The sequence below is a fragment of the Microcaecilia unicolor genome, chromosome 4 (assembly GCF_901765095.1).
Source record: "Microcaecilia unicolor chromosome 4, aMicUni1.1, whole genome shotgun sequence".
Taxonomy (NCBI): domain Eukaryota; kingdom Metazoa; phylum Chordata; class Amphibia; order Gymnophiona; family Siphonopidae; genus Microcaecilia; species Microcaecilia unicolor.
The window spans coordinates 156,316,910-156,461,088 of NC_044034.1; the positions used below are offsets into that span (position 1 = coordinate 156,316,910).

The following is a 144,179-nucleotide window of genomic DNA, read 5'->3' on the forward strand; positions in this document are numbered from 1 at the left end:
AGTTTATAAATGTTGAAGTGAATTATAAAGTACGTTGGGTAGACAGATCAATTCAGGCATGAGAGGTAAGGGGGTGATGCGTTAATGTTCATTGGTGAAAATTGATTGAAGTAGTCAGGTGTATAGAATTCAATTTTATCTGGTTGTGGAAGAGTTTTGATGCTAGATCCTTAATGATGCTCATTATGGTATATCTTTTTAAACAAGTTGGTCTTTAGTAATCTCTGGAAGGCTGTTAGGTCGTGCATAGTTTTTAAGGCTTTTGGTAGTGCATTCCACAGTTGTGTACTGATGAAGGAAAAGCTAGATGCATATATTGATTTATATTATGGCAGTAACATGTATTATTTGCTAATGATCATGTGTTAATTGGCAATAATGTGAGTCGTTTTAACACACCTCAACACCAGAAATTTTGACACAGTGCGTGTTAAATAGTAATGAGCTGTGAAGCATGCAAACGCAGGCAAACAACCTTATTATTATGCAAAATGAGTTACACAGCATATGTTAAGCTTCACAAGCTTCCACATCATTGAAACTGAACATCTGAAGGGGTGTTGCTAGCTTTCCCCTGGAATCACTACTCAGGTTATGTAAGAACTGATGCTCCTAGGTGAGCAAATGAAAGGATCTAATGATGCACAAAACGTAGGGCTTGATATTCAGCCTGGATTGGTAAGCGGTTTGCATGCTGCTTGCACCTAAGGGCTGAACTAACCCTGGATAGTCAATGCCAGGGCATGCACAGCTCTCAGCACTGAATATCAAAGCATATGTGCTGACCCGGAAGTTAACCAGGCACTTGCCAATATTCAGACCGATGCCCAGTTAACTCAGCTCATAAAAGTTTCTGTCCTAACTTTATGTGCTTACTTAGGTGGTTAGCAGACTCAATATTTCCGCTAACTAAGTAAAGGCCCCACCCATGTTCTACCTCTGGTCCCAGTCCTCAGGGCACACCCAGCCGGTCAGGTTTTTAGGATATCCACAATGAATATGCATGAGATAAATTTGCATGCACTACCTCTTTTCAATGTTCACTCTATGCTGTGCGGGAGTCCTCCAACTGCATTCCTGTCAGTGGAGGGCGGTGTTTCAATGTCTTTTTTTCAATTGCAAGGGAAGGCAGGTTCCCTGGAGTCCTGCAGAGGATGCCAGTCCCTCACTACTGAAACAGCACATCCCACTGGCAGCAATGTAGGTGGAGAACTCCCACAAAGCTCAGAACAGTGATTCTCGATTCAGGCCTCTGGACACATCTAGCCAGTCACGTTTTCAGGATATCTACAATGAATATGCATGAAATAGATTTGCATACAAAGGAGGTAATGTGTGAAAATTTATTTCATGCATATTTATTGTGGATATCCTGAAAACCTGACTGGCTAGGTGTATCCTGAGGACTGGGTTGAGAACCCCTGGCTTAGAGGGAAAATGCCTCCATTGTATGCAAATCTTTCTCATGGCCTCCCTCAAGTGAAGAACAAGGTTATAGAAAAATACAGTTCCATGAAGTGGATGTCCATGCTTGTCTATTCAAAGAGTCTTCTCAGAAAGGATTTCTTGACTGGAGTTGTCTTCTTCTTTAAGGTTTTGGTGCGCATTGATTTCATTGGTGTTTTCTTCACAGACAGCACCTTTTTTGGAGTTTGCAGTTCTCTAGCAAAATCTATGTGCTGGTTGCAGAAATACTTGGCGTTTCCCTGTGACAGGTGGATCAATGTGTTCTCTGACAGATCCATGCACTGGGCATGGACCCAATGTCCCTCTCCATTAGAGCAATAGATCATAGCAGGCTTGTTGAGTTCAGTGGAATAGAAGGGAACCCACGTATTGACATCAACAATGCAGTCATCACAACAGATAATCCAGTAGCTAGTCTTGGATTCATCTTCTTCATCACCTTCATTATAGGTGTCATCATCAAAGACACCATCACCATTAAAATAAAACTCTTCTGAATCTTCTAGGGGAACTGAATCTTCTAGGTCTTCAGTAGATGTTTGACTGCAACTTTGCATGGCTTCCTCTTCCGTTCCAAAGTTCAAAATATAAAAAAAGTTTGTATCAGATATAAGCTGCTTAATGTCACCTGGAATGCCAAACAGCACTGCTCCATTCCCCATATTGCTACCGAACCATATCTTGCTGTGTTTAATGTCACCTGTCCAGTCTGGCGTTTCCCTTTCCTGGATCTTGATCCTGTCATCTTCCAATGTCACAGTGTTGCAAACCATCCTTTTTTGATTGTTTGATTCATAACCTCCAACAATGATGAACTCATTGTTGCTGGTCTTGGTTACAATAGCACTAGATAATGAAATTCCACCAGACAACACAATACACTTCAGATCTGGACTACCCAGTGGGAGGTCAATTTTTAATTTATATAGATTTGGAGGTCGAACATTATTTTCAAGTGAATGACCCCCTAGAATATAGATAATATCATTTCTGGCTAATGACACATGGAAGCTAAGTCCATCTTGGAGCTCTTGGAGGGTGTAAGAGGTAGAGCAACCAAATTCCAGATCAACCAAAAACACCTCAGGCATACAGTCCACCACACTGTTCCAAGTTTCTGTGGTTCTCTGTCCAGGAGGCAAATACGATCTTCCCCCAAATATTACACATGCACTTTTACCCTTGCTGTAAACAACATTAATGGAATGGCCGTATCTTGCCCCAGGAACATCTCCTGCTATTTCTTTTTCACTGCAACAAAGAATCGCTTTCTTGTTAGCTTTGACCATAGCAGACATGATGTACATCTTGGTGGACAGCTCATTATTTGGAGTTTTGCCACCATGAATAAGATACTGGCAAGTTTCAGATTCTAAACTTGCTTTCATGCTGGTTATTGCCGGGTATCGAAGAGGAGGAAGATAGCATGAATCATTTGAAAATGTGGCAGGCCTCAGTTTCAGCTCATTTTTCTTTAAGTCAAGAAGGAAAACACCTGTTGGGCAAGATCTTTTTGGCCAGCCCTTTTGTCCAAAAAAGAAAACCCTCCCATCAAAATTCAGCAGTGAGAAGCCTGGATGAATGAGGGAGGAATTGTTCATCACTGACACCATTTGCAAAGACATTTCCTCTGAATATTTCCAATATAGTATCTGGAATGAGAGAAAACAGCAGAAGATAATGTATAAACTTTATAAGTGATCTAAAAGACTTATACTGCAGATTCATACATCTACACAGAAGATAATATTGTAAAACTTAATAGGGGTTGATATTCAGACTGCGGGAGGTAGCCTGGCTACCTCCCATGGTCGGAAGCGAACCAGGAAATTCAATGCTGGGCTATAAGTCATGTTATTTGGCCTTCAACACAACTTAAATGGCCCTAACGCCACCTGACTAAAATTACCACAGTAATTTTAAGTTGCTACTGGCTACGTAGTAACGAGATGCTCAGCTGCATAGTAATGAGTAATCTCATCTCAAGACTATGCAATTACTCGAACACAGCTTGTGGTGATACAGTGCAAGACACATTAGGGCCCTAAAATCACAGTAAAGCAAAATAACCCCAGCTTTATGCTGGGGTCAATTCACTTCCCAGGGGCATCCCCCCAAGCTCAACATCCCCTCTCTGAGCAGCAGACCCCCTACACCTTAAGATTCCAGGTACCCCCACTTGTTTGAAGCCCCCCCCTTCAGAGGTTATCTTTGAAAGTACTGGTGGTCCGGGGGTGGAGGGGCTTGTGGCAGGAGTGAGGCCCAGTCGCTCCCTCCCAGTCCAGCGCCTTCAGTACTGATAGGGATCATGTTTCCTTATAAGAGAGATCCCTCAAGGTGTGGTAAAAGGGGATCTTTTACCACACCTTGATTAATTCCCCCCTAAATAACTTAGGAGCAAGGCTGGAAATTGGTTTGCTTGGCCTCTCCAGCCAAAAAGATGTTTTGCTGCCCCTTGCTAAAATAATATCATTAGCTGCTTGGATATTATAATCAGAGCTTCTTTATCGTTTATTAAATATTTGCTATCCCGCTCACATTGAACACAAATTAGTGTGGTTTACAAAGATAATAATAAAATTAGAAAATGAAAGGAACTCCAAAATCATGGGGACAGAAATACACACACACACACACACACACACACATCATTCGGGGACTCCAGAATATGGAGAAGGAGGAAATAGGAAAGGGATGGGGTAGAAAGAGATACTTAAAAATTAAACAAAGGTTGGACGGGAAGGAGTCAGGGGAAGTGGGGAAGAACTGTTGTGTCATTTAGTCAATCCTTCATGGCATTCTAGTGACAGGTTGAAGGAATGCTAAGGTGAAAAGGTAGGTCTTAAAGGCTGTATGAAACAGAGAATAAGATGATTCCACTCTAAGAGAGCGAGGCAGAGAATTCTAAAGCGGAGTGAGGAAAAAGAATGCAGAATTTCTAGATTTTCCCCATCTAGCTTTGGAGGGGAGCAGGAGAACAAGTCGGTGATCATTTAAGGAGTGTAAATAGTGGATCAGAGTGTAGGGGATGGAGTGGGAAGCAAGATATTCTGGTTTACCATCATGGAGAGCTTTGAATGTGAGAGTATCTCAGATATACCAAGTCACACGCATTTTCCATGTGACACACACATCTGAACCCCGACTCTAGCTCACATGCATAAAGTGCAGGAATCTCATACATTGCTGGCCTCTCCTTTTCCTGCCCCTACTCCCGCAGCTTGGCCCAGCATCTATCATTTTCCTGGCAGAGGCTCCCCCAGTCTGCTGAACTTGCTTAAGGCCGCTTCCAGTAGCGCTGAACAGACGTGCTTCCGGTCAAAGCGGGGCCTTTTTTGACACTCCTCCCTCCAGAAACTGGAAGTAGCATCAGAGGAGGGGGGGAGCTGCAGAAGAAAGGCCCCTGCGCTGGCTGGAAGCAGCATCTGTTCCGCACTACCAGCGGCGGCCTTAAGAAAGTTCAGCAGATGGGGGAGCCTCAGTCAGGAAAGTCAGATGCTGGGTCAGGCTGTGGGAGTAGGGGCAGGAAAGGAAGAGAGTGTCAGGGGAAGTGGTGAGAGGAAAAGGTGTCAGAATGATGATGGGGAGGGAGGGGAAAGAGAAGAAGAGATGCCAGGATGGTGGTGGTGAGAGGGAAAAAGAGATGCCATATGTGTGTGTGTGGGGGGGGGGGGGGGGGGGGAGAGAGAGAGAGATGCTAGGATGTGGAATGGAGAAAAGAGAGATGCTAGGATGGTGGGGCAAGAATGAAGAGAGATGCTGGACCTCCAAAGGGGAGATAGAACAGGAGCGAGGGAAGAGAGGAACACTTGCTGGACCCTGGGTGGGAGGGGGTTTGGGGTGCAGAAGGAGCAAAGAAAGAGAGATGCTGGCCTGATAGGGGACAGCAGGGAGAGGGAAAGATGCTGGTATGTTGGGGGGGCAGGCATAGGAACACAGAAGAGTTATGTTTGACAGGGCAAGAATAGGGACACAGAGGGGGGAGATGCTCAACAAGGCATCAAGACAGGGGCAAGGTGATGCTGGGTTGCATGGATAGGGATACAGAGAGAAGATGGATGGAGGACATGGAGAGAAAAGAAGTGCCAAAAGGACAAGGAGACCCTGGCAAGACAGTTAAGAGAAGACAGAGGAAAGCGGAAAGCAGAGACTGGGACCAACACGATTAGAAAAGTAAAATTACCAGACAACAAAGGTAGAAAAATCATTTTTATTTTCTATTTAGATTAGAATATGACAGTTTTTGGAATGTACATATGCTAGAGTTGGTTTAAGACATGGCAGGGGCCCACAAGAGAAATCTCACTCAATGGCTTTAAATCTTCAGCATTGCGGTGGTAAATCTCTAGCTTTGGGATGGGCCACCCTTGGTGTCTCTGGTATCTTAAACTGGGTCTGGATTGGAATTGGAAGCCAGTGCAAAGATTTATGCAGAGGGGTGGCATGATGCCTACGTGAGACTCAGCAAAGTATTCTGACAATACCGGCTTTTTTATTCTGCATTCACTTACACAGAAGTGAAAGCAGAAGTCGGACCTGCCAGGTCTCCTACTTTCAGTGGAAGACTCCTGCTTTTGCAGGTCTTCTCCTGCACTCCTGCTGATGAGCTGGGATCTTCCCCTGAGCAGCTTTCCCTTCCAGCGACAGCAGGAGACGCCTTAATAAAATTTCATCTCCCGCTGCCTTGGGTCCAGTCTTGTGATATGAACTGTGGGACAGGGGTGTATCTGCGTGGGGCCACAGGGGCCTGGGCCCCCGCAGATTTCACCCTGGCCCCCTCCCACCGCCAGCCCTCCCCCGCTGTCGTTTCTTACTTTTGCGCCGAGGTCCGCTTCCTCCTGCGCCTTTAAAAATATTTCTTCAGATGGCGGGGGACCCCAACCCCCGCCAGTCAACCTGAGGTGACGTCTTTCAAGTTCTTCATCCGCCGTGGCCGATGTGCTGGAGTTGAGCGGCTGAATCCAGTTCGGAGTCTGACGTCGTGCGACGTTCGAATGTCGTGCGACGTCAGACTCCGAACTGGATTCAGCCGCTCAACTCCAGCACGTCAGCCACGGCAGATGAAGAACTTGAAACTTTCAAGTTGAAAGACGTCACCTCGGGTTGGCTGGTGGGGGTTGGGGTCCCCCGCCAGCTGAAGAAATATTTTTAAAGGCCCAGGAGGAAGCGAACCTCGGCGCAAAAGTAAGAAACGGCAGCGGGGGAGGGCTGGCGGCGGGAGGGGGGTGGAGTCGTTGGTGGCGGTGGGGGGGTCCGGTAATGGCTAAAATGTGCCCCCTCCCTCTGGATCTGGCCCCCCCTACCGCCGGAGGCCAGATACGCCTCTGCTGTGGGACTGGTCCCACGGTAGCTGGAGATGTTTTATTAAGGTGTCTCATGCTGCCCCTGGAAAGGGAAACGACTGCTGGTGCCATGGATGCCATTGGGTTGTGCCAGGGGCGGAGCTGTGGGTGGGCCCTAAATCTACAGCCACGCGGCTGCTCCCAGCATCCCAGCAACTAAGATGAATGCCCCCGGGGTGGGCTTAGAGGTGATGCACCGGGGGGGGGGGGGGGGGGGGGGATGGACGACGCTGCACCCGGGAGGAGTGAGCAGTGGCGGTCTGCCTGGGATGGCAGCCGACTAAGGAACACCACTGGCTTGATTCCCACTGTAGCTAGTTCCTTATGACTGGGCAAGTCACTTAACCCTCCATTGCCCCAGGTACAAAATAGGTACCTGTATATAATTAAACCACTTTGACTGTAACCCCTGGCAGAATTGCTGCACATCGTGAATACCAGCACCTATTTCTCAGAAAAAAGCACAGATTATAACTAAATGTTGGACACCAAAATCCATAAACATTTAACAATATATTAACTAATCCTTCATTTTTGGCACCGAAAGGAAACATCATCGTTCTGCCCACCATACAAATATACAAACGCATGTTATTTCAGGCTTTTCTCTTCCTTTGTATGAGTGTTGGCTAATTTAGGGGGGTCTTCTACTAAAGTTTAACTCGAGTTATCTAGCAGGTCCCATTTTATTCCTATGGGCCTTCCTGCAGGCACTCCAGCAGTAACAGAGCGCACTAAAATGAATTGTGACTTGAGAGAACCTTTGTGCAGCGGATGCAGGGAGACGGGGAGCCCTGCCAGGAGAGGCTTTCTTTCCGTTGCATTCTGGGCTATTGTAGTCTTGTCTCCACACATCTCAAGTCTCTTCTATAGACTGGAGGAAAGGGAAAGAACTACAACTCCCAAGCCCCTTCGGGGCACCTCTTTCTCCCCTCCCACTGACTCGAGTGCTCTCTCTCTTTCTGGTCCCGACGCCGGAAAGGTTGCTAAGGAAATCCCATCTGCTGTGAAACTAGACAAAAACACCCCAAAGCAAAGAAAGTTAAAACATTTACAGTGTCCCGAAAGTTATTATTAAGCTGTCACAGGATAGTTTTAAGAAATAAGATGGGATAAAGCAGCCCGTGGAAATTCAAACAAGAGGACGATTAAATATGTAATTTGCAAGTGTAAGTTGCCATACATATGCTTCTGTTTATTGCTCTTTAATCAGTCTTTGTTTTTCTTATCATCTTAAGTGAATACATAGTCAATCGCTCATTTATTTGCAGGATCTGCACAGACCGCATTCAGTGCAGTAATGAATTAACAGGGAATCGGCTCCTTTGAAGTACCTTGTGGCAGTGAGACGGTTAACGAACTGCACAGGAAAAACAAAGCCTTGTTTATCTCCGGCTAAGTTTAAAGGCCATGTAAATTTGTTGTGTGTTAGATGTAAGTAAGGTATTCTTATCAAGGTTTTGTAATGTCACAACAGTGCAAGGTATCAAAGATCTGCAGACATTACTAGTACTATCAGTAGTCTTCAACTGAATGATTTCATCTGTAATAGAATCATGAAATTATATATTTTATTTCATGAAAGGACACAGTGGTTTCCAAAAAAATGTTTTGGGTAAAATAGTTACAAACAGCTGGAACAACAAAAACAAAACAAAACGTGGCAAATATTTGGCATAGTTTAGATTTAAACTAAGACATTTTTTGAAAGGATTTTGTAGTTTATAAACAGCCAGTGTAAGAGTATGTGGTGCCTTGCGGAATCTTCAGCCTTATGCCCCAACCTCTGCCATTAATTTCCAGTCCCCTAGCTTATCATTCTCCTTCCAAGATTATGATAATGAAACTCTACAGTTGTGATCACTCATCACGAATCACTTGTTTACTCTTTCCAAAAATACTAAGACTTGGGGGCATGCAATGAAGCTTCAAAGTAGCAAATTTAAAACAAATCCGAGAAAATATTTTGTCATTCAACTTGTAATTAAACTCTGGAATTCATTGTCAGAGAACGTAGTAAAAGCAGTTAGCGGGGTTTAAATAAGGGTTGGATACCTTCCTAAAAGAAAAGTCCATAAGCCATTATAACGATGGACTTGGGGAAATCCACTGCTTATTTCTAGGATAAGCAGCATAAAATGTATTGTACTGTTTTGGGATCTTGCCAGGTACTTGTAAACTGGATTGTCCACTGTTGGAAACAGGTGCTGGGCTTGATGGACCTTCAGTCTGTCCCATTGTGGCAACACTTATATTCTTATGTTCTTAAACTCTGTTTTGCTGGCGAAGGTAGGCACTGACTGTTCTTTGAGTTTATGTGGCTGTTAGACCTTACTGTTCGGTTTTGACTGCAGCTGCTTTTTGTGGCCCTCTAGGCAACTGTCTAGTCTTGTCCAGCCTTTTTTTTTTTTTAAATCAAGGGCCACATTTAATGTTTTGTAACATTTGGAGAGCCAACACACGTATGCAGTCGTGCACATTCATATTTATTCTTTCTCTCCCATGCCCTCCAAGCCTTTACTTAGTCTCTTTCTCTCTCCCATGCCTCCCCAGCCGTCACCTAATCTTCTCTCTCTCTCCCATGCCCCATCCCTGAGCTTTGACAAGTCTCTTTCCCATAACCCCCTTGCCTTAACCCAGCCTCTTTTCCCTCACCTCTTTTCAACTGCAGATTCTTACTGCAGGAGCCCTGCTTCCCTGCCACAACTCATCTATCCACAAGCTTGAGCCGTGGACAAGTTCAGATGCCATGCAGCTCAAGCTCGCTCATAGACAAGTTGCATCGCGGAAGCAGGGATCCTGCGGTAAGGATCAGTGTTTCTCCCCCCAAATTCCAGAGCTTCTGTGGGTCAATAAAAAGGCACTTGGCAGACCAAGTTCTGTTCCGTGGGCCGTAGGTGGAACAAGCCTTCCTTCCTTAATGGTTGGGCTGACCCTGTTTATAAACATAATATCTAACCTTCCACCTTCTTGTATGAGTCAGTGACAGAGAAGTGGACCTTTTGCCCATGGCATGCTACCGTTCTGCAGAGCTGCCAAATTACCAGTTCCAAGGAGAAGATTTTAATCATGCCTAGATTTTTGACAGCCTCATCCTGATGTATTGTGGGACACGAAGCACTGATTTCATTGGGTAGAATTAGGGACTGCAAATACCACAATGTTTTGGGATAAAGGTTAAAAAGCTGGACTGGCCAAAATGTCTTCCTCCTGGAACCAGTTAACTTGGCAGCGCTACCCATTGAAAAAAGACCTCAATCTGTAGGGAGAAAGTTGAAAAGCTCTAGACATTTTACTTCTTTTCTTGTTTTGCTGTTAGATGGATTTTAATGTACAGAAATGTTAATTAGCAAGGGTCCTTTCAATTATCTTGCACTATTTTTCACCATTAAACTCCTCCTCTCCTGTAATGGTTCCTTCTGTACACATCAGCTTTCACATCCAGTCAATGACTGGGCTTGCAGTGAAGCTGTCATAGGTAGGTATGATTTCTGAGATGTTGAACTGCAGTTCAGTTTCTGGTTTCCATGGGAAACCAGCATCTTCCTGAGACGCATATGGAGAGTTAAAGTAGGAGTGAAGCAGGCACAGGTCAGAGGGATTTTCTAAAGTATCAATCTTTAATAGGGAGCTCTGTGATGTCACAATGTGCTGAGTGTTCCACATTCTCAGCCTGCTCTTTAGTACAAGGTAACTCGTAATCTATTTATAAAGGCATTAGTAACTGATTTGATATTCATTGTGCCTAATGAATTTCTTTAATGCTTCTGAGGAGTAATTGCTTAAAGTTAGGTGCCGGGATGGTGCATGATAAGCGCAGATTTTATCGCAGAGAGCAAGGAGAAAACCAATACTCCCACACCATAGCATAAGCAAACCTCAGAAGTGGAAGGGATAAAGCACCAAGGTGATCCAATCGATTGCTGTATGTTCAGTCTTGACCAAAATCGAGTACAGTAACACAGTCCCAGACAGACTCATTCAACACAGGCCGTGTTTTGGGTTTCCAGCCTTCTTCAGGAGTCGACTTACAAACAAACAAACAAACAAACAAACAAACAAATAAATAATAATAACAAACAATGACAATCACAATAATAATGAGAGAACTTCAAAGGTGGGTGTGAACATGTGTGTATGTGACAAATAAAACCAAAACCCTCTAAAAGGCAAAGTGTGATTGTGCCATGACATGAATGAAAGTGAGTCATGCTAATGACAGAACAAAAGGGGTAATGATAAATTAGTGAAAAGATGTAATATGTATGAAAAATTGCCATTATATAGAACTAAAGTGAAAGTGATAAAACATGAGTGATTATGGTATAAATGCTTAACGCATGAGCAAATGGGGCAGCAAAAAGATAATTAATACCTGTAGCTGTAGATTGTGATTAAAAATTCAGGGGAACTTGAGTGACAAAAGACAAACCTAGAAGGATTGTTAATGATATTGCACCAATGCCCTGATACTGCCATATTAAATGCATAAGATTAAAATAAAAACACTATAGCACATCTCATTGGGTCAGGTTCATGTCTTCTTTTTTAAAATAATAAACTGTATAACTGAACTATGCCGTTGTGAAGTATGCGGGTGTTTAATTATGTTTAAAATCAGCCGCATTGGTAAAAAGAAACAGTTAAAAGCATGGGAAACAAGCTACTGTGACTGACTTTCAGAAATCATTTGTCATAAAAATTGCAAGAGAACAGTTTTACTTATGATTACAAGCAGCCGTAAAGTTTTGAAACTCCAAGCTCCGAACTCGATGTCTATATTGCCAAGATTTAGCAAAAACGCAACAGCTTCACTGCTGAATGTTTTACTACAAGGCCGGAACTCCATTGGCGCTTAATTTAAATATGATGATGAGCAGTCAGTGCGTGATGTTGACATAAATTATGCTGCGTGGCATTGGATATGAGAAAATTTGTGCTGTCAGCTACTGTGAGGTATGTCATTCTTTACCAAAGTAATATGAACAATTAAAGTTACGGTTCTGAAGCAATTGTCTTTGCTGAATCTTGGCGATATAGACATTGAGTTTGGAGCTTGGAGTTTCAAAACTTTGCGGCTGCTTCTAATCATAATTAAAACTTATCATTTTGCAATTTTTGCACATTCACACTTTATCTTTTAGAGGGTTTTGCTTCTATTTTTCACATATATACGTGTTCACCCACATCCACCTTTGAAGTTTTCTCTTTATTATTGTGATCCTCATTATTATTTATTTATTTGTTTATAAGTCAAATTCTGATGAAGGCTGGAAAGCCGAAATATGGCCTGTGTTGAGTGAGTCCGTCTGGGACTGTGTTACTGTACTCGATTTTGGTCAAGACTGAATATACAGCAATCAATAAAGAACTTGTTTTAACCACCTGGGATCATCTTAGTGCTTTACCCCTTCCACTTCTGAGATTTGCAAGCGCAGATTGTATAATAGCAGTAGTGCATGCAATTGCCATTGTGGCAGGCTTGTCCATCCTATGGCCTGCGGGCCAGAATCTGGCCCACCAAGTGCTTTTTTCTGGCCCTTGGAAGTTTGGCAGTTGTTGTAGTGCTTACAGCGGCATTCTTGCCTCCCCACCATTTCTCGGCACTCTGTAAGTTTGAGCCATGTGGTACCGGATGTTTGGATCGGTCTTGCAGTTTCAAGTTTCAGCCATGAGACCAGCTCAAACTTCAGGCACCAAGCGGCTCAAGTTTGTGGTGGAGAAGCAGGAATCCCACTGCTTCTTCTGCAGCTGAAGCCAGGTGAGGTGAAAGAGAGTGGTTGAAGACTGGGGGGAGGGGGAGGGTAGTACATGATAAAGAGAGAGAGACTGGGTGAAGACTGAGAGGGGGGGGGGGGTTACATGAGAGAAAGAGAGACTGGGTGAAGGCTAGGGAGGGGACAACACACTGTCATATTTTACCACTGTTTTACAAAACATACAGCAAAATACAATGGTGTGTGTTTGGCTTTCCAAATGTTACACAAAATATAAAATGTGGCCCTCAATAGAAAAGTTTGGACAAGCCTGCATTATAGAATGCTAGTATGTCCGCATTTTTGTGTCAAACTTTAGGTGCCAATGTTTACACTAGCTCAATGGCTGGCGATCGTGCCTACCTGTAGGCAGTTAGGTAAATGTATTCCGCAGTATTCTATAACCCACACAAGTAGCTGCTTGACATGCCCCGCCCTGGAATTTGAGCGCTCAACTTATAGAATACCGACTAAGGGCGGTTACATGTATAACTGCTAATTGGTGCTGATTAAGGCCAACTATAGCCTATTATAGATTTTAACACCAATTATCAGTTTATTATTAAATTAAGTTATAACTTGCAGGCGCAAATTTACGCACTAGTTAGGTAAATTAGGGTGTACTACTTTCTAGAATTAAGGGATATTGAGGACAGTTCTATAACTGGGCACCTTATAAAGTACTCAGAGGGGTCCATAGGCCAGTCAGGTTTTCAGGATATCCCTAATGAATATGCATGACAGATTTGCATTCGATTCCCACTGCAGCTCCTTGTGACTCTGGGCAAGTCACTTAACCCTCCATTGCCGCATTGAGCCTGCCATGAGTGGGAAAGCGCGGGGTACAAATGTGAACAAAATTAAAAATTAAATTAAAATTGCCCCTGGTACAAAAATAAGTACCTGAATATATGTAAACCGCTTTGAATGTAGTTGCAAAAACCTCAGAAAGGCAGTATATCAAGTCCCATTTCCCTTTCCCTATTTGAGATTCTACATGGAATGTTGCTACTATTGGAGATTCTAGATGGAATGTTACTATTATTGAGATTCTGTTGCTACTATTTGAGATTCTACATGGAATGTTGTTATTCCACTAGCAACATTCCATGTAAAAGCCTGCCCTTGCAGATCAGCAACGCAGCCGCGCAGGCTTCTGTTTCTGTGAGTCTGACGCAGGACGTCAGACTCACAGAAACAAGCCTGCGCGGCCGCGTTGCTGATCTGCAAGGACAGGCTTCTACTTGGAATGTTGCTAATGGAGGAGTAGCCTAGTGGTTAGTGCAGTGGACTTTGATCCTGAGGAACTGAGTTCAATTCCCACTGCAGCTCCTTGTGACTCTGGGCAAGTCACTTAACCCCACCATTGCCCCTGGTACAAAATAAGTACCTGAATATATGTAAACCGCTTTGAATGTAGTTTGCAAAAACCTCAGAAAGGCGGTCTATCAAGTCCCATTTCCCATATAATGGAGGTGACAGGCATGCAAATCTTTCTTGTATATTCATTACGGATATTATGAAAACCCGACTGGCCTGTTGACACCCAGGACAGGTTTGAGTCTAGAGGGTGCCTGGTAGGAACCTGTTCTCTAAAGGAACATAGGGATCTACTTCCTTTATTGAATAGTAACATACTGGCAAAAATACGCACTGATAATTTAGGCACCAGCACTTTGCCAGCCAGTGCACCTAAGTGTGGGGGATGTGCATAACTCTTAGTATTCTAGAAAAGTTCATGGGGCCAGATTCTATAAAAGGAACTGAAAATCCAGGACCGATAAAATTAGCTCAGGATGAGCACGCTATAGAATAGCGTTGAAGGCCACATTCGGCGCGGAACTTTGGGTGAAGATTATGCCAGCCGAAACTGGTGTAAATCGTGGCACGCAAAATGGGCACCGATCCCCGTTATTCTATAACACTGCATGCTTTTGTGAACGCCCCCTAACCCACCCATGCCCCTCCCATGGCCACACCCCCTGTTGAGTTGCACACGATTCAATTTAGGCTCCCATTGTTACAGAATAATGCGTAGCCAGATTGTCGCCCAAATCATACTTAGTGCCAATTACTTGTTAACTCCAACAATGACATCATTGGAGCTGATCTGGGATTCACACCCAATGATGACCTTTATAGAATCCGGGGGTTAATGTGAGCTCCTCCTGTGCTCAGCCCAGACTCCGCCCATGTGATTGCCTACCTGTAAAAATGTAATGTAGCGCTTAGGCGGAATTTTGGCATATGCGTGTGTCAGTGCGGGCTTACGTGCGCTTATGCCATTATTCTAATGACGTGCATATATAATCCGTGTAGTCATGTTCTTTGTGTACTTTACAGAATTGGCCTGATTATCTTTTTCCTCAGTCTGTGCCTGTGAGAAATTGAGAAATCACATCTTAAATGCAAAAAGATTATCTTTCCTTTTAGCGTGACAGCCCATGGATTGTGTAAAATGTGTGCCTGCTTAACATTATAAAATATTTAAAGATTGCAAGCAAATGCATCACGCTTCGCATTCCACAGAGAAAATTAAAATGTAGCTTCTCAGCCCTGTGTCATGCTCCCATTTCGAAACATAGATATGATCAAACCAGAAAAGTCTGTTCTGTGAATTATGCCCTGGATGTCTGGCTGAAACGCTATCTTAAGCTTTTCATTAAAAGGAGCTGAAGCGTGAATTTAAAATTCCCATACTCTTCCTCCTAATTGCTAGGAAGTCACTTTGTGACTCAGTGGCAAAAAAAACTTTTAGTGAAATCTTTTGCTTCGTGAAAACAAAACAAAAAGTTTGAATACCTGCCTTCTCCAAAAATGCAAGTATTTTAGATGAAGAATCCGGCAGGTTGGGGCTGCATTGGTCTGGGTCTTTGACTGCCCCTGATTTTTTTTTTTTAAGTCCTGTCTGTTTGTGCATGTGGTCAGAGTTAGGTGGCTGCATTTACAAGTTTTATTTGCTTAGCATATGATCCAGGAATAATCTAGCACAGAGCAGCTTAGCAAGGGGCCATATAAGCGCTGGTAAGCGAGGAAGGCTATGGACCTACCTGGTTGAGAGAAGATGTTTTATTTCTGGATTTGCTTTGCCTGAAATCTTTGCAACTGGATCTGGCTTAGGACATCAGAGGCAGGAGAACTTTGCTTCTACAGTGAGGTTGTGCTGCCTAGTCAGGGAATAACACAGGCAAGAAAGTAAGCCCCTGCCTACAGATGTTCTAATGAACCTCTGCAACGGTCTGTGACCGCTTGTGCAGCCTCAACTCAGGCTGAGAGACTTGTGCGCTAGCTTCACTTTAACTCTTTCCTGTCTGGTAGTCAATGCAGAGGCTTCTTACAACTAGGGCAGTAGTTTTTGCAGCTTTTCTGCAGTTTACATAGCAATAGAAACATCATAAGAAAATCATGATGGATGATGATTACAAAATTGTCTGCTTCTATGGCAGGTCTTTAGCTGTAACCCCAGTATAGATTGAAATCAGAGATAACACAAATAGAGGTGGAGGACTACTGGCCAGTCTGCAGCGCTCATATGTCAAAATGTGCCTGGTGGATAAGTTTATTTAGCACTCCTTAAATTACCACTGCATTTTGATCACTTCTAATCCACTTTGAAGGGATGATCCTGTAGTAAAGGCAGTGAACAATCAGAAATAAAATCAGGAAAACAAAATTTACAGCATAATCGGTTATACAACAAAAATGCAATAATATACAATGCAATAATATTTAAATATAAACAGAACTTCATCCCTGGGTCTGTAGCCTCTTGTTAAACACTTGGCATAGATTAGAGTGGGGTAGCTCTAATCTGTGCTACGAGTATCACCTTCACTTCTGCTCACGAGTATCACGTTCACTTTCTGCCTATCACATGGGGGGTTTTGCTCCCCTTCTTTTTGAGGGCACGGGGAAGGGGGGTGCAAGACCACCGGCTCTCCGTGCGGTCCTAGTTGGGCCTTTTGCTAACGCCCGGAAGGGAACCCTGATGACTGATTTCTTAACTGTACTACCCATATAGGGAGAATGGATTTGACTTGGATACTGCTTCTTTGTGGTTTATTGATAGTACAAATTGTTTAAATATAAATAGAAAAACTTACAAAACATTCTTTGCCCATGTTAAATAACTTAGAGCCAGGTGTTCAATTATTTTCTAAATATTAAATAACTGGGTTGTAACAATCTCCAAAGCAAGACCATTCCACAGGTAAGGAGCTGCAAAAGAGAATGCTCTCCTGCAAGCTGATGACAGGCATGTCTCATGTCTCATTAAACCGTCAGATAAAGTAAATGATGTTCCTGACTTGATCTCAGTGAACAGGAAGGAAAATATTGCAGAACCTAATGGACCCAGTATGGGTGGTGGGGTGGGGGATCAATCACTTCACATTTTTGAAGTCTAAAACAAAGATTTTGAAATTAATTCTCAGGCATGCTCAGGATGCCAAATGGCACCGGGAGATGGAGATAAAACAGTTTAAGATGAGATCGTAAACCTCATTTCTCTTGTGATCTGATCACTATAAACTTATATTTTCTTTGACTTAACTTTCATTTTATGCTAGCACTAGTGTAATGGTCCATGAAAAATGACAGGCAAAAAAGGCTTTTATGAAGTGATTCATCCTTTGCCCACGTACAAGTTGTTGGTGAGGCCGCACTTGAAGTATTGTGTTCAGTTTTGGAGGTCGTTCTTGCTAAGGATGTAAAAAGACTTGAAGCGGTTCAAACAAAAGCAATGAAAATGGTATGGGGTTTGCATAGCAAGACATATGAGGCGAGACTTGCTGACCTGAACATGTATATCCTGGAGGAAAGGAGAAACAAGGGTGATATGATACAGATGTTCAAATATTTGAAAGGTATTAATCCGCAAACAAACCTTTTCCAGAGATGGGAAGGCGGTAGAACTAGAGGACGTGAATTAAGGTTGAAGGGGGCGGACTCAGGAATAATATCAGGAAGTATTTTTTCACCGAAAGGGGGGTAGATACCTGGAGTGCCCTCCTGCGGGAGGTGGTGGAGATGAAAACAGTAATGGAATTCAAAAATGCATGGGATAAACATAAAGGAATGCTGTTTAGAAGGAATGGATCCTAAGAAGCTTAGCGGAGATTAGATAGGAAAGCCAGCGCTGGGCAGACTTCTACGGTCTGTACCCTGATCGAGGCTGCGTAGACTTGGATGGGCTGGAGTGGAGCTTTTCAGGGACTTCGACAACAATTTCAGAAATTTTAGAACAAGGACTGTGCCGGGCAGACTTCTACGGTCTATGCCCTGAAAATGACAAGGATAAATCAAGATCAGGTATACATATGAAGTATCGCATACCATATCTAATGATTTTGTCTTGTTGGGCAGACTGGATGGACCATAGAGATTTTTAATCTGCCGTCATCTACTATGGTACTATGTTATAGGAAGGAGAAGGGAGGGGGATTTGGATTTAAATCATGCCTTTTCAGTAGTCGCACAAGGCGAATTGCATTCAGGTACGGTAGGCATTTGCCTGTCTCCATAAGGCTCACACATTTGTTTCCACCTTTTATGTTTACACTATTCACAGCAGAGGGTAATTCTCTATAGATCGCGTGAAGTAAAGCATCGGGATAATGCGAGCATTTCGACAGTTGCTATTATAGAATACTAGTGTAAGTCCATGTTTGCGCACCTAACTTAGGGGCCTTTTTACTAAACCACGTAGGCACCTGTGCGTGCCCAACACATGTCAGTTTTGAATTAACCCCCCCCCCCAGCTACCATGTGTCTCTTGCAGTAATTTCATTTTTGACGTGCGTCTGCTATGCGCGCTGGAAAATATTTTTATTTTCTGGCGCGTGGGTGGTAATTGAGTGGTAATCGTCATTCTACGTGCGTAGACCATTATTGCCTGTTTACCACGTGAGACCTAACCACTAGGTCAATGGCTGGCGGTAAGGTCTCAGACCCAAAATGGACGCGTGGCAAGTTTATTTTGCTGCATGTCCATTTTCAGCAAAAATGAAAAAAAAAGGCAGGCCATTTTTTAGCACACCTTTGTAAAAGGGTCTTTCAAGGCGTAAACACCTATGCCAGCTCAATGGCTGGTGTAGAACCCGTGCAATTAAGTACTAGACCTGCTCCTGAGCCGCCCATTCTCCCAGGTCTGTGCCCCCTCGCAGTTGTGCACAATAGATTTTGTGCTGGCAATTTATAGAATCCTGACTAAGGACAGTTGGGCACATAATTATTGCTAATTAGTACTAATTTAAGCCAGTAAAATAATGCTAATTAAGTTACACGCACAACTGAAACTAGTGTATAACTTGCATATATAACTTTTCTAGAATTGGGGGGGGGGAGTCATATACTAGAGACAGCAATAATGACTAGCACTGGGGGTGCTGTGAGATTTGGCTGTTGAGAACCCTACACCTGTGGGCCTTTTTCATCTCTGTTGCAGTGCTGTCCGCATACCCTGGAGTAGGGGTGAGGTTAATTCCTGTCGTAGTAATGCATAAAACAAACCCAGTTGGAGAAACTGGCCCAGATGAGGGAAGGTTTGGCGTTAAAGCAGGACTGAAATATATAGTAATGAAACCATCTGAAACAGGAACCAGTGCGGTCTTATAAGTTTCTTGGAAGATTTTTTCATTGGTCCAAATCACTCTTTAATTTTTAATGCAGGTTTGCATCTCCTGAACTGAACTAATCAGTGTCCCCTTTTCCAGGTCAGTTTACAGAAGTTAAAGGGAACAATTGAAGATTTACATCCTAACAATAACACTGGAAGTGTAGTAAAGAAAATAACTTTAACCATTGCTTCCTCTTCAAAACCACAATAATTTGCATTTAAACCACCGAGATGGTCTGCTGAGTCCAGATCTGCTTTCTCATTCTGCAAAGGGAGCTGAATGTTAGGCAGTTGTTTTGGAAAGAAATGTTTTGAAGTTGTGTATTTTAGGCCATGTGCGCTTGTTAAAGAAAAAGTCAAAACACTGACCAGCTGTACCGTCTTCCGTGGGTGATGCCACGCTTTTAATCACGGTGATCAGGTGCCAGAAAAACAAGTTGCTTCAACTCTTTGCTGCCCGCTGCTGTTCCAATAAGTGGCTGTGGGGCCGATGCAGAAACTTACCGCGGGGAGTAAGTGCACGTTAGTGGCTGTACAATGTACAGAGGGGTTAACTTGCGCAGTACATATGGGCTGCTCAGTGTATTAAAATGCATGATATTAAGCACATTAACAGGCAGATGATCAAAAGCAAACGTCGGCGCTAAAGGCTGTTAGCGCCATACTAGCGCCGGCGTTTTCTACTGCCCCCTGATCAGAGCCCTCGAGTGCGTGAAACAACACGCTTGAGGGCTTTTAGCGCAAGTAGCATGCAAATGCATGCTAAACAGAGCTCTTAGTGCAAGTAGCTTGCAAATGCATGCTAATCAGTGCTTAACGCATTCATCCCCAATGATCAGCGACCAGCGCGCCAAAGATTGGGTCGCTGGCCGCAACAAACCCTACGCCAGCTCCGAGCTGGCGTTAGGGTTTGCAGATCATTGGGGAGGAATGGTGAGCCCTGTCCAGCATGTATTTGCATGCTAGCAGGCCCCAATTCCCCCCTACAGCAAACCTGCCAGCGAGGGCAGTTGAGGACGTCCAAAATTTGGATGTTTCTGTGACAGGGCAGTTGAGGACGTCCAAATTTCGGACGTTTCTGCAATGGGCAGTTAAGGACCTCCAAAATTGGATGTTTCTATGAGAAAGACGTCTTTCTCATAGAAACATCCAATTTTGGATGTCCTTAAATGCTCATTGTAGAAACGTCCGAAATTTGGACGTCCTCAACTGCCCCGTCACAGAAACGTCCAAAGTTTTGGACGTCCTCAACTGCCCCGTCGCTATACCTCCGACACCCCCTTGAAATTTGGCCGTCCCTGCAACAGGACAGTTGAGACGTCTATCTTCCGATTTAAAGATGGGCGTCCTTCTCTTTTCATTGGTCTCCAGCCCAGACCTGTCAAACAAATGCGGGAGGATCGTGCTGAGCGCATGCTCAGGCGCAATTCTCCTGCACTTCTACCCCATGATCAGAGATAATTGTGCTGCTTAAATTTGCATGCATTATCTCTGATCATAGGTCTAATAGCGCCTCGCGCTGTTTGGAACAGTGCGGGGCTTTTGATCATCTGCCTGTCAGGGAGAGATTCTATATATGACATCTAAAAAATTGGCGTGGAAATCAATGCCGATTAAGCATATTCTATAAGTGGCACTTAGATTTAGGCACGGTGTATAGAATACACTTAGTTGATATCTCGGCGCCTGAAACTACGCTTCTCCATTTACATCACTGAAAATGTGGTGTAAATCCCGGCATGTATATTTAGGCGCACTGGGCCATATTCTATAACCATGTGCATAAATTTCAGAATGTCCATTTCCCTGCCCAGAACCATAACCCTTTCTTGCCTGCACGCGTTAGAAGTTAGGTGCACTCCATTACAGAATGCGCTTAGCGAGTTGTGCTTGTAAATTCTCATTATTGCCAAATTAGTGATTGTTAAGAGCTGTTATCAACGCTGATTAGCTTGTTAAGCCAATTAAGTTACGCACGTTGTTATGGGATATGCTTGGATTTCAGCGTGGATCTCTAGGCGTGCTATATAGAATCTGGGGGTAAGTGTTACCCATAGCGCGCCTAGAGATCCGCTCTAGGCGTGCTATATAGTACGCTATATAGTGTTCTGCAGCAATGCATAGAAGGAAAGGGTGGCTTTTATTGCATGCATAGTGTGACAATTCTTTTGCCAGGTCTAGGGCAGCATAGAAGGCTTGCACGAGAGGACTTCATGCCTTTTTTGCAATTTAAATGCCTCATTTCTGTTTTTTTCCGAGCCAGAATAGCAATCACAACCTTAAAATACACATGAGAGACATCATCAAGAATGAGTTCATATCCAAACAAAAAGTGTCTGCTGTTGTGCGCATACATATCTGCCTCGCAAAAACTTTATGCGCAAAGAAATATTTGCAAGGCTTATATTTATGTACACAGATGCGTGCTGGCAATTTTCAGACATGCACACATGAAGTTTCGTTTACTGCTCAGCTTTTGTGTGCCTGGTAGGCTTCACCCAATTAGTGAGTGGGTTTTGTGCACATTACATTTACATAAAATTACCTTGCCTCATGGCCCCGTTTTGAATTCGCACTCAGCCGTCCATGCACAGCTATACCGTGTAGCTTTCTGCACCAGCCTTTCTTTGTGCGTCCGTATGTGATTTATGTTTGTATGCATGTTTATATGTTAGGACTATATTTTGATAACATTTTTTAATTGAGATTAATCGCACAATTAAATGTATTTTATTTATTTGTTTTCCATTGCAGCTCCTTGTGACTCTGGGCAAGTCACTTAATCCTCCATTGCCACAGGTACAAAATAAGTACCTACTGTATATTTAATATGTAAACTGCTTTGATTGTAATCACCAAAAAGTGGTATATCAAATCCCATCCCCCTTCCCTAGAGGTCTGATAATCTCCCTCCCACCCTCTAGAACCAACATCTGTCCCTTTCTCTCTTCTCCCCCCAGGTCCATTATCTTTTTTTCTTTCCTGGGGTCCATTAATTGTGTGTGTCTCTCTTTCTTGTCTTCCTCCAACCCTCCATCCCATTGTCCAGAACCTTTCTCTCTCTCTCCCCTCCACCCCTGTGAGCAGTGACACAAACTTGTTGGTGAGCAGCACCAAGCTTTTCTCATGGCTCCTGGAGTTCACCACCTTGGCCATAGCTTCCACTGGTGGCCCCTCCAGTTCTGCTCATGGGTCTGCAGATCACTCCCCTCACCCATCCGTGGTTCGTCATCTGCCCTTCCTCTCAATCTCCTCCTTCCATATCATCATGCTGATCAATCCATAGACTGGTGGGTTGTGTCCATCTACCAGCAGGTGGAGATAGAGAGCAAAGCTTTTGCCTCCCTATATGTGGTCATGTGCTGCCGGAAACTCCTCAGTATGTTCTCTATCTCAGCAGGTGGTGGTCACACACAGCAGCAGCTCTGGCTAGGTCTCCAAGCCTAATTTTTAGGTTTTGTTGAGTACCTGGGGTTGAGGGCTCTTCTTGAGCAAGTGCAAACCTGGTGGCGCCAGGTCCCTCCTTTTCTCCCCCCTCCCGCTGGCTCCGTTAAAAAAAAAAAAATTTTTGGACGTCCTTAAAGGCGTTTATTTCGACGTTTATTTAAACGTTTATTGCAGCTACTCACTGGGACACCAGGTCGTTACAGCTCGGAGCGAGAAGCAGGTAATTTTTACCTTTTTATAGCGGGCAGGGGGTTCCCCGATCGATCTCCACGTGGCCTATGGCGTCGGAGGGCGAGGGCGCGAAGAATTGCTCCCCGGACCGCGTGTGCGCTTCTAGCGGGGATGCGGGGGTCTTAAAGTCTGATTCGCCCTTGTTGGGTGTCAGTTCGGAGGCCGGTCAGTGTCCCGGGTCTTCCTCCGGTGCGGCGGTTTTTTCCGCCATAAACGCCCATCCCCCGCTGCTCGCCTCCGCCATCTTGGCCGGCCACTCTGCTCGGACAGCTTCTTCTTGGGCCGCCCTTGAGCTCGGAGAAGTTAATGCCATGGCCGCCCTTGATTTGGGCGACGGCAAAAAAGCGGCTAAAGTTAAGCGCCGTTCTTCCCGCGCGGCTCCTGCGCAGAGTGTCGCGCCGGACGCCATCTTGGATGCACAGCATGTTTCTCCCCCGCTCTTGCGAGCGCCGGTTGAGGGTGCGTCTAGGGCTGTGGCCCAGGCTGCTGAAGTGCACAGTCTGGGGGGTTTCTCCCCCGAGTTTATTTTGCTGCTGCATCAGGCCTTCCTTATGCAAAACGCTGCCCCTTCTCCCTTGTCCGATAAAGGGGTTGAGGCCCCCGGAAGTAAACGCCCTCGGGTGGATTCCCAGGCCTTAGAGGACTCTGTTTCCTCTGATGTAGATGAGGGCAGCGTATCTGAGTTCTCCCAACGGTCCTTTGGGGATTCCTTGGAGGAGACGGATTCCCGCTCGGATGGAGCGGATGACCTCTCTGCAGCGCGGATCTTTCGCTCAGAGGATTTGCCCAACCTGTTAGTGCAGGCCATGAGCATTTTGAAGATTTCCTCTCCGGAGGACGTCTCTCCCTCAGCCCCTGTTGGCTCCGCCATTATGCTGGGGACGAAGCGCCCGCCTAGAACCTTCCACGTGCATGATGCCATGCACACCTTAATTTCGGCTCAATGGGATGTCCCGGAAGCGAGCCTCAAAGTGGCTAGGGCTATGTCCCGCCTCTATCCTTTGCCTGAAAATGAACGGGAGGCCTTTCTTTGGCCTACCGTGGATTCTTTAATCACTGCGGTGACTAAGAAAACGGCGTTGCCGGTGGAAGGTGGCACGGCCCTAAAGGACGCCCAAGACAGAAGATTGGAGGCGGCCTTAAGGTCATCCTTCGAGGCGGCTGCCTTAAGTTTGCAGTCCTCAGTTTGCGGCTCCTATGTGGCTAGGGCGTGCCTGACGATTGTGCAGCGGGCTTCCCCCTCGGATCCTTCCTTGAGGGCTGATTGGCCGGCCCTGGAATCGGGCTTGGCTTATTTGGCAGACTTACTGTATGATGTCTTGAGAGCCTCGGCTAAAGGTATGGCTCAGACAGTCTCTGCGCGGCGGTGGCTTTGGCTGAAACATTGGTCTGCGGACCAATCCTCTAAGTCCCGCCTGGCTAAGTTGCCTTTTAAAGGCAAGCTGCTCTTTGGGGTCGAGCTGGACAAAATTGTGACCGATCTCGGCACGTTTAAGGGCAAGAGGCTACCAGAGGTCAGGGCTCGGGCCAGTGCTCGCCCCGGTATCTCCAGAGGACGGTTTCAGGAAGCCCGTCGGTACCGCCCGGGCAAGTCGGGCTCCTCTGCCCCCTCTTCCTTCAAGAGGAACTTCTCCCCCAAGCAGCATTCCTTTCGCAGAGACCGCCGTCCCGGAGGTGCGCCCTCCGGTCCTCCCCCAGGGTCTCGTACCCAATGACGGGGTCCTGGTCCATGGCCCAGTGCAGATTGGAGGACGCCTGTCCTCGTTTCTGGGCGAGTGGACTAGGGTAACTTCAGTCGCTTGGGTGCTGGAAGTCATCAGAGACGGCTACAAGCTAGAGTTCTGCCGACCCTTAAGAGACGGGTTTGTACTCTCTCCCTGCAAGTCTCCGGTCAAAGCTGTGGCAGTGCAGCAGACCTTGGACAATCTGATCCGCCTGGGTGCGGTTGTTCCGGTGCCAGAAAATCAGCTTGGCAAGGGACGTTACTCCATTTACTTTGTGGTACCAAAGAAAGGAGGTTCTGTACGGCCTATCCTCGACCTCAAAGGGGTCAATCGGGCCTTGAAAGTTCGGCACTTTCGCATGGAGACTCTCCGCTCTGTTATAGCGGCAGTGAAGGCAGGGGAGTTCCTGGCATCCTTGGACATCAAAGAAGCGTACTTGCATATTCCCATCTGGCCTCCTCATCAACGCTTTCTGCGTTTTGCAGTCCTGGGCCGACACTTCCAGTTCAGAGCCCTCCCGTTCGGGTTGGCTACTGCTCCGCGGACCTTCTCCAAAGTAATGGTGGTCATCGCGGCCTTCCTGCGAAAGGAAGGAGTACAAGTCCATCCTTATCTGGACGACTGGTTGATCCGAGCCCCCTCTTATGCAGAGTGCGGCAAAGCTGTGGACCGGGTGATTGCTCTTTTGAGCTCCCTGGGGTGGATCATCAACTGGGAGAAAAGCCAGCTGCACCCGACTCAGTCCCTGGAGTATCTGAGAGTTCGATTCGACACCCAAGTGGGCAGAGTGTTCCTGCCGGACAATCGGATTGTCAAACTTCAGGCTCAGGTGGACCAGTTCCTAGTAGCCTCTCCTCTTCGGGCTTGGGACTATGTGCAGCTGTTGGGCTCTATGACGGCCACGATGGAAGTAGTGCCCTGGGCCAGGGCTCATATGAGACCACTACAACACTCTCTGCTGCAGCGCTGGACTCCGGTGTCGGAGGATTATGCTGTGCGCCTTCCCTTGGACCCAGCAGTGCGCAAGGCGCTGAGCTGGTGGCTGAAGACAGACAAGTTGTCTGCAGGGATGCCTCTTGTGACCCCGGAGTGGATTGTCGTCACGACGGACGCCTCTTTGATGGGCTGGGGAGCCCACTGCTTGGGAAGGACAGCGCAGGGGCTCTGGTCTCCTGCAGAGGCAAAGTGGTCTATCAACCTCCTGGAACTCAGAGCCAATCGGTTGGCGCTTTTGGAGTTCCTCCCGGTACTGGCGTTGAAGCCAGTACGGGTCCTGTTGGACAATGCCACGGCTGTGACCTATGTCAACCGCCAGGGAGGTACCAAGAGCGCCCCTCTAGCCAAGGAAGCCATGAATCTATGCCAGTGGGCGGAAGCGAACCTGGAACAGCTGTCAGCGGCCCACATTGCCGGAGTCATGAATGTCAAGGCGGACTTTCTCAGTTGCCATACCTTGGATCCCGGAGAGTGGCAGCTATTGGCTCAGGCATTCTTGGACATCACGAAGCACTGGGGCCAGCCGAGCCTAGATCTGATGGCGTCATCGGCCAATTGCCAAGTGCCGCGCTTTTTCAGCAGAGGACGGGACCCTCGATCTCTGGGAGTAGATGCTCTTCTCCAACAGTGGCCGACACAGGAGCTTCTCTATGTGTTCCTGCCCTGGCCCATGTTGGGCAGGGTACTAGACCGGGTGGCAAAGCATCCGGGCCGAATAATCCTGGTGGGTCTGGACTGGCCCAGACGTCCCTGGTATGCGGACTTGATAAGGCTATCAGTGGACGACCCTCTGCGGCTGCCAGTGGAGCAGGGCCTGTTGCATCAGGGTCCCGTGGTGATGGAGGATCCCTCCCCCTTTGGTCTTACGGCCTGGCTATTGAGCGGCAGCGTCTGAGGAAGAAGGGTTTCTCAGACAAGGTCATCGCCACTATGCTGAGAGCGAGGAAGCGCTCTACTTCTACTGCTTACGCCAGGGTTTGGCGTACCTTTGCATCGTGGTGTGAGGCAGGCTCACTTTCTCCCTTCACTGCTCCAATTTCATCAGTGTTGGCGTTCCTGCAAGAAGGTCTGGAGAAGGGCCTGTCGCTCAGTTCCCTTAAGGTCCAGGTGGCGGCTTTGGCTTGCTTCAGGGGCCGCCTGAAGGGTGCTTCCCTGGCTTCGCAGCCAGATGTGGTACGTTTTCTCAAGGGAGTTAATCACCTGCGCCCTCCTCTGCACTCAGTGGTGCCTGCGTGGAATCTCAACCTGGTGCTAAGAGCCTTGCAGAAGCCGCCTTTTGAACCCTTGTCGAGGGCATCTCTGAAAGACCTGACGTTGAAAGCAGTCTTTTTGGTGGCTATCACTTCAGCCAGAAGAGTTTCCGAGCTCCAGGCACTCTCATGTCGAGAGCTCTTTCTGCAGTTCACTGAGGCAGGAGTGACTATTCGCACAGTGCCTTCCTTCCTGCCCAAGATTGTTTCTCGCTTCCATGTGAATCAGCAGCTCTGTCTCCCTTCCTTTCGTAGGGAGGACTACCCAGAGGAATACTCTGCTCTCAAATATCTGGATGTGAGACGAGTCATCATCAGATACTTGGAAGTGACCAATGATTTCCGGAAATCGGATCATCTGTTTGTCCTGTTTGCAGGTCCTCGTAAGGGTCTGCAGGCTGCTAAGCCTACAGTGGCAAGATGGGTCAAGGAAGCCATTGCAGCGGCTTATGTGACCGCGGGGAAGGTGCCGCCTATTCAGCTGAAGGCTCACTCCACTAGAGCTGAGGCGGCCTCGATGGCAGAGGCCGGGTCCGTCTCCTTGGAAGAGATATGCAAGGCGGCAACTTGGGCATCGGCCCATACCTTCTCCAAGCATTACCGCTTGACTGTGGCTGCTCGGGCGGAGGCCCGGTTTGGAGCTTCAGTGTTGCGGTCAGGGATTTCAGTGTCCCGCCCTGGGTGAGTACTGCTTCGGTACATCCCACCAGTCTATGGATTGATCAGCATGATGATATGGAAGGTAAAATTATGTATCATACCTGATAATTTTCTTTCCATTAATCATAGCTGATCAATCCATAGCCCCTCCCAGATATCTGTACTGTTTATATTCTGGTTGCATTTCAGGTTTAAGTTTAGTCTTCAGTTCCTGTTCGGAAGGACTTCGTGTTCAAGTTTTTTCAATTGGATTCTTCAAGAGTTGAGACGAGTTTGTGTTACAGTGAGCTGCTGCATTCCTCTCCCCTCCGTTTTACGGGGCTGGATTGAGACATAAATTCTGCCGGCGCTCCCTCCCGCTTCGTGTGGCTGTAGGGCAGCTTTGTACTTCTCCCGCTTCGGCGGTGTTAGGGTCAGTCAGCTCCTCCCGTGGTTGCGGTTGCAGGATAAGCCAGATCCCCCCGCATCGGCGGGGTGGTGTCCCTCCCCCGCTCCGTGGGGATGAGCTGGACGGATTCCCCTCCCCCACTTGTGTGGGGATGAGCTGGGTTAATTCCCCTCCCCCGTTTCGGCGGTGGTGAGCTGGGCAGAGTGTCCCTTTGTGGGTGTAATTCTCTAAGTGCTGAGTCCTGCGGATGGAGCTTTGATATCGACATACTGAGGAGTTTCCGGCAGCACATGACCACATATAGGGAGGCAAAAGCTTTGCTCTCTATCTCCACCTGCTGGTAGATGGACACAACCCACCAGTCTATGGATTGATCAGCTATGATTAATGGAAAGAAAATTATCAGGTATGATACATAATTTTACCTTCCCTGTCGGTCTACCTTAAGGGTGGTCTTTTGTTAGTCTCTGGCAACAGCAGAGTTCCACGTAGCTACCTGTGGCCTGCACCAAAGCTTTCCCTTTGACCTGTCCCGCCTCCTCTGACATCACTTCCTGTTTCTGCATGTAGAATCAGCTGCAGATGCATAAGGATCTTTTACCTTCCGTCGTGTTACCATGCTAAGCAGTGGAAGGATAGCTGAACTCAGCGAGCCTCAAGTCTTACTTATCTAGACTAAAGGTTTGTATTTCACTCAGTCAAATTGCTGGGAATCTTCAATGGAACTGTAGATAGAAACTATATTGTGACTTTCTCTAATCCATTTATTTCACTTGTTCTTATGTGATGAATGCATTTTATATTGCCATCTTGAATATTGCAATTTAGTACTGGCAGACGGGGTCTTCTAGTCATGTCGCTTATTCATTACTGTGCACACTGAGTGTGCTTAAGACTTGCCATAAACTTTCTCTTTGCTTTAGATTGCTACAGAGAGCTGCAAAAGATATGCCTGTTCCCTTGTCTGGGGTATTCATCATGGACGAGGAAGAAATCCTGCAGGACACGCTCAATAGATTCATTAACAGCCACGAGCAAACGTATGAAGAATTCTTCAGCTCATTCACTAACCTTTGTAGAGGTAAACAACAGATCTGCTTTCCACCATGTGACATACATCCCAGTAGCAGTGTTTTGCTCTCTTATGCAGAAGGTCTTCTTTTTCCCGAGTCGGCTGGGGCTGGAGGTAACAGATTCATAGCAGTACAAAAAGAATGAAGTGCTGAACACATTTATTAAGATAGACACCCAACATGGCCACGTTTCGCCCTACAGCTGCGTCAGGGGTTGAGAACTATTGAGGATGTAGCAACAAGGATGTAGCAACCAATGCTCCCCAAATAGTTAAAATTAGTCCAACACTACAGAGCAGCACTTCTGTTCACAAAAGCAGATTCAGCACTACTGACAGCATTGAATCTACAGTAAGGTGCTGAATCTGCTTTTGTGAACAGAAGTGCTGCTCTGTACTTTTGGACAAATTTTTAACTATTAGGCGAATGTTGGTTGCTACAGCCTCAATAGTTCTGAACCCCTGACGCAGCCGTAGGGTGAAACGTGGCCACGTCGGGTATCTGTCTTAATAAATTTGTTGAGCACTTCATTCTTTCTGGTTTGTTTCTTTCTTTACCGCTACGCTGATTTGCGGATCACTGCCTCTTCTGCTGGTTGTTCGGTAACAGATTCATAGCCATCGTGCAATAATGACACGATCATGGCTGGATTTAGGGTTCATGCTTGCAGGATGCAGTGCTGGTCTGCGGCCTTGAATTAGACCTAACCTTGCAGTGACTAACCTTTAGAGGGAATATTAGGTAGGAAAAGAGACCTGCGGTAGTTATGAATAAGACTCATGGTGCCAGATCCCAGCCATGCTGCCAACTGAACTCTGCCAAGGTGGCGCATCACTAAGTAAGAGGGTTTAGAGGCACGTGTCATCACCAGAGGGCTGATGACTTCTGCGATTGGCAAATTGTTTCCAACTAGGTTCAGTGAAGAGAACTTTGGCCATGTTAGGGAGGAGATTTTCTTGGTCCCTGAGGAGGACAGAACAGTTTTCTGCTGGACCGCTTGCTGATTTGAAAACAAAGCTGTAGTGCTGAGCTTTTGCAGAGATTACTATTCCCTTCTAGCTGTTTAAGTAGCAGAAGGAATTATCCAGTGCACAAGGGGTGGGGATAAGAATAGAAATTACAGGAGAATTTAAAAGAAAAAAAATCTAAATATTACTTTTATCTGTGAGACCAGTTCTGCACCTGTCTTCTCCCTCTACTGTTCATTATTTTGACACCGGGAAACGATGCATCAAGTAAGACAAGAGCATTCAGCAGAACCTTAGAGCCATAAAGCGTCCCCTGCCTTGCTTAGTTTGTTTTGGAAACTCTTGAAAACTGATTTTCTCCTTACTAATGTATATTAAGTACAGAAGTATCTAGAACCCCTTAGACAAAGTTCAGTTATACTTTTTTGCCTGTGTAGAGGGCATTATAGTAGGCTTGAAAACTGAAGTCCTTGGAGAAGTTAAAAAACAGTCTATATTAGGGGGATTCAGTTCCCAGGTAGTGTACGTGAGCATGTAAATAACTTCTTTGGGTGACCGGAGAATTGAATTAGGGACGTGCTAAAGACGTAATCTACTTACATTTCAGCAAAGCTTTTGACACGGTTCCCCACATGAGGCTCTTGAATAAACTTGACAGGCTGAAGATAGGACCCGAAGTGGTGAACTGGATTAGGAACTGGTTGACGGACAGACGCCAGAGGGTGGTGGTTAATGGAATTCGCTCGGATGAGGGAAAGGTGAGTATTGGAGTGCCTCAGGGATCGCTGCTGGGGCCGATTCTGTTCAATATATTTGTGAGTGACATTGCCGAAGGGTTAGAAGGTAAAGTTTGCCTTTTTGCGGATGATACTAAGATTTGTAACAGAGTGGACACCCAGGAGGGAATGGAAAACATGAAAAAGGATCTGCGGAAGCTAGAAGAGTGGTCTAAGGTTTGGCAATTAAAATTCAATGCGAAGAAATGCAAAGTGATGCACTTAGTGAGTAGAAATCCACGGGAGACGTATGTGTTAGGCAGTGAGAGTCTGATATGTACAGACGGAGAGAGGGATCTTGGGGTGATAGTATCTGAGGATCTGAAGGCGACGAACCAGTGTGACAAGGCGGTGGCCTTAGCTAGAAGGTTGTTAGGCTGTATAGAGAGAGGTGTGACCAGCAGAAGAAAAGAGGTTTTAATGCCCCTGTCATTGGTGAGGCCCCACCTGGAATACTGTGTTCAGTTTTGGAGGCCATATCTTGCTAAGGATGTAAAAAGAATTGAAGCGGTGCAAAGAAAAGCTACGAGAATGGTATAGGATTTGCGTTACAAGACGTATGAGGAGAGACTTACTGACCTGAACATGTATACCCTGGAGGAAAGGAGAAACGGGTGATATGATGCAGACATTCAAATATTTGAAAGGTATTAATCCGCAAATGAATCTTTTCCGTAGATGGTAAGGCGGTAGAACTAGAGGACATGAAATGAGATTGAAGGGGGGCAGACTGAAGAAAAATGCCAGGAAGTATTTTTTCATGGAGAGAGTGGTGGATACTTAGAATGCCCTCCCACAGGAGGGTGGTGGAGATGAAAACGGTAACGGAATTCAAAAATGCGTGGGATAAACATAAAGGAATCCTGTTCAGAAGGAATGGATCTTCAGAAGCTTAGCTGAGATTGGGTGGCAGAGCCAGTGGTGGGAGGTGGGGCTGGTGGTTGAGAGGTGGGGTTAGTGCTGGGCAGACTTCTACGGTCTGTGCCTGAAAATGGCAGATACAAATCAAAGTAAGGTATACACAAAAAGTAGCACATATGAGTTTATCTTGTTGGGCAGACTGGATGGACTGTGCAGATCTTTTTCTGCCGTCATCTACTATGTAACCTGAAGAATTGTGCCACTTAGGAGACATTTTTGAATTGGCACCTAGAGTACTGACAGACTGACTCACAAACCTGTTTGACAGACTTGCTGGAGTATGTTATTACCAAAGTTCACCATATTTCCCCCCCCCCCCCCCCCCCCCACACACACACAGACACTTTTGCACCCCTTGAGAGTGAGCAGTCTATCCATTGTAGGGGGGAGGGAGGGAGAAAGAGAGGAGGAGAGCTGAAGGCTGCCCCATGAAAAATTGTAGTAATCTGCTGTACCCTCAAAATACACTTATTTGGATCTACCGTTCTTCCTGGCAGCTCTCCAGTTTCTTTCCTCTACTTCTGTTTTTTTGCACAACCAGTTACCTTTCCTCCAGCAGTAACAGATTATGAGCCCACTAGAGATAGAGAAATAACCTGCATATAATAAAGATGAACAGAAAGGCAGTAAATCAAATCCATGACCTTGACCTTTATCTATGACCTTGACCTTTATCCACTACCTACAGAGAGCAGCACCCTTTCACTCAGTGCCTGTTATTCTCATCCCTCCAGCCCCATTCACTCCTCTTACCCCTGGCCCCCTCATTCTTTGAAGTGTTCAGCCCTCATGCCTCTTACTTATTCTCTCACTCCCTAGCCCCCCTTGCTCGCTCTTTTATTTCCAGCCCCTTTATTCTCCTCTCTCCAGCCTGTCATTGCTTATTTCACACCCCTATTTGTCTACTTGTTCATTCTTTCACTACCTGCTCCCAACTGCTCTTTCTCTCACCCTCCCACAACATCCTGCTCTCTGTCAGATCCCCACCTGTTTTCTCACCTCCAGCCCCCATTGCTGTCACCCCCTTCTTCCCTTTTCCTTGTCCTCTTCCTGATATCTACCTCCCTGTGGAAGGAGGAGGCGACGGTGGCAGCGCGCTATACCTATGGTTGCCTTACTTCTGTTCCAGCTTCCAACTATGGGTCCTTATGCAGGCCAAACTTCATAGTGAAGGAAGACGAGGAGGAGGCAGGCAGCCTCTGTTAAGAAGCACTTGTGCTGCTTTCCTTCTACTGGCGGAAGGGCCAGTCACAGTAGAGGTGGGATAGGGAGGATTATTAAGGGTAAAGATTTGTGCTGGGATGGAGTGTCTCTGATAGGGCGGCTGATTGTGGTGTATTACCCTACTTCCTAGGCCTCCACATACTTTGGTTTTGTACTGAAAGATTCAGAGCCAACTTTAATTCCAGAGGCTAAGCAGTCTGAGAAATTCAGAAAGCAACCCCCAAAATTGGGGACACCAGTAACCTCATCATTACCACAACATGTCTCTCTGAGAACCAAAACTTCCTTTGCTTGACTGTAACTCATAACTTAGCATACATTAAGCTGTAACATAGCCAGGTGTATTTATTTATTTGGATTCTGCTCACACATTTTCAGTAATAGCTCAAGGTGAGTTACACGTTCAGGTACACTGGGTATTTCCCTATTTCTGGAAGACTCGCAATCTAAATTTGTACCTGAGTCAGTGGAGGGTTAAGTGACTTGCCCAAGATCACAAGGAGCAGCAGTGAGATTTGAACGTGACAGGAAGTGTATTACGTGGAGGGGCATAATCGAAAGGGACGTCCTTGTTTCAATTTGGATGTCCTTGCAGAACGTCCTGATCCGGGGGCGGGGAAACCCGTATTTTTGAAACAAGATGGACGTCCATCTTTTGTTTCAATAATACGGTCAGGGACGTCCAAATCCTTAAATTTGGTCATCCCTAGACTTGACCGTTTCTGATTTTCGGCGATAATGGAAACCAAGGCCGTCCATCTCAGAAACGACCAAATGCAAGCCATTTGGTCGTGGGAGGAGCCAGCATTTGTACTGCACTGGTCCCCCTGACATGCCAGGACACCAACCGGGCACTGCGGTGGACTTCCTAAATTGCTTCCAGGTACATAGCTCCCTTACCATTTGTGCTGAGCCCCCCAAAACCCACTACCCACAACTGTACACCACTACCATAGCCCTTACGGGTGAAGGGGGGCACCTAGATATGGGTATAGTGGGTTTGTGGTGGGTTTTGGAGGGCTCGCTGTTTCCTCCACAAACGTAACAGGTGGGGGGGGGGGGATAGGCCTGGGTCCGCCTGCCTGAAGTGCACTTCACCCACTAAATCTGCTCCAGGGACCTGCATACTGCTGTGATGGACCTGAGTATGACATCTGAGGCTGGCATACAAACTGGCAATCAATATTTTGAAAGATGTTTTCTGAGGGTGGAAGGGGGTTAATGACCACTGGGAGAGTAAGGGGAGGTCATCTGGTCAGTTCGGGCACCTTTTGTGCCTTGGTCGTAAGAAGAACACGACCAGGTAAAGTCATCCAACTGTTCGTCAGGGACATCCTTGTTTCTTTTGATTATGGGTCGAGGATGTCCTAGAGTTAGGCACGCCCAAGTCCCGCCTTTGGTACGCCTCCAACACGCCCCCTTGAACTTTGGCCATCCCTGTGACAGAAAGCAGTTAGGAACGTCCAAAATCGGCTTCCGATTATACCGATTTGGATGACCCTGTGAGAAGGACGTCCATCTTCCGATTTATGTCGAAGATGGGCATCCTTCTCTTTCGAAAATGAGCCCAATAGTAACATAATAAATGACGACAGATAAAGACCTGAATGGTCCATCCAGTCTGCCCAACAGTCACACTCATTATCAAGTCATGAATAACCCAACAATGAATGTGGTATACAATACATGATCATTGTCTCTCTTTGGCATTTCTGGGACATAGTCCAAAGAAGTCCACCCGGCCCTGTCCTTAGGTTCCAACTACTGAAGTTGCTGTTGAAGTCCACTCCAGCCTATCCAAATCCGTCTTGTCATTTGCAGGACACAGACCATAAAAGTCTGCCCAGCACTGTCCTCATGTTCCAAATTACAGGAGTTTCCGTCAAAGCCCTCTCCAGCCCATCCTAAACTGGATTGCCATATACCGGGACCCAGACTGTACAAGCTTGCCCAACACCAGACTTAGGTCTCCACAGCTGAAGTCGCCATCTAAGTGCCACTCGACTTGCAAACACACATGCAACCATTTAAGTTTTGTTTTTTTATACCATTCATTTTCTAATCAGAGATCCTCTGTGTTCATGCACACCTAACAGTATAGTTATGTGCATAAGTGCACGTCCTTCTCACGCTCCACCTACACTTTGCCCATCTGTGCTACTGAAGGTATGTGCAAGTTTACAGAATAACGCACAGCCAGATTCTTATTGTTTTTTTACACGCGTATAAGTGTTCACAATTGCATGCAACTGTCTACAATATTGGCATTTTCATGTATACTTGCTACAGCTCTGTTGCAGGAAGACTGGATGTTCAAATTTAATATGGACAAATGCAAAGTGATGCACATTGGAAAAAATAATCCAAACCATTGTTATGTTAGGTTCCACCTTAGGAGACAGCACCCAAAAAAAAAGATCTAGGTGTCTTTAAAGACAATACGCTTTCATCTGCCCAGTGTGTAGTGGCAGCCAAAAAAAAAAAGCAAACAGAATGCTACAAAGTATTAGGAAAAAATAGAAAATAAGAAAAAGAATACTATAATACCTCTGTATTGCTCCAATTCTGGTCACTGTATCTCAGAAAAGATATAGCGGAATTAGAAAAGGTTCAAAGAAGGCCGACCAAAGTGCTAAAGGGGATGGCACTGCTCTCATATAAGGAAAGGGTAAAGAGGTTAGAGCTCTTCAGCTTGGAAAAGAAATGGCTGAGGGGGGATAAGATTGAGGTCTACAAAATCCTGAGTGATGTACAATGGGTAAACGTGAATACTACTACTACTATTTAGCATTTCTATAGCGCTACAAGGCATACGCAACGCTGCACAAACATAGAAGAAAGACAGTCCCTGCTCAAAGAGCTTACAATCTAATAGACAAAAAAATAAAGTAATCAAATCAATTAATGTATTAATCAATTGTTTATTATTTTGTAAAGTAATAAGATTAAGGGACATGACATGGTTAATACTTTTAAAACTAATAGGAGGCAATACTTTTTCACTCAGCAAATAGATAAGCTCTGGAACTTGTTACCAGAGGATGTTGTATCAGAAATTAGTGTATTTGGGTTTAAAAAAAGTCTGGACAAGTTCCTTGAGGAAAAGTTCAAAGGGCCCAATGCACAAAGGCAGCCGTAAAATATGGCTGCCTCAGTAAAGTTTAGCGACTCGTTAGCAGTGAGTGATGCACAGAGGAGATTGCACGCAAATGAGCTGCAAGGATCCCCCTTCATGCATCGCTCACTGTTTGTGAGTCCAAGCTGTCAAATGGATTTTACACTGCTGTCAAATCCATTTGACAGCTCTGATGCACCAGACCTCCCCAACCCCACAGTTTTTTTTTAAGTTTTCCCAGGTGGTCCAGTGGACGCTGACCCCCTCCCCCCTGAATCTTTTTTAAAGATTTTCTCTGGACCCCTTCCCCCGCGCATGCACACACTCCTCTCCCCGACCCCACCCGCACCCGTCCATGTACCTTTACAAGGTGGAAACAGGAGCAACAGCTCACCCCTCCTGCCTCGGGCCTGATTGGAACACAATGATGGCGCCCAGACCCTTACCAATGCATTCTGGGATGCACTGGGCAGGGCTACACACCATATAAGGAGTACACAAAGGGGTGCAAGTGGGGTCGAAGTCAAGGTCGGGACTGGGAGGGAAGTGTGTGCATGCACGGGGGAAGGGGTCCAGTTCACTGGACCACCAGGGAAAATAAAAAAAAAAACATTCGGGGGGGGGGGGGGGGGGGGGGGGAGGCTGTGGGGAGGGCTGCAGGGTCCACAATACCACCAGGGAATTAAAAAAAAAAAAGAGTTATTTTCATTTTAGTGTTTGGAATATGTCCAATTTGAGAATTTACATCTGCTGTCTTATTTTGCACTGGGTATACTGGAGCAGTAACAGCTTACAGAAATGATTTATAATGAAAAAAAATCATGTTATTTTTTTCTCCTATACTAGTATAATATTTTCAATGATGTCTGTTTATATGCGCCATGGCTGGTGTAAGGGATGTGGCTATCATATGGGTGGAGTCATATGTGGTGACCCCGCCCATAATGAGTACCGGCATTTTGCGATAAATAATTAGATTTTGGGTTGCTGTTTGGGCACTTGGTTTCTGAAAGGTTCGCCATCACTGGGCTAGAACCAGTCTAAGCAAATGTTAATAGCACTTTAAGCTTTGTGCATCTGGCCCATAGTCTGCTAATGAGACAGAAATGAGGCAGGCCACTGCTTGTCCTTGGATCAGTAGCATGAATCTGCTACTATTTGGGATTCTGCCAATTACATGTGACCTGGATTGGCAATTGCTGGAAGCAGGACACTGGGCTAGATGAACCGTCTGACCCTGTATGTCTATTCTTACATTCTTAATTATCTCTAATGTGTGCATACACCCCTCCAGGCCCTCCCAGCCCATTTGTATCTTTTTGTAAGATTCATTGGCCCGCAGTGGGTCCGAGTTAAATGTTTATCATTGTGATGGGCTAACATCAGCCTAGCCGCAGCACCGCTCTTCTCTACCAGTATTTTTTTTTTAATACTTTCAGAGCACCCAGAGGTTAAAAGAAGTTGGGAGGGAGTTATAAAAAATCAATAAAAATGCTGAGACCATGATTTTGTATCTGATGCCTGACTAGCAAAGTGTTTGTGTGAAGCAGATGGTCTTGAAAGCTCACTTATCTTTCCATAATAATTCTTATGCTGGCTCAATCCATAGTAATGGAGTATACAATGAACAACGGATCCAATGAGTAACAGGATGTAAGGCCAGTGGTGTGCTGGAGCCGGCTCTGTCCGGCTCGCAAGAGCCGCTTGTTAAATTTTGACAGCTCTTGCGAGCCGGTTGTTGTTGGGGGCGAGCCGGCTCCATTAGGGGAGGTAAGCATGGCAGGAGGGCGCCATCACAGGCCATGCTTACCTCCCCTGCCGCTCCGAAACATGTCAAACGATGTCCTTCGCCCCCACCCTCCCGCTCCCGCTTCCATCTGACTTTTTAAATTACCTCCGTCGAAACCGCTATTTAAAGCCCTGCTGCGTGCAGGCCGTCTCTCCAGGCTTCCCCTGCTTGCTTCGGTGACATTCGCGCCCTTAGTCCCGCCTTCTGACGTCATTTCCTTTTTCCGCGAAGGCGGGACTAAGGGCACGAACATCACCGAAGCAAGCAGGGGAAGCCTGGAGAGACAGCCTGCATGCAGCAGGGCTTTAAATAGTGCGGGCTTCGACGGAGGTAATTAAAAAAGACAGATGGGAGCGGGAGGGGAGGGTGGGGGCGAAGGACATCGTTCGCTGGACATGTTTGGGAGCGGGAGGGAAGGGCAGGGGAGGGAGGAGAATCACTGGGTATGGATGGGGAGAGGGGGGCAGGGGAGAGATTTGCTGGGCATGGATGGGTAGAGGGGGGCAGGGGAGAGACTTGCTGGGCATGGATGGGGAGGGGGGGCAGGGGAGAGATTTGCTGGGCATGGATGGGGAGAGGGGGCAGGGGAGAGATTTGCTGGGCATGGATGGGGAGAGGGGGCAGGGGAGAGACTTGCTGGGCATGGATGGGGAGAGGGGGCAGGGGAGAGACCTGCTGGGCATGGATGGGTAGAGGGGGGCAGGGGAGAGACTTGCTGGGCATGGATGGGGAGAGGGGGGCAGGGGAGAGACTTACTGGGCATGGATGGGGAGAGGGGGGCAGGGGAGAGACTTGCTGGGCATGGATGGGTAGAGGGGCAGGGAGAGGAGAGTTTCAGGACATGGATGGAGGGGAGAGCAAGAGAAATTCTGGACATGGATGGAGGGGAGGGAAGGGAGAGAGAAGAAATGCTGGACATGGAGGGAAGATAGAGGAAGGAGATTAGATGAGGGAAAAGGAATTGAGGAGAGAAACTGCACATGGATGGAGAAAATAGGAAGAAGCTAGATCCACTGGACAGTCAAGTCTGTGGAGGACCAGAAATGAAGAAGAAAGGAGGAAAGAAAAGAAATAAATGGAAAGGAAGCCCTGGAAACGGAGTCAAGGGAACAGATAGAGAGCAGCAGAATCAGATACTGGACCAGCATGATCAGAGAAACAAAGTCACCAGACAACAAAGGTAGAAAAAATAATTTTATTTTCATTATAGTGTTTGGAATATGTCCACTTTGAGAATCAGGTGCTGAATGTTAAAAGTTTATATTTATTTACTTATTTATGGCATTTTATCCCATATTAAACATGAATTAGATTGGACCCTGGGATCATTTAATTTTTTTTCCTGGAGAGAGTAATGCATTGCCCCCTCCCCCCTGGCTATGGCCAGCTCTGCAATTTTGGGGGGGCGTAGAGGTGGGGGGGGGGGGGCGCCGAGGTGGACCGGGGAGAGAGCCTGCTGTTAAAAATTTACCAGCACACCACTGCGTAAGGCCATCTGATGAAAGAGAACTTTTCAGATCTCTCAAAGCTGGGCAGATGATGATCATCACTAGGAACTAGAGAGTCCAAAAGCTACAGAAATTGTGCATCAGAGGTCACAGCCAGGGCTGTGGAGTCGGTACGCCAAATCTTTGACTCCGACTCCAACTCCTCTACTTTTCAGCCATCTGACTTCGACTCCAACTCCTACTGATATCAGGCTTTAAATTTTTTTGTACCAGCACTTTAGCGCCAGGGCAAAAAAATATGTATAAATCTAAGTATAAAATTATAAATTTACCATATATTGAGGGGCTTTTTCAATATGATGTCTAAGTCCGATTTTGGACATTATGCAAAAAACATCCAAAATCTGAATAGCAAAGAAGGTAATTTTCATTAAAGAAAAACGTTTATCTTTTGTCTTTGAAAATAGAAGGTTTTGTGATTTGGATGTTTTATTTTTTGGTCCATTTTTGAAAAAAAAAACAAACAAACAAACAAATGCCCAAGAGCAAAACGCACAAAATCAAGTCATTGGGATTTAGTTGGAGCCAGCATTTTTAGTACACTGGTCCCCCTGACATCCCAGGAAAGCAATAGGGCACCCTAGGGGGCACTTCAGTGGACTTCATAAAATGCTCCCAGGTACACATCTGACCATTGCTTCCTTACCTTGTTTGCTGAGCCCCCCCAAACCCACCCAAAACGCACTACCCCCAACTGTACACCACTACCATAGCCCTATGGGTGAAGGAGGCACCTATATATGGGTACAATGGGTTTCTGGTGAATTTTGGAGAGCTCACAGTTTCTTCCACAAGTGTAACAGGTAGGGAGAGGTAGAAGTCTGGGTCCAATTGTCTGCAGTGCACTGCACCCTCCACTATACCACTCCAGGAACCTGCATACTGTTCTAATGGACCTGAGTATAACCTCTGAGGCTGGTACAGAGGCTGGCAAATAATGTTTTTCATCACATTTTTGGGGGGTGGGAGGATGTTAGTGACCGCTGGGGAAATAAGGGGAGGTCACCCCTGATTCCCCCCAGTGGTCATCTGGTTATTTAGGACACCTTTTTGTACCTTATTCGTTATAAAAACAGATCTAGCTCAAAATGTCTTAGTTTTAGTCCTGGACGGTTTTGTTTTCTTCCATTATGGTAGAAAAACTAAGTCTCAGAAACGCCCAAGTCCCGCCCTGAACATGCCCGATACGACCCTTGAGATTTGGACGTGCTTCTGACGGACTTCAAAAATGTCTAAAAATAGGTTTTGAAAATACGGATTTGGACGTTTTTGAATGCTGCTTTATTCCAATTTTTGGACGTTTTTCTGTTTTCAAAGTGAGCCCAATTGTAACTTAAGTTTTTTATTCTGAAGCTGGAGTTGAAGTTGGTACATTTTTACCGACTCTGACTCCACCCAAAATTGCTTCCAACTCCGATGCCACAGCAGTTAAAACCAACATTATAAAGGGGCAGAGAATGAGACTAAATAATTATAGTAATCATAAGTGATTGAACATTGGATAAGGAAAGGAAAAAGACGCAGCAGATGCTGCCAAACAGACTGTGAAGGAAAAGCAACACTCGAGAGTCACCAGGGACTTGAGCAGATCTGCTGATGCTAACTCCACACAAAACACATCACAGCATGCAGCCACCACCTGGGAGCAGCAACAGCTTCCTGCAACACACACACAGCTCGTGTCAAAACAACCCCACTGGGGTCCCACCAGGCTTCCAGTAATGTGTAACAACCTAATAAGTGGGATGGCAAAGAAAAAATAGTCATTCACTTTATTAACGGGTGCATGGAGCATGATTTTTGGAGGAGAAAAAAAAACCCTTTGATGCAGCCAATGTGGCTTAAGCAGTTCTTACATTCCTGTCTCGAGATGTCTCTTTCATGCAGAAAATACATTTTCAGCAAAGAACTCCCTTGTTCTAAGGACTGCTACACTGATGTGAGCAGTATAATTAAGACTTCTATTCTTAGGTGTTTATAAATTGTAGATTTAACTGTCTACTTTCCAGCTATTTAGATGTTTTTTGAGGGTACAAAAAAAATCAGAGTTTATTGGTGTCGTTACACTACAAACACTGATATATATATTGTGCTACTTAGAAGGCATCTGCACAGAAAAGGAACAAAAACTGAGTGGACAATACACAACAAGCCAGGGGAAGGTGTGACGGAGTAATAGAGGAAGTGGTGTTTTTTCCAAAGTTTAAACAGCTGTTTTAATTTTTTTGGAACCACCAATCATTGCTGAAAGTGGACCTGGGGGTCCTATGGGGGTGGGGATGGGGGCAGGGCTTGATCACCTGGACACTGATGTGTCTTCAGCGGGTTTTGGGGTATCTTTGCTGGAGCGAGAGGGGACCCCTGGACTGCACATCTGTTTGTCAGTGCCAGCCCCTTTCAGAGGGAACAAAATAATGCAGCTTACAAGGTGGATCACAAGGTGCGTTCTGTGGTGGAGGAAATGCACTGCCATATAACTTCCCCCTAAATCAGGGGTACTCAGCCCAGTCCTCGGGACACACCTAACCAGTCTGTTTTTTTAGGATATCCACAATGAATATTCATGGAGATAAATTTGCATACAAATGAGGTATTGGGTCAGCCTGTTACATGTAGGAGTTGATTTGCAACAAAGAAGTAAGAAGAAATAGTGTAATAGTGCTGGACTTTTCTTTTTGATAACGTTTGTCAAGCCCCCACATTGAGATCATGTCTACTATTTTGAAATTGATTGTACAATTGAGGTAGGGTATGCAAATTTCTCTCTTCGCATATTCATTGTGGGTATCCTGGAAACCTGACTGAATTCAATGGGATATTCTGAAAACCTCAGACTAGTTGGGTGTGCCCCTTGAACTGGGTTGAAGACGCCTGATGTATATTCCGGGACTAGGGGACACTCGAGGAAGTTACATGGAAATACTTTTAAAACAAACAGGAGGACATATTTTTTCACTCAACGAATAGTTAAGCTCTGTAATTCTTTGCCAGAGGATGTGGAAACAGTGGTTAGCGTATCTGGGATTAAAAAAGGTTTGGACAAGTTCCTGGAGGAAAAGTCCATGGTTTGCTATTGAGACAGGCATGGGGAAGCAACTGCTTGCCCTGGGATTTGTAGCATGGAATGTTGCCATGATTTGGGATTCTGTCAGGTACTTGTGACCTGGATTGGCCACTGTTGGAAACAGGATACTGGGCTAGATGGACCATTGATCTGACCCTGTATGGCTACTCTTACGTTCTTATGTTGCACCCCCTGCAGCCCTTTGATGTGATATGCTGAATAATAAGAATCTGGCTGTGCACTATTCTATAAGCTTGCACATACCTTCAGTAACACAGATGGTCAAAGTGTACGCGGAGCGTGAGAAGGGAGTGCACCTATGCACATAACTTATAGAATACTGTTAGGTGTGCATGAGCACAGAAGATCACTGATTAGAAAATGAATGGTATAAATAAACAAAACTTAAATGGTTGCATGTGTGTTTGCAAGTCGAGTGGCGCTTAGATGGTGACTTCAGCTTTGGAGACCTAAGTCCGGTTTTGGGCAAGCTTGTACAGTCTGGGTCCCGTAAATGGCAATCTGGTTTAGGATGGGCTGGAGAGCGATTTGACGGAAACTCCAGTAATTTGAAACATGAGGACAGTGCTGCGCAAACTTTTATGGTCTGTCCTGCAAATGACAAGACGAATTTGGATAGGCTGGAGTGGGCTTCAACAGCAACTTCAGTAGTTGGAACCTAAGGACAGGGCCGGGTGGACTTCTTTGGACTATGTCCCAGAAATGCCAAAGAGAGACAATGATCATGTATTGTATACCACATTCATTGTTGACTTGATAATGAGTGTGACTGTTGGGCAGACTGGATGGACCATTCAGATCTTTATCTGCTGTTATTTACTTTGTTACTATGCATCTCTTGAATCTAGGTGTGAGCATTTCTACCAGCTCTATGGCTGGCATAAGTGCCTACTCCTTAAACAGATACCCATGTACATACCTGGTTATGTTATATTCTCTAGGCACCTGCTTTCATTTATAGATAGGGTCTATATAGGCTCCCCTGTATAGATTTGCCCTCATTGGGGAAGATTCTATAACTGGCGCCATAAAACCACATGGTTAGCGTGATTCTATAAACTATGCATAAAGTTAGGCATAGTTTATAGAATACGCTCACGTGCTGTTCTTGCGACTAAAATTTAGTCGCACCCATTTAGGCCAACTAAAACCAGTTCTAAATACCCGATCGGGTGTAGTCTATAATAGTGCACATAGTTTTTTTAAATGACCATAACCCTTCCATTCCGTGCTCATGATCATGCCCCATTTTTGACTGCACACATTAGAATTTACGTGCACCACGTTATAGAATACACCTAGAAAGTTGTGCACATAAATTCTAATTAAAGCCAATTTGTGCTGCTAATTGGTTAAGTACCAATTATCAGCTCTGATTGGCTTGTGCGCAGTTTAGCCATGTAGCCAAATAAGTGCTCACAACTTAAGGCGCCATACGTAGAATTTGGGAGATTGTGCTCACCATTACATCCCTCTCGCTCATCTGTTTTATAGCAAAGATTTGACTTTTGGTTCTCTCAGCCTAGGACAGCATCAGAAGCTACTCTATAAGCCCTCTGTCCATGTCTGTTGGACTGAAAAATGTGGCATGAGGACATTTAACATGCTGAACTGATGTCTACGGCTTGAAGATAACTTTGTGGGAATTGTGATCTGGATTAAATGTTAACTGTTTCGTTCAGCTGACAAGTTCCTTTGATGTTACAATATCATTAATCCTGGAGCAGAGGGATAAGACGTTACAGGGTGCTTTTACTAAACTGTACTAACCCATGCTTACAATAGGTTAAAATGAACTATCGCGGTGCAATCTCAGGTTGCATTACCACACATTAACCAATTAACACGTGACTCCCCTTACCACTTACAAAATAGGTGTTGATAAGTGCTTATGGGAAAATTAGCGCGTGGCTATTATTGCCAAAATAGAAAAATCAGCCATTTCTTGGCAGCACTAAAAATGACCTTAGCAGACAGGGATAGTACAGACCACTTTTAGCACGGGTAGACGTGAATCGTTTGTTTACTCTTTCCAAAAATACTAGGACTAGGGGGCATGCGATGAAGCTACAAAGTGGTAAATTTAAAACAAATCGGAGAAAATATTTCTTCACTCAACATGTAATTAAACTCTGGAATTCGCTGCCAGAGAATGTGGTAAAAGCGGTTAGCTTAGTGGGGTTTAAAAAAGGTCTGGATGGCTTCCTAAAGGAAAAGTCCATAGACCATTATTAAATTGAGTTGGGGAAAATCCACTGCTTATTTCTGGGATAAGCAGCTTAAAATGTATTGAACTTTTTCGGGATCTTATTAGGTATTTGTGACCTGGATTGGCCACTGTTGGAAACAGGATGCTGGGCTTGATGGATCTTTGGTCTGTCCCAGTGTGGCAATACTTATGTACTGGTTAGTAAAAGGGCCCCTATGATTTTTAGTGATGTGGGTTTTTTTTGTCCATTTTGTGGACTTTTTCACCACATAGTTTTGTCTAATATATCTTCTTTTAAAGAAGGTTGTGAGCGCTGAAGACCTCCAGATCCCAAAGAGTTTGTTATTGAGCGTATTTATTTATCAATGTCCTCAAATGTAGTTGTAGCAGTTTTATTTCTTTGCTTTTTATTTTTTATTTTTTGCTTTACTGAAAGATGAATCCTAAGTAGTTCTGAACTACTCTTTTGTACGTCACCTCATGGCTTCTATTTTTTTCTTCATTTTGAGGCATGGTCGCTGCAGCACATGATTATCACTTTCACTGGAAGGTATGTGTTGTGGTAGGTGAAATGAGCGTATGTCTCATGATGCAGCTGGATGGGCACAACATTCAGATGCAGAGAGTTTGAGCAGGAAAGCCTCTCAGCCGTGAAGGGAATAATATTTTTCTTATAAATGGTCAGCTGGGCAGAAAATGGAACAAACAGGAAACTTTGAGTTCCAGGAGACCAAGCCAAATCCAGTTTTTGCATACCATTGAGAAACAAAAAATAAGTCTAACAATTAAAATTTTGTGATGCATTTCAAAAATGTAACTTTCAATTGGGGTTTGCTGTTGTTGATTGTTATTTTAAACTTCTGTGAGTGGGGGAAATGGAAACTGGTTTGGTGCTAGATCAAGGGATATCCAAAGTCCTGATCCTCCGATTTGACCATTGGAAAGTTTTGGGTTCACGGAAAATCTGCTAGTGTGGGACCCCATGGGCTTTTAAAATGCCTTGTGCTGCACCAGCTATCTTGTGGTTTCAAAATGTGTGGGGGGGCTGTAGATTCCCCAAAACTATACAGCCCCATGTGGTTCAAACCATAAAAACTCTGGAGTGGCAGCAGAATGTTTGAAGATAGTGGGAGGTCTACCTGCAGGTTAGTGGGAATATCACATACTGTGACATCAAAGCACGGGACTCAGGGCAGTCACCCTAATTAGTCATAGCCTAGGGACGATCCTGCTGATCAAGGTTCTGCCTCTGACTTTTTACTTCCTTGGGAGTCACTTTTTCTTAGTTCAAAAGTGATTATGAAACCAGGATAGCATGGTAGATGTTGACAGTTAAGGACCAAGTGACCCATACAGTCTGCCTGGTAATTATTACTAATGCTCTCTTTCCTTGGAAAATGCTGTAATATGTGGGAGCTCAGAAACCAGAGGAATGGCTTTGACAGTGCACTATCGCCATACTGTAAAAGCATGTTGAATGGAGGAGTAGCCTAGTGGTTAGAGCACTGGACTTGATATCTAGAGGTTCCCGGTTCAAATCTGATTGCTGCTGATTGTGATCTTGGGCAAGTCACTTAACCCTCTGTTTCCTCATCTACAAAATTAGATTGTGAGCCCTCCAGGGACAGGAAAATACCTTCTAACTTCACCTTGAACTACTAGTGAAAAAGAGGTGAGCAAACTCCAAATAGATAAATAATTCAAGATCATGAAAGAAATGCTAATTAAACCAAAATGTTATCTGGCCTTGGAGGCTGGTGCAGGAGCAGTTCAGGTTACTATGCAGTGGTGCTGTGATGGCCAGTTAATATATGACTTCCATGTATGCAAGTTAGAAACTGAATTTGCTGGCAGACGAGCACCATAAGACCCCCCACTTTTGTATAAGGTATCTGGTTTATTTGCAGAAGGCATAAAATAGAAGTTGAAATCTTCATGGAAGCTTGACTCAGCAGCTCTTATTTCATCTAAATAGCTTTTTGTTTCAACTCTGAAAAATAATCCCAATTACCTTTCATTCTCTGTAACTCAGTCTGGTATTGAGTTGCATATGGGAAATGGTATATCCATTGGCAAAAAGTGATAAGGTCGTAACTAGGCAGAGTATTTGAGTCATGTTGGTCTTTTATCAGGGCTGGCAGTGGGGGGGGGGGGGGGGGGGGGAGGGGGGTGCAGACTATGCAATTGCCCTGGTTCCCCAGGCTACAGGGGATGCTAAGCTTCCTCAAAACTGAGAAAGACACAGCCTGCCAGTGACTTTTGGGGCTCCTTCCACCACTTCTGCTCTGGGCCTCAGCATATACAACATCCGCCCTGATCTTTATCCGTTTCATTTGCTGTATTACCAGATGTTGCTGTATTAGGAGTAATTTTACAAAGCTGCGGTAGAAAATGGCCTTACCGCGCCTTTACACAGGTTTTTCCCATGTGCTAAGGCCATTTTTACTGCAGCCAGAAAATGGCTGATTTTCTATATTTTTTCCTATTAATTGCCATGCGCTAATGTTGCCATTATTGCATAGCCACTAAAAAAAATTATCTCGTGAGCACTTACTGACATCTATTATGTAGGCGGTAAGGGCTCACGCGGTGATCTTGCGCAGTAATGTACCTGTGCTAATGCCCACTCTCTTTCCCCTGACATGCCCCCTCCAACGAAAAAATATAGAAAATTATTAGCACCCTGATTAGCGTGCAGATTTGGAACTTACTACAGGACACCTAAGCGTGCCCCACAGCCATTTTGAGTTGTGACAAATACACGCTAGCACTTACTAAGGGTCCCTTAGTGACCTCAGAGACTCGTTTTTTCATATCTGAAAGTGGATGATTGTGGTGAAGGTCCAGAAGATAAATGAGTAACTTCTCCTGTAATCCAAAGACAATTGGGACTAGATTCAGTAAATGGCACCTGAATTTGGGCATTGAAAAACATCACAATAATGAGGCTTGGATTGTAAGTGTCGTTCTAGGAATTTGATCTGCACTAGCTGAATTTGGTGGTCATCTACAACACCCCGGCTTTACTGGCTGTAGGCCCGGATTTTGCTGCTGCTGTTTGTTATATTTGGCCCCGTTGTTGGACTCCTGACTACTACTACTACTACTATTTAGCATTTCTATAGCGCTACAAGGCATACGCAGCGCTGCACAAACATAGAAGAAAGACAGTCCCTGCTCAAAGAGCACACGAAGCCATAAGCCGAAACACGGACGGTGTAGAGTCCATTTTTCAGTGAAGCCTGTTTTACTTCATGTTGTGGTGCTTTCAAGTGAACATTTTACAATAAAGACTTGTTTAACTTGTCTTGGCTCATTGCCTTGGTCATTCCCACTCCTTGTTTCGCTTGTGTTGACTTTTGTGGATTTGCCTGTCTTTTCTTTTGTTGGACTTCACTAGTCTGTAAACAGTACTCCGAGTTGGGTTCTGCTTATAGAAACAGCGCTTAGCACTGGGATCTGTGCTCAATTTTGGGTGTGAGGATTTATACCAGCTGAACCCTGGTGTAACTCCTCGTGCCTAAATAAGGCACGGATCTATCATATTCTCTCATATTCTCTAATATTGTGCACATCTGTAGTGAACACCCTGATCTGCCCATACCCCCTTTTCAGTTGCGTGCTGAAAAATTTAAGCGCGCATCTTTAAGCATTCAGTATTTGATAGTTAACTCCCAGTTATTGGCACTAACAGGCACGTTACTTGGTTAAATTGCATGCACCCAAATTTGCAAGCACAATTTAAAGCGTCATTTTGAGGACTACTCCTACAAGAAAAAAAAATCGCTCTCAGAGCCCTCAGAAGGTCCTTTTTTAAAACTCGTGAAAGTCTTTCTTTAGAAATCTTCGGAGAAAGATCTACTATGAGTTCAGACCTAAGACATATTTTTGTAAGCAGGGTTAATAAAAATGTGCTTTCCAGGGCACTTTAGTTCGGCGCTGGAATGAAAGATCAAAGAGGAAGGTGGAGTGTCCACCGTGAGAACAGAAGTGGGATAAAAAAAAAAAAGAAAGAAGGATGATATGGAGATTGTACGAGTAGATGCCTCAAATGCTTTACCAATAAACTCATGGACACAAGGAAGTAATGAATGTGTCTTAGACTCGGTGAAGAAAGACCTGTTGCCTTTTTATGCTTCATGCAAAAGGGGCATTTCAAGCTATGATATAAAACATTACAAAAAACATAAACCTAATTCGATACTTGATACACCGCCTTAAAATAATAAGTAGATCTAGGTGGTGTACAATAAATTAGAAAGGAGAAAAGAACTATAATATTTGACAGGAAAGTAACCACATTTATTCCACGAAGCACAGTAGGAAGGATGGGGGGGGGGGGGGGGGGGTGCAGGGAAGGGGAAAGATCTTTGTCATAGGTGGGAATGGGAATAGTAGAGCAAGAGAGAGGAAAACTGATCTTTTAGCACCCTTAGTAGTGTTAAACGCCTGGTGAAACAGCCATGTCTTTCTTCCTGGTTCACATTTTTTAAATGATGATTTGGCTTTGATTTCGTGAGGGAAGGAGTTCGAATTGAAAGGAGCAGCAAAATAAAATGCACGATGCCTAGTGAATTCAAGAATGACTTGTTTAGGGTTGGGGAGGTCCAAGCGATAATCATTTTGGGATTAAAGCAAGCGCATAGGTGAATAAGGAATGGTAAGATTAGATAGGTATTGCGGAAGACCATCCGGAAAGCTTTAAAGGTGAGGGCTAAAAGTTTATGAATAATTCTTTGGCCAGTGGGAAGCCAGTGATATTTCTGGAATAAGGGAGAGACATGGTCAGATTTGTTAGCATGACAAAGTAACCGAATAGCAGCGTTTTGTAACATCTGAAGTCATTTGAGCACATAACATGGGGAACGTAGATAAATAATATTGCAATAATCCACTCTAGTAATTAGTAATGACAAAATGAGTGAATGAAGCACATTAGGCAACTGCCTAAGGATAAAGAAGCCGGTTTTACATACATTAGAAATCTGTGGTGAAAATGTCAAATGAGAATCTAAAATAACACCTATTTTAACAAGCAATTATTGGCATTAATTAGATTTGTTAGTTACAAGCAGGATCCATGCCTAAATTTTATGTGTAGCTCAAAAAAGGGGATGTGGAAATGGGAGGGCCATGGGCATTTTGGAGTGGAATTTTGAGTTGCGTGCATAACTGGGGCACAGTGTGTAAAGTTAGGTGCAGGCATCTGCACCATTTTTGTTTAGATTTATTTATTTAGATTTGCTCACACCTTTTTAGTAGTAGCTCAAGGTGAGTTACATTCAGGTACACTGGATATTTCTCTGTCCCAGGAGGGCTCACAATCTAAGTTTGTACCTGAGTCAATGGAGGGTTAAGTGACTTGCCCAAGATCACAAGGAGCAGCAGTGGGATTTGAACCGGCCACCTCTGGATTGTAAGACTGGTGCTCTAACCACTAGGCCACTCCTCCACTCCATGTTTTTGTTGGTGCAAATGGTGGTGCCTGTATTTATGCGCGAACCCAGCGCCTAAGCGGTATTCTGTAAACCGTGCCTAACTTCAAGAGCGGCTTATAGAATAGAGCTTTTTTCAGCACTGATTTATTTTTACGCCATATATAGAGTTCACGCTAAAGATGGCAATTCTATAAGGGGTGCTAAAGGTTAGGCACCAAAAATCAGTGCACTAAGATAGCATTTTATAGTGGCTTAGGACAATCAGAACACCATTCTTTTTGGCTCAATTTAGAGTATTGGTACAGGCTATTATTTTGTACAACTGGATTACCGTAGCGCTTTATGGAGCCCTTTTACTAAAGGGTTGCCGTGTGGCAACCCGGAACTACCGCCAGCCCAACATGGCCTCTGGTGGTAGTTCCGCCTCGAGTGTGTGCGCCATTTCTAGTACAAAGAAAAATATTTCTGTAATTTTTACTGTGGTGCTAACCCGGGGGTAATCGGGCAGCGCCGTGTTACCACCCTGTTGCGTAGCCATGCGGTAAGAGTACTTACCGCATGGTCATTTTTAGGGTTTTTTTACCCGCTGCAGTAAAAAGGGCCCTGGCGCACAGGAAAAACGGCCCTCGCTGAGTGGGAGGGAGGGTGGGATAGCGTTTGGCTGGAGGCGGCCACCAGGATTTATGGGGGTTCGGGGGGGGGCTGAAGACCCACTGGATCTCCAGCCCTCCCTGAGCATGGAAGGGGTCGGATCGTCGGGGGGACCGGACCTGTTTGCGTTTGCTTTGGGGGGGAATGGGGGCCTGCCAGCATGCAACTGCATGCTGGACAGGGCTCACCATTCCTCCCCAATGATCCGCAAAGTCTAACGCCAGCTCAGAGCTGGCGTTGATTTTGCCGCGGCCAGCGACCAAATCTTTGGCGCGCTGGCCGCTGATCATTGGGGATGAATGCGTTAAGCGCTGATTAGCATGCATTTGCAAGCTAATTGCGCTCGAAGCCCTGTTTAGCATGCATTTGCATGCTACTTGCGCTAAGAGCCCTCGAGTGCGTTGTTTCAGGTGCTCGAGGGCTCTGATCATGGGTCGGCAGCAAACTCCGGCGCTTGTATGGCGTTAACAGCCTCTAGCGCCGGAGTTTGCTTTTGATCATGAGGGCCTAAAGCACATAGGTGTTACTTTATGCAATAGTACCTAAGTAAAGTTCTGTGCAGAACTGCTGTTTACCCCCATTTTGGTGTTTAATTTTGTTTGAGTGCCAAACGTTAAGTGGCACACACTGTAGGAAGAGGGGCAAAGAGCTTTGAAAGTCTGGAAGGGACCTGTCGCATGTAACTGATGCTATACAACATTTACATCCCTGAAAAGTTTCTGAAGTTGCTTTGGAGATGTGAAAGGACTTTGCATTTTCTGCTGTAGGATTCAAATGTTTAGAACAGAATCTAAATAGTGTCGCTTTTTAATAACTGAGCCAGCGTGTGCCCTGGAAGTGGGCAGGATTTTGATGTCGGAGTAGGAGTGAGAAATATTTATTTATTTATTTATATTTTTTAATGCTTTATTTATAACTTTTTACATTTACATATCAACATAAATGTAGTGGAAATTTTCAAGAAATATAATAATACAACTAATACAATAAGAGGAAATATATTTCTCCATACATTTTGTCCACAGATCAAATGAATGATCCAAGTACTAGGTAAAAAGTAAAGGAAAAATTAATACCAATGAAATTTAAAGAGCGATCCTATTTATTTATTTTTATTTATTAGAATTTATTTACCGCCTTTTTGAAAGAATTCACTCAAGGTGGTGTACAGTAAGAATAAATCAAACATGAACAATAGACAATTACAGTAGTAAAAATATTAAAATAACAATAAAAAGTATGGCATAGTATACTCTTACAATGTCAACACAATACGTAATAGAATATTTTAATAGACAGCTTAGGGTATAAGCAAAGATGGAACATATAGGTGGGTAAGCGAGTAAGAGGAGTTAGAAAATAAGGTGACTAATTTAAAGAATGTTGCACATGATGTCAGGGAGATGATAAAATGTTAGCTAGGGTAGAAGTGGATAAACATGTCCTGCTGCAGTATGTGCAGCCCATGTCACTCCTTGTGCATGTGAGCGAGACTAACAAGTTAGTTACTTCTTCCATTAGAGGCCTGGTTGAACAGCCAAGCTTTCACCTGCTTCCTGATGTAGAGATAGGCTTATGTTAAGTGGAGTCTTTTGAGGGAGTGTGGAGGCTACTCTGGAGAAGGCTTGCTTGCGGGGTATCACATTGTGTAATGCCTTTTGGAGAGGGTGTGGTTAGTGATATCCCATGGGAGGAGGACCTTAGTGTCCTTGGAGGTTTGTAGAGGGTCATCCTGTTCTTCAAGTACTCAGGGCCATTTCCTTTAAGGGCCTTGAAGATCAGACATAGAGTTTTAAATTTAGCCCTGTATTGTACTAGTAGCTAGTGAAGTTTTTGTGAAAATGGTGTGATGTGGTTCCATTGCTTGCAACCTTCTATTAGTCTTCCTGCAGCATTCTGAATCAGTTGGAGCTGGTACAAACTCTTTGTAGTCAGACCAGTGTAGAGTGCATTATAGTAATCCAGTCTTGATGCTATCATGGCATGCACAACTGGGATAAGATTTACCTTTTCGATGTAAGGAGAGAGGCAGTGTAGTTGTCGCAAATAGTAGAAGCAGCTCTTGAAGGTTGCTTGGATTGGGGGAATCAGAGTAAGTGTTGAATCTAACTGTATTCCAAGGTTCTTGACTTGTGATTTGAGGGGGAGTTTGTACTTCTCAAAAGAGATTTTGATGTCAGGTACATGTCCACTTGTGTTTGGGACCCAGAGAGGCTCGGTTTTACTTGGGTTCAGGCAAATTTTGTTGTGTTTAGCTGCAGGTAAGTCAGGTTCAATGGGTATATGAGTAGCTGCATATCATCCGCATAGATGGAGAACTGAGTGTCCATTGACCGAATCAGCTCGGCTAGTGGCTTGAGGTAGATATTGAACAGAATAGGTGACAGTATCGATCCTTGTGGTACCCCACAGGTCAGTGCCTATAGTAGCAATGAGGTGCTGCCAAACATTATGAATTGTTGCCTGTCTGATAGATAGAATCTGAACCAAGCATGTACTGTTCCATTCTGTTTCTGCCAGTCGTGCTACATGATGTCATGATGCACAGTGTCAAAAGCTACTGAGAAGTCTAGCAGTACTAACACAGAGGCAAATCCCCTGTATCGGTTTCTGTGAAGGTCATCTAGTAGGGATACGAGGACTGTTTCTGTTCCATAACCGGGTCTGAATCCAGATTGACATGGTCAAGTCAGCTTCTCTCTTCAAGCCAACCACTGAGTTGAACACGGACTGTTTGTTCTATAAGTTTCCCTAGAAATGGGATGTTGGATACTGACCGGTAACTTTCAAGTTTGTCCTAATCAAGGTTATTTTTCTTTAGCAAAGGGTGAACCACTGCCCTTTTTAATGCTGTTGGTAGTTGTGCGTATGCAAATTCTTCAGATTCAAACCGTAGTAAAAGTTTTACCTGCTCAATCTTTCTGTAATTAGAAGTTTTGCCAGCCTGTCAGTTCTGAGATCTAGCTAAAATCATCTGATGGATACACACTAAATTTTGCTTTCAACAAGCAGGTTAACTGAAAAAGTCACATTTTCAGTGGTTTTATTTCTCAAGTCCATATTCTAAAAATGAAAGTTTCCTTATCAGCAGGCTGCAGGACCACTTAACTTGCCTTGCCCTAACATTAAATGCATCTATCTTTGCCCTCAATAACAGACTACTGACACAGGCGGTTTATCTGACAGTAAATCCCAATGTCAGGGAGAACTAGTGTATAAACATCTCTCTTTTTCTTTTGCCTACATCTTCTTTTCTTTCCTCTCTCTCTCTCCTTTTGTTTTGTTTTGTTTTGTTCCATCTAGCAAGCATCAGATGGGCCCTGTAATTTCTTTAATGTTTAGATTGCAGTTACTGGAGGAAAAGTCCATAGACTGCTACTGAGATAGACATGGGGAAGCCACTGCTTGCCCTAGGCTTGGTAGCATGGAATGTTGCTACTGTTTGGGTTTCTGCCAGGTACTTGTGACCTGGATTGGCAACAGTGGGCTAGATGGACCATTGGTCTGATCAAGTATGGCTTATGTTCTTATATCATATTTGCAAAAGAATAACCCATAATTTCTGGAAAGGTACAGCATGAAAATGTTTCCTTCTGTTCCGAGTCCTGTCACATAAGCTCTTCAATGGCTATCCAGTGGAGGAGTGGCCTAGTGGTTAGAACACCAGTCTTGACGTCCAGAGGTGGCCGGTTCAAATCCCACTGCTGCTCCTTGTGATCTTGGGCAAGTCACTTAACCCTCCATTGCCTCATGTACAAGCTTAGATTGTGAGCCCACCTGGGACAGAGAAATATCCAGTGTACCTGAATGTAACTCACCTTGAGCTACTACTGAAAAAGGTGTGAGCAAAATCCAAATAAATACATTTATTTATTTATTTGTTACATTTGTGTCCCACATTTTCCCACCTTTTTGCAGGCTCAATGTGGCTTACATAGTACCGTAAACAGTGTTAGCCGATTCAGGTATGAACAAGGTGATATTGAGGTACATGTATGGTAAAGACCATTGGGGGGGGGGAACTTAGAGAGGACGAGGAAGGATTACGATATGTCCAGTTACGGTCTTTGGTTATGTTATGTCGCTGGTATCCCTTGCCAGTCAGGATTTCAGGATATCTGCAGGTTTTTTCTGAACCACTTGGCTACAGAAGCAGACCTGCACTCACAGGGTTGGTCCCGAGTGCTGTTTAGTCTGATATCCCTGAAAAGTGTAGCAGTATGCGTTTATAAATGAATGCGCTCACGTGAACGTGGTACGGGCGGTTAGCTTGACGGAGTTTAAAAAGGGGTTAGATAGATTCCTAAAGGACAAGTCCATAGACCGCTATTAAATGGACTTGGAAAAATTCCGCATTTTTAGGTATAACTTGTCTGGAATGTTTTTACGTTTGGGGAGCGTGCCAGGTGCCCTTGACCTGGATTGGCCACTGTCGGTGACAGGATGCTGGGCTAGATGGACCTTTGGTCTTTCCCAGTATGGCACTACTTATGTACTTATGACTACTTATGCAACATATCTTTCATGATCATATAATCTGCCTTCTTTTTCTGTCCTTGTATTATAGATGAGATTGGGCCTTGGACCAGGACATCTAAGAAAGAGTCTGTAAAAGGACATCAGACTCCTTCTCAGCTGGTGAAAGCTGACGGAGAGACATCTGCTCCTACCAATGCCATGTGCTCTTCACTCTCTGATGTGTCCCAGGCTCTGGATGAGGACCAGGTGGTTATTTGAGTACCTCGTTGCCAGTTGTGCAGACTTCTAATGGAAATATGTACTTAAAGATTCAAATGCAACATTCATAGCTAATCAACAGACAGAAAACTTCTTCATACAAACTGGAGAGTCGCAAAGAAAGCCCCCCCCCCCCCAATTTTTCAATGGAGAAAAAGGACCTAATTGAAAGAAAAAGTGGGCCCTTAAAGTAATTTGGAATCCCACTCACTCGCTATCACCATTATTAGTCCTAAATAAACCTCTCCATATCTTAATGATAGTGCAATATAGTCCAAACTCACAATGTGGACAAAAAATCAAAAGTGTCAAATAATAATCGAATATTCAAGCATTTAAACTTGTTTGATAATCACACAAAAAATGTGCACTTATCTGCAAAGGTGGTTTGTATTCCAGTCAGTGTGAAAATCCAGTGCTGCATAATGCTCCAAGATTAGTTGCAGTTGTATCTCACAGGGCCAGTTTTCAATCGATGCTAAAAAGCTGCTTGAATAACATCGTAATTATTGTGTGGTCATTTTTGACATTCAAAGTTAAGCCATGAGCTCATTTAGGTGTAATTTTGCAGAATAGCACTTAGACAGAAAATGGTCTTTTACACACTTATCTGTTCACATACGCATATAAATGTGTAGACAATCCCGGAATTTACATGTGTTCTTGCACCTAAATCTTGACAGCTTCTTACAGAGTTTCCCTCAGTGACCCGTATCCACGTTGCACCTGCAGCAGTCAAAACCCCTTTCTATTGCTTTACTCTTGGGTGCCAGTTGCAAACTCCAGCATGTGTCTCAGAAGATAGTTTTTTTTATGTCTTCTACTACATGGTGGGACCTAGAGATGTTATTGCCTCTTGTTTTTTAGTTTTGGTCTCTTTCGCCTCCTGCTACCTTATATTTTTCTCATTCTCTCTCTTTTTCTCTTCTGTATGCTTGCTTTTTTCATTTTTTTGTCATTTACATCTCATGAATCTCTTCCTTGCAGCTTGTACTTGTTGAAGGCTTGAAATCTGGTGGCTGTAACAAGGCTGATGTGCGACTGCAAGGAAGAGTGAGGGTGAGCATCGATTTCATTCTCCCCAGAGCAGGGCTAAGCATGATGTCCTAATACAGTTGACCCTCAATTGATTGCCCCCTCCCCCACCCTGCAGGAGAATTTTCCTCTGTTGCCTTGGGATTTCAGCTCAGCACCACCATGAATCATCGTTCACAGTTGCACAGGAAATTTTTCTCTCGTATATATTCTCCTTTCACCAGTTCACTTTGCCAAGTCGTTATAGTAACACTGCATGGATGCAAGCCAAATAGCAGAACCCCCTCTAGAAATCTGCACTCATGGGCCCCAGATCTGGCCATTAGGGGTTGTCATTGTGCATTGACTAGGATTTCTCCCCGTCCCCCCCCCCCCCCCCCCGGGCTGAGGCACCGCTTCCCTCCTCATCACAGGTCCGTATTTTAACTCCTACACCTGCCACATTGACTTTTAATCATGGTAATGCAGTTTTGATTAGTTTGTGCTGTTATATATCAAAAGCTACAGGCATTTGAATATGCCAAATAATATTTTTTTTTATTGCATTGAATTACTTAACACCACCTAAATGCCATTAATTAAGTAATTCAGCGTAGACCAACGGGGCTTAAATTGGCATAAAGGAAGGGCAGATTGGACTAGATTTTCTTACAATAGACCTTTGTCTTAAATGTTGCTGATAGTCACCTTGTATTGTAAACCACTCTGCACAATTTTCATTTGGAAAAGTGGTATAGAAGTAATAAATTACAGGCCCGATATTCAGCCACCAGCACCGCTGATGGCATTATACCGGGAAACTGAGTGCCGGGCCATGTCTGGGCTCTGGCATTGAGGGCCAGATGCACTAAAATTAACGAGCCATTAACGATCAAGTAGTAAACCATGGCATGCACAAAAGGCTTCTCCGAGCCATTTTCTGATCACGGTAGCAGCTAACGAAAACGGAATGCAGATCAGCAAAAAAGTATTATAATGTGTAGAAATCGCATTGTAATGAGATGCACTACTGTTTTCCGATTGCCTAACTGTGGAAAATCTAACGGGAGGTCTGTACCTCTTGTTGGGGCTGCGTGGGATTTTAGAACTTCTATAAATGTAACCAAAAAAAAAATCAGGAAAAAAAACGTCCAAGTGCTCGTCAGGGACATCCCTTATGGACATCCTTCACTGCCTAGCCACGTCCAAGTGCTTGTCAGGGCCGTCTTTCTAAAGTGCCTAACATGGATGTCCTTCACTAAAACAAACAAAAAAAAGGACGTCCCTGACGAGCACTTGGACGTTTTTTTCCCCCCAGATTTTTTTGTTATGGATGTCCTTCAGTGCCCGAAATGCCCACCGACGGAGAAATGACCCCTCCCCGGCGACTCTGCCTGCTGTCTGCTCCCCTCCTGTTCGGGATTGCACCCAGGCACTGTTCCTGCTGGCTCTTCCTTCAGAAAGAAAACGGACTAAAATTATTTATATTTATATCTTTTTTGGAGGTGCCCCAAATAACCGCCGGCATCGGGACGTGCAAGGACGTCCAAATCAAAAACTATTTGGACGTCCCTTTCGATTATGCTCCTCCTCCAGGTCTCTCTCAGCTAAATGCGCTGTACTTGGCTGAGAGAGACCTGGAGGAGGGGCATAATCGAAAGGGACGTCCAAATAGTTTTTGATTTGGATGTCCTCGCACGTCCCGATGCGCAATCCTTCCCCTCCTTCCGAGAGTGGGGCGGCAGGGATCACCTGCTGTACCGGCGGCTGCAGCTTGTGCTCCTTCCCGCGGCTCTGGCAGTGCTCGTCAGGGACGACCTTTTTGGACGTCCTTGGCATGCGCAGAGCAGCCAGCATAACGCTTGGCTGCTCTGCGCATGCTCGACCGGCCTCCGAGGGAATAGAGAATGCAAGTGAGCTACAACGAGCACCTCATTTGCATTCCCTTTTCTTGATGCGTGGCCGTTCCCTACCGATTCGCTATGGAATCGGTAAGGGAAGGGTTCTTCCAAAGACCTTAGTGCATCCATCACTGAATTAGGCCAGACTGTAGCTTGGTTAAGTGCAGTATGTGGCTCTTAACTGGCTATAAAGAACTGCATAAAGGTAGTGTTGCCTTTTATGTGGTTAACTTTAACTGGTTAAATGCCGATTCTGCCCCAGGAACGCCCCTAAAGTAGCCGATTTCGGCTTGGGTGCTAACTGGATATTTTCAGTGGCACTATCCAGTTAAATGCTGTTAAAAATGCCCAGTTAGCCCTGGACAGATGATTTAAACAGCCAGAAGGCCTACAGTGCACTTCTATATTCTATAATTATTGCTAATGGGACCGTTCACTGTTTTAGGCTGCTTTGTTTCCCATTGTGTGAAGTCAAGTGGAATAGGGAAGAAGAACTTTTTCAGTTTCCTAAAACAGTGCAATTTGTTTCTCCTGTGTTTGCCAGGTATGTAATAGATTTGTAGCTTCCTTTCTGTTATAATTGCAGTTTGTTTTGGTCTAAGGATGACAGATTTACCCGTCTCCATTTCATGCTCCTCTGACAGTTCTTTACCTGATAAGTTGAGCTCATAAGATGGCACTAGAAGATAATAGGGGCTGTGAAGGATATGTTTTATAATTAATGTCTCAGCCCTTCGGAGTTTTTGACGCATCAATTAATCGATGTTCTTGATTTCACTTTTTCTCAAGGTGGATAACTACTTCACTTTGGAAGATTTTAAATCAGATGAAAGAAGCGATTGGAAGAGAACTACATCAGGTGGTGTGTTTCTGTCCTTGTGTTTTTCAGCCTCCTCTTGCCAAACTCTTTATTAACTCAGAGCCTGACAATTCCTCTTTAGCATAATCTCCCAGTTAGAAGTGTATTGCAGCCTAATATGGATAATTGCACAGAATTCTTCTATGCTCCATCTTATGGTTCATCCGTAAAGCGATGGGACATTTTAAATGTATTAAACCTGTCTGGCAGCCCTGACTGAGCTACGCTTTGTGGCCTGAGTTGAGGCTACATGAATTGTTCCTCTTGGTCATTAAGAGCCAGATTTGGTAAATGGCGCTGTTAAGATCTGCACTGAGCGTCAGTTCTGTAAGGGTCACTCAACGCTAAGGAACCTTTAAAGAATAGTCCTTATTGCGGATTCCCACATCCAGCTTTGGGCGCGAGGACTTGTGACTGCTGAAACCTGATGTAAATGGTGGCCGGCAACCAATGGCAGTTGGGCGCATAAATGACCCTATTCTATAACACTGTGCCTAAATGGAATGCCCCTGACTTGTGCAATTCCAATTAATGTCAATAATTGTTTGTTAATGGCTCTAATTATTTTGTGCAGACATCTGAGATTTGTGCTCAGATTTGGGTGGCTTTTATAGAAATTCGGGGGTAAATGCATCTGGGTGGTTGGAGTGGGGAGGATGTTCGCACTGGGTGCTTTTTATCACGTTTAGAGCTAGCCCAAAGGTAGTTGAGATCTTAGGTGAACTTTCAGCCAAGTGCCCCCACCCTCGAATGTAGTTCAAGTCTGTACCCCCACCCATAGTCCAGCATTTCCTCTTCCATTCCATATTCTATCCACAGTGTGCAGCATCTCCCTTTCCCTTCCGTCACAAAGCCTCCCATGTCCAGTATCTCTCCTTCCCTTTCCTACCATAACTCTCCATGTTTACCGTATTTCCTTCCCTACCTTATCTCACTGTATTCAGCATCTTCCTTTTCCTTGCTGACCCCCTGTGTCCAGCATCTCCCTGTTCCTTCCCGTCCCCCTGTGTCTAGCATCTCCCTGTTCCCTCCCTACCCTAGCTTACCCCCATCCCCATGTTCAGTATCTTCTCTCCTCCTTATCCCCCCTTACCTTCCCAGATGGCCCGTATCTATCCTTCCTTTCTGTATCTTCCCCTCAGGGGGCCAGTTTCTCCCCCTTCCCCACCTTGCCCCACATGGTGTTCAGGATCTTGTCTTTCCTTCCATCTCTTCCCTCAGGTGTCCAGCATATCCCCTTCCCCTCCCTACTTTCCTCCCCCCACCCAGCTGGCCAACATTACATTTGATTCCCCCTCTTCCTACCGGTGGCCAGCACTTCATTTCTTCTTATCCTTTTCATTCAGCAACTCATCTTTCCTTATCCTCCCCCATGTCTAGCATCTCAACTCTCCTTCCCTCCCTTGTGTCCAGGATCTCTCCTCCCTCCTACCTCTTTCCCTTCTTTCTGCTGGGCCAACTACTGCTGCTGCTCCTCCCTGTTTTCACCTAGGCTCGAAGAAACATGAGTGCAGTGCTGGACCTTACAACACATGTCCATGCTTAAGTGGTGGTGTGTCCTGTCCCCTCCGATCCATACTTAAAAGTGCTGTTCTCCTGCTGCATAGGAGCTATACCCCCTCTCCCCCACAAATAACTGCCTGGGAGAAAGCTGCTGGGGTGGATGTGGGAACCTGAGAGGCCTCTGGGGAATTTGCATGGATGTAAACTAATGGATATGTGTTATTTCAAGTCTTTAAAGCTTTGCATTTTAAAAATTGGCAGAAGAGGAAGAGGGTGGATAATGACAAATTCAAACAAGGGCACTGCAAAACAGTTTTTATCCATCTCTCAAATTACACACCTTACTTGAGAATTAGGCTTAGGATGTCTTCTCATTTGATTGGTTGCTTAGAGTAATATATGAAAGAACAAAAGCAGTTAGAGAAATTGATAGTCTTGGAGGAGCAGGCTTGTGGTTAGAGAAGCAGCTTGTGAACCATGGAAGCCAGGGTTCACATCCCATTTCTCTCATTGATGCTGTTTTTGATCTTGGGAAAGTTGCTCCATTGCCTCAGGTACAACTAGACTGTAAACCCACTGGGGACAGGGAAATACCTACGTGTCTTGGCTTGGTAGTTTGTGCCAGGTTTTAGAGCAAACGGGGTATGTGAACTGTATTTACCAATGTAGGAACTGAATGCTACTGATCCCAACCACCAGATAGCAGTATTGCCTTGTCTGGCTTGCTAGACAGCACTGTGCGGCTCCTTAGAGGAATTCCAGGACTTCAGAACTTCATTGTCTTGCAGTGTGATCTGGGCAGCAGCATATGATGTATCCAGGCTTAAGGCTTTGCTGTCATTATATGTATAATCATTGTCAACATTCAGCCCATTCCTACTGCAAATTAATCACCTCCACTGAGAACTTATTTAGAGACTTAATTAGGGTCATTATCTCCTAGTTGTATGGCATTACTTAGAGCCAGCTGGGAAGCATGATCTGGTTTCTGTAAACCTTACAGCTCTCTTGGATTGTCCCATGAAGAAAGGAACTTGGCAGAATGTCATTCTTTTTCTCTCTGGAATACGTTCTTGAGCAAACCTAACCAGGGAAAGCAGTGCAGACCAACATGGCTCTTTTATTTACTGTCCAAAAAACAGTGGAAAAATTACAGAATCAGTTAGTCTAGAGAAATATTTTTCCATACATCAGAAGGCCACAGTTAAAGGTCACCCTATATTCTAAAGTGGAGAAAAGGGACCTCAGTGATTGAAAGCAAAGTATATATACATGGGCTCCTCCCAAAATGGGGATAACCCTTATATCACATTACTGATTCTTAAAAAAAAAACTCTACAAACTATTTCAATAATCTGAGTCCAATAATCTAAATCCTAATTCAATAGTACAGTATTTGCCACAGTACTTGATAAAGAAGGCTCAGTATCAAAAACCAGCTCAGATACTTTCCAAGAAAGAGTTAATGTCCACATATCTAGAAGAGGTAATCCAATCCATCATCTTCTCGATGCTGCCAGAGTTCACTGCTGAGGACTAGTGTAATCTGTGAGTTGTTTTACATGCACAGCGACATTTTCAAGAAAAGACAAAGAGTGGGAACAGAGTCAGGATCTTCAAAACAGACCTGGATGTAAAGGATGACTCAACACGGTACCATCTTTCAGCACACAGGGTGCCTTCTTCAGGAGTCTTGGTATAATGTCAAAAATTCTTGATCCTCAATATGTGAACTTTAAGGAGTGGTGGTCTTTAAAAAGAACTTTGGGGGTTATGATAAATGCTGCCGTGTCTGAACGCCGCTATAAAGCTCGTTAGCAAAGTCCCGACAAGATTTCCTTGTTTCACCGATAGCAGCTTCTTCAGGGGACTGTGTGAACCCACAGCTGAACAACAGTTTTCAAAATGGTGGCTTTTTTTTACTGTCCACAGACTAAGCTTACTGGTAGCCTGTTTTCTCTCCAACACATTAAGAATGCAGTTTTCTAACAACTTATCTAGGTTGGAAACCCAAGTAGGTGTCTGTTTTGAGGCTTTGTATAGGTGCTTATGTGTCTTTATAAATAGCTTCACAAAAGGTGTGAGAATGTACATACTTTTGTGATTCCACCTGCGCTCCATGCAAACACACCTACCCTTATGTTGAGTACAAGTTCTTCTTTTTACTGCATATACTGCATATACTTTTAAATTTAAAATATACCTTTTACATGCATACAACAGTGTCTGTATACAAAGAATCCATTATAAAGGCTCCCTTAGTGTTGCTGAGCCCTGGAGCAGTGTGTGATTGGGGGGGGGGGGGGGGGGGCACCCATACAAAGACATTCCAGATTGTTTCAGGTGTCATTTTGGAGACTACTGATTTTCAGGGATTACAAAAATGTGCACAGAATTTCACAAACTTAGCCCTTAGGGAGCAAAAGAGGGGACATTCGGCATTGTCCGAGGTTGCAAAGAGGTGGTGGACAACCTGGTTGTCGAGGGACCATTGGTGTGTCATTGGAATGAAACTAGCATATGTCAGCATTTATAGTGGAGATGTGAAGAGTAGGGATGTGCACAGGTTAAAAAAAATAGATGTGGTTCATTTTTGTTTTTTCCTGATTTCTGAATGGTTTTATTTTTGGTTCATTTTGCACATTTGCTTTAATAGCAATTTCTAAACGAGTGCTATTTGGTTTTAATGACTTAACACATGTTATTTCATTGGCTAATGTGCATGAAATCAACTTAGTACGAACTAAAATTTGTAATGCCCGCCAACGAATGCACATCCAATAGGGGAGGATCTGTTTGAATAATTCTACCACAGGGCACCGATTATATGGTCTGGTTTTTGGGCCTACTTCATGGCTATTCTGTAAAGAAAAGTGGTATGCATTTTCTTTACAGAGCTCTAGTGCAAATGGTAGAGCGCAAACATAATTATAGGCTCAACCTCTTACCTCAATCTTGTAGCTGTTGTAAATGCTCCAGCCTAGATAAATGCATATAAATTATAGGATTTTATAATTGACATATACCCATGTGCTGTGCCTGTATTTCTCCATTATAGGTTTTCTATAACTGGTCATTTACACATGTAAGTGGCCACTTAGTAATACTTTCTTAGCAGCACAGATTATTGGTGTAGGAAATCTAAGGAAAACTGTTGTCCTGATACTCTCATCAGGGCAGGAAGTGTGCATTTGCACCCTGAAAGGAAGGCTCCTTCTTACTCTTTCAGTTTTCAGTCACTCCCTCTTTCACAGCTTGCAGCTTGTTACAAGTGCTGGAGATGATGCATCTTTTGGATGTTTGGCTTTCTTCCTGTATTTCTTGTATTGTTATAATACATCATGTTTTTTCTGAAATTCCCTTTGTTTGCATTTTTTTTTTTATAAATGACAATCTTGGGTAAGTGCAGGGTTGTTTGTTGGTTGAGATTTGGAAGGGAAGTCTCTTCCGAGACTGAAACCTTTGGTGCCACTGTGTGCCAGGAAGGATCACCCCTGCGCCAGCACTGACTTCTTCACCTGTAAAGCTGCAATGTCTGCTCCATGACCTGTTCGTACCCTGCTAGTCCTAAAGCAGGGATGCGCAACCTTAGTCCTTGAGGGCCGCAACCCAGTCGAGTTTTCAGGATTTTCCCAATAAATGTAAACTGTTTGCATACAATGGAGGCGATGCATGCAAAACATCTCATGCATATTTATTGAGGAAATCCTAAAAAAAACCCGATTGGGTTGTGGCCCTCACGGACTAACATAGGCCACCTCTGCCATAGAAGATAAGTCTGAAATTTAGTCCTGCTGTGCCACAGTGCTGTGGTCTTACTGTGGAGCCAAGTCACCCTCTCTTCACGGGGAATAATGTAAAATGATAATATTAAAACATGTTACAAGTAATTTCTAGCTGTATCTGTGATGATAATCTTTCAGATTATTCAGTAGTTTCTGTTTTTACATGGACACAATAACATACGCATTGAAAGTATATCCCAAAAATGAACTATTTTAGCCTTGCTGTGCAGGGGGTCCACATGACTGGCTGGTTCTAAATTGAATGACAGGTGCTTGGAATATTGTTGAGAATGGCCGTACTGGCAGAATGTGTCGGTAACACTGCCCACAGTCCTTGTGGTATGGGAATGTAAGTCAGAGAAACTTTGTCTTGCACAGGAACGGAGTCACTTCCTGGAGAGGTAGAGGAAGAAGAGACATACTACCATCCATCCTTTACCCAGTGCACCCAGCTGCAGATCAGAACTGGGCACCTTTGTAACTCACAGAGCAGCACCGCAATAGAGGTAGGAGTTCAGGTTGACTTTACACATACACTGCATTATTTTCAAATATCCATAGGAGATTTGATAGACTTGCTTTCAACTTAAATTATTTCTTTCATGAAGGAGGAGACTGAATTGATGACATCGCACTGATGCCTGTGCCTAGCAGTATTGTCCTGCTTGGGTCTGGTTGCTGTTTTTCAGTAGAAGAGGAAGTGTGTTTTCGCACAATGCAGGGTTAACTTGGGAAAATTCTTTACCCCAGGAATTTGTGAAGGCACATAACAGAATTGTTCTTTGCAAAAGGATTAAGACAATGTTATGGCAGATAGGTCAGGTGCAGGTTACTTAGGGTAACACTTAATAATGATGCCCCAGGTTCAATACATTCCTTAACTAGATCTTCTGGGGACTGAAAGTCTCTGTGAAGGTCCGCCAAGGCGGAGGAACGTTAAGATCCCACGACGAAACAACAGAAATGCACAAGGAGTAAGAAATAGTTCAGGTGATCCAGAAACAAATGAGGAGACTTCAATCACTAGTAGAAAGTTTATTGGTGAAGACTCGACACAGTACCATGTCCATGACAGCTCACTTTACACAGAAGTGACAAATTTTCCATCAAAGGTCTTTTTTCAAGACCATATTTTACCATCTTCTTGTATCAACATTAATTGACCATCTGATGATTTTACATTTATGAAAGACTCCTGAGACAGACCAGTGGCCGAATCATGGTACTGTGTCGAGTCTTCACCAATAAACTTTCTACTAGTGATTGAAGTCTCCTCTTTTGTTTCTGGATCACCTGATCTATTTCCCACTCCTTGTGCATTTCAACTGAAACTCTCTGACAGTAGAGGGAGAGCTCTGTACTTTCCTGGTGCAATATTCAAGGTCACATATACAGTCAGCATCGGTGTGGCTTCATAATTAAAAAAGAATTGCTAGGTTGTAGAGCAAAACGTTTGCATTGAGGTAAGAATATATTGTAACCAGGTCACCCTTCCAGGTGAGAGCCGGGGTCGACCCTGCTTAGCTTGGTTAGCTTTTCCCCAGTACGAGCTGCAACCACCGCCTTGCTGCACTGCTTCTAGCCTAGTTTAACTGCTGCCCAGCTGACCTGCGCCCAGGATCAGCTCACAACTGGGACACACAAACTTCAGCAGTCTTATAGTTCTTGAAAACCACAGGTCTTTATTCTCTCAGCATCTTTTAATACAGCTTTAATCTTCAAGCAGTTTCTTCCTCAAGAATGCAAGAGTCAGTTCAGTCTTTCCACATTCAGCTTATTAACACAGTCCAATCTTAACTCAGAATATCACCCCCCAGCAAACCTTTGTCTTGCTCCCAATTGTAGCCTTCCCTCATCAGCACTATCTTCTACCCTTAGATAGTTATAGTACATAAGTACATAAGTACATAAGTAGTGCCATACTGGGAAAGACCAAAGGTCCATCTAGCCCAGCATCCTGTCACCGACAGTGGCCAATCCAGGTCAAGGGCACCTGGCACGCTCCCCAAACGTAAAAACATTCCAGACAAGTTATACCTAAAAATGCGGAATTTTTCCAAGTCCATTTAATAGCGGTCTATGGACTTGTCCTTTAGGAATCTATCTAACCCCTTTTTAAACTCCGTCAAGCTTCTTCCACCAGTGGCTTCCCCACTGGATTATTTTATCCTCTCCAAGTATGCACAGCTTGGGCCACACTCCCGCCACCAAAGCCTTTACCTTTCCTGAGGAAGTTTGAGCAAACCTTCCAACCTCCATGCACTCCTCCTTACCTTCTCCTTCTACCTCTGCTTTATTCCACTCCATCTCCTCCTCCTCCCCAAGCTCCACCAGCTGTTCCCCATCTCCAGGATCAGACCTCATCTCCCAATCAGTCATTCCACCCTCCCCCTCCTGAGAGTTCAGCTGACCCTGCACTGGCTTCTGGGGAGTGTAGTTCTTTTCCTGCATTACAGCTTTCCCTGGCAGTTTGATCCCTAGAGGGCGCCCTGCTCTCCTAGCTGGGCTGAATGACCGGGGATGATGCCGGCTGAAAGAACCACTATCCCCTCTCCCTTGTACCCGCCCTCCAGAGTGCTCACAATATCAACACAAGTTTTGCCATACTGGGACAGACTGAAGGACCATCAAGCCCAGCATCCTGTTTCCAACAGTAGCCAATCCAGGTTGCAAGTACCTGGCAAGATCCCAAAACAGTACATTTTATGCTGCTTATCCTAGAAATAAGCAGTGGGTTTTCCCCAAGTCCATTTTAATAATGGCTTATGGACTTTTCTTTTAGGAAGATATCCAAACTTTTTTTTGAAGCCCCACTAAGCTAACTGCTTTTACCACATTCTGTGGCAACAAAGTCCAGAGTTTAATTACACGTTGAGTGAAGAAATATTTTCTCCAATTTGTTTTAAATTTACTACTTTGCAGCTTCATTGCGTGCCTCCCTAGTCCTAGTATTTTTTGAAAGAGTAAACAATCGATTCACATCTACCCATTCCACTCCATTCATTATTTTATAGACCTCTATCATATCTCCCCTCAGCCATCTTTTCTCCAGGCTGAAGAGCCCTAACCGCTTTAGCCTTTCCTCATAGGGAAATTGTTCCATCCCCTTTATTATTTTCGTTGCCCTTCTCTGTACCTTTCCTAATTCCACTGTATCTTTCTTGAGATGCGATGATCAGAATTATGCACAGTATTCTTGGTGCACCATGGAGCAATATTGTAAAAATTGCAGGATACCTTTATATAAATAAAATGCCCATTTAAAGTTGTGCTGGCATATTCAGCATTCACTCTGAAACACATAGGGCTAAATGTTCAGCCGGCGGCTGTCACACACTTTATCCTCGGATGTTCAGTGCCAGGCTCCTGCCCGGATAAACTGCTTTGAATGTCGGAAGGTTAAATTCAGACCTCAGTGTGTACTATTGTTTCTTTTTAATCTCCAGCTGGGCTATGTAATGTGCTTTTACTGGGGTTGTGGCTTTAGTATTTAAAGAAGAGAGAAACATGTTCTCACCCAGGTCCTTTGCTGAAAAGACAGTTTTGCCAGCTGCCACACGTTTTTATATTCACCACTGGAACTTTCTTGTGGATAAGTCTTGGAGTGGAGATGCAGCTTAATGCTTAGAGCAGTAGGCTAAAAGCCATGGAGGCCAGGGTTCAAATCCTCCTTATTCTCCCATAATCTTTGGCAAGTCACTTAACCCTTCATTGCCTTAGGTACAAACGTTGGCTGCAATTTTATATATTGGAGCCTCAGTTTAAATGCCACAAAAGCCATATGCTAAGGGGAGGGGGATTCTGTAAATGATGCTGGCAAACATCAGTGCTAAGCCTGTTCTATTAAGGATGCACACCCTTTGAGAATAGTGATTAGCGCTAGAGAGCTGCACAGGAATGTAGATTGCAGGAATCCTGGGAACCCGTGGGATTCCAGCAGGTATGGAAGAAGTTACAGTTGGCTTCCCACGGGGATGAAGGAAGTTGCCTTGGGATTTCCATGGAAGTGTAGTCAAAATCTCTGGTGACTCCATAATGAGGCTTAGAATGCACTGAAAGAGGCATTTGGGAGCACCAGAATGAGGCTTGGAATGCCCAGAGGCAGCTAGAACACCAGACTGAGGCTTGCAACACTCATTGGTTGAATAGTAAATGCCATCCAAACAACCATGGGTTGGGAGGAAACAGAGGACTGCAAGCAAGTAAATAATAGCATTGACTTCTGTGAGTATGGGTGGGGATGGAATGGATCATAGCAGGTATGGGTGGAGATGGGTTAGATTCCATTGGGTATGGACGGGGATGGTTGAAATTTCTGTCCCCGTGCAACTTCCTAGTTTAAGTGCTGGTTCCTGCACCCGACTTTGGGTGCCAGATTTACGCCAGCTGAAACCTGGTATAAATCGCAGTGCCCAAGTTGGACGCAGAGACCCATTATTCTATAACACTGCGCACAACTTTTTGGAATGCTCATGACTAGCCCATCTCCCTCCCCTAGCCACACCCCATTTTATGTTGCACTCTCTGGGATTTAGGTGTTCGGCGTTACAGAATAACATGCAGCCAGATGGGCGCGCAAATCTTAATTGGTGCCAATTAACATCAATAATAGTTTGTTAGCATCCAATTTTTGATGGTTAATTTAATGTTGACATTTATAGTCCGCTTAACCTTTAAGTTCAAGGCGGAGTGCAGACCGGTTGAAAACTATATTATACAGTGGAACATTTTAATATATTCGTACATAGAAAAAATACGTGTATAATTAACATAAAGGCGATTAAGAAACAAATGTGTGAGCTTTCAAACAGAGTAAAAGCAACTGAGAAGGCAAGAGTGATCAAAAGGGTTAAGAGTTTGTGTTCATGATTGTATAGGACTTTAGTAGAGCAATGAATCAAAGAGTAGGGCAAGGATGGCACCTCCAAACACCAGGAGGAAGACACAGAAGATAGTAGTCAATAATGCTTATTAGAAATACACCAAAAGGACTCAACACAGCAGCCATGTTTCGGCATCTAATTGCCTGCCTCATGAGTCTGACAAATCAGATGTTTCAAGTTCAAGTAGACTTCAGTTTGGCTGAACAAAACGCAAAGCAAATATCTTCTTTAACAACAATCTTTAATTGACTGTTCTATTACAGTTGTAGGGCATGTTGTTCCTTCACCTCTTGTGGATGCTTTCCTTTACTCATATAGGACTTTAAACATTTAAGTGACTCCTACGATTGTAGGATGAGGGTATTAGTGCCAGTAGTTTGACAGTTGTATTACTTAACAGCTCGTGAGCCAACTAAGTTCCATATATGGAATCCGAAGGTTAGCACCAATTCTGCAATGCCATCTTGATGCCAAGATTCCATTATGGAATACTAACATAAGTCGACATTGGAGCGCCCGTGTTCAGGTGTACCCTTTTTCACCATGTTAATAGAAGGCGTAAGTTGGCATGCCTGAGTGCGCCAAGTGATGAGCATAGTTTATAGTATTCTATAAACCACGTATGTAACTGGGAGACACGCCCATGGCTCGCCCATGCTCCGCCTACACGTACACCCCTTGCAGTTAGGTGCTGTGGCACAAAGGAGCTCCTTTATAAAATGGCACCTGCCAATTAATAGTGCTTTTGATGCGCATAGCTAGGTCTACCTCTAGGTACCAGCTTGTAGAATTGCCGTCTTAGATTGTAAGTCCTCCAGGACAGGGAAGTACCTCCTGTACCTGAATATAACTTTGTGTCGCGTTCCGTGCCCCTACCTGCTCTCCCGCTGCGGGGAGCGGGAGCCAGCGGCCTCCGCGGCACGAGAAGACGGCCAGGGGGGTCCCGCGTAGGGGCCGGCGCTGCCGCGGGACTGGCGGGTCAGGCCGGGACCGGCGGCTGGCGACGGCAAATGCCGGCCTCTTGGGGGAAGGAGGTCGGGACGAGGTTCGCGCCGCCCAAGATGGCGGCGCTGGTACGCGAGAGCCGACGTCTTCTTTGCTCCAGAGCCGGGGGGGCTCTGGAGCTCCGCCTACCTAGCACCGGATTGGAGGACCAGGGCGATGACTCCGCCTGGAGATCGGGCAGAGCCAATCCTAGGGGCTCTGCCGACTCCCAGGGCCGGATTGGTGGGTTTCTTCCCCAAGGCGGGGTGGCGCGATATTTAAACACAGAACCTAGCTGACATCCTTGCTTCAGGTTCTGTTCCCGAAGCCTGCGCAGCGGTTCCGTGTTGCATCTTCCTGGACCTGCCCAGAGACTGCTTGAACCGTCTATTATCCAGAGACTGTGTTTATACTTGACCACGGATTGCTAGCCGTTATCCAGAGACTGTGTTACTTGACCACAGATTGCTAGCCGCCTGCCTAGAGAGCTGTCCTGCGCCGACGGCTGTTTACTGCTTGCCCGCTACTCCCGACTCTAGTCAGGTCAGGCGTCTACCCCGCGGTTCCAGCAGTCCTGCTGACCGCCTGCAGCTGAGGGCTCAACCTCTGGTGAACGGCGGTCACCGCGGGTGAAGATTGGGGTTGCACGGCTGTCCTCTGAGGTCTTTTGGGCCTTGCGGGACCTAAGGGCTCACTGACATTGAAGACAAGACACTTTGCTTGAGCTACTACTGAAAAGGTATGAAGTAATCCAAGCCCTCTTTCCCCTTAATGATCATTCTCCGATGTGCCATTGAATCTTGGGTATTTACCCCAGAATTGTCCAGCTTATACTGAGTTTTCTTTATTGTTCTACTTATGTCCTTGTCAGAAGAACCAAGATGAGGGATTTGTTTTCACTGGGCAGTAATCGAGATGGTTATGCCTTAACCTTACCAAGAAAAATGGAGCCCACGTGGGTTAAGAAGCTGGTAGAAACCCTTGTTCTCGTAGCGATTTTAAGCAGTTCCAAGGTGTTTAAATCTTTTTTAAAAGGCTAGTTAAGCTCCTTGTCTGTACTGTGGGCCATGGAGGAAACTGAATTCCATCAAGTTAAAAACCAGAAAGATATGTCCAGGATCCAGATGGCATAGATATACCATCTGAAGGCTAAAACATGTTAATAAATCAAACAACACTTGACGCTGTAGCTTATCTGTGATGTGAAGCCTTCCCCATTCCATCTCCTCCAGGGAAAAGAATGGAGCCGTGTTTTTTTGCATTTAGTGTTGTGAATCAGGGAAGAGCCGCTTAGACTTGCATGAGTTGTAGTAGATGAATTGTTACAGAGGACACCGAAGAAAGGTTTCTAAATTGTGCACGCACATTTATGGCATCTCAGCCTGCCTGGTAAATATCCCAGCACATCCTGAAAGTGAAGCCCGCGCTGGTTATTAATAGACTTTTTCCTGCGTCTTAAATTAGGGCATTTTATATACAACATTGATTTGCAAACAGCCTGCGGTTAAATGCTCCTCTTATTAATACCAGCGTTTAGTACGTTGGTTGCTTTTTAAATTTTTCCTGAGGTCGACCGTGTGGAGCTATGAATGCAAATGATCTCCTCCAGCGTTGCTTTTGCCAAATAAATCACAGGGGTAATTTTACGAAAAGGAGAATACCGTAATAAAGTACTCTTCCCAGAAAGCCTTCTGCAATTACCAAGTTGTTAAATTAGATGCAGGATCTAAGATCAGCATCTTTTTTTTAAAGCTCCTAAGTTATCAAAACATAATTACCAATGAAAAAATGAAGCTGCTCACCTGCACAGAAAAGGCCCAGATGCTCAATACTCCAGCACTGTCCCAAATAGCACAGTAAAAATACCACCGGAACAGCCCAGAAGAACAGTGCCCTAATGCTTAAAGCTAATGACATGCAAATATAGCGTGCTCATAGTGTTGAGCATTAGGGAATTCGGCAGGATTGTGCTTGGTGTGTGCGCAGAAGAGTTCCGTGGTAAGCTCAGCTCCTGTGCGCATGCGCATGCGCCTGCTAAAACCCAAACATGAAGCACACAGGCTTTAAGCGTTTTAATTTTTTTTTTAGCTTGAACGCTTATATTTAGATGCAGGAAACAGATGCCAATGTGTGCTTTCACTTGGGCAGTGGCGTACCTACTCTCGTTGCCACCTGGGTGGAGCATTCCCTCCTCTGAGCAAGGGGGTGCGCTGAGCACTCGCCCAACTGCCGGCTCTACCGGTCCCCCGCCCCCTCTGACATCAACTTCCTGATGCCAGCAGCCATTCGAGTGCTCAGGGCACCCCCTTGCTGTCTGTACCGCACCTTGAATATTGTGTTCAATTCTGGTTGCTGCATCTCAAAAAAGATATTGTGGAATTAGAAAAGATGCAGAGAAAGGCGACGAAAATGATAAAGGGGATGGGACGACTTCCCTATGAGGAAAGGCTAAAGCGGCTAGGGCTCTTAAGCTTGGAGAAAAGGCGGCTGAGGGGAGATATGATAGAGGTTTATAAAATAACAAGTGGAGTTGAACGGGTAGATGTGAAGCGTCTGTTTACGCTTTCCAAAAATACTAGGACTAGGGGGTATGCGATGAAGCTACAATGTAGTAAATTTAAAACGAATCGGAGAAGATTTTTCTTCACTCAACATTTAATTAAACTCTGGAATTCATTTCCGGAGAATGTGGTAAAGGCGGTTAACTTGGTGGAGTTTAAAAAAGGATTAGATGGCTTCCTAAAGGAAAAGTCCATAGACCATTATTAAATGGACTTGGGGAAAATCCACTATTTCTGGTATAAAGCAGTATAGAATGTTTGTACTTTTTTGGATCTTGCCAGGTATTTGTGACCTGGATTGGCCACTGTTGGAAACAGGATGCTGGGCTTGATGGACCTTTGGTCTTTCCCGGTATGGCAATACTTATGTACTTATGTACCCAGGGTGGACTGTCCCCTCCGCCTTCCCTTAGTACTCTAGAGCGCTCGGATCGACTTTCTCATGACCTGCGCTTAAGGGCTTGCACAGGCTCTTCCTTCTGCTTCCAAAAGCAATCAAAATTGGCAGATTTTGCAGAAAGATTCATGAGAGAAGCATGAGAATTATGAAAAATTCTCTCTTCCTACAGCCTAACGACCTGGCATTATTTTTTGCAGCGGTAAGGCAACTTTGTTTCGGGTGCTCTTTTCTGAGCATTGGAGAAGAATACAAAATGCCCTCATTAACATGAGCTTGACTACATTAGCATTCTGCTTGCATTGTTTGTCTGTGCGCTCATTTGTTCCCGCGCTCTGGACCTCTGAACATTCTGCGCAAGTAAATGCAAGCAGTAATGGCTTCTAGCACCCATGTTTACTTTTGATCATCGTGGCTTCAGTCTAGTAGGTTTGTAGGCTTAATTTTTCATATAAATTTAGTGAGGGCGAAAGGGGCAAGGCTGACAGCTCAAGCAATCGAGGTTCTCCATTCATCAATAAAGAGAGGTGTCAGGCTAGCGGTGAGGCTGTTTCACATGTGAACAATAGATGGAATCAAAGGTCACCCAGTGGGATTAACAGGTAGCAACTAGCCTGTATTGCTGACTGAGACAGTTCTAGTCAACTACAGTAAATCATATTTTTCAAATTAAGCTGGATGGTCCCTAAGGCCTAAGGGTTGATGGTGTGACTAGCTATTTGAATGCATAGGAATTCTAACTGAGAGGTGCTGATTCAGGCATTGATTCCACTTACATTCTTGGGGTCAGAGCACGGATCTTTCTTTTAACCTGTGCATAATTGACTTCAGTTTCACAGTTCAGCCCCCCCCCCCCCCCCCCCCTCCAAATGTGAAGAGCTCAGGATTTAAATCTGCAGCTTATTAAACTTGAGCTATGGAGCTGCTTTTTCAGCTGAGAGAGTAGAACACCCCTTTCTGCTTGAGTCTGGTTGTCAGTTTTCTCTCTCTTTGACCTCACTCCATTTTAAATACATTTCACTAAAATGTGAGTGAGTCTGTTTTCGAGGGCCCATCTGGAAATGTCAGGAAAATAACCCAAAACATGCTTGTTTAGACCTTTGTGTTGGAATTATTTTTATTTATAGTGCAATAAAGTGTTCAGAATTTTCTGTTTCTCGACTTCTGTTAACATGATTTAACATGATTTGTTCCTCCCTTAGCTGCCTGGTGATGATGTTCTGCCTTTTTCACTGGATGAAGAATTTGATTATGACAATGTGGAACTAACCCCCAAGTTTTCTGAAACTGAAGTGAAGGTTATGATAGAAGCATCGAGGCAGCAGCTTCTGAGGACAGTGGATTTCAAGCCAGAAGAGTCATGAAAGTAGCTCATGTGATTTTTTTTTTGTGCTCTACTAAAATTTTAATAAAGAAAAGGATATACAGCTAGTTGTTGTTTAATTTCAGACAGAACCACATTTAGAGAGAATATTCACAAGCTAATGAAATTCTACATACACATTTACTGCTGATGAAGCATTATGTATCACAAAGTAATTCTTCACTTAAAAATGTACAAATATTAGGATTTATAGTCTATTATGCCTACAAAGATGTCACAAATTAATCCTGTTAGCATGAGCTTCTCTTTCTGATTAGATGATAAATAGTTTTCTCTGATTGATTTGCCCTTACTGTTTTGCATTTGTATCTGGAATATTCTATTACTCAATCGAATATTTCCTATTTGTTAATAAAATCAGTTGCACAAGGGTTGGAGTCAAGATGGCAAGCTGATTTCTGAGTTACTTCTACCCCCCTGTCTAAAGCTTTTACCTAATATTGGGGCCCTTTTACCAAGCTGTGGTAAAAAGGGCCCTGCAGTAGTGGCGACGGCTGTTTTTGCTATTCACCAGGGCCCTTTTTACCTCAGTGAGTAAAAAGCCCAAAAAAACACCTGGTCATGCAGTAAGCATGCACTTAAACGTATGGCCATGTTGGGAGGGGGAGCACTTACCGCCACCCATTGAGGTAGATGTAAGAGCTCCCATGCTACCCTGGCGGTAGCATTTAGCGTTTGCAGTAGGGGCATAGCCATGGGGGGCCACGGGGGCCTGGGCCCCTGCAAATTTCATCCGGGCCCCTGGTTTGACTGGCGGGGGTCCCCAACCTCCGCCAGCTAAAGCCTTTTTGGCGCCGGTCTCCGGCGCAGCCACGTTCGCTGCCCTCCTCTTCTTTTTTCTTGCTCCTCCTGGGCACGCTGACGCTTCTTTACGTGAAACTGAGAAGGAGCGTCAGCGTGCACAGGAGGAGCAGGAAGAAAGTAGAGCAGGGCAGTGAATGCGGCTGCGCCGGAGGCCGGCTCTGAAGAAGGCTTCGGCTGGCGGGGGGTTGGGGACCCCCGCCAGCAAAGGTATTTGTTTTTGTGGGGGGAGCGACAAGGAGGTGAGGCGGTGGGGGGGGGGGGGGGGGCGTCAGGACAGGACTCAAAATGTGCACCCAACCTTGGGCTCTGGCCCCCTCCCACTGTGAGGTTGACCTACACCCCTGGTTGCTGATTCCATTAGCATGAGCTAAGCTTTAATAAGAAGGCCTCATTGTTTCCTATGGCTCTAAAGTGATGTGGTAAGGTGTGTACTTACCCCTCGGCTGCTTCTTCAACAGTTGGATCTTAGGGTACAATCGATAATTATGCTCAGAAGCTTCTCGGGAAAAGCATGGGTAGTACTCTTGCTACACCTCTTGGAAGTGGAGAGCTGGAGTTGTCTGAGGGCAGGGTTTCCCTCAGCCCATGTGAAAGCTCTACCCCCCACCCTCGGCTGGAACTTCCAGATGGGAACCCGACTTAGGTTACTTTAGCAGCAGGGACGGTGAGGACTGGGCTTGACAACATCGTGGGAATGCTACCCTCAATATTATCAAGGAATGTGCTGGTTCCTTCTTAACCCCCGGAGAAGATTGGAATTTTGGAGTAAAATATCAAACAGAATAAAACAGCTATTAGAGCCCTTGATTTAGACAAGAAACATGTACAGAGGAAATTGGGGCAGATGGAAAATCATGCTCGGCGTTTGAACTTGGGAGTTTTACATTTCCCAAAGGTTTTAGGGCAATCTCCATTAGATACATGGTAAAAAATATTTAGAAGAAGTGTTGGGAATAACATCTGCTGTGTGCCACTGTTTAAAGTCTATTTTATACCCCAAAGGTCGCCACCTAATGAGAGGGCTAATGGAGCTCTAGATCTGCTGTATTGGAATCCTTCTGGTCAGCTGTGTTTTTGAACAAGACTTGAACAATATAATGCGCCTCTACTTTAGGAGAGCATCTACCTTTCCCCTGGGTCAGAAAAAAAGGATTTATCCTTATGCTGTTCGTTCAACTCAAGAGAGATGAAAATTGTTTCTATCCATGCAACAGAAGGCCCTGGAATTAGGAGCCAACTTTTTCTTCATTATCTTTGTAAGTGTTTGGTTAATTATTCAGGTTTAAGATATATTTTTGGACCCGGAACAGTTATGTTCCTTCATAGATCTGAGAAAATTATTTCATCAGCTACCATAATGACTGAAGTAGTGGATAATTGACTCTGAGAAGAATTTCAGTTAAGCCTTTTTAATCTAATTTTTCTTTTAGCAGTCTCTCTCCCCTCCCCCCCAGCATTTGATGGTGGAAATGTTACTGAGGTTAAAAAGGGTTTCTGTTTCATTTTGAATTTTTTTCTCTTAAATTAGTTTCTTGTCTTACGGTCAAGTGTCAGTATGTATACTTTGGAAGAAAGGCGGGAGATATGATAGAGATATTTAAATATGTGGCATAAATGCACTGGAGGTGAGTCTCTTTCAGTTGAAAGGAAGCTCTGGAATGAGGGGGCATAGGATGAAGGTGAAAGGGGATAGACTCAAAAGTAACTTGAGGAAATACTTCTTCATGGAAAAGGTGAATTTGTGGAACAGCCTCCGGTGGAAGTGGTGGAGATGAAAACAGTACCTTAATTCAAGGGAGCTTGGGACAAGTATTTAGGATCTCTGAGGGAGTGATAGGGAGTATAGATAGCATGGATGGGCAGACTGGATAGGCCATATGGTCTTTATCCTGCCTAGATTCTTCTATGAGGGCATGAAGCTGTGGTTTGGTTAGCTAGTAACTTTGCCACTTTCCAGGTTAAATTACAAGTCAAATGGAAATTTAAAAACAAAGAAAAAAAACCCACAAAGGCAGGAGCTCTGCACTTACACTATGTACTGTGTATACAGTGAACAACTTTAATAGGAAAGGTAGGTGTCACATAAGCTGCGGATAGAATGAAACATCAAAGCCTGGTAAAGCTTGTTAGCTGGGATAATCCCATTTTCTTGAAGCCAGAGCTTCAGCATCAGCAAATAGAGAAACAAGAAAATCAATGATGTGTGCATTATAGTTTTTCCCCCCCATATTACAAATGTAATGCCTCTATTATTTTTCCCCTTTTCTTCTCTAGAGATTTGTGCTGTGAATCAGCGTTAGGGGGAAAAGAGACTGCAGATGTTTTGAAATACCAGGGTGGAAGGTCAGAACTGTTAAGCCCCATTTGTTGAGTAATAAGCTAAAAGTGATATATGGTGTTAGACAGCAAAGACAAGGCAATTTCAAAGCAAAGGTTGTAGTCAAGGCTGCAGTATCCTTTAAGGACTTTGGTTGGAAGGCTATGCATTACCATCTTGCAGCCGTTAATTATAACGTAATGAGCTGCTGTATGGTCTGATCCCTGTGCACTACCTAGCAGGTTTTTTATTTTCCAAGTTATTATGCCTTGTATGTATTGAATGCTCCTGCAGGGGCTATGCATTTGTGGTTGTGTTACTCATTATGGATTGAACATAGCCACAGTGTTTTTTAGGTCTTTGTTTCCTTGTAATATCTTGTGTACTTTTCCCATTGTTATAACGACTTGCATGAATATGATTGGAGGTCCAATATGAAAGGAATATGTGTAGAAATTGTAGCTGGGATGTGCTTGGTAGTGCAGTGGTGAGGGTGCGCATTGGTATTTGGAATACTTGAGTTGGTCCTTGGCCAGGTTTGGTAATCTGGATAGAGACTACCAAATAAGGGAAAAACTCCCTTATATGGCAGACGGACCCTACTTAGTGCATCCCAGGATGCACCGTACAGGGTCAGGCACTGCCATTTTCCCATATGGTTTTGCAGAAGCAGGAGCGAATGGGCATTGCTCCTCCCTCTTGAAATCAGAGCTGGGGTATGTTTCGTGGTTCAGTAACCAGAGCTGCGCATTGTCATACAGAAGATTTGGGCTAGGTTAATGTTCTCTGGGTGAGCTGGAGTTGCTGTTGAGACATGCTCAGGAGCTTCTGGTGGGTTTGATGCCCCTGATGAAAGCCTGCCAAATTGGGTTGACTGGATTGAGTTGGGAGAATCATATAGAAATAGAAGAAAACCCCAGATAGTTGCAGGTGAAGGCTCATAGTGGCTTTGCCCAGTGAAAGCCAGTTCCGATGGAGCAGGAAGCCCAAAGAGCAGGAGGAAATTGTTAGACCAAAGAAAAAATGAGGAGTTACTACTACTACTTATCATTTCTATAGCACTACTAGACATATGCAATGCTGTCTATAGCACTACTAGTTGTACTTGGAGCCGGGCAGTGTGAGATGGCGGATTCTTTGTCCACTGGTTATATACAACTTCATGTAACCATGATGAGTGAAAAATGTCAGTCTATGTATAATGTGAATGACCGTGTCACTTCAGATTTACAGAGAAAACACTGTGAGCTGACATTTAGTGAACCCTCAGTAGCTTAATCTATGCCTCAGTTTAAGTATTTAAAATTTAAGTATTTTTAAGAGGACCTTTTTCTAAGCTGCGTTAAGCAGCTAGTGTGAGTTTGGTCACTCTGCCAAATAAAGAACAATTGGCTTTATGTGGAAGATTGACACCCCTAGGAGTAGTACCACAAGACTATCACTAGGGTCATGTCTGATGATTTGAGTCCTGGCAGCCATATGGCAAGATTGGAGGGTGACCACTCCTGCCCCATCCACTAAATGACCATGGATACCCCTGGCTTAGTTGCTGGGGTCATGGGGTGAGGGGAGGGTTGGTCTGTGCTCATTAGGAAGGGACTTGTAGAGGGAACCGTTGAGTTGAAGAGGGGCTTGGAGGAGAAACCCTTGAATTGGGGGGGGGGGGGGGGGATGAAGTAGATTTTGAGGGATTGAATGGGGGGCCTTGAGTTGGGTGTGGTACTTCCTCTGGCTATCTCTAGCCCTTGCCAAATATTGTGGCAGATAATGCAGGTGCATCTGCACTCTATTCGAAAAGATTTGACGCCGGCCCCTGCCCTGTTTGCTGTGTGGAGTAATTGCAGGGCAGATGCTGGGCATCCTCTCTTAAAGGGGCCCCTAAGTGACTTGAGCATATAGAACAGGGATTTATGCATTCAATTATGTGCTTATAAAATTGCCAGGGGACCTATGTGAATAAAACGTTGGCACTCAGAAAACAGCTCCAAAATTTCAGGCTGAAAATTAGCATCCAAATGTACTTTTTGGTGCCGCAGCTAGGCACTCGACACCGGAAATCAGCACAGAGACCTTAACTTCATCCCCTGACCTGTTTCTGCCCCTTAGCTTCCTAAGCTTAGGTATTCAGCAGGGGAAAATTATAAATTCTTCTTTTGCTAGACCTATGTGCTTATCTTTTAAAGTCTGGTGCTTTCAACCTTGGAAAATTGACCTGTAGCTGTTGCAGAATACTAGGCAAGAGGTTGCAGTCAATAGTAAATTTATTCACAGCACTATTGTTGTATCACATCATTTTTTTATGTTTCATGATATGAAGGCTCATATATTTCTCCGTACCAACAGGAAGAAATAGATCTATTTATCTATTACATCTAGTGAACATAATGTAGATTCAATGAAATTACATAGATACATGTAACGTTACAACTAGCTGAAGAAAACATATAAGCAGACATTGGTCATCATAGAACCAAAACTATACATTGTCTGGTAAAGCATGAACGATAGCAGCTGAGAATCACAGAGAAAACAGTCACGCAACCACGGACCCTGACGAAGGACCCGAAACTCTGGCCACAGTTGGCCTTGGACAGTTGTGGACTGGAGGACTATTAAGATAAGTCTAAGCATATGTATTATTTATTTATTTGTTGCATTTATATCCCACATTTTCCCACCTATTTGCAGGCTCAATGTGGCTTACATGGTACCGTAAGGCATTTGCCAATTTTGGTAGTAACAGTTACCATGTGATATTGTGGTTGAATAAGGTACATATGTTTCAGGTACAATGGGGATACGGGAGAGGAAAGGTTATAAAGTGTCCATTTTGAGCTTTGGTTTTGCTGTGTTGCAGGGTGTAGGTATTTATATTGGGTCAATGAGGTATGCTTTTTTGAACAGGTTGGTTTTTAGTAATTTCTTGAAATTTAGGTGGTCATAGGTTGTTTTCACAGCTTTTGGCAATGCGTTCCACAGTTGTGTGCTTATATAGGAGAAGCTGGATGCATAGGTTGCTTTGTATTTGAGTCCTTTACAGTTTGGGTAGTGGAGGTTTTGGTATGTTCGGGATGTTCTGGTTATGTTTCTGATTGGTAGGTCTATAAGGTCTGTCATGTATCCTGGGACTTGGCCGTAGACAATTTTGTGAACCAAGGTGCAGACTTTGAAGGCAATACGTTCTTTGATTGGAAGCCAGTGTAGTTTTTCTCGGAGGGGTTTGGCACTTTTGAATCGCGATTTTCCAAATATCAGCCTGGCTGCTGTATTTTGAGCGGTCTGGAGTTTCTTTGTGAGTTGTATTAGACAATTGAACTTAAGAGATAATTTGATATAGAAAGAAACAGCAATAGATGGGAGGTTTTTATGCCAATGATGCTGGTGAAATACCCCGCTTATATGTGACAGTTTAACTGCAAGGAGTGGAGGTACATCACGAAATGTGAGGCTTTTCCTCCCAATAAAAAGAAGACAACATAATACGACAGAAATTTGAAAGGATTTGACTTGATTAGTTTTAGATAGCAACTGTATTCTTATTTAACACTCTAAGACTTAGAAAGGTTAAATCCTGCCTGTGCTAAGGAAGGATATGATAGTGAGGCTTGAGACTACCATCTCCAACACAGTAACAAGCCTGTTATTCCAAAAATTACAGCATGCTCTTAGCATAGAAGGGTTCTGGAGAGCTTTGTCCTAGATGCAGATGTGGCTACACCATCTTGGGGTCATGCCATTCAAAGATGCCACCCTGTACACTACTACCTGCTTTCCCTATTATGAATTTGATGTGCTGTGCAGTCGTTAGACCTCCAGCCAGGGAGCCGTCTCTGAGGTGATAAGTGCTGACACCAGAGCAGAGTAACCTCTAAAAAAAAAAGGACTGAACACAGCTGCAGTGTTTCAGGTCTTTGTTTCCCGTGAATTGTTGTAATATCTTGTGCAGTTTTTCATGTATTAAAATTATTTGCATGAAAATGACCAGAGGTCTGGAGGAAAGGAATATGTCTAGAAATTGGAGCTGTGGTGTGCTTGGCGGCTCAGTGGTGAGGTTGCGCATTGTCGTATAGAAGACTTGGGCTCGGTTCTTTGACCAGGTTCCCTTATTTGGCAGACTGCCCTCACTCACTGCATCCCAGGATGCACTGTGTGGGGCCAGGCACCACCATTTTCCAAGATGACGGCAAGGAAGCAGGAACAAATGGGCATTACACCAGTACAACCCTGTGGGGCCTGAAGGGGTCAGGGAGTGGGAGTACCACTAGATATCAGGGTTTTTTTAATTTTAAAGTTAAGGGAGAGTAAGGTTGAGTTGGGTCAGGGGGAGGGAGGGGTTGTGAGATTATTAGAGATGTCGGGGACAATACAGAAATCTCTGTCAGGGACTTCTCTATATTGCTGTAGATTAACTCATAGCTTAGAGTGTTCATTAATGATGCGATTTTGCCAGTGGTAGTTTTCTGCATCAGCCCCATAGTCCTTGTCTCCATCACCCTTGTAGTCGGTCCTCTTTCACCTTCATCCTATCCCCCCTCATTCCAGAGTGGAGGAGTGGCCTAGTGGTTAGGGTGTTGGACTTTGGTCCTGGGGAACTAAGGAACTAAGTTCAAATCCCACTTCAGGCACAGACAGCTCCTTGTGACTCTGGGCAAGTCACTTAACCCTCCATTGCCCCAGGTACAAATAAGTACCTTTATACAATATGTAAGCCACATTGAGCCTGCCATGAGTGGGAAAAGCACAGGGTACAAATGTAACAAAAAAAAATTGTGAGAGATTTGCCTCTGTTTATTTATGCTATGAATGTATTTAAATGTCTGTATCATATCTCCTCTCTCCCACCTTTCTTCCAAAGTATACATATTTGAGATCTTTAAGTCCATCCCCATACGCTTTTTGATGAAGACCACTGACCAGTCTAGTAGCTGCCCTCTGGACTGGCTCCATCCTGTTTATATCTTTTTGAAGGTGCAGTCTCTAGAGTTGTATACAATGCTGTAAATGAGGTCTCACCAGAGACTTATTCAGAGGTGATATCCCCTCCTTTTTCTTGCTGGCCATTCCTCTTCCTAAGCACCCAAGCATCCTTCTGGCTTTTGCCATTGCCTTTTCTACCTGTTTTGCTACCTAACAACACCCCCCCAGATCTTGCCCTGCTTTTGTGCATAGAAGTACTTCATTCCCTGGTGAAATTTGTTTCTTTTTTTTGCACTGTATAAAAAGTTTATAATTCTAAAAAAACTATGGTACTTGTTAATGAATGTTTTTCTAATGTTAATGATTACAAGTATAGAGTCCTCTCTGTTCCTGTATGTTCCTGGAGGAAAAGACTTCAGTTGCTTGGCTTTACTTGTGTACTGTTACACTTTAACTGCCGGGTGAGCTTCCTCATTAGTCAGAAAACACTGTTGGAAACAGGATACTGGGCTAGATGGAGAATTGGTCCAACCTAGTATGGCTACTCTTATGTTCTTAAATATTAAGGGACAGTTTTGTCTGTGCATGAGAGACAGGACTGAGAGATTTGGGCAATGCCTGTCTCAAAGAATCTATAAACTAAAAAGAAAGAGTGAGTGGGGTGGAAGGGAATACAGAGAGGTTCAGAAGATGCCCAAAGTGTACACAGGTGCACCCCTTCAGCCTTCATTCCCCTAGGGTAGCTTGTGTAACAATACACAAGTAAAGCCGAGCAACTGAAGCCTTTTCCTCCATGAACATACAGGAACAGAGAGGACTCTATACTTGTAATCATTAATATTAGAAAAAGATTGTATAAAAATAAAAGTCCAAGCCTTGTGCCTTCTTAGCATGCAGCCAACGCAGGTGCACGAGAGCTGGCATTTTATGCAGTTTGACGGAAGAAAAATGATGCATCTCTCAGGCTCACTGACACCAATGGCGTTCTGGCTGCTATCATTTGATACCCTACTGTACTGTCAGCCTCAGTTTTTAGTACTGTCACCTTCATAGGGTATTAAGGAAACAAATCCAGTTATTTCAAGTCTTGTTAACGTTCATTATACAACGAGTGCTGGCTCTTAGGAGTCCACTGCGGTGTGCCTTGTTGGAAAACAACATGAAGGATTATGGCACAGCTGAATCAGAAGGCAGTGGTAGCAGAAATCCAAAGCTTTGTCTTAATGAGCCATCATACTCTATAACTCATTGTGAGGTTTTCCAGGAACGAGACAAACAAGGAAATGAGATCATTTACACAAATTTTTATTTCAGTCCTATCTAGATGTAGAAATGAAGCTGGAGCTGAATGTTAGAGTAGACCAGTGATTCCCAAACCTGTCCTGCCTCCGTTGCATGCAAATCTCTGTCATGAATATTCATTGGAATCGGAGGTAGGGTATTATTATGGATTAAGAACTGGTTGAAAGATAGGAAACAGAGAGTAGGATTGCGTGGCCAGTATTCTCAGTGGAGGAGGGTAGTTAGTGGGGTCCCGCAGGGGTCTGTGCTGGGTCCATTGCTTTTTAATGTATTTATAAATGACCTAGAGATGGGAATAACTAGTGAGGTAATTAAATTCGCCGATGACACAAAATTATTCAGGGTCGTCAAGTCGCAGGAGGAATGTGAACGATTACAGGAGGACCTTGCGAGACTGGGAGAATGGGCGTGCAAGTGGCAGATGAAGTTCAATGTTGACAAGTGCAAAGTGATGCATGTGGGTAAGAGGAACCCGAATTATAGCTACGTCTTGCAAGGTTCCGCGTTAGGAGTTACGGATCAAGAAAGGGATCTGGGTGTCGTCGTCGATGATACGCTGAAACCTTCTGCTCAGTGTGCTGCTGCGGCTAGGAAGGCGAATAGAATGTTGGGTGTTATTAGGAAGGGTATGGAGTCCAGGTGTGCGGATGTTATAATGCCGTTGTATCGCTCCATGGTGCGACCGCACCTGGAGTATTGTGTTCAGTACTGGTCTCCGTATCTCAAAAAAGATATAGTAGAATGGAAAAGGTACAGCGAAGGGCGACGAAAATGATAGTGGGGATGGGACGACTTTCCTATGAAGAGAGGCTGAGAAGGCTAGGGCTTTTCAGCTTGGAGAAGAGACGGCTGAGGGGAGATATGATAGAAGTGTATAAAATAATGAGTGGAATGGATCGGGTGGATGTGAAGCGACTGTTCACGCTATCCAAAAATACTAGGACTAGAGGGCATGAGTTGAAGCTACAGTGTGGTAAATTTAAAACGAATCGGAGAAAATTTTTCTCCACCCAACGTGTAATTAGACTCTGGAATTCGTTTCCGGAGAACGTGGTACGGGCGGTTAGCTTGACGGAGTTTAAAAAGGGGTTAGATAGATTCCTAAAGGACAAGTCCATAGACCGCTATTAAATGGACTTGGAAAAAATTCCGCATTTTTAGGTATAACTTGTCTGGAATGTTTTTACGTTTGGGGAGCGTGCCAGGTGCCCTTGACCTGGATTGGCCACTGTCGGTGACAGGATGCTGGGCTAGATGGACCTTTGGTCTTTCCCAGTATGGCACTACTTATGTACTTATATTGTGGATAGCCTGAAAACCTGACTGGTTGGAGAGCTAGTCTGGGAACCACTGGAGTAGGCAGTACCCAGGGTGCACAAAGTCATGGCTGACTTAACTAATATGAAATTCAAGATCACAGTTTCACACTACCTGTGTATATTTATTACAAAAAATGCAGGACCCAATGATCTGCAACTTTCTTTAGCGAAAAAGACCAATTGAAGTGGAGAAAAATGGGGGAATTCAATAACGCCACCCAGCCAGCCCAAACAACGGACTATAAGGCATGTGGAGTCTTTACAAATGTGTTTAAACCCCTGAAGCAGCGACAGCAAAATGGGGATTTCCCTGTTGGGTTATGATTCAGCTACTGATTGAGCATGGGACTCCACCACATTGGTAGTCAAGATAAGTAATCGGTAGCTCAGTACAACAACATATTGTAAAGCAGTGTATATCCTTTGAGACAGATATTCTCTGTGATCTCTTTTTTGTGGAAACAGGCAATGATCTGCTGCTTTTTCACTTGGATAAGTTACTTCTATTTTTGATATTTTTGGACATTTAATTGTGTGGAGTTTTTTCTCGGGGGGCGTATGATGCTGCACCGGGCTCATGCCTTACAGTCCGTTGTTTGGGCTGGCTGGGTGGCGTTATTGAATTCCCCCGTTTTTCTCCACTTCAATTGGTCTTTTTCGCTAAAGAAAGTTGCAGATCATTGGGTCTTGCATTTTTGTAATAAATATACACAGGTAGTGTGAAACTGTGATCTTGAATTTCAAATTGATTTATTGTAAGCTTGAGTGGAACATTTGACTTAACTAATAGACAAAAACAGGTCGATGCCTACGGAAGCAGCTTTGGTGGGGAACAGCAAAGAGCAGCTGCCATTAATGCAAAACAATAGAATGTTTAAATATGTTTTATTGACGTCACCAAACAAAATAAAACACAAACAGCAATAACACTTTCATAAGCAATAGAACCAGAGGATGTACACTCCCACCGATGTGGCAACAACAAGGAATTTTGTTAAATGCCTCTCTCGTCTATACTCTCCCCCCCCCCAAACTAACAACCCCAATCTACTACTTCCCCCAACCCTACCTTCCCCATCCCACTATGACCATTTGTATCCCACACTTTCTAATAATTATAAAATCTGGAGTGAGCAGTCATTGTATAATTACTTCTCCAATGTATTCAAAAAGGTAGAAAGCAGTCCATCAACAAGGTGGTCAAGTATACATTCCACACTTTAACCCTGGGACCTCTTACAGCTACTGTATAATGCTCCAGAAGCAGGAGTTCATACATCTGATTCCTCCATTGCATTATAGTAGGGGCCTGTTCCCAATCCATTGAAGCATAATACAGCATTTGGCTACCAAGACAGCCTTATGAAGAAATAATACGGAGACCTGGGTACCCTCCTCAGTCTCATACTTTAATCTGCAGCAAGGGTGGCAGTTTTCAAACAGCAATTTACCTAAGTAAATGATTTTTGGAAATTTCCCTCATTATCTATTGATACATAAAACAAAAGTGTAATATGCAGACGTATGCTGGTAGGGCCAGCTCAAAGAACTGTAGCACCCAGAGCCAATATTGGCATTGGTGCCCCCTCTTCCCCGTGGTCCCTTCTCTCTCAACTCCCCACTCTGCTGGTGATAAAGGGCACTGAAATCCTCAATCCCAGTCCTGCATCTCCCCTGCCCCTTCTCCACCTGCCTGCAGGGGAGAGGGAGAGATGCTGGACTAGGATTTTGGTGTCCTTTATCACTGGCATCCTGAGCAAGTGTCTCATCTGGTCCATAGGTTGAGCCGGCCTTGTAGGCTGGTCAATATTCAGTTGGCAGTGGTCAGCAATTTTCTAAACAGTGAACTAGACCTGAAATTTCAGTTCTGCCTCTATCCAGTGCTACCAGAAGTTATCTGGGTACAGCCAATATTTAGTGTTGGTACCGGATAACTCCATGGGCAAGGCAGGACTGCTGTTTGTGTGGTTCCACTTGCCCAGTTAGATGCTGAACACTGCCACTGAGTACTGGCAATGCTGAGTCTGCCCCAGTTCTGCTTCTGGACACCCTGGCATTAACCAGAGAGTACTGCAGCAGTCAGAGCAGGTATTCAGTGGCACTCTGGTGATGTGCTGTTGAATGTCTGCTTCTGGGCTGGACAGCATGCTTTAATGGGGAGAACCTCTGTTCCACTAAACCTCCCTGAATATTGACTCCATTACATCCAATTAGCATTTTTACAGGGTTGTTCTGGCATGGCAGTGCTAGTATTGGGGTGATCTTGAGCATGGAGTTCTAGCATCAAATATTTGGGGGGGGGGGGGGGGATTCTAGAAGCCTGAAAATTAATTTCTTGGTGTGGGAACTGAAAATATGCTCAGGGTTCTTAATCCAGCCCTGCAAAATTGTTGAACTGTGGGTATTTCTTTTACAGCCCACTCACTTGAAAGCTACATGAGCAATGGTTATTTAACTATAGCCCAGAAACTGCACTATGATGTTGTCACTGAGGGCCAGATGCATTAAACTTAACAAGCCAGCAACGTGATTTTTAAACTGGTTCTAGCCAGTTTAGTGCGCAAGTAGTAAACCGGGACATGCACAAACGGGTTCCCCGAGCCATTTTTCTGTCAAGGTAGCAGCTAACGAAAACGGAATGCAAATGGTCTACAGGTTATTATAATGAGCTAATTAGCAGATGCACAGCCGTTTTCCGACTCCATGCACCGTGGAAAACCTAACGGGAGGTCTGCACTTCTCGTTGGGGCTGCTGAGCGGGACTATGCAGAGGAGGACGCCCATCACAAAAGCTGAAGAAAAAACATCCGTGCTCATCAGGGACGTCCTTTTTTTTTCTTTCTTATGTGCCTGAAATGACCACAGCCATGGAGGTTCTCTCAACATTCTCCATCCCCTCCAAGGTTGTTTTCAGCTTGTGCCCCCCCACCGAGTGTAGATTCATTTCTCTCTGTGTCCCAGCCCTAATGAATTATTTTCTCGCCTGGGGTCTGGATAAGTGCAGAAACAGAGAGCAAACGTCAGTAGATGGGAACCTGCAGGTCAAACAATACCTGCTCTTGTCTCATTTTTGGAGGTAGTGGAAGGGAAATATCTCTTGGGCCTAACCATTTGGCATTTTGTGCCATTACACTGGAAGGTGATGCTGAACAGTTTCCTGTCCACCTTCTGAAATGCTCCTTTCCTTACATTCCCAGTGGTAATTTTCCCACTTTCTTAGCCAAGCTAATTTTGATAAGAAATTCATTGCTTTCCTTAGCTTCCAACACCACCTATAGTCTTTTGTGTTACTTGATTGGCAAAGGTGCAGGTTAATATTTATTTTTAGCTGGTACTTTAGTGATGTTGTATATCAGTGATAACACTGGGAGGAAACATGAGCAGATCACAGGAAAATCTGACCCTGGAAACATCACAGTGGTGAATGTCGAGGTGAGTTTCTGCCAGGTACTTGTGACTTGGCTTGGCCACTGTTGGAAACAGGATACTGGGCTAGATGGAGCATTGATCTGACCCAGAATGGCTACTCCTATGTTCTTAAATATTAAGGGACAGTTTTGTCTGTGCATGAGACACAGGACTGAGAGATTTGGGCAATGCCTGTCCCAAAGAATCTATAAAGTAAAAAGAAAGAGTGAGTAGGGTGGAAGGGAATACAGAGAGGTACAGAAGATGCCCAAAGTGTACACAGGTGCACCCCTTCAGCTTTCATTCCCCTAGGTTAGCTTGTGGGGGTGGGGCAGAGGGATAGTTTTTATGCTTACCAAGCTTTGCATTAGCAGGTGGTAACATTTTGACTCATAAGAGCATTCAGATAACACATGAAAGGCAAGGAAAGCCATTATCCAAATTGTGTCAGCCTCAGAAGATCACAGACTGCACCACAGAGATGAACCTGATAAAGGGGAGGGGGGGCATTCCCACCACTTTCACCTTTGCTGTGGCTCACTGACGGTTGACACAGGTGGGCGTGAAGTGCTGCATGTGTGATAAGCGTTTTCTTTTGGTAAGCGCGCCTTCCTGCTGATTGGCTGGTCAGCATCTCCAGTATATGACAGCTGAAATGCTACCAGGTGGCAGGAGGTTGCCTGTCCTTTTAAAAGACATTTGCAAACGTGGTGAAGGATTGTTTGTGTGTTTGGTAAACCTGAAGGTCTTGTCAGTTTGAGGTGTCACCTATTGTTGCAGGAGTGTGGAGTGCAGAAAGGCAGGTGTGAAGCACCCTCGGCCTCAGAGTTCCCAGTGGACCAGAGAATGCCTTAGAAGTGCATTACATTGACAACAGCAAAGTTACAGAATTCTGCTGTAAGAGCCTTTTCTAGCGTTTCCAAGTTCTAACCTTCACCTTTCCATGCAAGTAATCCCTGTTCTAACAAGAAGTTCCACACAGAATGAACAGAGCCTACTTTCCAAGCATTGTTTGCATGTCTATACATGGTTCTCCCTCTCATCTCTAAAAACATACCGGGATAAATATTCAGCCAGTGACGGTCAGCATGCTGTTATGCCTGGATATTCAATGCTAAGCCATGTCCAGGCATGGTCATTGAGTATCTGGATTTGTGCAGACGGCTATCGCTTATCTTGTTAAGTGAGATATTCAGCAGTGAAACCGGAAAAAGCTAGGACTCTGTTTTATGTGGTCTGATTTATCTGGTTGACTTAGGCGGTTAAATGCTGAATATTGGTACTTAACCCCATAAGTGCCAACTCGTTCCCGGACCACTCGCAAAATCACCAGCTTTCAGTTTTGCAGTTAGAGCTGATATTCAGTGGCACTGTCTGATTAAGCCACGGCCACCGAAGGGGGGAGGGGCTGGCGCCAAGGTCTGTCTCTCTCCGGCTCCTGTGAGTCGGGACTTGGGTGATTATCCAGCTTATTTTCGAACAAGAAGGCCGGCCATCTTCCGACACAAATCGGAAGATGACCGGCCATCTCCTGAAGCCGGTGAAATCGATATAATCGAAAGCTGATTTTTGCCGGCTTCAACTGCTTTCCGTCGCAGGGCCGGCCAAAGTTCAAGGGGGTGTTTCGGCAGGGTATGGAAGGCGGGACGGGGGTGTGGTTACGAGATGGCCGGCTTCGGCTGATAATGGAAAACAGAAGGCCGGCTCTGAGGAGCATTTTGCCGGCTTCATTTGGTCCATTTATTTTTATGACCAAGTCTCAAAAAAGTGCCCCAAATGAGCAGATGACCACCAGAGGGAATCGGGGATCACCTCCCCTTACTCCCCCAGTGGTCACCAATCCCCTCCCACCCCCCAAAAAAATTAAAAATCATTTTTTTGCCAGCCTCTATGCCAGCCTGAAATGTCATACCCAGCTCCATGACAGCAGTATGCAAGTCCCTGGAGCAGTTTTTAGTGGGTGCAGTGCACTTCAGGCAGGTGGACCCAGGTCCATCCCCCCCTTATCTGTTACACTTGTGGTGGTAAGTGTTGAGCCCTCCAAACCCCCCCAAAACCCACTGTATCCACATCTAGGTGCCCCCTTCACCCCTAAGGGCTATGGTAGTGGTGTACAGTTGTGGGGAGTGGGTTTTGGGGGGCATTTGGGGGGCTCAGCACCCAAGGTAAGGGCACCTGGAAGCAATTTTTGAAGTCCACTGCAGTGCCCCCTGGGGTGCCCGGTTGGTGTCCTGATATGTCAGGGGGACCAGTGCACTACAAATGCTGGCCCCTCCCACGACCAAATGGCTTGGATTTGGCCGGGTTGAGATGGCCAGCCTCGGTTTCCATTATCGGCGAAAACCGAAGCCGGCCATCTCAAATCCGGCCATCTCTGACATTTGGCTGGCCCGAACCGTATTATCAAAATGAAAGATGGCCAGCCATCTTTTTCAATAACACGGTTTGGGACTGCTGTTTGCGGCGCCGGCCATATAGATGGCAGGCCCCGTTTGATTATGTCCTTCCACGTTAATGCGATAACCCGTGTCCCAGCATACAGGAGCAGGAGAGTGGGGACAGTGGCAACCCAAGCGGGGGGGGGGGGGGGGGGGGGGGGAGGTGGCAGCAGCCTTTGGGGTGGGGGACGACAGCAGCTGCAGCCTGAGTGGGGGGGTGTGGCAGCGATGGCTGTGGTGGCCCTGCCTCAGGCCCAGCTCTGTCTCTTAGCAGCCCTGGGTTAAGCACCTCTGAATATCAGCAGAAAACCCCGCACAAGTGATTTAACCATTAAATTGCTTTGACTATCGATCACACCTTGTCAGTATCCCCTTGCAACTCCTGATGTGTATTGAAAGATTTTACAAATAGCCTTCCCTAAGCTTTCTTCCTTTCAGAAAGCTGATTAGAATTGAAAGGCTAGGATTCCAGTCTGGGTTAGACAGGAGTTGACCATGCTCCCTACCCTCCCAGAGCCACTCAGGCCCCGAAACTTTCTCTGAGATCATTCTACCCAATCTTCTACTTATTTTGAAGTTCACATAATATTTTCGCTAATTAGAATTTTGGATAGAAAATTCATTGCTTACTGTTCTTGCAGTGGTGTAGCCAAGGGAGGCCTTGGTTGGGTCAAAACCCACCCACTTTGGACTCAGGTGCACTCAAAATTGTATCACTCTTGCTACATATGCTCAGTTTTCACACACACACACACACACACACACACACACACACACACACACACACACACACACACACACACACACACACAGACCCTGCATGGCCTTCTCGCGGCGGCATCAGCTCGAGGCAAGGGCTGCCAACTGCCATTTGGAAGAGCACTGACTGCCCAAGGAGGATCTCTGACAGCTCAGGTATTTAATATTTTGGTTTGGTGGGTGGGGGAAGGAACGGGAGCAGGGCTGAGGACAAATTCCATGCTCACTCACCTTGGGCTCAGGCCCACCCAAATTTGGCCACCTGGTTATGCCCCTCTCTCACAATTTAAAACCCTACAAACCATTATGAAGCATCTACAAAATCTGCTGGATTTCTTATTGTATAAGAGCGTTGTCACATTTAAGTCTGTATAAGGCACCTGTGAGTCAAGGATAGCTATGTAAATGGTTCGGCTGGTCCAGACTTCTGAGCGGTTGCACGTTTATGTAATACTAAGTCCTCTATGCACCTGCTTAATTACAGACACGTACTAATGCCATTTGTAAATTGTTTCTAACTTGCATGTGTGGGGTAGTTTAAATTATTGATCTGCAGAAAAAGTTTCTTGTGCAGTGTGTAGCAGTTAAGTTGTGATTTCACGGAGTGTGGATACAGAAACCCAGTCACAGCGCACGCCAACTGCTCAACTGACCTCCTAGATCTGCACTGTTTGTATTATCACCAGCGCTGAGAGGAAACAGAAGAGAGTCTGTAGAACTCCCGTACCCAGGTGCAGGGCCGCCGAGAGCCGGAGCCGGGCCTGGGACAAGGCCGCCCTCCGGCCCCCCCCACCCGAGGTCGCTGCCCACCCGAGATTGCCGGGCCCCACCCACCCGAGGTCACCGCCCACCCGAGATCGCCGGGCCCCCCGCCGCCCACCCACCCGAGGTCGCCGGGCCCCCTCCACCCGCTATTGGGCCGCGCCCTCGGAACTAACCTTAAGCCTCCTTTCACTTCGCAGCAAGCAGCGGCAGGGCAGACCTCTCCTCCTTTCTTCCGTGCCCCGCCCTCACAGATGTTATGTCAGGTGAGGGCGGGACATGGAAGGAAGGAGTGGCCTGACCTGCTGCTGCTTGCTGCGAAGTGAAAGGAGGCTTAAGGGTAGTTCTGGGAGTGACGGAGGGCGGGCCAGGCGGCGACAGAGGGCGGGCCCGGCGGCCGCGCCGGGCCCCCCTGGAGGCCTGGGCCCCGGGACTTTTGTCCCCCCTGTCCCTCCCTCTCGGTGGCCCTGCCCAGGTGACCATACCTTGAATCAAGGGGCATCCGGAGTATAACTACAAATAGAGATGTGTATTTGTTTGAAATGACATTGGAAATTTCAATGAAAGAGTGTGTACTGTCCAAAATTGCTGCCATATTGACCCCTCCCAAAGAAAACAAACATTCTTACCTGCACATCGCCAAGCATTACAGAATATTTATTTGGCTTTTGCTCACACCTTTTCAGTGGTAGCTCAAGGTGAGTTACATTCAGGTACACTAGGTATTTCCCTGTCTCTGAAGGGCTCATAATCTAATTTTGTACCTGAGGCAATGGAGGGTTAAGTGACTTGCCCGAGATCACAAGGAGCAACAGTGGGGTTTGAACTGTTCATCTTTGGATGCCAAAATTGGTGCTCTAACCACTAGGCCACTCCTCCACTTGGCACTGAGTACCAGTTTTTTCCCTCAACTCTGGGCACTAGACTTACACCTGCTGAAACCTGGTATAAATCCTGGCGCCCAAGTTGGGCACGGAGATCCATTATTCTATAACACTGTTTGCAACTTTTTGGAATGCCCCTCCTATGGCCACGCCCCTTTGTAGGTTGCGAGCTGTGAGATTTAGGTGGTCAGCATAATAGAAAAGTGCGCAGCCAGATGCGCGTGCAAATCCTGTTGCCAAAATGTCAATAAATAGCACCCAGTTATTGATGGTTAACAGCTTGTTAGCCAATTAATTTGCATGTGCATTTTTGACAATATGCACAGATTTGGGCGCCCAAAGGTATAGAATCCGGGCGATAATTGATAAATAAGTGGCGCCCTGAAATGGATGACAGTGTCCCTCTCAGTCTATCTACTTGCACACACAATTTCATGCTTAGTGCATAAAGGACTAGATTCTATATATCATGTTGAGATTTCCATATGGAGATCGACACATGTTCTAAAAAGCATACTTTAATTTAGGCATACGTTAGAGAGTACACCGAGTGCTGGTCCACACGACTAAATTTAGTCATGGTCAATTACACCAAAATCTGGTGTAAATCCCTGCACCTAAATTAGGCACAGAGTGGGTGTATTCTATAGCAACGCACATAGATTTTAGAAACACCCATAACCACGCCCACTTTTCAAGGATGCGACTTAGAATTTAGGCGCACCATGATATAGAATATGCTTAGACAGTAGCGCGCATAAATTCTAAGTAATGCCAATTAGTGCTGATAATTGCTTGTTAACATCCAGTCGTCAACGCTGATTGGCTTGTTGACTAATTAAGTTATGCGCAGTCATATGGAACACACTTCGATTTCCATGCAGAAATCTCGGCGCAATATATAGAATCCAGGGGAAAGTGCACAAGATATAGAATACTGGCAGTTCTGTGCGTAACTTAATTTAATAATTAGCTGCTAATTGGCAATAACCAGTAATTGGCAAAAATTGTTGTGAATTGATACTGAAGAGCAGTTAAGTGCATAGCTGTCCTTAGACAGGATTCTAGAAGTTGAGCATGCAAAATCCGTAGCGGGGCATGGACCTGAGAGGGGCATGGGCGGATCAGGGACATGCCTAGCACTTACCGTTCCAGGTTATAGAATACTACCAGTTACGTGTCTGATAGCAGGTAGGTGCGGGGAATTTACACCAGCCGTTCAGCTAGCGTAAGTTCTCATACCTGAAAGTGCTTTAGGCATGTGCAATTGCCATTATACAATTCGCACTTAGCACGCATCATCCCAGCATGAGCTTTATGCGACCTGTAAAGAATTGCCCCTGTTTTTCAGTGTTTTATTTATTATAGATATAGGTCTTTCTCCGGGTGTTTTTCTTAGGTGTTTATATATTGTTAATTTAGGTGTTTCAAAGTACAAAGAAATTGGTGTTTATCGTTGTTTTCACACCACAGGTACTATTGCTGGAATCAAATATATATGTTTGTGTCACTTAGGGGTCAAGAGCACTGAAAAGACACAAAAACTGAGTGGAGGATTCACAACAAGCTAGGTTAGCGTCAAAGATTAATAGAGGAAGTTTTTTTCTGGTGTTTATCCATCAACAACTGTTGAAAATTGTATTTTCGTCCACAATGTTTTATCTGTATTTATAGGTTAAAATCTAAAATCAGAAGCCCTCTGTATATTTAAGGCCCCACTTTTCCTCCTCTCTCTGCCAGTGCCAGTCGTTTCATATTTTTATTCTGCTGGTGAAAGTCCAAGTCTGGCTTTGTGTTCTCCAATTGCCATTTATTCCTTCTCCTTTCACCAGGTGGCGCTAATGCTCTTTGCCAAGAACTAAAGAAACTCCCTGCATGTATTCTCAGGAGGTGTGAGGAAACCCATCCCGTCTGCTGGCTTCCCCTGGTCTGCAGCAGTAACACAGTTGTCTTCTGGTGATTCCTTCTTCAGAGAAATGTTAATAACATTTCCCATCTGGAGTTTTCACACCTCACAGGAACAAAAAACATCTTTCTTGGTGTGTTCTCTTTATATGACAGAAGCACTTCTAAAGTTTGGGGAAACAGGGCTGCTTTATGGGGTGCCACTACCTTTAAATAAGATACCTTATCTTAACAATCCAGGGTTTCCAGTAACTACCAGCCATTTAGCTGCTTTCCAGAATATACGTAAATGATTATAAAAACAAAAACAGATGCACAAAAGCCTTGGATGGAAGCCAAATGCTTTTAATTCTTCATGCTCATACAGAACCTGGTGTTTATACCATATATCACTTTGACCACTGCAGTTAACACAAACATTAAAAGCTAATTAATTATATCACAACGTATTACACCAGTTCCTAAGCAAAAGCTCACAGCTGAAAAATACACATTCCTCTGGCACTAAATAGCCATGTAGACACTAAACAGCAGCTCTGTCATTTCTGTGAAAAGCAGATGGCTTGAAATGAATCCGTCAGTTGATATTTTCATTTCATTTCATATTTACATTTATAGACTGCCTTTTCTGAAGGAAAAAAAACCTGACAAATCAATTTACAAGAATAATATAAATTCAATACATATCAAGCTAATAAAATAAGCTTAATCACCCATTCCAACCCTTACTGTCCCCTGTTACATAATATAATACAGTAATGCCAATTAACAATCTACAGTCAAAAGACAGCAGTACTCCCTGCGCCAACTAAATCCCAGAAACCATAAATAGTTTAGATTCTGATTTTCTAAGTTTCCTTCTTCCTCAGACCCTGACCCTCGGATTCTATACAGCGCGCCTCGAGATCTGCGCCAAAATCTAGATGCATTCTATAACAATGCACGTAACTTAATAAGCTAATCAGCATTGATAACGGCACTCAACAAGCAATAATGAGCACTAATTGGCAATAATTAGAATTTACATGTACAACTTGCTAAGCATATTCTGTAATGAACTGCACCTAATTTCTAATGTGTGCAGTTCAAAAGGGGTGTGGCTATGGGCAGAGAAATGGGTGTTTCATGGGCATTCCAAAACGTACATATGCAGTTATAGAATATGGCCCAGTGCATGTAAATCTATGTGCAGGGATTTAGGCTACGCTTTCATTGGCCTAAATGGACACGTGTTGTTTTAGGTGCTAGGATTTCCGCCTAAGCATATTCTATATCCCGCGCCTAAATCTAGGCGCTGCTTATAGAATATGCTTAGGTGGAAATCTTTACTGCACGGATTTTTTAGGCTTCATATATAGAATCTGGCCCTGAGTAGGTAATTGTATAAAGAGGCACACACATTTATGTGTCAATTAAGTGCATAAATGCCAACATTCTGCCTAAGCATTATTTGGTAAGTGAGGAAAGGTTTGGCAGTAAATTATTATTATTACTAATAAAAAAGGCCCGTTTCTGACACAAATGAAATGGGCGCTAGCAAGGTTTTCCTGGGTTCCCCTGCAGCCACCTATGTCCAGCGAACCTCCTCTCTCTTTGATTGAAAGCCAGTGCAGTTTTTCTCGGAGGGGTTTGGTGCTTGCAAATTGTGTTTTTCCAAATATAAGCCTGGCCGCTGTGTTTTGAGCGGTCTGGAGTTTCTTTAAGATTTGTTCTTTGCATCCTGCATAGATTCCATTGCAGTAGTCTACTGCATTGTTGTAGATTTCACTTGGTTCTCTAGTTACGGTCAATTATGACGCCGAGAATTTTCAGGCTGTTTGAGAGGTATGGTCTGGGGTGGTTATTTTTGTGCTTTTGATATACTGCCTTTCTGTGGGTACAATCAAAGTGGTTTACATATATTATATGCAGGTATGTACCCTTTATAGAATAGCGCTTCGTGCCGGTTTCCACATGCAACGCCGGGAGTCAGATTTACGCCTGAAGAAACCTGGTGTAAATGCCGATGCCCAAGTTGGGCATGGAGATCCATTATTCTTTAACACTGTGTACAACTTTCTGGAATGCCCTGGATCCTCCCAAGTCCCTCCCATGGCCACACCTCCTTATGAGTTGTATGTTATGGGATGTATGTTTTTAATTATTTTAAAAGTTCTCTTAACTTGAGCATGAATGCTAGTCAAGTGAACTTTTAAATGAATTAAAAATTTGAAAAAAAAGGAGGAGCAGGCAAACCATGAGTGAGTTGGCTCTGGTGACACTGAAATGCTGCTGAGGTCCAATAAATTAAAAGGGAAATAAATATACAATATTGTCTGCTTTGTATAACCAACAGTTGTTTGAGTACATATGGCATTGTGCTTTTCTTAGAGACATGTCTAAGTTATAGGCATGCATCTAATCTGTTATGGTAGTATTTAAGGAAAGATCCTACATAAGCACCCTCTGGGTGTCTATTTAGAAAATAGAAATGTAGAAAAATGAAGGCAGATAAAGATCATGTGGTGTCTCTGGTCTGCCCATCGATGCTGTCTACACTCCCTTAGAGATCCCACATATTTGTCCCAAGTTTGCTTGAATTCAGATACTGGTGGACGTGCACTGTTGTGAAATTACACTTATAATGGGGGAAAAGCCTTAGGAGCCCCTTTACTGGAGTGGAGGATTAGCCTAGTGGTTAGTGCAGTGGACTTAGATCCTGGGGAAGTGAGTTCAATTCCCACTGCAGCTCCTTGTGACTCTAGGCAAGCCACTTAACCCTCCATTGCCCCAGGTACAAAATAAGTACCATATTTTTCGGACTATAAGATGCACTTTTTTCCCCCAAAATTTGGGAGGAAAATGGGGGGTGCGTCTTATAGTCCGAAGGTAGCGAGTTTTGGATCGCTGTCCCGTACTTACGCGATGCCATGTTCTGTGGTGGTCTAGTGACGTTGGGGCAGTAAAGAGCCCCCTCTTTCCTGCCCATCGCGCTGCTCTCCGTGCTCCTGACTGCTTCCTTTTGAATATCGCCGAGACCGTCAGGAAGCAGTCAGGAGCACGGAGAGCAGCGCGATGGGCAGGAAAGAGGGGGGCATGGAGGGCCAAAATTCCTCGGGCCCAGGCCCCGACGTCACTAGACCACCACGGAACATGGCATCACGTAAGTACGGGACGGCGATCCAAAACTCGGACAAGACGCACCGGAGCACCTAGGTTTTAGAGGAGGGAAAAAGGAAAAAATTTTTTTTCCTATTTCCCTCCTCTAAAACCTAGGTGCGTCTTATGGTCCGGTGCGTCTTATAGTCCGAAAAATACGGTACTTTTGACACTGTTGATCACAGCTTACTCCTTGATACGTTGTCTTCACTTGGATTCCAGGGCTCTGTTCTTTCCTGGTTCTCCTCCTACCTCTTGCTTCGCACCTTTAGTGTACACTCTGGTGGATCCTCTTCCACTTCTATCCCACTACCAATCAGTGTACCTCAGGGTTCTGTTCTCGGTCCTCTCCTGTTCTCCATCTACACTTCTTCCCTTGGCTCTCTGATATCATCCCATGGCTTTCAATACCATTTCTACGCTGATGACTCCCAGATCTACCTCTCTACCTCCGAAATCTCAACCAGCATCCAGACCAATGTATCAGCCTGCCTATCTGATATCGCTGCCTGGATGTCTCAACGTCATCTGAAACTTAACATGGCCAAAACCGAGCTTCTCATCTTTCCCCCTAAACCCACCTCTCCTCTCCCCCCTTTCTCTATTTCTGTGGATGGCACTCTCATTCTCCCTGTCTCATCAGCTCGTAGCCTTGGGGTCATCTTCGACTCCTCTCTCTCCTCTGCTCACATTCAGCAGATTGCCAAAACCTGTCGTTTCTTTCTCTATGACATCAGCAAAATCCATCCCTTCCTGTCTGAGCACTCTACCAGAACCCTCATCCACACTCTTATCACCTCTCGCCTAGATTATTGCAACCTGCTTCTCACCAGCCTCCCTATTAGCCATCTCTCTCCTCTTCAATCAGTCCAAAACTCTGCTGCGCGACTCATTTTCCGCCAGAGTCGCTATGCTCACATTAGCCTTCTCTTCAAGTCACTTCACTGGCTCCCTATCCATTTTTGCATTCAATTCAAACTTCTCTTACTGACCTATAAGTGCATTCACTCTACCGCTCCCCAGTACCTCTCCACTCTTGTCTCTCCCTACGCCCCCCCTCGGGTACACCGTTCTGTGGATGAATCTCTCTTGTAACATAGTAACATAGTAGATGACGGCAGAAAAAGACCTGTACGGTCCATCTAGTCTGCCCAACAAGATAAATTCATATGTGCTACTTTTTGTGTATACCTTACCTTGATTTGTATCTGTCATTTTCAGGGCACAGACCGTAGAAGTCTTGCCCAGCACTAGACCCGCCTCCCAAACACCAGTCCCGCCTCCCAATCTCTGTCTGTCCTCTTCTACTCTACTGCTAATTCCAGACTCTGTTCTTTTTATCTTGCTGCACCTCACGCCTGGAATATACTTCCCGAGCCTGTACGTCTAGCCTCGTCTTTGGCTGTTTTCAAATCCAGGCTAAAAGCCCACCTCTTTAACGCTGCTTTTGACTACTAACCACTACTTACTTGCCCTGTACCCTTTTATCCCCACCTCCTTAATTCCCTTACCTCTTAGTTGTTCTGTCTGTTTGCCTGTCCTATTTAGATTGTGAGCTCTTTGAGCAGGGACTGTTTTTTCATGTATGGTGTACAGCGCTGCGTATGCCTTGTAGCGCTATAGAAGTGATAAGTAGTAGTAGCAATATATGTAAACCACTTTGAATGTAGTTGCAAAAACCTCAGAAAGGCGGTATATCAAGTGCCATTTCCCTTTCCCCTTACTAAGCAGCAGTAGAGCTAATGAGTGAGTAGCACATGAGAAATCAGCACTATTGCCGGGGTAGCGCAGGTACCCAACAGTAATTCTGAATTTGGCACACTCTGTTTCCCGCGGTAGAAAATAATTTTCTACTGCGAGGGGGGGGGGGCGCGTTCCTGGTGGTAATCAGCAGTGCAGCCATATTGCCACACAAGTAGCATGTGAGCCCCTAGCTAGGGTTACCATTCGTCCGGATTTCCCCGGACATGTCCTCTTTTTGAGGGCATGTCCGGGGCGTCCGGCGGATTTTGCCTGCACCCACGTTTGTCCGGATTTCTGGACAAACGTCGGCGCGGGTGCGGGCAGGCGCGTGCGTGTGGGCGGGCGATCGGTGCCGTGGTAACCCTACTCCCGTCCCCTCCCCTTCCTTACCATGTTCCCTGGTGGTCTAGTGACGTCTTCGAGGCAGGAAAGAGCCCCCTCTTTCCTGCCTGGAGCGCTGCCTCCCCTGTCTATCATCCTCCTCGGTCTGGCTGGGGATTCAAAATGGCCGCCGAGAGTTGAACTCTCGCGAGGCCACTTCAACTCTCGGTGGCCATTTTGAATCTCCAGCCAGACCGAGGAGGATGCAGCAGGCAAGGACAGGCAGCGCTCCGGGCAGGAAAGAGGGGGCTCTTTCCTGCCCCGAAGAGAAGACCCTACTAGACCACCAGGGCTAGATAGTAAGTGAGGGGGGGAACCATGTGACGGGGGGCGGGGAATAGAGGGGCGGAACGAGGACCCGAAGGGGGCATGGCGGGGGCGGGGTATGAGGCGTGGCGGGGGCGGGGTAGGGGGCGTGACATGTGTCCTCTTTTTCAGAGGACACAAAATGGTAACCCTACCCCTAGCACCAAGTAAGTAGGTGGCGGTATGGGCTCAGGCAATAAATATTTATTTATTACGATTTATTTACCGCCTTTTTGAAGGAATTCACTCAAGGCAGTGTACAGTAAGAATAGATCAAACATGAGCAATAGGCACTTACAGCAGTAAAAATATTCAAATAACAATACAAAGTATGGTGTATACTACTTACAATGTCAATACAATACATAATAGAACATTTTAATTGATAGTGAATGGTAAAGCAAAGATGTAACATACAGACAGGTAAGAGAGTAAGAAGGGTTAAAGTACTTTTAATTTTAGTGCACGGTCATTTACTTCCCCATTTAACAAAGGCCTTTTTAGCTGCCACAGTAAAAAAAATGGCCCATGCGCACGCCAATTTCATGCTTTCAAACTAGCGCAGGCCACTTTTAACTGCAGCTTAGTAAAAGGGCCGTTTAGTGAATTAGGCACTTAGGGCTAGGTTCTATATACCATGCTTTAAAAAATCAGCTTGGAAACAAAATACGCCTAGGTGTGTAGGGACTAAGCTACATATTTACCAAATGCAAAAGGGAATTGGTAAATGAGTGAGAGGAAAAATATATTCTAGCACTCTGGCAAACAAAACCTTTCTCACTCTAGCAATCTGAATTCACAGTCCGAAAATATTATGCACACATATTTTTCATACTCTATACTGAGAGTAAGACAAAAGGCTCAGATGTTATTATAAAAAGGTAAACTGTTTATTATGCCATAGGCAGCAAATAGTAAAAGATGTACTTGGATACGATGAATCATGCTAACCTATAGGGCCGCTGACAGACTGAACCGGGCACCCGGGGCAGGGCTGCTGCTGCCCCCCGATCACTACCGCCCCCCCCAATTGCTGCCACTGCCACAACAGGATTGAAATACCTTGGCTGGGGGGGATCCCGAGGCCCTGCCAGCAGAAGACGTCTTCCTCAAGCGCTGACTGCCTGTCCCCGCGGCTGCTTTTCCTCTCAAGGCATGCTCGGTTTGAAAACCGAGCATGCGAGCCTGAGAGGAAAAGCAACCGCACAGCAAGCAATGGGTGGAAGAGCAGCACTGGAGGAAGCTCCGGGTCCTCCCCAGCCTCCAAGGGGGGCCTGGCGCCGGAGTTTTCTCTCTCGTGTTCCTGTTGGGATGCAATCACTCGGGTCCTGTCAGAAACAGGAGAGAGAGAGACCCCAGCACCAGGTCCCCCTTGGAGGCCTGGGCCCGAGGAATTTTGGCCCTCCATGCCCCCCCCCCCTCGGCAGCCCTGCTAACCTAAAATGATGGCAAAGTGTCTAGGTTTAGCCAAGAAAGCACACAATCACCTAGTCTTAAATTAGGATAACCTAACAGACCCCAGGCCCTTATAGGCACTAAGGAGATAACAGTTCAGACCTGACGGATGGTATCACTCACGGACACTGGATCAGGGAACAGCACAGGCACTTGATGATGGTAGACCAGGATCAGGAACACCGGTATATGACGGATCAGGACTCAGGAACACAGGCACACAGGTAGCAGGTGGACTCCAGCCTTCATTGGGTGGCAGGGCTCGGAGCCAGCTGAGGGCTGTTACCGATGTTGAAGAGATAACAGCTTGCGTATCATCTAAGCTGATAACACCTTCAAGAAAGGGGTATTTAGGCCAAGATGCACAAAAGTCCTCGTTAGAGCTGTTCCGTACCAAATTCCATAACGAATTGGTACGGAACAGCTATGCATGAAGGATAGGGAATGCAAATGAGCTGTTCATTGCAGCTCACTTGCATTCACTAACCCTTCGTTAAACCATCACAAAATCGGCCTGTAGAGCATGCGCAGAGCAGCCAAGCGTTATGCTGGCTGCTCTGCGCATGCTAAGGACGTAAGAATAAAAAAAAAAAACGTCCTTTATGGACGTCCTTGCCCCCGCCCGCCCGAGGTCGCTGCTGCTCCTCGCTCCCCCTTGCATTAAAGTCATAGCTTTAGGCTGCCCCGGCCCCCTCCCTTCCTCTCTTTCTCCTCAGCTCCACCTCCCGCCATCCTCCGCCCCCGTGCCCCGCCCCCACTGCCCCCCCTCCACCGGGCCCCTCTCCATCTTACCGGGCCCTCGCAGCGCCTCTCACCTCAGTGTGAAGGCGCTGCACGGGCAAGAACAGCTGATCACCTCTTTGCTGAGTCTTCGGACGTCCCTCCTTTCCTCCTGGGTCCGCCCTCGTCTGACGTAGGTTACTTACGTCAGACGAGGGCGGGCCCAGGAGGAAAGGAGGGACGTCCAAAGACTCGGCGAAGAGGCGATCAGCTGTTCTTCTTGTCCGTGCAGCGCCTTCACACTGAGGTGAAAGGTGCTGCAAGGGCCCAGTAAGATGGAGTGGGGCCTGTGGGGGGGGGGGGGGGGGAGCGGCGGCGACGACCTCAGGGGGCAGCGGGGGTGGGGCACAGGATGGCGGGAGGTGAAGCTGAGGAGAAAGAGAGAAAGAGAGGAAGGGAGGGGGGCCCAGGCAGCCTAAAGCTATGACTTTAATGCAGGGGGGAGCGGGAAGCAGCGGCGACCTCGGGCGGGTGGGTGGGGAGGGCAAGGCCGTCGATAAAGGACGCTCCTGACGAGCGTTTTTACCCCCTCCCGATTTTTTTTTGTTTTACATTAGTTTTGGAAGCTGGGCAGCCCCAATGAGAGGTACAGACCTCTTGTTAGCTTTCCTGTAGTTTTCCAGCGTTAGGGCAAGCGGTAAACTTTAATGCATCTCATTTCAATAGGGTTTCTACACAATTTGCTCATCTGCATTCCGTTTTCGTTTGCTGCTACCGTCGTTGGAAATTGGGCTTTAATGCATGTCAGGGTAGGAAAACTGTTCGTTAAAGGCTCGTTAAAGCCTCCTTTAGTTTAGTGCATCTTGCCCTTAGACTTTTCTTAGTGCCAGTTGGTCTGGAGCTTCAACCAAGCCTTTAATGGAAGAAGTAACTAACTTGTTAGTCTCACTCACACACACAAGGATTGACTCGGGCTGCACATACTGCAGCGGGACACGTTTATCCATTCCTACCCTAGCTAATATTTAACCATCTCTCTGACCTCACGTGCAACTTTCTTCAAATCAATTACCTTACTTTCTAATTCTTCCTACTTTCTTACTCATCTATATGTTACAACTTTGCCTTACCCCTCACTACCAATTATAATGTTCTAGTACATATTGTGTTGTCATTGCAAGTAGTATACTATGCCATACTTTGTATTGTTGTTCGAATATTTTTACTGCTCTAATTGCCTACTGCTCATGTTTGATCTATTCTTACTGTACACTGCCTTGATTGAATTCCTTCAAAAGGCGGTAAATAAATACTAATAAATAAATAAATGACCTAAGTTCCAGTAGTGATGTCCATGCTGATATTAATATAACAACAATAAGTTGTTATTGTCCAGTTGATTTTACTGTTAGCAGACTGGATGACCTGCTTATGCACCTCGAGGCCTTCACACAGTACTAAGCCTCTGCATTAAGGGACCATTTTACTAAGGCATGTAGGCGCCTGTTACTCAGTTTTAAATGTGAAAAATAAGGACAATGTTTTCATTGATATGGTAAACTCCTGGTTTTCTTAAATGAGCTGTAAGCAGTGATATCTTTGCCAAGCGGATTTGCTTTGTCACTGGTCCTTCATCTGTGTAAGTCCCTGGCATTGCTGGCAGGCTGACTATTTTCAGAAGTGTTCAACTGATTCTGTTTCATGATCTAATGTCAGCATTTCCATGATCCCCTTAACAAGGACACATCACATACAGAAGAAAACAAACACGTCATTAAAGTTTTATCGTAGTATCAGCTAATAAGCAGATTCTCTTCCGATTTCTCAGCAAAGCTTGTTAAGGGCCTAATTTAGGAAGCTGTCATAAATCAGCTGTCACATTATTAATATGGTTCTCATAAGAATGGACACACATGCTCACAGAATCTGAAAGCACAGTTTCAAGTGGGGGCACTTCAGCAGTGGTGTACCAAGGGGGGGGGCGGTGGGGGCAGTCCGCCCCGGGTGCACCCCGGGGGGGGGGGGGGGGTGCGCAGCGGTGACCCACCCCGGGTGTCAGCCGCCCTCGCTACGGCACTGTGTATGAGATCCAGGTATGAAGCAGTCACTAAATCTGGGCCCAGGAAAGACATTTCTTATCACTGCGACAAAAAGGTCGCAAATACATGCTACAGTTTGAATGGGCTTTTCACCTTCCTTGCGTAAAGTGGTGTGATATGATTTCTATTTATCACCTTCCTTGAGAATTAACACAGAAATATCTATACAGCAGTTATATGAGTCAATGAAAAAAGAAGAAGACGCCCACCCCCAAAGCACGACACACTAACAAAGAAAAACAATTGGGGGAGACCAATGGAATTCCAACCAAGGGAAAAAATTTATTTGATAATGCTAAAAATATATATGTAAGATTCAAAGTTGATAAGTCTGAAATATCAAGAAGACAGAATGAACTCAATGCAGTCCTGCATTTTAGGAATCAGAGATATTCCAGTCTAGTTGACAATGATCTCATTTCTACACGTTGTTGTTTCATCATTTTGATGGTGTTACAGCTTTATGTTATAATGTGACTTATTGGCTGATATCCCTGTACTGACATTGGCTAACAATTTTCTATTGTCAACTAGACTGGAATATCTCTAAAAGAATAGCAGGCAGTAGTGAAAGCAGATGTGTTTGTATGTAGAAGACCGTACCCTGATGAAGACATTTGGCGAAACATGGCAGCGGGTCCTTGTTACATTTTAAGATAAGTGAAAAGGGATTCTTAGTTTAAGATTTGCGATCTTTATATAATTTAAGTTGCAATTAAAAATGGGTCCTTTGAAAGTTATATTGTTTAATAAGGCCAATGAGGAGGCGGGCGAGCCGTAGACCTGTGTGTTCATGTGAAAAGAGTCCGCTGCCGAGGCCGAATTAATGTTTGTGCCTGAAGAGTTGATATAAGCGTTAAGCTGTAATAAGTTTTGATGCGTAGGGAATGGGTATGGAAGCGTTATCCAGCTATCGTGTTTGCATTACATAGTAACATAGTAACATAGTAGATGACGGCAGAAAAAGACCTGCATGGTCCATCCAGTCTGCCCAAGACAAACTCATATGTGTATTCCTTACCTTGAATTTGTACTATTCAGGGCACAGACCGTATAAGTCTGCCCAGCAGTATTTCCCGCCTCCCAACCACCAGTCCCGCCTCCCATCATCGGCTCTGGTACAGACCGTATAAGTCTGCCCTCCCCTATCCTAGCCTCCCAACCACCAACCCCTCTTCCCCCCACCTGCTCCGCCACCCAATTTCAGCTAAGCTTCTGAGGATCCATTCCTTATGCACAGGATTCCTTTATGCATATCCCACGCAAACCATGTTGTCTCGGATCTTGCAACTTATTGGCTTCCAGGAAATTCACTATCCTTTCCTTCAGCATGGCTTCCATTACTTTTCCAATAACCGAAGTGAGGCTTACCGGCCTGTAGTTTCCAGCTTCTTCCCTATCACCACTTTTGTGAAGAGGGACCACCTCCGCAGTTCTCCAATCCCTCGGAACCTCTCCCGTCTCCAAGGATTTATTAAACAAGTCTTTAAGAGGACCCGCCAGAACCTCTCTGAGCTCCCTCAGTATTCTGGGGTGGATCCCGTCCGGTCCCATGGCTTTGTCCACCTTTAGCTTTCCAAGTTGTTGATACACATTAGCAAGTGCTAACTGGACAACACAGACTTAATGCGGGAGCACTTAGTACAAGACGGTACGTGCTTAAGTTTTAACTGTTTGCAAGTCCTGTGTGCTAATGGAAAAATGAGAGTGGGACCTACAAAATTTTTTTTCTAAAAGCCCTGTCCGCACCGCTTAGGAATGTTTAAAGGATACACACATCTGTGGGTCACAACAGGCAAGCATTATAGCCAGGTCTCAGTTGTTTGGTTCAATAAAAATACTTAACATAAAACAGCCCTAAATACTGATGCATTAAACCTGGGAAACTCTTGCGTTAAAATGCATTAAGCCCAGATTTTAACACATTATGGTAAAAAGGCCCCAAGTGTTTGATAGTTTAATTGTGATGTATTTTAATTTATCCTGCAAAGTGCTGTAGCCAGAAGTCACTGGCATCACCAGAATGCTTCACAGAATGCCCATCAGCATGTAGCATGTCATCACATGTTTCCACTGCATATACAAAGAACACCTACAATGAACATAGTACGGTATGGAAAAGTGCATTTCTGCTGCTGTACACAAGGGGGCAGTATTGTGCTATGTCTGAACATATAATCATGGTGCATATTATCTCAACTTGTCAACCCCCAGTCTCTCTCTTAACACCCCTCCCTAGAAATAGACAGATAATGTTTTTCTTTAATCAGTTAACATCACACAGTTCATGTACAGAGTATTGTAATACAAATGATACTTCCTCGTTATAGTGTATGGCAGGGTATTGGCATTCCTGTCTGCTGCACTATTCATAATACGTGCAGCATATAGAGTCCTGCACTAGATATGCATACATTTTATAATCATTAGAGCACTTACCCCTCTCACTGGTTCTCTCTCTCTTTTTAATAACGAGCATTATGTCAGACTATAGTACTTTCCTGAGAGAGAAATGAAATACATTCCCGGCCCGAGGTGGGCACTGTCTGCCTGATTAAATCTTTATTGCTTTACTACTCGAGTAAATTACAGATCAAGGAGCTGTCCTCAGAGATGCCTCTTATAGGAAAGTCTGCACGCTTCCTTCTTCTGGCTGAGTGTTCTTTCAGTCCAATATACCGTGAAATAGCACGGCCACGTGGAGACTGGCCAGGAACGAGGAGGTGCGGGCTGTTACGATGTTTAAGATTATAAACTTTCTAATAGGCAAGCGTAGCGCTGCTGGAATGGAATTTCTAGCGGTGCATGTGTTCAGGTCCAAAATTATTTGGGGGTGCTAAACCCAACGGAAGTTTCAAGTTACCTCTCCCTAGACAGTTAAGGAGTTTGTTCTATACTGCGAGTGCTTAAGCAGTGGCCCCGATGGTCTTGGAACTAGTTGTTAAAACTCTTTGATGAGTCAGCGGGAGTGCAGTGTGCAGAGAAACCTCAGTCCAAGCGGTGCACTGAGTGGCTGAGGCTGTCCTGAGTCAGCAATAAATAAACTCTGCCCTGAAAGGAGGAAATAGAGCTGGTGAGTAGTGCCACTGTCAGAGAAATTGTGTGTGTGTGTGTGTTGGGGGGGGGGGGGGGGGGGGGGGGGGAAGGGAAACAAAGATGGCCCACCATCCTGCTAATAATCTGCACTGAATCCCAGAGAACCACAAGTCAAACATCTCTTTCTCTCTCTCTCTCTCTCTCACACACATATGCCCACATATGCAAACGCATACATGCACATACACACATGCACACACAATACATGTATGCACACAGATGCACACATCTGGATCCACTCATAGGCACACACATACAGATACACACATACACCCCCCCACACACATTCACACACACATACACACTCACACAATGCACACATATACATACACACCCACATACATTCACATGTGTACACACACATGCACACCATCCACATATGCATACACACATACATGTATGAACACACACATCCAAAACCACTCACAGGCACATACATACATACATACACACACACACACACAGAGGTAAATGCACACATACACCCCCACACATGCACATGCATTTACATATCCACACATGCACACACACACACACACACACACACACACACATGTGCCTACACACAAATGTACACATGTATATACACATCTGCACACTAATACACACAAATGCACACACATCCCCACCCCACACACACATCATGTCTGTTAAACACAAGACAGTGAGCTGCTGGGACCTTAGGCAGTAAAAGGAAGACAATAAAAGACCCTGAGTAATTCTGCAGCTTTTCAAACAGACAAGGCTTTCTGTATCTGGACCAGCACTACATCAACTAGGGAGGTAGATGAGAAGAAAGCAAGATGGAGATGATTTTAATATAGAGACAGTTTCTGTGGCAACCAACGATGAAGAAAAACAGCCAGAAGCATCATGTGACTCCGATCTAATGCTTTCAAACTAATCAGGTAATATCACTATTAGCATCAGAAAGAGGCTCATAGAGAGATTTTATCTAGTGGCCCAGCTTTTACAGAAATGTGGAAGGTCACAAAGACAATTCCAAAAGATGCTGGTAGAAAAATCGCAGGCAATAAAGTACAAATTTGAATATAATCCTCAGCAAAAAAAAGAATAAAATAAACAATAATCAACATTCCCAAAATGCCTTCACAACACAGTCATTAATACTTTTGATAGTTCTGAAAGGACCATCAGAATAAACAAGCTTAGACAGCATTATGGTAGCTGGCACAACCTTTATCATCAGTCCATGGTCATTTTTTTAAACCAGGGGTTCTCACCCCGTCTTCAGGGCAAACCCAGCTAGTCAGGTTTTCAGGATATCCACAATGAATATGCATGAGATAGATTTGCATGCACTGCCCCCTTGGTTAAGTAGTGGTAAATCTGAATTATCTAGGTATTCCATGCAATTCCCTCTCCCAATACAAAAATAATGTGTGGTTAGCATGCACAAAAGTGACTTTGCTGCATACTTTATAGAATAGCACCTAGCTATTAAAACGCCAATTATTGGCATCTCAGAAGCACGTAAATGCTAACATTCCATAAATTACTCATGCATGCTCCCCCCGATATTCAGCCAGCGTCAGGCTGTGCAGTGACTGCCCGATGCCGGCTCGCAGACTGGATATTCAATGCTGGCCTGTATCCAGTGACCGATATTGAATATCCTCCCTCCAATGTACACCGCTATTTAAGTAGCCAGACATGGCCACCAACTGGTTAAATAGCATATCAGCGCCTAACCGGCAATATTCAGCAAGAGATAACCAGTTATCTCTGCTGGATATTAGCAGTTAGCACCTAGCACATAACTGGCTATATCATGGGATTTATCAGGTTAGGCGCCAATATTCAGCGCCTAACTGAGGGATCCTTTTACAAAGGTGCACTAGCAGGGCCGCTGAGAGATTGAACCAGACTCGGGGGAGGGCTGCCGCCACCGGGCCTGGAGCAGGGCCGCTTCCACCCCCCCAACCATCCACTGCCGCTTGCCCTATCTCTGCCACTCCCCCCAATTGCTACCTCCCCCTGATCGCTGCCGCTGCCATAACAAGATTAAAATACCTTGGCTGGCGGGGATCCCAAGGCCCCGCCAGCAGAAGACGTCTTCCTCCAGCGCTAACTGCCTCCCCTGTGGCTGCTTTTCCTCTCAGAGCATGCTCAGTTTCAAAACCGAGCATGTGCGCCTGAGAGGAAAAGCAGATGCTCAGCAATGGACAGAAGAGCAGTGCTGGAGGAAGCTCCGGGTCTTCCCCAGCCTCCAAGGGGAGCCCACTGCCGGAGTTTTCTCTCTCCTGCTCCTGTTGGGATGCGATCATTCAGGTCTCATCAGGAGCAGGAGAGAGAGAGAGAGAGAGAGACCCTGGCGCTGGGCCCCCCTTGGAGGCCCAGGCCCGGGGAATTTTTCCCCCCTGCCCCCCCTCGGCGGCCCTGCGTGCTAGCGGTTTTAGTGTGTGCTAAAATGCTAGGGATGCCCATAGGAATATATGATCAATCAATTTGTAATGCCAAAATCATATAGTTTATTGAGCTACAAAGAAGAAAGTTGGATATACACCTTGAATACCTTATCGCCAGCAGGTTTAAATAATGAATTAGATTGGTCATCTTCGATGTGATATTCTTAAATGCTGATTGGCTGTTGGGCTTAACATGTGACTAAGTTTTCTCCAATAAATAATTGCCACATACTTATGTAAAGTAAATGATTTTCACAAGGACTATGAGATGTGATGTGGTGAGTAGAACTGAGGACGAGCAGCTAGATATTGTAAAGTTTTTTGGATTGACATCTAATTATGCTTTTGTTTTTCAGAGGACTGAACCCTGATGCAGCTTAAATGAAATATGCCGCATGTCAGAGAATGGTCCTATGAACTATTTAGCCTGTTAAGTACAATTTTTGATATCATTTGGATGTAACATTTTAAGAAAACAGTAAAATCAAATTCATAAAAATATGGAGTTGTTTAAATAAAGAACTGTTGGAGCAATGAAGAATTGGGCAAGTCAAGAGTAAAGTTATCTCTTGTTTGACAAGCCGATATTACTGAGATGAACTTAATAAGAATATCAATGTTGCATGCCAAATAAATGCTTTAAAATAAATTGGTGAGCGCTGAGCATAGAAATATATGGGCATGTCTATTGTTTAGCGTGTGCTTATTTTTAGCGCATGCTAAAAATGCTAGTGCGCCTTTCTAAAAGGACCCCTGAATAAGTTTAGTAGTCAAATAGGACCTCATATATAGCTGTCCTATCTTTGCCTGATAAAAAGTTAACCAGTTAGCGCTGAATGTCGGCATAACCAGTTAACTGTTTAGCTGTTAAAAAAACAATATTCAATGCCAGTCGCCAGAAATGGCCCAGCTTTGAATATCTGGGTTTACTGCTGGCGGCAAACAGCAAAAGCGCTGTCCGCCGCTGACTGAATATTGGGCCATTGTATCACTTTTGACTGTGGCAACTTAACTAGTTAAACCAATATTCAGTGCTAACCGGTTAAGTGCTTACTGCCGGATTCTATATATCTCGCCTAGCATTCTGTGCGTAAATCTAAGCACATTCTGTAACAATGCACATAACTTAATTGGCTTAACAAGCCAATCAGCGTTAACTGCACTTAACAAGCAATAATTATCACTAATTGGCAATAATTAGAATTTACATGCATAACTCACTAATCATATGCTGTAATGAACTGTGCCTAAATTGTAATGCACTCAGGCAAAAAAGGGCATGGTTATGGGCAGGGAAATGGGCATTTTGTTGGTGTTCCCAAATTTACATGCCTAGTTATAGAGTATGGCCCAGTCCACGTAAATGTATGCACAGGGACTTACGCCACATTTTCATCGGTATAAATGGAGGCACGTCATTTTAGGTGGTTTCGTTTAAGTGTATTCTATATACCACTCCTAAATCTTATAGAATACACTTAGGCGAAAATGATTTCCGCAAGGATTTTCCAGGCGCCATATATAGAAACTCCCCCTTAGCGATTAAGATAGGCCTGCTATTTCTGTGGCCTATTTTAACAGCTGAATATAACCAGTTTGTCGCTGAATATCTGCACCTAATCGGCTATGACTCATGATATGGCCAGTCAGCGACTAGCTGCTAACCATGGCTGTTCAAGCAGGGACTGTCTTTCTTCTATGTTTGTGCAGCGCTGCGTATGCCTTGTAGCGCTATAGAAATGCTAAATAGTAGTAGTAGTATTTCTACTCCACAAAATCCCATATAAGTTCTATGCATTTTACAATTTAAAGAAGCCAGGAATTCCAAGGAAGACTACAATTATATCTAATAATTCTGTATTGATAATGCATTATTAGAATGATTTATTTAAAAGATGAAAAAGGTAAGTTTTAGGAGCCCTTCTAAAGGAATCATAATGAATAAGTTTCCTAATACTCAATGGTAAAGAATTCCACCAGTAGGTGGACCTGGGGAACTGGGTTTGATTCCTGCTGCTGCCTGATGGTTGGCAGTGGGTTGAGATCCTGGGGAACCAGGTTCAATTCCCTCTGCAGCTCCGTGTGACCCTGGGCAAGTCACTTAAGCCTCTGTTGCCCCAGGTATAACACTAGTACAATGTACTACTTAGATTGTGAGCCCACTAGGGACAGACCCAGTACCTGTAAAATGAAACTGTAAACCGCTTAGGCCTAAGCAGTATATAAATACTGAAATGATTGGAATGAAAACAAACCATTGTATACAGTTTTGTAGACTACTTGTTTCGGGCTTGGATATTGTAACAATAAAAGAAACCTGTCAGACAGAGCCCTATTCTTGTAAGTAGGATTAGCAATGCCTGCCAAATACTCTGGAGAAAAACCACGGAGAACAAGAAAGGTCATGGTACACAATTTAAAAATAATGCGGGCCTTAACAGGAAGCCAGTGCAGGCTCAGCAGCTGTGGAGAAGCCAGTTAAAACCTGGATGATCCATATATATGTATATATATTTTTTCAATGTACTTTGGTAACATTTATCTGTAAGAATGATTGTGATCTTGTGTGTCTATAGTAGGTCTTTTCTATCCTTTTATGGAATCCCTTTTTCAATTTGTGTTTGTATAGCTTTGTAAACAGCTTTGATCTGGTAATGATGAGTGGTATATCAAATTTTATATAAAACATAAACCATATCAGTCGAGCTGAATATCTGCAGTTAGGCACTAAAATGCTATTTAACCAGCCTTTAGCCGGTCCTGGCTGGCAAAATAGTTCTGAGTATCGGCCAGGCTGTGCCTAATAATATTTGTCAAGTTATAGAATGAGTGAGTTAATTAGTAAATTGCTTTTCCCTATAGGGATTGGTTGGGAGGTATCTGTATAAAAACTCTGCTTAAGAGAGGTCCGAGTACATTCTGTCTACCCTTCTTTTGAAGTTTGGAGTCTGTGTCTTACAGGTTCTGGAGGGGGATTTACTGAGCCGCAGGACATACAAAGAAGAGTGAGGGAAAGCTGGCCATGAGGAGCAACAAAAAGTACACAGCAAAGTGGAGATGGGACTGTCCCAAGAAACCAAGGCATACCATGGGTAGGAAGTGTCCAAGACGTTTATTAGCCAATGATAAATCTGACCCAATAAAAGATCCAACACGGGCCGTGTTTCAGCTGGAAAGCCTTCCTCAGGGGTAAAAATACTTCAAATCAATAACTCCACAGATTGTGTAACAACGTACTCCTGTAGTGTTGAAATCAATTTAGAGCGAACGCTCCTGCTGACGTAATAGATTGTGCTTCACTGACGCCAGCAGGAGCGTTCGCTCTAAAGTGATAACTACTCTATGTACTTTTGTAAAATGGTAATTCCCTCATACATTTAAGACACCTACATTCACAATGCTTTATTTGCCATTATTAATTTCATTTAAGGAAAGTTTCAGTTAAGGAAACTTACATCATCAATGGGCCCTTCCCTTCCATGAACTATCGCCACATCATGCCAGAAATTGCTGCTGTAGCCTAGAAAGATTACAGCAAGAAGATGAGACCAATTGTAACCCTAGGCCTGCTGCGTAACTTCCCTCTCTGAAAGATTCTAATGTCATGGGCCAGAAGATAATGCTTGAGTCCAAGTTGTAGACTGCCTAGAATTGTGGTATAGAATTTTTCTAAATAAATAAACAAACAAATGTATAGTGGCCAAAACATCTAAAGCTACAGATCTAAAGAACATTTATTCCAAGCAGTGCAACAACTGTCATGAGAGACTGAATCAGTATGTTGGAAAAGTAATGAAAGGAAAAAGGTCAGTGTGACAGAACAGTGTGTTTTAAACCTGTAAAATTGTTTTTATTAACTCTTGAAGTGCATTTCTCTAGTTTGGCCAGCAGGTGGTGCATGTTTTATGTTAAAGCTGTTATAGAAAAGTGCATGCCCTCTTTTAGTTTCACTTAAAAGAAGAAGTGAATCTACAGTACTGTGAACAGTATACTTTCAAAACTTGTTGACTGGGCTCTGATTGGCCTGGAGTTTGAAATTACCCAGTAGTTGTTGCTGGCTGTTGCTTCAGTCTTAGCCGGGGGAAAAAGAGAGACAGATCTCTTTGGTGAGGCTTGGTGAATTATATGTCCTGATCTTCCCAGGTACTGTTTAGATAGCATACAGATGTTTAGATAGTGTTATAATTGATCCATATTTCAGTTACCTGTTATTGTTTGCTGATTGCACATTTTTTTGTTCATTGTTCAATTTTAAGACAATAAACAATTTTGTTTGTTGTCTCTGATGTCTGGACTGATAAAGAATCCTAGTGGTTTGTGTGTTGTGTCTGTGAGTGCTTTCTGGGAACTGTGGGACCACTGGGAGTGTGGCTCCAGTAACCTAGAAATCACTGGGATAATTGGAGAGTGGGAGACTCGCCCAGAGGCGGTGTGACCCAGTCGGTGGGAGGAGGGTGAAACGGACCTGAGCTGTGTTGGGGATAGGTTACCACGCAGCCACATTAAAGGGTTTTTTGGTAGTTTCCCTGTTTCCACACATTAAACCGTACATTACTGGATTTTTCAGAAATGTTCTGTTTGGGGGTGTAGCATGGTGGAGAGTGAGTGTGAAAGCATTAGACTTACTGCAGCTAACTGGCTAATGCACAGATAAGCACTAGGAAGCCCTAATTAGAAGGTGGTAGGTACATCTGTGTTAATCTCACGTTTTTGTGTCACATTAATGCCTGAATAGGAAGCATTAGAGAAATCCATTCTAGGTACTGCATTAGATTAGAGACTGACCAAAATTGTTCCTGCGACCAAATTTTGTTGCTCGGTTTCAGCTGAAACAGAAACCATAAATGAAACTGTGCTGCACCCCTCCCTCCTCCTGAACAAGAGCAGCTCACCTCTGAGGCTCGGTATCTTGGACCCCCTCAGAACAAAGGTAAGGTGAGGCTCTCCCTGTACACCCCTACAGCCTTTAGACACCCATGTTGACAACGGAGCCGGAAGGGGCAAAGCAGGAACAAGTGTGGATCAATCCTGCCCCCACTGCGCCACCAATGACTTTAAGGTATGCCTGGAGGTGGGGATGGGAGGCGAGGGAGGACCTCAGACCTTGGATAGATGCTGATGGGTGGAGTAAGAGGGAGGGAGCAGGGACTGCACCAGAGTTTTGGTTTCAGTCACAAATACACTTGTATTTTTGGCTGAGACTGAAAAAGGACCAAATTAAGATTTCGGGTCAGTTTCAACACCAAAACCGAAACCGAATTTCTGTCAGCCTCTACGTTAGAAATGGGCTTTATGTGTGGTACAATCCTGCATTACAGTTCTTTGTGCATGTTAGTAAAAGGGCCCCCTTTGGTTTGAATGAACAAATTTACTCGGTAGACCTTCCATTTTATGAGAATATGATATGAAGTGTTTTTACCGAGGACTGAGTGTTTGTACAACAGCTGCTTTTTAATGCCTCCCCCACCCCCCCGTACTGGCAGTGCAGCCTTCCTATTGGTTAGCACCATGCCAGAGATGCAGATGAGACGTCGCTTCAGTTTTCTGGCAGCAGGGCTTTCTCAGATCCAGTTTAGAAAATAAAAAAAAAGAAACATTAATTGCTTTGGATGGCATGAAAACAGCACGGATATGGGTGATGCATTTGAACATTCCAAATAAATCACGCCCAAACCGTTTGTGATGATTTGTTTATTACTGCAAAAAAACATAAAAGTTAGTCAGAAATTACCCAACAGATGGGAATAAAATCAATATTGCCGAGCTTTCAGTGCTGTACTTTAGTAGCTGTTGGTATGGTAGGAAGAATCCTGATTATGGCTGATATTCTGTAACAGAACAGGACTGTTATTTTTCACTAAGGGAGGAGATGACCGGTCATGTCTCAAGTAGGAAATTAAATGGACTCTTTTGATACATTTCTGACTTTTCTGCTTGAATAATTTTAGTGAGGTTGTTGTTGCTAAAATGAGTTTACAACCGAAAAGTGTATTAGAAAAGTAGGTGCTTTCATGAACATTACAAAACGATAAGTATCTACAGTATTCCCTAGTAACCTTCCACCACCATTGAGTTGTAAAGAATAGGTGGTCTGTTGCTAATATTCACTCTCATTTAATTATAAGTATAGCTGTTGTTCAATCAAAATTTTTAAAATCACAATTGGTTACATTTTTAATTGTGGTTCTGAAGACCCCCTCCCCCCTTCACCATCTTTCCAAAGTCCCCCTGAGCATCCATCCTCTCCTGAAGACTTCTTAGAGAATCCACCCGTATCCCTATGTCCCCCACAGCACGTGCTTCCCTCCCAAAGCCCCCACAAGACCATCCACCCACTCCTGAAGACCTCCTTACAGAATCCATCCTGTCAGCTGATGTAAGTCCTAGTGACCAAAGTTGGGCGTGGGTGTAATTGCCCTATAAAGAGCGCTCATCCCAGAGCAATCTTTATGGAATAGAGCTAAGCCCTGATTTTTCCTGGTAGCTAATTTTCAGTAGAAAGCAAAGAAGCACAAGGAGTCTTCAAGATTGGGGCATCTCAGCTGTGCTTTATTGGTCAGACCTCACACAGTCCGTGTTTCGGGAAGAAATGCCTGCATCAGGGGTCTTCACAGAGAATGTAGATGACTCACACTAACAGCTTGATAATAGGGCCCTTTTCAACTTCCCTCTTTAATCAGTTCCTGTGACTTGATTGACAGATAACTGAACACTGTCACTGTAACAGGAAGACCCTTTGTAAAAGATTCTGTTTGAAGACCCCTGACTCAGACGTTTCTTGCTTTCTATTTGCTTTTGTGCTTTTGGATTCCCTCTCTTTGTCGTTTTACCAAATTTTCAGTGCCATTTACTGAATCCGTCCCTTAACATGGGGTTAGTTAAGGTGTTGTGTGGTAGTCTGCCTGTAATACACATTAAATCACACATTAGTCTATTTTCTGAATTTTTCTCTGAGGGGGTGTGGCATGGCTGGACAGTGGCTGTGGAAGCAGTGGCGTTCCTAGCCTGGATGGCACCCGGGGCGGATCGCCGATGTGCCCCCCCGGGTGCAGTGCGCCCCCCTCCTCTGGTGAAATGACACCCCCCGGGTGCACACCGCTGGGGGGGGGGGGGGGTGCTGCGGCGTGCGCCTGTTGGCTCCGAGGTCGCTGACTTTGCTCGTTCGCTGCAGCTCCCTCTGCTCCGGAACAGGAAGTAACCTGTTCCAGGGCAGAGAGAGCTGCAGCGAATGAGCGAAGTTAGCGAACTCGGAGCAGGCGTGTGCCGCGGCACCCCCCCAGCGGCGTGCACCCGGGGCGGACCGCCCCCACCGCCCCTCCTTGGTATGCCACTGTGTGGAAGCATTAACTAACTAGTGCATTATACTTACCAGATACTAACCGTCTAATACAGAATTAATGTGGGAGTAACTTAGAGCTTCCTGAATAGGAGGAGATAAGTGGTCCCATGTTAATGTCCCTCAGGTATCACACGCTAATGATTACATTAATGTAGAATCTGCAAATAAAAATAGAGGGAATGCCCCCAAAAGGTACCATGTTAAACCTGAGCTTATCGCGAAGCCCATTTATCATGCTTTAGTATGAGCTCTTAACCCCGGGATTATATATATATACACTCCCAGATTCTATATAGTGTGCTTAGATTTATGTGCCAAAAATGGCGCTGATTCTATTACACTGTGCGTAACTTAATTGGCTTAAGTAGCTAATGAGCGCTGATATCAGTACTTAACAAGCAATAATGATCACTAATTGGCACTAATTAGAATTTAGGTGCACAACTCGCTAAGCGTATTCTGTAATGATGTGTGCCGAACTTCTAACGTTTGCAGGTAAAAATGGGAGGGGAAATGGGTGTTTCATGGGCATTCCAAAATTTAAGAGCCTAGTTATAGAATATGGCTCAGTGTGCCTAAATCTATGTGCTGGGATTTACATCATGTTTTAGTTGGTGTAAATGGATGCATGCAGATTTATGCGCTGAATATCAGCTAAGTGTATTCTATCATCGGCACCTAATACATAGACTCTCCTCTATAGCACTTTAATTTCCATGTGGAAATCTAAGCATATTCTTTAACAATGTGCATAACTTAATTGGTTAACTAGCTAATCAGCACTAAATGGCATTAATTAAGATTTACTCACACAACTCGTTAAGCGTATTCTGTAACGTGGTGCGCGTAAATTCTAAGTCACATAGTTGGAAAGAGGTGTGGCCATGGGTGGGGTATGGGCATTTCTAAAATCTATGCATGTTGTTATAGAATCCACCTGCCCTAAGCTTAATTTAGGCATTGAGATTTATGCCAAGTAAAACACGGTGTAAATGGCCGTGACTACACTTGGCCACATGGACAGGTAGCTCGGCAATATTTTATATACCACACGGAAATTTAAGCCTATTCTATAAAATGTAGACATACTTTACAGAATACGCCTAGGCATATTTTTTTTCTGCCTGGAAATTTCAGGCACCATATCTAGAATCTAACCCTAAATGCCTTTGAATATCTGGCTGATTAGCTTTCAGCTGGACATTATGCACTGGGCAAGCCTGAATTTTGAGAAAAACGTTAACAGCATATGTCCTTTTCAATATCACCTTCAATGTTTTTTGTGGCATAAGTAGGAAAAAGATCTAATTAATGTGATTCAAAGGCTTGAAGGAATCTTTTCTTTACATAAAACACAAGGAAACAATATTGGTAAAATGTCACTGGAAAGTGAAGTGTAGTATTACATTAGCTGTTTAATAACAGAATGAAAATCGAGTACACTTTATTTGCAAATGCCGAAATGAAAACGTAATTGGTTTAGATGATAGTAATGAGACTGCATTTCAGCGTCTTTTTAATACCTTTCTACTCCCCTGATGGTAGTTTATAGTAAGCTGCCTCTCTTTGGGTTTGCTTTAATTCTGTGTTAGCAATCAGGGCTTGGAAATGCAGCCCGGACCTCTGTCTAAAGTCAGCTCATTGCTCTCCTCCACATGTTCTCCTGTGGACATGAGACTGGGAATAGAAGAGATCAGGAGGTGAGCCGCACAGGGATTAGGAATGAAAACTAGTCCTTGTTGGGATTTCCCTAACCCCCCCGCCCCCAAAACTTTGATTCTGAGCCCACTAGGGACAGAAAAAAACACCTGTATATAATATGTAAACCACAGTATATCAAATCCCTTCCCTTTTCCCTTTCATTATATGCCAGTAGAAAACACAGCTGTATTTTCCTGTTAATGGGTTGAGAAGGCTATTTTAAAGGCATTTTAAAATTCATCCCTTCCCCCACCAGAGAAAGATTAAGGGGTTCTTTTACTAAGCGGCGGGGGCCAATTTTCCTAGGCACCAGGGCCCTTTTTACCACACTGGGTTAAAGGCAAAAAAAACCCTGCCATGCCACAAGATAACTCTTACTAGATGGCCATACAGCGAGGCACACTTACCTCTACCCACTGAGGTGGCAATAAGGGCTTTTGCGGTAACCTGGTAGTAATCGGGCAATGAGCAGTGGTGCCCGATTACCATCGGGTTAGCACCATGCTAGAAAAGGTTTTTAATGGCACGCCGGAAATGCGCACGCTCGAGCCACAACTAACACTGATGGCCTCGTTGAGCTGGCAGTAGTTCCAATTTAGCATGTGATAAACCCGCGTTGGGCTTACCGACGCTTTGTAAAAGGGTGCCTAAGTGCTCTCATTGCTTGGAGAACCCAAATATGCTGAGTTTCTATTGGCTGATGTTCAGATTTCACACAATAAACAGGCTTCTAGAATATATGAGAAACCACGGTCACATCTTTAGCCTTCAGCAAGTGATGTATAATGTCTTTCCTACTTAGCACTGTTTGAACATAGATGACTTGGCAAAGTGAAGCACTGGAGCCTCAGATCTGGGGACATCAATCATCGTGTCTCGGACAAACTTGTCAATAACTTTATTCTCAACTGGGGATTACACTGTACACATTCATTGGTGGGCTTGTCTCCAGAAGTGGAACACTTGAGAGGTTGGGGAAAGGATCAGAGGGAAGGTGAAGTGGCTGTTGAGTTCAGTGTGGGAATTTGCATCCTAACTACCCAACATGGACCTGTTGCTGCTGAGCAAACTGGGACTGAATATGTACAACAAGCTGCATTGCTTACATTTTCAGGTGATTAAGATCCATGATTTTGTTGTCTTGAGGTCCTTCTTCCTGCCTGAAAATGACCTTTGAAAATGACCTTTTAGTTCTTGAAGCCCAAGCAATATACCAACTGCCCTCCGTCCACTTTAAGAACTGCAAAACAGTCAAAAAATATGAACAAGCTTGGAAATGCACTCACGAATCAGTTTGGGGACAAGTCAGGGCCTTTCACTATGGTATTTTGAACCCATTGCAACCTGAGATGGATCAAATATTCTACTATTCCAGTTTTGTTGGTTGAAAAAAAAGCATACAATTCCATATCCATCACTTGGCTTAGCTTTGACAATCAAAGTCAGGTAGTTTTATTATTAATCACTCGCAAATAAAAGTCGGCTGAGATTTATGCAATTCATGATGTGTATATTAGTGCACTCTATACATACGGGAAAGGGATGGGGAGGGGACGGGAAGGGAAGAGGGGGGAATGTTCTGTAATGAAAATTGGTCATACAGATCATTGCCAGTTGTTGTGGAAAATGAGTTTGACTATTTGCAGTTTTGTATGTTGAAAAGGGTTTTTGGTGACTGAATAAAAAATAGTTAAACATAAAAATCAGTAAATCTGACTCGGCTCTTTCTTACCCTGGTAAACAGCTGCACCTTCCAGGTTCATTCCATCTCTAGTTTGCCCACGTCTAACAGTTGATTGTGATCCATTTATCTGATTTAGCAAAATGTACCCGGAGAGCCTTCCAGAGCTGCATCCTAGGTTCTGTGCAGTGAAAAACATTTCCTGCAACATTGTACACTCATCACCCGATCCTTTCACTGGAGCTCCTTTTCCAGCTTGTTTCTGTAGCAGATTGATTCTGGCTTGTGTTCCTGTTGTGGAGAACTAGCAGGAAGGCTCATGCTATTAGATTTTCTACTTGGCAACCATGAGAATGAGATGTGAAAGTCATCTGCAGTGTTTTATTGGCTACTTTACAGAGAATGGCAGGTGTCTGAGGAAATGTTCCATGAAGATGTTCAACTATTTATCTACCTTGTTCTGTGGTTGGTATAAGTCCACTTTTCAACTTGTAACAGAGTAATTTAATGCTAGAGGATCTATCTGTGCTGTTTAGATTTGATTTATAGCATATATTATGCTGTGTTAGCTTTTGGATGCAAAGAAAACATTTTGGTTGAATTTGTGTGTAGCTCTGTACTGCTGGCCATGGTTACTAAACAATTTATGTTGGTAAGCACATGAGTTGCCTCAAGTTGGCTACCATGTTCAATGGCAAGTATGCAAATAACGTTGCAAATTTACAGGATAAAATGCGCATTTCATCATCCTGACAGATTCAGTGATATATTTCACTGCACGCTGTCAGACTGACTCACAAGATCACACTCTACCAGGCCCATCTGCTGTGAACTTATCTTCACCTCTTTTCACACCTCATCTTATGAAACATCCCACATGAAGGTAAGGAGTAGCCTAATGGTTGGAGCAGTGGGCTGAGAACCAGGAAATCTCAGTTCAAATCTTATTGTAAGTCCTTGTGACCGTGAGCAAGTCACTGATGGGCAGATGATCGAAAGCCTCATGCTGTTCCAAACAGTGCTCTAAAAATAGCACTGGAACAGCGCGGGGCTTTGCCGCCCCTATGATAAGAGATAATAGCATGCAAATTTATGCGCACTATTACCTCTGATCATAGGGTAAAGTGCGGGAGGATTCTCCCGTTCCTGTTTGACAGGTCTGGGCTGTCAAAAGCCCAGACCTATCAAACACAGGGGCTAGAGGTCTATGGGCCCACCAGACCCCAAACAGCATGGCTCTGGTGGCCTAGTACCCTCCACCCTGAGCCAAGCGACATGGGAGCTGGAGGTCTGGTGCACCTCCAGTCCCCCTGACCCCCCGACAAGTTCGGGGGGCTGGGGATCCGGTGAGTCTCCAGTCCCCCTAACCCCTAGCATCCCCTCAAATAGAGTCCTGGTGGCCCAGTGGGTTGCGAATCAACCCCTCCCCCAACCTGGTGTTCTAGCAGCCCTCTTCTCCACCTCCTACCTTTGTTGGAAGAGGTAGGTGGCCTCCCTCCTCTTCCATCGGTGCTGCCTCAAAACTTGCGGTGGCCAACCCTGGCCAGGGCATCCTGGCATGTGCTGGGTGGGGGCTTCACACCATATAGGGGACCTCCAGCCCCAGTGTTGCTGGGGGAGGGTTGGGTTGGGGTTCCTGCTCCTGCATGTGTGTGGGTGGCTGCTGCATTGGAGTGAATGGGGGCCTGCTAGCATGCAAATACATGCTTGACAGGGCTCATCATTCCTCCCCAATGGTCTGCAAACCCTAACGCCAACTCTGAGCTGGCATAGGGTTGGCCACGGACAGTGTGCCAATGTTTGGCTCACTGATCATTGGGGAGGAATACATTTAGCATGCATTTGCATCCTACTTGCGCTGAGCCCTGTTTTGCATGCATTTGCATGCTAGTTGTGTTCAGAGCCAGTGAGCACGTTGTTTCATGCACTCAGGGGATCTGATTATGGGGCAGTAGCAAACGCAGGTGCTAGTATGGTGCTAACAACCTCTAGCACCTGCGTTTGCTTCTGATCATTGGCTCATGAGAGTGGAATTTAGTAAATGATGCCCATAATGCCCTGATGATCAATTCCCTGAGCTGTTCTGAAACACACCCTAATAATAGCACCAGAACAGCGCGGGAAATTAACTGCCCAATGATCAACACTAATAACATGCAAATTTAGGTGCATTGATCATTGGGGGAAAGTGTGGGAGGATTGTGCCTGGGCATGTGCTCAGGCACAGTCCTTCTGCACTTGTTTGACAGTCCGGGCTGTCAAAAGCCTGGACATGTCAAACACAGGAGCGGGAGGACTGTGGAACCCCTTGGACTCCCCCAAAGCAAGGCCCTGGTGGCCTAGTGTCCCCCCAAGCCTCCATAACCTCCCCAGACAGCGACACAGGGGGCTGGAGGTCTGGTGCATCTCCAGCCCTCCTAACCCTTCCAACACCTCAAAAAAATATCCCTGGTGGCCCAGTGGGCTACACATCCCACCCACACCCACCCTGGTGGTCTAGCGGCCCCCTCTCCTATATCTCCTGGGTGATGAAGGAGGGAGTAGCATTCCTTCCTCTTTCAGCGCCACCTCTAAAATGGCGGCACCCTGCCCTATCCAGAGCATCCTGCCCAGTGCTCTGATCATACGGGTGGAAAACCAGAGAGCTCATTTAAATTAGAATTAAATGAGCTCTGTGGTATTCCCTGCATGCTCGCGCTGGAGCCCTCTGATCATCAGCGCTTAGTAAATGCGGGTGCTAGTCTGGCACTAGTGGCCTCTACTGCCTGCATTTACTTTTGATCATCAGGGCTTAAAAGAGTATTCTGGAAAGGACGCTTCAGGCAGAATATTATCTTAGCGTGGATCTTGTACCTAATTTTGGGCATGACAGTTACACCTGCTGAAACCTGGTGTAAATACTGGCGCACAAGTAATGGCAGTTGGGCGTGTAAATTATTCCATATCATTGCACCTAATTTCTGGGAACACCCTTGCCTCACCCCCCTGTGAGTTGCATGGTATAAAATTTATGCATGCATTTTATAGAATAGGGTGTGGGTAGATCTGCGGGTAACTGAAATGAGGGCCAATTAGCACTGATTATTGATGTTAATGGTTCATTAATTAATGTTTGTGTGTGGATCTGGCATCAGTACCCAAATTTCTTTTCCCAGCTTTAGTCAACTTAGGTAGAATCCAGGGGTTGGGCCTCCATTGTCTCAGGTACAAATTTAGGCACCTAAATAGGAAGCGGTAAGGACTCCCCCAAGAAATGGCTCTGTGGCAAATGTTTAACTTACCGCACGGCCATTTCCTTCCTTAAAAGAAAAAAAACCTTTTACCAGTGGCATTAAAAGAAGGCCTCAGCATATGGCAAACCTACGTGAAGATGCTACCACAGGGCCCCTTTGGTAAAAGGGGCCCTTAGACTATGAGTGCTTCAGAGACAGGGAAATACTGATTGTGCCTGAGCGTAACTTGCCTTCAGCTACAACTTAAAAAAGCGTGAGCCAAAATCCCCAAATAAATAAATAAATAAATAAATGTAAATGAGGATAGTAGGTCAGTGGAAAAGGTTAGTGCAGCAAGACAGGCAGAGACAGAGCTGAAGGGTATACATAAGGGCAATTGTATAACTGGGTATCACATTTATGAGTCTGTAAATTTACAAAATACCTGCACTGTGCCAGAGCCGGTGGTTGGAGGGGCGGGGATAGTGCTGGGAAGACTTATACGGTCTGTGCCCTGAAAAAGACAGGTACAAATCAAGGTAAGGTATACACAAAAAAATGGCACATGTGAGTTTATCTTGTTGGGCAGACTGGATGAACTGTGCAGGTCTTTTTCTGCCGTCATGTACTATGTTACTATCCTGCTTATAATCGAACGAGAATAACGCCCAAGTTCCGACCTAAATCGGGAGATGGGCGTTCTTCTCACAAAAACAAATAAAGCGGCATAATCGAAAGCCGAACTTTGGACGCTTTCAACTGCACTCCGTCGCGGATGCGGACAAAGTTGACGGGGGAGTGTCGGAGGCGTGGTGAAGGCGGAACTGGGGCGTGGTTATCACCCGAACAGAGATGGGCGGCCTTCGCCGATAATGGATGCGTTTGTAGCTAGAATTTAGGGCACTTTTCCTGGACCCTGTTTTTTGACGAATAAGGCCCCAAAAAGTGCCCTAAATGACCAGATGACCCCCAGAGGGAGTCGGGGATGACCTCCCCTGACTCCCCCAGTGGTCACTAACCCCCTCCCACCACAACAAATGATGTTTCACAACTTTTTACTTTCACCCTCAAATGTCATACCCTCCTCCCAAGCAGCAGTATGCAGGTCCCTGGAACAGTTGTTAGGGGGTGCAGTGGACGTCAGGCAGGTGGACCCAGGCCCATCCCCCCCCTACCTGTTACAATTGTGCTGCTTAATGCTACTAGTCGTCCAACCCCCCCCCAAACCCCCTGTACCCACATGTAGGTGCCCCCCTTCACCGCTTAGGGCTATAGTACTGGTGTAGACTTGTGGGCAGTGGGTTTTGAGGGGGATTTGGGGGGCTCAACACCCAAGGGAAGGGTGCTATGCACCTGGGAGCTCTTTTACCTTTTTTTTTGTTTTTGTAAAAGTGCCCCCTAGGGTGCCCGGTTGGTGTCCTGGCATGTGAGGGGGACCAGTGCACTATGAATCCTGGCCCCTCCCACGAACAAATGCCTTGCATTTATTCGTTTTTGAGCTGGGCGATTTCATTTTCCATTATCGGTGAAAAGCAAAAACGCCCAGCTCACACCTTGGCGAATAAAGCATGGGCGTCTATTTTTTTTAATAAATACGGTTCACTCCGCCCCTTCACGGACCCGTTCTCGGAGATTAACGCCCATGGAGATAGGCGTTTCTGGTCGATTATGCCCCTCTATGTTATGTTACTTTTGTGGCATCTGCTATTCAGAAAGGCTGGCTGTAAATGTAAGGGGGCCAGGGCATGGGGGGAGGGGGCTGCCACTTATGTGCATAACTTACACAGAAGAAAACATACATACATACAGTCAATAAAAACATTAAAACACAACAACAACAAAAATCAACAGCAATGAATATATCAGCCCAGTTAGTTGAGAAACAGTTATTTCAGCACACTTCATTCTTCTAGAAAGGCCTTAAAAAATAGTGAGTCTTCCAAAATCATTTAAAATGCTGAACATAATCACACAATCTTAAATGCCCAGGCAAACCATTCCATAGCAAAGGAAAAGCAATTGAAAATGCTCACATCTTTGTATCCACATAGTGATACATCATTGGAGAAGGCAAACAGAGCTGTTTGGATGTCTCAGATCTCAGTGACTGTCCTGGATTGTACATTTTTAAAACATTACAAAAATAATCAGGAGCAATCCCATATTCTCGTTGATGTATCAACACAAGAATCTTAAATATAACTCTAAACGTTAACAGGCAGCCAATGTAATTTTTAAAATACTGGTGTAATGTGTTCTGATCTAGACACTCCAGTAGTCAAATGTGCCACCGCATTCTGGACGACCTGCAGAGCCTGGAACCTACCCAAATACAAAGAATTACAGTAATCAATTTTTGTTAAGCATGCTCTTACCACCTTTAGACTTCACCTATGGCTTGTGTAACTGCACATATGTCAATGTAAGGTGCTCCGATGCCGGGTTACCCTAGTATTCTACAATGGTATCTAGGTATCAGGTATCTTTATAGAATAGGCATTCACTGCATGATACTGGGGTGCCTGAAAGGAGCTCCCACTTATAGAATTGCCCCCATAGAGGGTCATTCTCAAAAGGACGTGTAAAGTTGGGCACTGGGATGCTGTGCGCCGAATGCAGGTTCCATAACAGCAATTGCGCCTTCATTATAAAACACCAGCACAAGTCAATGTTTACATGCAGTTAAGAGCATAAATGCAGGCATTCTATAGGCCACATGTGCAGCTGCCAGACATGCCCCTGGCCTGCCCATGCCCCTGACCACGCCCCTCCTAGATCCACACCTCTCTGGAATTTGCATGTGAAAGTTATAGAACACCGACTAGGGACAGTTACGTACAAAACTGCTAAGTACTTCCAGTAAACGCCAATTAACATCAACTGTAGCCAGTAATAGGTCATTAATGCTAATTAGCTGCTCGTTAGCTTATTAAGTTATGCACATAACTAACCCTTTTCTATAGGGATTACAAGGTTGAGTGCACAATTTTATAGAGTAAGGGGAATAGTGAAAATGGAGACATTAATGTGGGTGCTGTATGTTCATTATGTTTTAATGATGTTATATTTATTATTGTGAATGCACTTATTGTGAGCCGCCCAGAACACTATGGATTGAGCGGGTTATAAACATTTCACATGAATAAATAAATAGATGTGGTTGATGAAACAGGGGTGGACAGATGGAAGCGTGATTGTCAGCCTCCGACTCACAGCTGGTCTAGAAAGAATGCCGGGGCTTCTCCATACATCCTTTTCATCTTATTGGGGTCGATATTCAAAGTGATTAAGATGGGTAGGAGAGTCTATCTGGGGATATTCAGCGACATTTAACTGGATAGGGGTCCCTGAATATCAGCACTAAATGCCAAACATGCAGCCGACAATTTTGTTGGTGATCTGGGGGCAGAGTCGACACTTATGCAGTTAAGTGCTGATACTCAACATTTAACTGCCTAACTTCACCAGATCAGGGATATCCAGCTGCGTATACCAGATATTCAATGCCGATGCCTGGACAGGGCCCAGCCAAAAAGCGCTGACTGCTGCCAGCTGAATATCTACCATGTTACGGGGTCCTTTTAGTAAGCTGTGGGTAAAAGGGCTCTACAGTAGTGGCGAGAGCTGTTTTCCCCACATGCCGGGGTCCTTTTTACCGCAGCAGGTAAAAACTCCCCTAACAAAATGCCCATGTGGTACAATTACTCTTACCGCATGGCCGTGCGGGGGGGAGGGGTGGAGAGGGGAGGGCACTTACCGCCACCCATTGGGCCGTCGGTAGTTCCAGGTTGGCATGAGTTGGGCTTTCCAATGCTTTGTAAAAGGGCTCCTACTTTCTTAAGGTTATTAACATACACCAATGCATTACTACATGTTAACACAGTTAATACATGCTATCTTATTGCAGGTCCCACTTTATGCATTGGGTCCTAGTTAATAATGAAGTATGTTAATGGCATTAAATGATAAATAGTAGTAATTTCAGTAGTATTAACACACAGTAACACAGTAATGCATATTCGTAACTATTACTGTTCTGTTTTGTATTATTTATTGTTGCTCCATGTGAGTATTTCCCCCCACCCCCCAGAAATGTAGTAAACAAGTCAAATAAAAAGAAATGGACACTGTGTAGGCTATTTTCCTTTGGAAAGTACCTATGGGCACAAGGTACCTGCATATGTTGACCCTGCAGGCAAAAAAAAAAAAAACTGTCAGATGCACAGTTTTGAAAATTCAATGTGCACACATCGGGGCCCTTTTACTAAAGGGTTGCTGCGTGGCAATCCGAAAATACCTCCCAGTGAGTGGCATTTCCGGTGCTGCTGGAATTTTTCAAAAATGATCACCACAGGGGGTTACTGCTGGGTTAGCACTGGAGACCTTACCACTACCTTAATGGGTGACGATAAGTGCTTCTTCCAAAATGGCCGTGTGGCAAGTGTGAACTTACTGCACGGCCATTTTTTCCCACCTTTTTACCCGCTGTGGTAAAAGGGGACTCTGTGGCAAAACCTCACCCTGCCGCCAGCGCAGTAAAAGGGGCCCATGGTTTCCTTTTTCTGCCCTGTCACTATCTCTGGAAATGCATCTTCCAAGCAAAAGCATAGCCAGGTTGAGGGCACGGTGGAGGGGGGGGGGGGGGGGGGAGCCGTGAGCGGACTGCCAATGGTGCCGGCTATTAATTTAAACGTGACAGATCGCGTCAAAAATAGGTGCCATCACCGTCCGAAGTCCGTTTGGGGGAGCGGCTGCTCCCCAGGAGACCCACCTAGCTACATCTCTGTTTTCAAGCCAGTTGGCAGTAACTGGAGGAGTAGCATAATGGTTAATGCAGTTGGCTGAGAGCCAGGGGTTCAATTCCCACTACTTCTTGTGACCCTAGGCAAGTCACTTAACCCTCCATTGCCCCAGGCACAAAAAAGTACATGTATTTATCTATATATAATAAATATAAACCACTTTGATTGTACCACAGAAATGTAGTATATCAAATCCACATCTCTTTACACAGGGGCTGTGCTTCCATTTAGCTAGGCTATTTTTAGACTGGCTGATTTATCCAGGTACATGGCTTTGAAAACTGCTCTAGTAATTATATCATTTTACAACTAACTTTTTTTCCTAGTATGTAGTAGCACCTGATTTTGGCTCCTATGGGACCACAATTATCCAAAAGCAAGTAGGAGCCCGTATTACGGTTGAAAAAGTCAATGAGTATCTATGGAAAGTTCTAATAAATAATTTTTGACTTTGCTGGTAAAAATGTTGCCTCTGTTTTTCTCTCCTTTTCATTTTGGACGTTTGGACCCTGGGACCAATGGCATTTTGTACTGAGAATCTATGGTATATTATCACCATGTGCGATCAAAAAAGGAAGTCAAGTCCCCTTTAAATGGCCGCGCCTAATGGATTTTGCCAGTAGGTGAGATGTCATACTGTTATTATACTAATATTCAAGCAAGCATTGTGCTTTTTTCTCTCTTTGTTCTTGAAGCATTTTGCAAAGGCTTCAAATTGACCCTATTAATATAAATAAATGTACCAGTCACCTTGAGATTGAAGGACTAGAACATTTCTTCCCTGGAAATTGTGCATGAGAAGAGGGAAAGCATTACATTTTCTCTCAGGGTGTGGGGAGGAGGGGGGGGGGGGGGGGGGGAGGAAGGTTCATTTACTAATTGTTAGCTGATATATGCAGTGAAATTTGCTATCCACTATAGGAGCCATAGGAATTAAATGGCCCTATGGCCACTGATTTTCAGCAGTAATAATTATGGGTGGCAAAAGAGCCTAGATTGGAGCTTTTTAAATTTAATAATTTTTTTTCTATTAGAATTGCCTAGGGCAGAATTGTCCCTTCCTCTGAAATTAATTTTCACATTCTTGAGTTGTACATGCCATCATGGAGAAGCAGGTGCGTAGAATTTGGTGATAAAGCTACTAAGTCATGAATTAAAAGTCCAGAGCCATTGTCAGAGCTATTGCATCCCTCCTCATAAACCCTTTTCAGTGGGCGAGTCATTCCAATCTCTGGCCTTCTCTATTTGCCATATTCTGACTCTGTGCTTTCCTCCTTGCTGGAATCGACTTCCAGAGCTGCTGTCCTCTTCAAATCCAGCCTAAAGCCACCTTTTAGGGACAGATTTAAAATTGTAATCCCTTGTTCTGATGATCAAATTCTATAATAAATGAAGCTCTCAAAGGGGTCCTTTTACAAAGGCATGCTGAAAAATGGCTAGGTGCGGGTTTTGGGCGTGCGCCAATCCATTTTTTAGCGTGCCTATAAAAAAGGCCTTTTAAAACCTTTTTGATGAAAATGGACACGCAGCAAAATGAAAATTGCCGCGCATCCATTTTGGGTCTGAGACCTTACCGCCATCCATTGACCTAGTGGTAAAGACTCACACGGTAACAGGGTGGTATTGACCTACGCATGCCAAATGGCGCGCGTCTGTTATGCGCGCCTGAAAATAAAAAATATTTTTCAGACACACCTATTGGACATGTGCCAAAAATGAAATTACCGCAAGAGACACGCAATAGTCAGGTGGTAACTCCACTTTGGCATGCATTGGGCATGCATAGACGCTTACATGGCTTAGTAAATAGGCTCCAAAGTCTCTTATTTCTCTCACTTGTTTTGTCTGGATGATTATAAGCTCTCTGTAGCAGGGACTCTCTCTTATTGTACAGTGCTGTGTATCTCTAGTACAGGGGTGAGCAACCTTGGTTCTCGAAGGCCACAACCCAGTTGTGTTTTCAGGATTTCCCCCATGAATATGCATGAGATCTACCGCTGCTCGCATTATTTCTTGGGCCTCTAGATATGATAGAGTCTCCCCTCTTCTTCAATGCCTCTATTGGCTCCCTATGGAATATAGAATAAAGTTTAAGGTCCTCACACTGTTGCACAAAGCCTTATACACAGCTATTCCTACCTATCTGGCCTCTTTAACCATTCCGTATACTCCAGCCCTTACTCTTCGTTCATTAACTGACAATAGAATAGTCATCCCTCCTCCCTCCAAAGCTAGATGGGAATCTACAAGGACCTCACTTTTTATTTTCTTGCACCAGCTCTGCTGTAAAATCACACTTTTTCAGTTAGTTTTCAACACCTCCTGATTCTTATTTTCTTGCCTCTGCCAATAGGTCTCTGCAACGAGAAATATTGGAAATATTGAAAGTATTGATAATATATTTTAGTTTGAATTCATTTAAATGTCACTCGTTTTGTCTGATACTATTCTATTTTGTGTGAATGGTTTGGTTGATCTTTGATTCGATTTTCTGCGCTTTGTATGAATGTGCCGTGGATGAAATCTGTCCTGTAATTTTATGATGTTCTTTTCTTACTATATTTGATTATTTTTGTTTAGATATTGTAAAGCGTTCTGACTTGCTCAGCAAATAGATTCAGTATAGGGAAATTAATAAACGATAAACGATTTTCATACAGTTGGGCTTTGCATACAGTTAGAGGCAGGTGTATGCAAGCAGATCTCATGCATATTCATTGGGGAAATCCTGAAAACCCAACTGGGTTGCGGCCCTCGAGGACCGAGGTTGCTCTGGTAGAACTGATAAGTAATAGGAAAATAAAAGGCCCTGTTCACCAGCCTCTGCTAATTTCTTTTCTTTACAGTTTTGCATATTGTACTCAAAAAGAGCAGGAGATGGATGTTGTGACCTGCACTGAACACTATCAGGGGAGACAAGATGCTGGGTTTAATGGACTGTTCAAGGTTCATTTTTATTTAATATACTGCAAATCAAACAATAACTAAGCAGTTTACAAAATTAAAATAGTGTGGGAAAGAGGGAGGGAGAAATCAGAGGAAATAACCATGGCAATAGAGATGGCCAGAGCCTTGAATAATCACCCACTGAAAAGAGTTCATGGGGAGGGTTGTGATAGGTCTTAATGCTGACAATGGCGCTGGACTTTTAAAGTAATAGCTTTATGACACTTCTTATGGACTTGTATAAGGAAAAGACATGGATGAAAATTTGAAAAACTAAACAAAGACTGTGGTGTTAATGGACCAGGAGTGCTCAAATTAAAGAGAAAAGATTCTGAAAAGACTGGTGGAAGAGAAGGAACTGACACTGCAGCGAACAGACGGCATCGGTAGAAGGAAACAGCGCAAGGCTATTAAGATGAACAGTAACTTCTGCTGGTGGGATTTTGTTCTGCTATTTGTCCACAGATGTTCCAGCTCAGATGTCTGCACTTTGAATGGTTTTACAGTCTACCAGATGCTGCTCTGGGCTGTTTCTTGGTGCTAATCTAATGGTTTTCAGCCAAGAAGAGGAACTCTGCTTCATTTTGTTATAAGGGTTGGTGTGGGGAAGGGGGGGGGGGGGCGAAGAAGTGGAAAGAGTTTGTCATAGTATAATGATGATTTTTTATCAGTCACGGCATAGTGCTTTCTATAAAACTGTAAGGCCACGCGCTCTGTGTGAAAATGCAATGATGTCAATTACATTCCCTGATTTCGCAGGACATCAGGACGTTTTCTTTCCTGTTCAAGGTTTGAATGAAATGTTATCAGCTGACAGTTATCTGGGTTCATGCAAGCAACAGCACTTGGCATAAATTGCCTCTCCACGCGTAGAAGGTAATCCTATAACAGTGTGTCTACATCTGGGCACCCAGAGGGTGCCTGATTGGCCCAAGCAGGGTAATTCCGAAAAGGTTGCTGAAATGTAAGTGCTAGGATTATGCATTGTAAGCGCAAAGTGCATACTTACCATTACAGAATACTTGCGTGCCAACACTTAGGTTCGTCTGGTTATACCATGTCATTGGTTGTTGTAAATAACTGCGACTAAACTTACAGTTGCACAGATAACTGACAGTTTTCTAGAATCTGAGTGTGCAAATACTGGCTATGCCCTTGACTCATGCACTAACGTGCTTTAGGTTTTGCATGCTAAGGGCCCTATATTCAAAGTATTTGAATATACTCCTAACTATGGGGGTCCTTTTACTAAGCAACGGTAAAAGAGGCCCTGTGCTAGTGGCGGCGGCCATTTTTGCTGTGCACTGAGGCCCTTTGTAGCACAGCAAGTAAAAAGGCTGAAAAAAGAAATGGCCATGTGGTAAGATTGCACTTACCGCGTGGCCGTGCAAGGGGAGGGGGGAGAACTTACCACCACCCATTGAGGTGGCGGTAAGGGCTCCCATGCTAACCCAGTGGTAACTGGCTAGCACACGGTGCTGCCCGATTGCCACTGGGTGACCCCTATAGAAATATTTTTCAAATATTTCCGCTAATGCCGAAAATGCCTGCACCCTGGGGATGGAACTACCGCTGGCGCCCGCATTGGGCTTACCGCTGCTTTGTAAAAGGGCCCCCATGAGAGTTATACTCAGAAATTGGCCTCTTTGAAAATTTAGTAGGGCTGAGTGCATCACTTTTTACTGAGCAATTCACTAAAATCTTAAATTGCGCTCAGTGTTATAGAATTCAGGGGATCTGCGCCTAATTTAGGCACAGATATTTATACCAGGGTTCAGTTGGTGTAAATCCTCATGCCCCAAATTTGGCATGGATCCTGGTGCTAAGTGCTATTCTATAAACAGTGCTCAACTTTGAACACCATTTATAGAATAGCACTTTATCCCAGGATTCTATATATCACAACGATATTTCTGCAGGAAATCAAAACGAGTGGAGGAGTGGCCTAGTGGTTAGGGTGGTGGACTTTGGTCCTGAAGAACTGAGTTTGATTCCCACTTCAGGCACAGGCAGCTCCTTGTGACTCTGGGCAAGTCACTTAACCCTCCATTGCCCCATGTATGCCGCATTGAGCCTGCCATGAGTGGGAAAGCGCGGGGTACAAATGTAACAAAAAAAACATATTCCATAAAAATGTGCATAAGTTAATAGGTTAATAAGCTAATCTGCATTGATAATTGGATGTTAACCAATTATTAGCACTAACATAGTAGATGACAGCAGAGAAAGACCTGCCCAACAAGATAAACTCATATGTGTTACTTTTTGTGTATACCTGATCTTGATTTGTATCTGCCATTTTCAGGGCACAGACCGTAGAAGTCTGTCCAGCACTAGCCCCGCCTCCCAATCACTAGCCCTGCCTCCCACCACCGCTAATTGGTATTAATTAGAATTTAAGCGCAGAACTGTCTAAGCGTATTCTGTAATGTGGTACATGTAAATTCTGAGTCGTTTAGTTGAAAAGTGGGCATGGCCATGGGTGTGGAATGGGCAGGTCATGAGTGTTCTAAAATCTATACATGTTGTTATAGAATAAAACCACTCTGTGCATAATTTAGGCATCGGGATTTACACCTCGCTTTACTTGGCATAACTTCCTGCAACTACATTTAGAGGCATATTTTCAAAGCAGTTCGATTTACAAAGTTTCATAATAACCTACGGAACTGTTTACTAAGCCATGCTATAGGCACGCTAAGATTTTTAGAGTGAGCTAAAAATTAGCATAGGATGTCTCTAGCATTAGTGCACACTAATTTTTAGCACACACTAAAAGCGCTATCGCGCCTTAGTAAACAGAAGTGTTTTGAAAATGAGCCCCGTGGAGGGGCATAATCAAACGGGGACAACCATCTCTAAAGGGCACCCATCTCTAAGGTCGGTGCCGTGAAGGGGCGGGGCAACCCGTATTATCGAAAGAAGATGGACATCCATCTTTCGTTTCGATAATACGGTCGGGGACGCCCAAATCTTAACATTTAGGTCGACCGTAGAGATGGTCACCCCCGGTTTTCAGCGATAATAGAAACCGAGGACACCCATCTCAAAAACAACCAAATCCAAGGCATTTGGTCATGGGAGGAGCCAGCATTCGTAGTGCACTGGTCCCCCTTACATGCCAGGACACCAGCCGGGCACCCTAGGGGGCACTGCAGTGGACTTCAGAAATTACTCCCAGATACACAGCTCCCTTACCTTGGGTGCTGAGCCCCCCAAACCCACTCCCCACAACTGTACACCACTACCATAGCCCTTAGGGATGAAGGGGGGCACCTATATGTGGGTACAGTGGGTTTGTGGTGGGTTTTGGAGGTCTCACATTTACCAGCACAAGTGTAACAGGTGGGGAGGATGGGCCTGGGTCCGCCTGCCTGAAGTGCACTGCACCCACTAAAAACTGCTCCAGGGACCTGCATACTGCAGTGATGGAGCTGAGTATGACATTTGAGGCTGGCATAGAGGCTGGGAAAAAATGTTTTTAAAGTTTTGTTTTTTGAGTGGGGGGGGGGGGGGGGTTTGGTGACCACTGGTGGAGTAAGGGGAGGTCATCCCCGATTCCCTCTGGTGGTCATCTGGTCAGTTCGGGCACCTTTTTGAGACTTGGTCCTGAAAGAAAAGGGACCAAGTAAAGTCAACCAAATACTTGTGAGGGACGCCCTTCTTTTTTCCATTACCAGCCGAGGATGCCCATCTCTTAACCATGCCCCTGTCCTGCCTTTGGTACACTGCCAACACGCCCCCTTGAATTTTGGTTGTCCCTGCGACGGAAAGCAGTTGAGGACACCCCAAACCGGATTTCTGAGAGAAGGACGCCCATCTCCCGATTTGTGTCGGAAGATGGGCGCCCTTCTCTTTCGAAAATAAGCGTCATAGTCATACAGAGCAGCACTCAGCACATTCTATATACCATGTGGAAATTTAGGCTTATTCATAGGCGGTCGGTGGCCCAACTGTTTGGGGAGGCTAAAGGGGCGGGGTTAGAGGTGGGGCCAGGGGTGGAGCTTAAATCCATAATTGTCTGATAACACACAGAAAAAATAAATAAATAAAAGTCACAATTAATACCTTTTATTAAATTTAGATATTAGCTATGTATCATATGTCAAAGAATAAAGTGGTTGCTCAAAGCATATACTAACCACAATCGCTCAACTGCAAAACACTATGCACAACTTTGTGCAAAAACACACACAGAACTTACTGTACCATAAATAATACACTGGGCAGAACCTAATACACCAATATACCACCCATATGGAAAATGCGGACTGTCAACAATATGAAGCAAGGGATCATAATATCACAATTCTCTTGTAGAGCCACATGTTTAATGTGGGATAAAATGCCATACATAAGTAAATAAATATAAACTTTTAATGTTGAGCACCTGATTCTCAAAGTGGACATATTCCAAACACTATAATGAAAATAAAATGATTTTTTTCTACCTTTGTTGTCTGGTGACTTTGTTTTTCTGATCATGCTGGCCCAGTATCTGATTCTGCTACTATCTGTCCTCTTAACTCTGTTTCCAGGGCTTTCTTTCCATTTATTTCTTTTACTTTCCGCCTTTCTTCTTCATTTCGGGTCCTCAGCTTCTGCCTATTTTCTTCATCCATGTGCAGTTTTTCTCCTCTCTTCCTTTTCCCTCATCTCATCTCCTTCCTTGCTTTTCCCTCCCCTCCATCCATGTCCATCATTTCTTCTCTCTCCCCTCCTATCCCCTGCCCTCCATCCACCCATGTCCAGCGACCCTTCTCTCCCCTGCCCTCCATCCACCCATGTCCAGCAGTGACCCTCCTCTCCCCTGCCCTGCATGCACCCATGTCCAGTGACCCTCCTCTCCCCTGCCCTCCATCCACCCATGTCCAGCAGTGACCCTCCTCTCCCCTGCCCTGCATGCACCCATGTCCAGTGACCCTCCTCTCCCCTGCCCTCCATCCACCCATGCCTAGTGACCCTCCTTCCCCTGACCTCCATCCACCCATGTCCAGTGGCCCTCCTTCCCCTGCCCTCCATCCACCCATGTCCAGCAGTGACCCTCCCCTGCACTGCATGAATTATTCTCCTCCCTCCCTCCGGATCCTGACTCTTCAAATTCTTCAGGGCGGGCAGGCAGTTTGCTGCGAGCGCTGACTCTCCCCCACTGGCACTGCCGCTGCCGGTGTTCACGCTTCAAAATGGCCGCAGAGACTTACCGAAGTCTTGCGAGGCCGCTGGAAGTCTCGGCAGCCATTCTTAAAGCACGAACGCTGGCAGTGCAGCGCCAGCGGGGCAGGCAGGCAGGCAAGACTGCCCCGAAGAATTAGCACACCACCGTCGCTGCGGCTGGGGAGGCTTAGCCTCCCCAAGCCTCCAATACTGGGCGCCTATGGGCTTATTTTATAAAGTACGCCTAAATTAAATCATACTTCAGAGAATATGCTTAGGTAAATTTCTTTTCAGTGCCGATTTTTTAGGCATGATATATAGAATCTAGTCCTAGATGTGTAAAAATATGGTACACAACTGCAGAGTCTTTACTGTCTGACAGAAGGCACATTCAGCCTTAAGTGGCAGCCCCGAAAACTGCATCTATCCTCAGTTCTTACCTTAGCCCAGCAGAAGTGTAGCCAGAATCCCAATTTTGGGTGGGTCTGGGCCCAAGATGGGTGGGCAGAAGAACTCTGTGTTGTCCCACAAGTGATTTGGTCTCTCCCTCTCTCGCCTGCATGCCATATGGTCTCTCAAACATCCCCCTCCCCCGCATACCTTTTAAATAGCAGATTTTCACCAGTAGCGAGCAGCAACTAATACACACTGCTCATGTCGGCCCCACAGCCTTCCCTCTGATGCAACTTCCTGTTTCCGCATAGGTGGGAATACATCAGAGGGAAGGCTGTGGGGCCAGTGAGAGCAGTATGTATCAGTCGCTGCTTGCTGCAGGCAAAGATCTGCTATTTACAAGGTATGCAGGAGGGACAGTTGTTAAGAGTTTTCAGCTGGTAGGGCTTGGGTAGGGTTATGTCTGGATTTCCCAGGACATGTCCTCTTTTCGAGTCTCCCCTCCCCTCCCCTTACTTACTATCTGCCCTGGTGGTCTAGTGACCTGCATCCTTCTCAGTCTCGGCTCGAGATTCAAAATGGCTGCCGAGAGTTGAAGCGGCCTTGCGAGACTTCAACTCTCAGTGGCCATTTTGAATCCCGAGCCAAGACCGAGAAGGATGCAGGGCAAGGCAGCACTCTGGGCAGGAAAGAGGGGGCTCTTTCCTGCCCCGAATAGGCCACTAGACCACCAAGGCAGTAGATAGTAAGTAAGGGGAGGGGAATATGTGACAAGGGGGAGGGGAGGTGACGGGGGGGCAGGGGAGGGGAATATGTGACCCGGGGGAGGGGAATATGTGACAGGGGGCGGGGTGAGTGCGAGAAAAGGTGGGGTGAGGATCCGAAAGGGACGTGGTGTGGGTGGGGCAGGGTCGTGGTGTGGGTAGAGCAGGGGCGGGGCAGGGGGGCGTGACATGTGTCCTCTTTTTCAGAGGACAAAATATGGTAACCCTAGGCTTGGGATCTCTGTCAGCCACATCATAGATGTTCTGCTACTGGGTGGGCTTGAGACCAAAGTGGGTGGGCCTGGGCCCACTCAGGTCCACCCTTGGCTACTCCACTGGAGCCCAGGCAAGGTGGTCTAAACAAGTCCCTGGATCAACACCTTTTCCTTGATTAACAATTAACACACTCGCCATTCCTTCCTTGCACTTAAAAATGTGTCCTCTTTTATTTCTTCCTTAAAAGCTGCAGCTCTGATTCTCTCCATGAATAACAACAACAAAAAAAAAGAAGAAAAAGAAACATTTTGACAGCTATTAGCCGAAATCCAACATAACCATAAACACAGGAATTTCAATCAAAGATAGGACTACTCAAAACCAGCACATAATAAGGATTGACTAAACAAGAAAACCACAGCAGAACAATCCTAGTTGTGATTTACCGGGTTGTCCTGTAAAGCTGGCTAATGATGCATTGAGGGCTCAGTAATTGTCAGCCCAGGAATACACGTCTGTAGTTTTTTCTCTCATTAAGATTTATTTTTCCATATTTTATTTAACAGTTCTCTTTTTGGCTGCAAATCTGACCAGGCTATTTCTAAACTGCTTTATTTGCTAGCTTTATCAGAGAAGCCAAGATCACAATGGATCACACTTTCATTGCCATCTTTTTGAGTGGGTTCACTAGTGCCCTATCTTTGACTTTGACTGGACTTGTTCTTATAATTCTGTTTGCCTTCAGTTATTTGCTCATGGATTTTCTTCTTGTTAGTTTGAGGACATTTCTTGAGAGGGCTTTTTTTTGTCATTATTTTCCCCTTTTTCATTTTGCCCTCACAACTTTGACATTCTTTGGAGCAAAATGCACAAAACATTTTCCTGTCCACAGAATTCTACCACTGAACCGATCCTGGAGAAAACTGGATTTTTTGTATAGGCTGTGCAACATAGGACCCCTTCGCATTTCTTTAGCTGTTTTCTGTATAAAACAGATAATAAATAGAAATAATACAAAAGCATAGAAAAGAAAATAAGATGTTACCTTTTTTTTTAAAATTATAAGTGGACTAACACAGCTACCACATCATTTTACTGTATAAAACACAAAGCCAAAGAAATCTCTGAACATGTTTCAGCTCTCTGGAAATTCCTTCCGTCTCAAAATGGTGAAATCTTATTCTCTGTTTCTATTTGGTCCTATGCACTCTCATGTGAAAGGTCTCCCCCCAAATAGCACTTAATGCTGTTCTATAAATGGTGCTCAAAATTAAGCGCTGTTTACAGAGTAGCGCTTAGTGCTGGGAACCATGACTACTTTTAAGTGTGATCATTTACACGAAACCCTGGTGTAAATCCCTGCACCTAAGTTAGATGTGGATTCTCTTTATTCTATAATAGCCTGTATAAATTGTGGGAATGTCCCTGATCCGCCCATGACCCTTCTATGGCCACTCCCCTTTTTAAAGCACCGATCTAGCCATGTAAATTTAGGCATGCAAATTTTAATTAATGCCAATTATCACCAATAATTGATTGTTAGGGCCTAATTATCGGTGCTAATTGGCTCATTATTTAAATAAATTGCACACACATGCTCAAATGTATGCATGCAGTTTTTAGCACCGTTTATACAATTTGAGGGATGCATAAAGTTGAATGCCCAAGTTTACAGAATTAGGGAATTAATTACCTGGGGTATAGATAGAAGATGTTATTTTATTTATTTGTATTTATTTACTATATTTATATCCTACCTTTATCCAAGGTGGGCAACAATAGTCACATATGTAGTTTTAAACAGTAGTCCCATACATGGTCTTAGACACGTAACAGAAAAGGCCTGTAGTTTTGTCTCTACGTAGTTATATGACTTCGTGGAAGGTAAACAGAGCTGATGGGACATCTCAGATCTCAGTACTCATTTTGGTTTATATGATTGCAGTGTAGTTCGAAAGTAGGCTGGAACAGTCCCAAATATTAGTCAATACAAGAGTCTTGAATTGAACTCTGTATGTGACAGGAAACCAATGTAATTTTTTAAATGTTGGATTGATGTGTTCAGACCTTGAGAGTCCAGTAATCAATCATGCAGCTGCGTTTTGGATGACCTGCAGAACTTGGATTCGGGATGATGGTATTCCCAGAAACAGAGAGTTAAAGTAATCAATTTTTGTCAGTATCAGGCTCTACTGTCATCCAAAAGTCATACGGTGTGACCATATCTTTCAACTTGCTCAACATGTGAAGTTGAAAAAAAGAGGCAGAAATCACATTATCAATTTGTGATTGGTGTCTAGGAAAACTTCTAGACTATAGACAAAGGGCTTCATGATCTCTTTTTCACCCTGATATTTAAATATTGTTGGTAGAGATGAGTCAAGAGTCCAACCTACATATATTATTTTTGTCTTTGCAACATTTAAAGACATCTTTGCCTGTCTCATCCAGTCAATTTTGTCAAAAATATTCTTCAGTTGTACAGATAAATTCTGACCATGTTTGTTAATAGGTATGATGAATTGTACATCATCTGTGTATATTCTGTACGATATGTGTAGATCTCAGAAAACATCCCTAGAGACACCACAAATAAGTTAAAAAGAACTGCTGATAGAGCTGAACCTTGCAGTACACCATGTGTGATTTGGAAAGCTAGTGTAAACTGAATTCTGTACTTTAACATGAAATTTTCTTCTTTGTAGGTATGAAAGAAACCAGGATAAGACGACCACCAATGCCATAATCTGACAACTTCTTAATTATTTATTTGTTGCATTTGTACATCACATTTTCCCACCTATTTGCAGGCTCAATGTGGCTTACATAGTACTGTCAAAGGTGTTTGCCCAATCAGTGGATAACAAATACAAAGTCGTATAGTGATCGTATGAGGTATAAGTGGAGGGTCGGAATGGATGAAGATTGTGTGTTGTCCTGTTCGATCATAGTCATGCTGTGTTAGTAGGTGAAGAGGGTTACGTGGGGTAGGCCTTTTTGAAGAGGCACCTCTGCCTATCCATAGACTGGTGCTTATCATGACTGCCAGCTCTTTGGGTGCTAGGGTACTCCCAATATTAAGAGATTAGGAGCTGGTGGTCAATTGTTTCAAATGCTGATGCATTATCAAGTGTGATAACGCAGAAATTAATGTTCTGGTCCATTCAGATCCTTAGTTTGTCTAGCATTGATAGCAGCAAAAATTCCACACTATGGTTGGGTCGAAAACTGTATTGGAAATCATTTAACAGATGATTTTCTTCATCAAACTCCATTAGTTGTTGCAACACAGTTTTCTCAATGATTTTTGCTAAGAACGGAAGAACAGAAATTGGTCTGTAATTATTCATTATTCTTGAATCGTGTTGATTTTTTTAGTAGTGGTTTAACAGTTGCCTCTTTAAGCGAGCCCGCTAATAAACCTTCTTCCAGAGATTTGTCAAAAAGGGAACAATTATCTCTGGCATCGATCTAAATATTATCGAAGAGCAGGGATCTACCTGAGCTCTTGTGGGTGATAAGCTCTTCATCATGTTCTCTATCCTTCAATGGGTGGTGGTAAGGGCTCCCTGCCTCATGGCCTTGCGGCAAGAGTTCACTTACTGCATGGGTGTCTGGGGGCTTTTTTACATGCTGTGCTAAAAAAGTCACTGGCGCACAGGAAAAACAGCCCCCGCCGCTAGCGCAGGGTCCTTTTTCTCGCAGCTTGGTAAAAGGACCCCTCAGTGAAGGGCATGGCTGCCGAGAGACTGGGCAAGGCCCAAAACAAGGCCGCCCCTGGGGCCCCCTCCACTCGCCACCGGGCCCCCCACCCGCCACCGGGCCCTCTCTCCACCCCCGGGCCCTCTGCACTGACCTTAAGCGCCTCACCTTCGAAAGCGCAGCAACAAGCAGTGGCAGACCACTCCTTCCTTCCGTGTCCCGCCCTCGCGGAAGATACGTCAGGCGAGGGCAGGACACGGAAGGAAGGAGTGGTCTGCCGCTGCTTGCTGCACTTTCAAAGGTGAGGCGCTTAAGTTCAATGCCAGGGAGCGACGGAGGGCGGGCGGGCCGGACTGCGGCGGCGCCGGGCCCCCCCGGAGGCCCGGGCCCGGGGAATTTTGTCCTCCCTGTCCCCCCCTCTCGGTGGCCCTGGTGAAGGGCAATTTTCAGCCTAGGGATTTTAGCTGGATAATCTGGGAAAATTCCCTCGAATGTTGAGCCCACACAATTAGGTGTGCTCGTCCTATTTTATAGCTAGGGGCCATGTAGCAGTGAGTGTGCTTTAATGTTTATTAGTGCATGCTAAGCTTTAGTTAAAAAGGCCTCTTTGTTTCCTAGTAAATGTTTTTCAAGTCTGGTGAGCTGTAGCACTACCTACCTATGAATACCAGCCTTACAAGGTATTCATATCATACAAGGAGCTGAAAAGCTTGCAGTGTGGTTAGTTATTTAGGGGATTGGATCTGACTCTAATCTGTCACCTGTTCATGCTCTGCTTCAGGTGTGAGGCTGTTTCTAGAAGAATTTACTCTGCTGCCTCATTAGAACAACTTGCAGTCCAATTTAGATTTCTATTTGAATGTCCGTGGAGACGTCTCATCTCCCTATCTGAAGTAAAAACACTTTGTGACAACTCCTCTGGTGTGACTAGAGCAGTAAATCTGGGTTAATAGAGGAAGGTCCAGCTCTGAGCATGAAGCTGTGGGTCACACAGGAATTCTGCTGACTTGCTCAGCAGCAAAAGCTCCAGAGTGTTTTCTGTCATGTGTCCAGTCCACGAACATCTCCTGTCATTTATTCCCAGCCTTCTGGGTTTCTGAAATGCACTTTTTAAAACTTTTGGATTATTCTCCGATTCTATATTGGTGTTTTAAATTGCATGTGCACATTTGGGTACACGCCCAATTTGTGCACACAATTTAATTGAATAACAAGCCAATTAGCACCAATAACTGGGAAATAATAATCAATTATTGATGCTAATTGGCAATGATTAGCATTCACGCAAGCATCTTGCTAGTAATATTCTGTAAAGATGCAAGCAGAAATTCTAGTGCATGGGTCTGAAAAGGGGGCGGGTCATGAACAATCATGCACTGTTACAGAATACAGAATGCCTGATCCATATATCATTTAGGTGTGGGGATTTGCACCTGGTTTCAGTT

The 144,179-nt window shown here is 44.7% G+C and overlaps 2 protein-coding genes across 8 annotated transcripts; one reads left to right on the forward strand and one right to left on the reverse strand.

Moving 5' to 3' along the window:
* Positions 1 to 1,449: 1,449 nt before the first annotated feature.
* On the reverse strand, positions 1,450 to 15,660 carry RAG2 (recombination activating 2). Its single transcript, XM_030199463.1, has 2 exons — positions 15,616 to 15,660; positions 1,450 to 3,119 (listed from the first exon to the last, which is right to left on the reverse strand). Exon 2 carries the CDS (start codon positions 3,090 to 3,092, stop codon positions 1,536 to 1,538), a length of 1,557 nt encoding a protein of 518 aa, XP_030055323.1. The 5' UTR covers positions 3,093 to 3,119; positions 15,616 to 15,660; the 3' UTR covers positions 1,450 to 1,535.
* C4H11orf74 (chromosome 4 C11orf74 homolog) lies at positions 7,778 to 74,689 on the forward strand. Of its 7 annotated transcripts, none has more exons than XM_030199464.1 (8): positions 7,778 to 7,978; positions 28,448 to 28,558; positions 28,801 to 28,958; positions 55,202 to 55,359; positions 56,359 to 56,430; positions 59,076 to 59,148; positions 64,812 to 64,939; positions 74,461 to 74,689. In XM_030199464.1, the coding sequence occupies exons 3-8, from the start codon at positions 28,826 to 28,828 to the stop codon at positions 74,620 to 74,622; spliced, it is 726 nt and encodes a 241-aa protein (XP_030055324.1). In that variant the 5' UTR covers positions 7,778 to 7,978; positions 28,448 to 28,558; positions 28,801 to 28,825; the 3' UTR covers positions 74,623 to 74,689. The 7 variants fall into 7 exon arrangements, with proteins under 7 accessions (XP_030055324.1, XP_030055329.1, XP_030055330.1 ...); XM_030199469.1 differs by having other exon boundaries at positions 59,076 to 59,145; XM_030199465.1 differs by lacking the exon at positions 7,778 to 7,978 and adding an exon at positions 8,101 to 8,243.
* Positions 74,690 to 144,179: the final 69,490 nt, after the last annotated feature.

What these genes read in the sequence shown, in the direction of transcription:
- RAG2 (XM_030199463.1), bottom strand. Translation starts at nt 3,092, where the DNA reads ATGTCTTTGCAAATGGTGTCAGTGATGAACAATTCCTCCCTCATTCAT.
- C4H11orf74 (XM_030199464.1), top strand. Translation starts at nt 28,826, where the DNA reads ATGCCTGTTCCCTTGTCTGGGGTATTCATCATGGACGAGGAAGAAATC. An exon ending in GACTGCAAGGAAGAGTGAGG is followed by an intron (nt 56,431 to 59,075) that starts GTGAGCATCGAT and finishes CTTTTTCTCAAG; the next exon opens with GTGGATAACTACTTCACTTT. An exon ending in AGAGCAGCACCGCAATAGAG is followed by an intron (nt 64,940 to 74,460) that starts GTAGGAGTTCAG and finishes TTCCTCCCTTAG; the next exon opens with CTGCCTGGTGATGATGTTCT.